This window comes from Pollicipes pollicipes, unplaced genomic scaffold, assembly GCF_011947565.3.
Source record: "Pollicipes pollicipes isolate AB1234 unplaced genomic scaffold, Ppol_2.1 Scaffold_4219;HRSCAF=4965_pilon_pilon_pilon, whole genome shotgun sequence".
Taxonomy (NCBI): domain Eukaryota; kingdom Metazoa; phylum Arthropoda; class Thecostraca; order Pollicipedomorpha; family Pollicipedidae; genus Pollicipes; species Pollicipes pollicipes.
In genome coordinates this window covers 29,699,358-29,821,400 of record NW_023596448.1, presented here as the reverse complement: position 1 = coordinate 29,821,400, position 122,043 = coordinate 29,699,358, and the positions used below count along the sequence as shown (strand labels likewise).

At 51.0% G+C, this 122,043-nt stretch overlaps 5 protein-coding genes and 6 long non-coding RNA genes across 12 annotated transcripts in view; 3 read left to right on the top strand and 8 right to left on the bottom strand.

Moving 5' to 3' along the window:
* Window positions 1-2,640, bottom strand: part of LOC119095407 (uncharacterized) — an 8,974-nt gene extending 6,334 nt beyond the window's left edge. Inside the window, exon 1 of the long non-coding RNA XR_005093879.1 lies at window positions 2,616-2,640. This is a non-coding gene — a long non-coding RNA (uncharacterized LOC119095407). The remainder of the gene's footprint in view (window positions 1-2,615) is intronic.
* A 3,497-nt stretch (window positions 2,641-6,137) lies between these two features.
* Window positions 6,138-7,894, top strand: LOC119095406 (uncharacterized). Of its 2 annotated transcripts, none has more exons than XR_005093876.1 (3): window positions 6,138-6,241; window positions 6,911-7,101; window positions 7,626-7,894. It is a non-coding gene; the product is annotated as an uncharacterized LOC119095406 (long non-coding RNA). The 2 variants fall into 2 exon arrangements; XR_005093877.1 differs by having other exon boundaries at window positions 6,163-6,241; window positions 6,914-7,101.
* Window positions 7,895-10,437: 2,543 nt separating this feature from the next.
* On the bottom strand, window positions 10,438-11,956 carry LOC119095408 (uncharacterized). Its single transcript, XR_005093880.1, has 3 exons — window positions 11,918-11,956; window positions 11,037-11,227; window positions 10,438-10,711 (listed from the first exon to the last, which is right to left on the bottom strand). It is a non-coding gene; the product is annotated as an uncharacterized LOC119095408 (long non-coding RNA).
* A 2,053-nt stretch (window positions 11,957-14,009) lies between these two features.
* Window positions 14,010-15,734, bottom strand: LOC119095903 (uncharacterized). Its single transcript, XR_005093945.1, has 3 exons — window positions 15,696-15,734; window positions 14,814-15,004; window positions 14,010-14,488 (listed from the first exon to the last, which is right to left on the bottom strand). It is a non-coding gene; the product is annotated as an uncharacterized LOC119095903 (long non-coding RNA).
* A 2,256-nt stretch (window positions 15,735-17,990) lies between these two features.
* Window positions 17,991-19,489, bottom strand: LOC119095904 (uncharacterized). The gene is made up of 3 exons (XR_005093946.1): window positions 19,471-19,489; window positions 18,590-18,780; window positions 17,991-18,264 (listed from the first exon to the last, which is right to left on the bottom strand). It is a non-coding gene; the product is annotated as an uncharacterized LOC119095904 (long non-coding RNA).
* A 2,276-nt stretch (window positions 19,490-21,765) lies between these two features.
* LOC119096035 (uncharacterized) lies at window positions 21,766-23,346 on the bottom strand. The gene is made up of 3 exons (XR_005093983.1): window positions 23,247-23,346; window positions 22,365-22,555; window positions 21,766-22,039 (listed from the first exon to the last, which is right to left on the bottom strand). It is a non-coding gene; the product is annotated as an uncharacterized LOC119096035 (long non-coding RNA).
* Window positions 23,347-52,726: 29,380 nt separating this feature from the next.
* Window positions 52,727-54,680, top strand: LOC119095311 (uncharacterized). The gene is made up of 3 exons (XM_037218161.1): window positions 52,727-52,869; window positions 53,408-53,634; window positions 54,091-54,680. Exons 2-3 carry the CDS (start codon window positions 53,416-53,418, stop codon window positions 54,214-54,216), a joined length of 345 nt encoding a protein of 114 aa, XP_037074056.1. The 5' UTR covers window positions 52,727-52,869; window positions 53,408-53,415; the 3' UTR covers window positions 54,217-54,680.
* A 7,031-nt stretch (window positions 54,681-61,711) lies between these two features.
* Window positions 61,712-64,185, bottom strand: LOC119095312 (dermokine-like). Its single transcript, XM_037218162.1, has 3 exons — window positions 64,067-64,185; window positions 63,028-63,221; window positions 61,712-62,146 (listed from the first exon to the last, which is right to left on the bottom strand). Exons 2-3 carry the CDS (start codon window positions 63,205-63,207, stop codon window positions 61,994-61,996), a joined length of 333 nt encoding a protein of 110 aa, XP_037074057.1. The 5' UTR covers window positions 63,208-63,221; window positions 64,067-64,185; the 3' UTR covers window positions 61,712-61,993.
* A 4,454-nt stretch (window positions 64,186-68,639) lies between these two features.
* Window positions 68,640-69,958, bottom strand: LOC119095310 (uncharacterized). Its single transcript, XM_037218160.1, has 3 exons — window positions 69,847-69,958; window positions 69,339-69,524; window positions 68,640-69,117 (listed from the first exon to the last, which is right to left on the bottom strand). Exons 1-3 carry the CDS (start codon window positions 69,913-69,915, stop codon window positions 68,977-68,979), a joined length of 396 nt encoding a protein of 131 aa, XP_037074055.1. The 5' UTR covers window positions 69,916-69,958; the 3' UTR covers window positions 68,640-68,976.
* Window positions 69,959-84,367: 14,409 nt separating this feature from the next.
* LOC119095309 (RING finger protein unkempt homolog) lies at window positions 84,368-99,469 on the top strand. Its single transcript, XM_037218159.1, has 14 exons — window positions 84,368-84,442; window positions 84,546-84,755; window positions 92,127-92,282; window positions 92,672-92,796; window positions 93,230-93,365; window positions 93,730-93,932; window positions 94,435-94,598; window positions 95,303-95,497; window positions 95,754-95,931; window positions 96,383-96,627; window positions 96,922-97,068; window positions 97,426-97,628; window positions 98,120-98,228; window positions 99,374-99,469. The coding sequence occupies exons 1-14, from the start codon at window positions 84,390-84,392 to the stop codon at window positions 99,431-99,433; spliced, it is 2,184 nt and encodes a 727-aa protein (XP_037074054.1). The 5' UTR covers window positions 84,368-84,389; the 3' UTR covers window positions 99,434-99,469.
* A 2,716-nt stretch (window positions 99,470-102,185) lies between these two features.
* Window positions 102,186-109,217, bottom strand: LOC119095147 (protein disulfide-isomerase 2). The gene is made up of 8 exons (XM_037218029.1): window positions 108,881-109,217; window positions 107,641-108,110; window positions 107,029-107,259; window positions 106,132-106,329; window positions 105,264-105,434; window positions 104,171-104,299; window positions 103,524-103,637; window positions 102,186-102,955 (listed from the first exon to the last, which is right to left on the bottom strand). The coding sequence occupies exons 1-8, from the start codon at window positions 109,032-109,034 to the stop codon at window positions 102,914-102,916; spliced, it is 1,509 nt and encodes a 502-aa protein (XP_037073924.1). The 5' UTR covers window positions 109,035-109,217; the 3' UTR covers window positions 102,186-102,913.
* Between the last annotated feature and the right edge of the window lie 12,826 nt (window positions 109,218-122,043).

Below are 122,043 nucleotides of genomic sequence, written 5' to 3'. Positions count from 1 at the left end.
TCAAACATAATGGTCCATAGTCTAATACGCGCCCGGATGGACGGCTAGATACGCTTCGCTCGGGTGGGGGGTCAACTTGACACCCCCACTGAGATCTCGGGAACTAAGAAAGCTAGATGCATCGCACTCAAAGGGTGTTTTGACCTGCACGTGCACTCACTTAGGTCAGAGTTTGAGGTTCTTAGGTCATGACCTTCGGGTCAAATGAGGTCAACCAAGGTCAAATTCCAAGTTGGTTTCCGAGGTGCTCCCAGAACCTAGATAACTGTTTCTAAAGCAAAGACCATACGCTCATTCAAGGTCAGTGACCTTGTTTGACCTTTTTGAGATTATGGTGATCAAAATAACTCAAGACTGCTCTGAGTTTTGCATTTGAATAAGCGACAAAGATTACGCTAGGCAGTACGTTCCTAACAACAAAATGTTGACCTTGGTTATTTTAGGTCAATGACCTATTCTGACCTCTACGAAGTCCATGGAAGATGTAAAATGCGGTTCCTGCTATCAATAAATTTGAAATGAGCGCCAGAACTATCCCACACGGCAAGCCCTTGAGTAATAAAACAGATTGGTTTTAATCTTGATCTTACTCCCATACCTGACCTTAGGTCAATGTTATTTGCTCATTCAATTGCTGTGTAGCCTAAGAAAACATATCAGAGATGCATGGCTTCGTCTAACACTCAGTTGTTGCACCAGATTTGAAAGATTCCCTAGAAATTGGCTTCGCCGAAACCATGGCCTGATTGGCCTGCCTATATATAGAGAAATATATGCCACATATACATACATAGGTCAGAAACCTTTTGAGTTTACATCTAGGTTATTGAAAGGTCAGGATCATTGCAGTACTCCTGGCCAATTAAAAGATAAAGCATGATCAGCACTGTTTTCATCAGTCCCTTTCAATGGATTGAATATATGGTGGGGATGCGTCTAGATAGGAGGTGTGGCACGACATTTGCTGGTGCGTCTTCCACGTAAAACTATTAAACTCTGACACTAGGCAGTGCCAATGCATTAGAGTTCAGCTATGTCCGGATAAGCCTGTATTGTGCAGTTCGATCACATGTCACAACCGACGCCCGATATCACAACGTCTGTAGACGTAACAAGTTTCACATGTGCCATTGCGACGCATGCCGAGATGACTGTGACTGAGTCATTTAGCAGCCGGTGTTCTGATTTGAGACGGCTCCGGTGTCGCTTCCCTCCGCGTTGCCCCGCAGTCCCTGTCCGTTCACGTTGGAGGCATGTGCGGAGTTGTGGCTGTTTGCGCACGGTCCTTTGGCGGATCCCGCAAAAGAGATGATACTGGAATTAGAGCACCACACTTGCCATGCCACTATTACTATGCATCTCGTGCCATGCCTCGCTGTGCGAAATGAAGAATAAGTACACCGGGCGGTGGTCCAAAGGCTGGCAGGTATTAACGTGATGGACCATACAACGCAAATATATACATAGATGCAGTGGGTAAATGCACGTAGTTTGCTTGAGCCTAACCCAATTATCAATGCATTTTTGCGTTGCGCTATTTTGACTCGAATTTCAGGAGCAATTCATTAAAACGTGGCGGTAATGATGCAGACTATCCGAATGCTTGCAATGTTTCATAGCTTGACTACATAAGTTAAGGGCGTGTTCCATTCCATTTAACGGAATGCGAACATCCAAATCAATACATTTCACCTTGTTCAGACATGCTCAAACGAACGACTCTCGTTTTTGGCGGTAGCTTACCCCTGCGTTGGAGCCGACGGACGTAACCTGGCTGGTGCCACCAGGTGTATTGCTGGTGCCACTGGTGACGGTGCCTGCAGCACCCTCCATGTGGCCTGACTGTTAGGAATGCAGATGCCTCCGAAGCAGAGAGGCTTTGCGCCCAGGCCACGGAGGCGCAGGACCACAAGCAGGAGAGCGACGACCTTCATAGCTTCTGCAAACACAAATCACTGGTCTAAACCACGAAACCAACTGCCTTACTAAACTCAGAGAAATGATTGTGCTTCCACATGGTGCTGGTGATTAGCGTGCGCTTCCTCATTCTACACCGTGAAATGAGACAAGCTCAGTGTCAAACACATACCAATCTGCGCGCGCGCATGGGTCGTCTTTTTTGATGACCCCTCGCAGGCACGTGTCCAAAATACATAAGGGCTACCGAATATATTGATCTTGAGGCATCAGGTCGTATGGATTCATTCCGCACTTTATGGTCTATAATCGTCTTGCTCATGTCCCTGACGCAGCCCTCGCTCTCGCACGCAACAAACGGTTTGAATTATTATCCTTGAGGAACAGGACACAGTTGAGGCTTTCTATGGGTTGTTCATTATTCTCTCAGCAGCACAGCAGCAAGGCATCCGGTCGTAACGACGCTGTCTCTAGCTCACGTTTAAGCCTCATATTCAGTCATCCAATTACAACTGGCTTGAGAAATGACCACATGACCTGGATTGCGCCTTCTTAACCCTCGCTCAGTAAGCCCGGTCATATCAATATTGGTTGCACTACACACTCCGCAGCCACCAGACCACTCCACAGCAACGGTGGCGAGGGGGCAACGCCTTCGACACCGCAGTGGCCGAGCCGGCCCGGCTGAAGCGCCTTACCTGGCTGAGTGTTTGCTGTGCTGCGACTTGCTGGTTCCTCCCGCTGTAGCTCCAGTTTATACACGACCGGAGCAGCCTAGAGATCCCGCGCGAATACCAATGTAGCAATCATTGAATCTAACATATCTTCTGGATTCTGGTCTCGTGAGCATCAACACTGCCTCGGTGACGCCCGAGCTTGCGCACTCGGCTGGGAAATTTCTGTCGCGGATTCTGGGAGAGGAGCTCACATGGGAAAGGATACGTCCCGTGTGCTCGTGTATTTCGTAGTCTGGCACGGTGCCCGCGTTCTCTGCCTTGGTTTTCCAGACCGGGCTAACACGCTTGCTGGTGTAGCGGCTGTTGACACTGCGGAAATTTGCAACTGCAGCGGTATGTAAACTAACTGAGAGAGCGCTAAACAACACAAGGTCTGGTAGCACGACTCAATATCGTCGCCTTTTCCATCGCTAACTGTTTTCGTCTTTGCTTATCAATCATTTTCATAAGAATATCTCCTTACCTACCCCGCAAAAGATGAGTCATATATTCAACCTGTTCTCCGAGCCGAGGGTTTTGTTTTGCATGCATATTGTGGGCGGCTGAACCGTAACCATGTCCGACCTACTTCTTGAGTCTGCCGACGCGCGGGCTTGTCTCCGGATTTGACCCACTTTTTCATAGATTTGGGGGCTCGTAGCCCAAGCTGGTGGAGGGACGGGAGGGGCAACCGAAAACCTTCCAAAGTTTTAAGAAACCATACCTGTGGCCCAAAATATGATTAACTAATGTAAACATATATTCTGGATGTGAACGACCTGATTTCCACATCTTTGACTGGAATTATGGAGATGCAGACACATAGGAATACACTACCCGGATGCTTGCAGCGTATATTCTATGCTCTCCCATAATCCCATATCCCATATCATATCCCATATCCCATATCCCATATCAAGCTTACATGATTTCAATATTCGTTCTAAACATCTTGGATATCTGTGCATTAGCCACATGAATGCCACTTTGCACACGGCATTGGATTAAAACAGGAGTTAAGCCTATATGTATATATATATATATATATATAATATATATATATGAATCTCTCCTTGACCACTGTGGGCGCAGACGGCGCTGCTAACAGGTGCTGGGTTTGAAAAGCACTTCTCTGGCAAGGCTATTGGATATAGAGATGCAGAGTGATAGCAAACATCCACAAAGTACTACCGTTGTCAGTGCCGTCCAGAAAACGTTTGACTGGTTTCAGTGTGGGTGAGCGCGTTGAACGCCGAGTTGGTGGCATGCGTACCGAAGTATGATCGCATGGTCACTGAAGAGCCAGCTCACGCAGAGCTGTTGCACTCAACTTGCGTCGCACATTTCATTACCACATATAGGTGTTTTTCTTTGGGGCACGCTCGAACTGAAGCGGGTGGGAGTCGCTTTCCGTCTCAGCTTGGAAGCAATAGGCGTATCCTGGAGAGCAGCAGGCTCACGGTTCGTGTTCATTGAAATGAGTGGGTATGAGCGTTTTCAATAGAGAAGCAGCTGCCTAAGTGTATTTGGGAAGGACCCTGCGTGGAAAGGTGCTTGTGTTCTGTTAGAGAGAGAGCGAGAGAGAGAGAGAGAGAGAGAGAAAGAGAGAGAGAGAGAAGAGGAAGAGAGAGAAGAGAGAGAGAGAGAGAGAGGAGAGAGAGAGAGAGAGAGAGAGAGAGAGAGAGAGAGAGAGAGAGATATATAGATATATAATAATATATAGATATAATACATATAGCTGAAAACAGAATAAGAATTAATAGCAGAGAGAAAGATATATATAATATATATATATATATATATATATATATATATATAGTGGTGTAATATATGTATATTATATATACATACATATATATATTATATATATATATAGATCAGAAGTAAAACCCAGACATTGTCGTTTAACCCTTACGGAGGATGGTTTCTTGTACTCACACCAAAAGAGGACTTTGTGAATATGTCGAAGATCCAGCTCTCTCGTGACCAAAACGAGCTGTTGAACCCAGGCATTGGCTATCATATTTTGCTACGATTTTCGCCACAAGCCAAGATGGCTGACGTGGGGCTGTTTTATCAGGATATATGCCAACTTCAGTCACACGAGAAGATAATAGTAAATACCGACATCCAAGAGCAACTAAAAGCCGAGACCACGAAGAACAGAAGCACACTTCGCAAGCCATTACTGGACACATGACTGCTGAAGGCTGCGAAGGAACTGCGAGAAAGTGGAGACATCGTTATGTGATTCTTATGTGATTGCAATTGGGATGTTATCGGTGAAACAAAGGGCACAATATTGAGCCATGACCTCCTTAATGTCATCCGACACAGAGATAGTCTTCCGGTTGTAAATCTTGACTTCCTGCCATGGGGGAAAGCTTGTCAAGCAGCAGTTAGCGTGATGGTCAGGGACGCATCCCACTGTTCGTCCGGTAAAAAGGCGTCAGGATAGCCCTCCAGATGGCCGCGGCCAGATCCTGTAGAACGGGACAAATGCCCGTTGCCGTTGACGCACCGTGAAAACACAATATCAGGCTCACAAGATCCAGTGCAAGCCTATCACCGTTTGTGCTGCCCCTATTTTTTTCCTTTTTTGCTGCTGTGCTGTTGCATTTTACGTTCATGATCGAAGTGGCCGGGTGATGGGCACTGCATGGGCTGGGCAGGATATTCATGCGTTGGATCTGGCTTGAGGAGTTGGTGATAGCCAAGCCCATGAAAGCTCACATCCATCGGGAAATGGGAACAGCAGCGCGAACGCATCTTAGAACGAGAAAAGATGGCCCAAAAACGTGGCTAGGTCGACGCACGCGACGCCTTGCTGTCTTCGTGCAGCAAGAAGATGATGCTGGTTCAGCGTTAGTCCTGGGACAGGGCGCTCGCTCTCAAAGGCTTCCGTCGCCTGGGAGGGAGCCAGTCGAATTAGACCCTACCGACGCAAGAGTTGAACTAAAGAACTTCTATGAAGACCGGCATACGCACCAGCTGCGTCGCCGAAGGGGCAGAGCGCTTAAAGATAGGCACAAACCGGTCGATGAAAAATGCTGGAAGTAGGTTGAAAATTGTTCACCGTTCAGCAGCCTCAATATATGTTACAAAACGAAGCCACTTGGTTTGGAGAACAGGCTGAATATATGACCCAGGCCTCTGTGGGGTAGGTAAGGAGATATTCTTATCAAAATGATCGACAAACATAGGCGAACGTATTTTAAGGATAAAGATGTTGACGCAGTTGAGACATGCTGCTAGGCATTGTGTTGTTTGGCGACTTCTCACTAAGTTTCAGGTCTCTGCAGTAGCGAATTCCCTCAGTGTCAACAGCCGTGCACCGATAAACTGCTAGTCCGTTCTGGAAAACCACGGCCGAGAACGTCGCACCGTGCCCGACTACGAAATACCCGAGTAAACGGAGCACATTCCCTCCCATGTCAGCTCATCTCCCAGAATCCGCGACAGAAATTTCCCAGCTGAGTGCACGGCCTCGGGCGTCACCGAGGCAGTGTTAGTATTTGCGCGGGATCCCTAGGCTGCCCCGCTCGTGTATAAAACTGGTGTCACCGCGGGAGGAACCATCAGTCGCAGCACAGCGAACACTCAGCCAGGTAAGGAGCTTCAGCCGGGCCGGCTCGGCCACTGCGGTGTCGAAGGCCTTGCCACCTCGCCACCGTTGCTGTGGAGTGGTCTGGGGCTGCGGGAGTGTGTAGTGCAACCAATATTGATATGACCGAGCTTACTCAGCGAGGGTTAAGAAGGCGTAATCCAGGTCATGTGGTCATTTCTCAAGCCAGTTGTAATTGGATGACTGAATATGAGGCTTAAACGTGAGCGAGAGACAGCGTCGTTACGACCTGATGCCTTGCTGCTGTGCTGCTGAGAGAATAATGAACAACCCATAGAAAGCCCTCAACTGTGTCCTGTTCCTCAAGGATAATAATTCAAACCGTTTTGTTGCGTGCGAGAGCGAGGGCTGCGTCAGGAAATGAGCAAGACGATTATAGACCATAAAGTGCGGGAATGAATCCGTACGACCTGATGACTCAAGATCAATACATTCGGTAGCCCTTATGCATTTTGGACACCTGCCTGTGAGGGGTCATTAAAAAAGACGACCCAGTACACGCGCAGATTGGTATGTTTTTCACACTGAGCTTGTCTCATTTCACGGTCTAGAATGAGAAAGCCACGCAATCACCAGCACCATGTGGAAGCACAATCATTTCTTGAGTTTAGTAGCGGTTGGTTTGTGGTTTGACCAGTGATTTGTGTTGCAGCAGCTATGAAGGTCGTCGCTCTCCTGCTTGTGGTCTGCGCCTCCGTGGCCTGGGCAAAGCCTCTCTGCTTCGGAGGCATCTGCATTCCTAACAGCCAAGCGACAGGGGCGGCTGCGGGCACCGTCACCAGTGGCACCAGCAATACACCTGGTGGCACCAGCAAGGTTACGTCCGTCGGCTCCAACGCAGGGGTAAGTACGCGCAAAAACAAGAGCCGTCGTTTGAGCATGTCTGGAAAAGGTGAAATGCATTGATTTGGGCGTTCGCATTCCGTTAAATGGAATGGAAACACGCCTTAACTCATGTAGTCAGGCTAGGAAACATTGCAAGCATTCGGATAGTCCACATGCATTACCACCACGTTTTAATGGATTACTCCCGAAATTCGAGTCAAAATAGCGCAACGAAAAAATGCATTGATAATTGAGTTAGGCTAAAGCAAACTACATATATTCACCAGTGCATATATATATATATATATATATATATATATATATATATATATATGCGTTGTATGGTCCATCACGGTTAACAACTGCCAGCTTGGACCCCTCCAAGCTGGCAGTTGTTATACCGCCCGGTGTATAACAACTGCCATATAATACCGCCCGGTGTATTTATCCTTCAGTTCGTGCAGCTGGGCATGGCATGAAATGCATAGTGTTCAGTGCATGGCAAGTGTAGTGCTCTAATTCCAATATCATCTCTTTTGCAGGGATCCGCCAGAGGACCGTGTTCAAACAGCCACAACTCCGCACATGCCTCCAACGTGAACGGACAGGGACTGCTGGGCAATGCGGAGGGAAGCGACACCGGAGCCGTCTCAAACCAGAACACCGGCTGCTAAATGACTCAGTCACAGTCATCTCGGCATGCGTCGCAATGGCACATGTGAAACGTTTGTTACGTCGACAGACGTTGTGATATCGGGCGTCGGTTGTGATATGGGAGCGAAATGTGCAATACAGGCTTATCCCGACATAACTGAACTCTAATGCATTGGCACTGCCAATGTCAATTGATATTTCTCCGTGGAAGACGCACCACAAATGTCGTGCACACTCCAATCTTAGACGCATCTCCAAAATATATTCAATCCATTGAAAGGACTGAAAAACAGTGCGGATCATGTTTTATCTTTTACTTGGCCAGGAGTACTGAAATGAACCTGACTGTTTCAAAACCGGACCTGAGTTGCCGATAACGCTTCAATTTGGAGAAGCCAACCATATCATGTGCGGTCAGAGGCAGGGTTACTACGGCTGTTCATGTCTCGTAATATGTTTTTACGCTTGGCATGTGATACCCAAACAAATTCTGACCACCCGTCTGTGGTGTTCAGAAATGGCGAGAATATGCTGGGACATAACAAAACCCATCACTGCTACTTACAAATTTTACCAGCACGTAACTATGAAGTCGAAATACTGTAAAATGAACATCTTTAAACTATTGATCATTATCTTTTGAATGACGGTGGGCCCTATCAACCACTTACAGAAATGTTAATTTAAGAGCTATCAAAGCAAATGTTGAAATGTCGCGTGAAACGGCTTTTGTCACTGCAGGTATCTCAGCACTCAAAGGGGTGGTACGTCCCCAGGACATTGAACCTGTGTACTCACGCTGAACTCTTTTTACATTTCTGGACAACAGCATTAAGTGGCGTATCTCAGACAGCTGGCACTTAAGCACACAAGCAGCCCAGGAGACGAAAGCAGCGACACGCCGGGGTGATGCAAGTCGCTCTCCCGCGCATCAGAGCGTCGCGGTGGTGCGAGACGCCATCCCCTTGAAGCTCGACGCAGCATGAGCACTGCCTGTCGGAGCTCACCGACCATAACTGAGCGGTGTGAGCATCTGGCTACAATGCAGGGAGCCTTCCTTTCTCCAAATGTTAAACATCAGAAGACATTTGACGAACGAGCAAATGGACGTAGAAGCGACAAAGTACGAGGTGAACATGGCCTGCTACTCTAAAAACAGAGCCCAGTCCGGATTTGATCCGCTTTCTTTTCAAAATTATTGAGTTAAGATCCTCCGACTAAAAACTACACTATTGCTCCAATACGGTCTACTTTGGCGAGAGACGATGTCATCGGGCGTCGTTGTCACTTTGCTGGGCGATGATGGTTTAAACGACGATTCAGTCCCGACTGACACCGAGAACAGCCCACGGCTAGTGGTCACGCCGTCCAACTGTACGAACATCTCGGAGATCGATTTCGTTAGTGTGACATTGACCTGCGCTCCGGCCGTCTTTATTTTCTCTCTAACAAGGCAGAGTCCGCCTTTGCGACCTATTTAACTTTGTTTCGTTTTCTCCGAGAATGGAAATCTTACCAACAAATGAGTGCAGCTCCATGCGCACGTCTCTGGTTTTCCTTGACTGCAGGATGAAATGAGCACGCACTGTCCTCCCCGAAAACAACCCTCATATCATCCTCACTTCCTTTGCAACAATATCTAAGAAACGTTCGGTCTGCTCTTTCTCATTGCATTACCTCGTACGTTGTCCATGCCACGTCTATGTTCTCTTTCGTCCAATGTCGTCTAATGTCGAAAATTCGGGGGAATGGAGGCTCCCTGCATTGCAGTCACATGCTCACGTCACACGGTCAAGGTCGATGAACCCCGGCAGGCAGTACTCATGGTGCACCGGGTTCTAACGGGAAGGCATTTCGCACCACCGCGACGCTCTGATGCGCGGGAGAGCGACTTGCATCACCCCGGTGCGCTGCTGCTTCCGTCTCCCGGGCTGCTCGCCCGTATGCACGAGTAGCAGCTTTCTGAAATATGCAAGGTAAAACTGTCGTCCAGGAAATCAAAAGGAGTTCAACGTGAATACACAGGTTCGATGTTCTGGGAACGTATCATTGCTTTGCGTGCTGAGATACCTGCGTTGGCAAAAGCCGTTCGGCGCGACATTTTAACATTTGTTTAAATAGCTCTCCCATCGACCTATTTTAAGGTAGTAATTGGTTCCCATCGCCATTCGAAAGATAACACAGTCCATATTATATAATTGCCCATAATTTGAGGACTGTTTATTTCAATATAGCGGGACTTCCTGGTCACGTGTTGACAAGCTTGTAATGAGTGTTGATGCTTGTTTGTAATCCCATAACATTTCATCGCGACTTCAGCACACCACATAATGCACATCATGCTCATTCGGAGCTGTCAGAACGCGCTTGTGGGCAAACTGCCAAGTATAAAACGCATCATGAAACATGAACAACCGTAGTAATTCAGCCTCCTTCCGTAAGTTACATGGTTCGCTCCCCTGAGTTCAATGCTCCCAGCCATTGGAATCCAGCATTGAAAAGGTCATGTTTATTTCAGTACTTCTGGCCAATTGTAGGATAAAACATGATCCGAACCGCTTTTAGTCATTTCAATGGATTTCACATATGATGGAGATGCGTCTCCAAGATATGAATGACTATCGGAGTTGGCACGAGGTTTGTGGTGCGTCTTCCACGGAGAAATATCGACTGACACTGGCAGCGCCAACACAATGGAGCTCAATCATGTCGGGGATGAGCCTGTATTGCACATTTCGCTCCCATATCACAACCGACGCCCGATATCACAACGTCTGTCGACGTAACAAGCGTTTCACATGTGCCATTGCGACGCATGCCGAGATGACTGCGACTGAGTCATTTAGCAGCCGGTGTTCTGGTTCGAGACGGCTCCGGTGTCGCTTGATTCCGCATTGCCCAGCAGTCCCTGTTTGTTTTTGTTGGATGCATGTGCGAGGTTGGTGCTGCTCGCACACGGCCCGCTGGCGGATCCCTGCAAAAGAAATGAGATTCAAAACAGAGCACCACACTTGCCATGCACTGGTTACTATGCATTCCATAGCATGCCTCAGTGTACGAACTAAAGAATAAATACAACGGACGGTGGTGTAAGCTGGCAGTTAGTTTATGTAGTTATCGAAGCTGGCAATCAAGTAAAACGTGGGGGTCACGCATGCATGCCTGCACTACTGGAACGCTTGTAAGGTCAACCTAATGCGTGTTTCTATTCCATTTAACGGAATGCGAACAACCAACCTAATTCAGTTCACCTTTTCCAGACATGCTCGAACGACGCTCTCGTTTTTGCGCGTACTTACCCCTGCAGAGGAGCCGACGGACGTAACCTTGCTGGTGCCACCAAATGTATTGCTGGTGCCACTGGTGACGGTGCCCGCAGCCCCTCCAGTGGCCTGACTGCTAGGAATGCAGATGCCTCCGATGCAGAGGGGCTTCGCCCAGGCCACGGAGGCGCAGACCACAAGCAGGAGAGCGACGACCTTCATAGCTGCTGCAACACAAAGCACTGGTCAAACCACAAATCAACTGCTATTGAACTCAAACATTGATGGTGCCTCCACACGGTGCTGGTGATTGCGCGGCACTCCACTCTACACCGTGAAATGAAACGAGCTCAGTGTGAAAAACATACCAATCTGAGGTCAGTTTCTGACACGAAAACTACGCGTGGTCTGCGCCATCTTTTTTAATGACCCCACACAGACATGTCCGAAATATATCAATGCTACCAAGTTTTGAGGCATGATGCATGATGCTGCATGGAATAATTCCCGCACTTTGTGGCCCATAGTCCGTTTGTTCGCTTCCCACCACAACTGTCGCTTTTACGCACAACAAAAGGGTTTGAGTTGTTCCCTTTAGAAACAGGACACAGATGACGACTTTCTATCGGCAGCTCATCATTTTCTCAGCAGCACAGCAGCAAGCTATCAGATGGTAACGACGCTGGCCCAAGCTTACAGTTAAGCCTAACATTCAACTGCTAATTACAGCCGGCTTGAGAAATGGCAACATGACCCGGATTGCACCCTGTGCTGCTCTCGCTCAGTAAACTCGGTCATATAACTATGGCCTGGTACCACCCACTACCGCAGCCCCAGACCACCCACAGCACCGTTGGCAAGGTGGCCAGGCCTTCGACACCGCAGTGGCCGAGCCGGCCCGGGCTGAAGCGCCTTACCTGGCTGAGTGCTGTGCTGCGACTGATGCCTCCTCCCGCTGCGGCCTCAGTTTTATACACGAGCAGGGCAGCCTAGAGGTCAAGCATGAACGCCAACACCACCTCGGTGACGCCCGAGCCTGCGCACCGAGCCTGCGCGGTAGAGCTGGGAATTTTCTGTCGCGAATTCTGGGAGATGAGCCGACATGGGAAGAAATGTGCTCCATTTGCTCGTGTATTTTCATACCTGGCACAGTGCGGCGTTTCTGGCCGTCATTTTCCAGATCGGGCTAACATGCTTGTCGGTGTATGGCTGTTGATACGGCGGGAATTTGCTACTGCAGAGGTCTGTAAGCTAACTGAGAGGTCGCCAGAAAACACAACGTCTGGCAGCAAGACCCAACAGCCCGAAATTTGTCATCACTGAAATGTTTCCGTCTTGTCTTATCACTTATTTTCATAAGATGTTCCTCTTATCTACCCCATCAAGACATGGGTCATAGATTTAACCTGGTCTCCAAACCAAGGGCTTTGTTTTGCACCGTATACTGAGGGGGCTTAGCCGTGAACAATTTTGAGCCTATTTACAGAACGTTCCAACGAACGGGCTTGTCCCCGGATTCTGGCCTCTTGTTTATAAATTTGGGGACCTGTAGCCCAACACATGTAGGGAGCCTTCCTCTCCCGAAATGTTAAAGATCAGAAGACACTTGACGAACGAGCAAATAGACGTAGAAACGACAAAGTACGAGGTAAACATGCCCTGCTACTCTAAAAACAGAGCCCAGTCCGGATTTGACCCGCTTTTTCAAATTTATTGAATTTAAATCCTCCGACTAAAAACTACACTACTGCTCGAATACGGTCTACTTTGGCGAGAGACGGTGTTATCGGGCGTCGTTGTCACTTTGTTGGGCGACGATGGTTTAAACGACGATTCAGTCCCCAATGACACCGAGAACAGCCCACGGCTAGTGGTCACGCCGTCTCACTGCACAAACATCCCGGAGATCGATTTCGTTAGTGTGACATTGACCTGCGCTCCGGCCGTCTTTGCTTCCTCTCTAACAAGGCAGGTTCCGCCTTTGCGACCTATTTAGCTTTGCTTCGTTTTCTCCGAGAGTGGACATCTTAGAAACAAATGGGTGCAGCTCCATGCGCACGTCTCTGGTTTTCCTTGACTGCAGGATGAAATGAGCACGCACTGTCCTCCCCGAAAACAACCATTATATTATCGTCATTCCCTTTGCAACAATATCTAAGGCACCTTCGGTCTGCTCTTTCTCATTGCATTACCTCGTACGTTGTCCTTGCCACGTCTATGTTCTCTTCCGTCAAATGTCGTCTAATGTCGAACATTCGGGGGAATGAAGGCTCCCTGCGTTGCAGTCACATGCTCACGTCACACGGTCAAGGTCGATGAACCCCGGCAGGCAGTAGTCATGGTGCACCAGGTTCTAACGGGATGGCACTTCGCACCACCGCGACGCTCTGATGCGCGGGAGAGCGACTTGCATCACCCCGGTGCGCTGCTGCTTCCGTCTCCCGGGCTGCTCGCCCGTATGCATGAGTACCAGCTTTCTGAAATATGCAAGGTAAAACTGTCGTCCAGAAAATCAAAAAGAGTCTAACGTGAATACACAGGTTCAATGTTCTGGGAACGTGTCATTGCTTTGAGTGCTGAGATACCTGCGTTGGCAAAAGCCGTTCGGCGCGACATTTTAACATATGTTTAAATAGCTCTCCCATCAACCTATTTTAAGGTAGTAATTGGTTCCTATCGCCATTCAAAAGATGACACAGTCCAAAGTATATAATAGTCCATAATTTGAGAAGTGTTTATTTCAATATAGCGGGACTTCCTGATCACGTGTTGACAAGCTTGCAATGAGTGTTGATGTTTGTTTGTAGTCTCCTAACATTTCATCGCGACTTCAGAACACCACATAATGGACATCATGCTCATTCAGAGCTGTCAGAACGTGCTTGTGGGCAAACTGCCAAGTATGAAACGCATTATGAAACATGAACAACTGTAGTAATTCAGCCTCCTTCCGTAAGTTACATGGTTCGCTACCCCGAGTTCAATGCTCCCAGCCATTGGAATCCAGCATTGAAAAGTCATGTTTATTTCAGTACTTCTGGCCAATTGTAGGATAAAACATGATCCGAACCGCTTTTAGACATTTCAATGGATTTCACACATGATGGAGATGCGTCTCCAAGACATGAATGACTATCGGAGTTGGCACGAGGTTTGTGGTGCGTCTTCCACGGAGAAATATCGACTGACACTGGCAGCGCCAACACAATGGAGCTCAATCATGTCGGGGATGAGCCTGTATTGCACATTTCGCTCCCATATCACAACCGACGCCCGATATCACAACGTCTGTCGACGTAACAAGCGTTTCACATGTGCCATTGCGACGCATGCCGAGATGACTGCGACTGAGTCATTTAGCAGCCGGTGCTCTGGTTTGAGACGGCTCCGGTGTCGCTTGACTCCGCATTGCCCAGCAGTCCCTGTTTGTTCTTGTTGGATGCATGTGCGAGGTTGGTGCTGCTCGCACACGGCCCGCTGGCGGATCCCTGCAAAAGAAATGAGATTCAAAACAGAGCACCACACTTGTCATGCACTGATTACTATGCATTTCATAGCATGCCTCGCTGTACGAACTAAAGAATGAATACAACGGACGGTGGTCTAAGCTGGCAGTTAGTATACATAGTTATCGAAGCTGGCAATCAAGTAAAACGTGGTAGTCATGCATGCATGCCTGCACTACTGGAACGCTTGTAAGGTCAACCTAATGCGTGTTTCTATTCCATTTAACGGAATGCGAACAACCAACCTAATTCAGTTCACCTTTTCCAGACATGCTCGAACGACGCTCTCGTTTTTGCGCGTGCTTACCCCTGCAGAGGAGCCGACTGACGTAACCTTGCTGGTGCCACCAGGTGTATTGCTGGTGCCACTGGTGACGGTGCCTGCAGCCCCTCCAGTGGCCTGACTGCTAGGAATGCAGATGCCTCCGATGCAGAGGGGCTTCGCCCAGGCCACGGAGGCGCAGACCACAAGCAGGAGAGCGACGACCTTCATAGCTGCTGCAACACAAAGCACTGGTCAAACCACAAATCAACTGCTATTAAACTCAAACATTGATGGTGCCTCCACACGGTGCTGGTGATTGCGCGGCTTTTCCACCCCACACCGTGAAATGAAACGAGCTCAGTGTGAAAAACATACCAATCTGGGGCCAGTTTCTGACACGAAAACTACGCGTGGTCTGCGCCATCTTTTTTAATGACCCTACACAGACATGTCCGAAATACATCAATGCTACCAAGTTTTGAGGCATGGTGCATGATGCTGCATGGAATAATTCCCGCACTTTGTGGCCCATAGTCCGTTTGTTCGCTTCCCACCACAACTGTCGCTTTTACACACAACAAAAGGGTTTGAGCTGTTCCCTTTAGAAACAGGAAACACATGACGACTTTCTATCGGCAGCTCATCATTTTCTCAGCAGCACAGCAGCAAGCTATCAGATGGTAACGACGCTGGCCCAAGCTTACTGCTAAGCCCAATATTCAACTGCTAATTACAGCCGGCTTGAGAAATGGCAACATGACCCGGATTGCACCCTGTGCTGCTCTCGCTCAGTAAACTCGGTCATATAACTATGGCCTGGAACCATCCACTACCGCAGCCCCAGACCACCCACAGCACCGTTGGCAAGGTGGCCAGGCCTTCGACACCGCATTGGCCGAGCCGGCCCGGGCTGAAGCGCCTTACCTGGCTGAGTGCTGTGCTGCGACTGATGCCTCCTCCCGCTGCGGCCTCAGTTTTATACACGAGCAGGGCAGCCTAGAGGTCAAGCATGAACGCCAACACCGCCTCGGTGACGCCCGAGCCTGCGCACCGAGCCTGCGCGGTAGAGCTGGGAATTTTCTGTCGCGAATTCTGGGAGATGAGCCGGCATGGGAAGAAATGTGCTCCATTTGCTCGTGTATTTTCTTACCTGGCACAGTGCGGCGTTTCTGGCCGTCATTTTCCAGATCGGGCTAACATGCTTGTCGGTGTATGGCTGTTGACACGGCGGGAATTTGCTACTGCAGAGGTCTGTAAGCTAACTGAGAGGTCGCCAGAAAACACAACGTCTGGCAGCAAGACCCAACAGCCCGAAATTTGTCATCACTGAAATGTTTCCGTCTTGTCTTATCACCTATGTTCATAAGATGTTCCTCTTATCTACCGCACAAAGACATGGGTCATAGATTTAACCTGGTCTCCAAACCAAGGGCTTTGTTTTGCACCGTATGCTGAGGGGGCTTAGCCGTGAACAATTTTGTGCCTATTTACAGAACGTTCCAACGAACGGGCTTGTCCCCGAATTCTGGCCTCTTGTTTATAAATTTGGGGGCCTGTAGCCCAACACATGTAGGGAGCCTTCCTCTCCCGAAATGTTAAACATCAGAAGACACTTGACGAACGAGCAAATAGACGTAGCAACGACAAAGTACGAGGTAAACATGCCCTGCTACTCTAAAAACAGAGCCCAGTCCGGATTTGACCCGCTTTTTAAAATTCATCCAATTTAAACCCTCTGACTAAAAACTACACTACTGCTCCAATACGGTCTACTTTGGCGAGAGACGGTGTTATCGGGCGTCGTTGTCACTTTGTTGGGCGACGATGGTTTAAACGATCATTCAGTCCCCACTGACACCGAGAACAGCCCACGGCTAGTGGTCACGCCGTCCAACTGTACGAACATCTCGGAGATCGATTTCGTTAGTGTGACATTGACCTGCGCTCCAGCCGTCTTTATTTCCTCTCTTACAAGGCAGAGTCCGCCTTTGCGACCTTTTTAGCTTTGCTCCGTTTTCTCCGAGAATGGACATCTTAGAAACAAATGGGTGCAGCTCCATGCGCACGTCTCTGGTTTTCCTTGACTGCAGGATGAAATGAGCACGCACTGTCCTCCCCGAAAACAACCATTATATTGTCCCCATTCCCTTTACAACAATATCTAAGATACCTTCGGTGTGCTCTTTCCTATTGCGTTGCCTCCTACTTCGTCCCTACTACGTCTATGTTCTCTTTCGTCAAATGACGTCTTATGTCAAACATTTCGGGGGAATGGAGGCTCCCTGCGTTGCAGTCACATGCTCACGTCACACGGTCATGGTCGATGAACCCCGGCAGGCAGTACTCATGGTGCACCGGGTTCTAACGGGAAGGCATTTCGCACCACCGCGACGCTCTGATGCGCGGGAGAGCGACTTGCATCACCCCGGCGTGTCGTTGTTTCCGTCTCCCGGGCTGCTCGCCCGTATGCACGAATACCAGTTTTCTGAAATATGTCAGGCAAAACTGTCGTCCAGAAAATCAAAAAGAGTCTAACGTGAATACACAGGTTCGATGTTCTGGGTATGTATCATTGCTTTGAGTGCTGAGATACCTGCGTTGGCAAAAGCCGTTTGCCGCGACATTTTAACTTTTGTTTAAAGAGCTCTCCCATCGACCTATTTTAAGGTAGTAATTGGTTCATATCGCCATTCAAAAGATAGCACAGTCCATATTATATAATAGTCCATAATTTGAGAAGTGTTTATTTCAATATAGTGGGACTTCGTGGTCACGTGTTGACAAGCTTGTGATGAGTGTTGTTTGTTTGTAATTCCATAACATTTCATCGCGACTCCAGAACACGACATAATGGACATCATGCTCATTCGGAGCTGTCAGAACGCGCATGTGGCCAAACTGCCAAGTATGAAACGCATTATGAAACATGAACAACCGTAGTAATTCAGCCTCTTTCCGTAAATTACATGGTTCGCTACCCCGAGTTCAATGCTCCCAGCCATTGGAATCAAGCATTGAAAAAGTCATGTTTTTTCAGTACTTCTGGCCAATTGTAGGATAAAACATGATCCGAACCGCTCTTAGTCATTTCAATGGATTTCACATATGATGGAGATGCGTCTCCAAGATATGAATGACTATCGGAGTTGGCACGAGGTTTGTGGTGCGTCTTCCACGGAGAAATATCAACTGACACTTGCAGCGCCAACACACTAGAGCTCAATCATGTCGGGGGTGAGCCTGTATTGCACATTTCGCTCCCATATCACAACCGACGCGCGATATCACAACGTCTGTCGACGTAACAAGCGTTTCACATGTGCCATTGCGACGCATGCCGAGATGACTGCGACTGAGTCATTTAGCAGCCGGTGCTCTGGTTTGAGACGGCTCCGGTGTCGCTTGACTCCGCATTGCCCAGCAGTCCCTGTTTGTTCTTGTTGGAGGCATGTGCGAGGTTGGTGCTGCTCGCACACGGTCCGCTGGCGGATCCCTGCAAAAGAAATGAGATTCAAAACAGAGCACCACACTTGCCATGCACTGATTACCATTTATTTCATAGCATGCCTCGCTGTACGAACTAAAGAATAAATACAACGGACCGTGGTCTAAGCTGGCAGTTAGTATATATAGTTATCGAAGCTGGCAATCAAGTAAAACGCGGGGGTCATGCATACATGCCTGCACTACTGGAACGCTTGTAAGGTCAACCTAATGCGTGTTTCCATTCCATTTAACGGAATGCGAACAACCAACCTAATTCAGTTCACCTTTTCCAGACATGCTCGAACGACGCTCTCGTTTTTGCACGTACTTACCTCTGCAGAGGAGCCGACGGACGTAATCTTGGTGGTGCCACCAGGTGTATTGCTGGTGCCACTGGTGACAGTGCCCGCAGCCCCTCCAGTGGCCTGACTGTTAGGAATGCAGATGCCTCCAATGCAGAGGGGCTTCGCCCAGGCTACGGAGGCGCAGACCACAAGCAGGAGAGCGACGACCTTCATAGCTGCTGCAACACAAAACAATGGTTAAACCACGAACAAACTGCTACTGAACTCAAACATTGATGGTGCCTCCACACGGTGCTGGCGAATGCGCGGCTTTTCCACCCTACACCGTGAAATGAAACGAGCTCGGTGTGAAACACATACCAATCTGAGGTCAGTTTCTGACACGAAAACTACGCGCGGTCTGCGCCATTTTTTTTAATGACCCCACACAGACATGTCCGAAATACATCAATGCTACCAAGTTTTGAGGCATGATGCATGATGCTGCATGGAATAATTCCCGCACTCTGTGGCCTATAGTCCGTTTGTTCGCTTCCCACCACAACTGTCGCTTTTACACACAACAAAAGGGTTTGAGCTGTTCCCTTTAGAAACAGGAAACACATGACGACTTTCTATCGGCAGCTCATCATTTTCTCAGCAGCACAGCAGCAAGCTGTCAGATGGTAACGACGCTGTCCAAGCTTACTGCTAAGCCTAATATTCAACTGCTAATTACAGCCGGCTTGAGAAATGGCAACATGACCCGGATTGCACCCTGTGCTGCTCTCGCTCAGTAAACTCGGTCATATAACTATGGCCTGGAACCATCCACTACCGCAGCCCCAGACCACCCACAGCACCGTTGGCAAGGTGGCCAGGCCTTCGACACCGCAGTGGCCGAGACGGCCCGGGATGAAGCGCCTTACCTGGCTGAGTGCTGTGCTGCGACTGATGCCACCTCCCGCTGCGGCCTCAGTTTTATACACGAGCAGGGCAGCCTAGAGGTCAAGCATGAACGCCAACACCGCCTCGGTGACGCCCGAGCCTGCGCACCGAGCCTGCGCGGTAGAGCTGGGAATTTTCTGTCGCGAATTCTGGGAGATGAGCCGACATGGGAAGAAATGTGCTCCATTTGCTCGTGTATTTTCATACCTGGCACAGTGCGGCGTTTTTGGCCGTCATTTTCCAGATCGGGTTAACATGCTTGTCGGTGTATGGCTGTTGACACGGCGGGAATTTGCTACTGCAGAGGTCTGTAAGCTAACTGAGATGTCGCCAGAAAACACAACGTCTGGCAGCAAGACCCAGCAGCCCGAAATTTGTCATCACTGAAATGTTTCCGTCTTGTCTTATCACTTATTTTCATAAGATGTTCCTCTTATCTACCGCACAAAGACATGGGTCATAGATTTAACCTGGTCTCCAAACCAAGGGCTTTGTTTTGCACCGTATACTGAGGGGGCTTAGCCGTGAACAATTTTGAGCCTATTTACAGAACGTTCCAACGAACGGGCTTGTCCCCGGATTCTGGCCTCTTGTTTATAAATTTGGGGACCTGTAGCCCAACACATGTAGGGAGCCTTCCTCTCCCGAAATGTTAAACATCAGAAGACACTTGACGAACGAGCAAATAGACGTAGAAACGACAAAGTACGAGGTAAACATGCCCTGCTACTCTAAAAACAGAGCCCAGTCCGGATTTGACCCGATTTTTCAAATTTATTGAATTTAAATCCTCCGACTAAAAACTACACTACTGCTCGAAAACGGTCTACTTTGGCGAGAGACGGTGTTATCGGGCGTCGTTGTCACTTTGTTGGGCGACGATGGTTTAAACGATCATTCAGTCCCCACTGACACCGAGAACAGCCCACGGCTAGTGGTCACGCCGTCCAACTGTAGGAACATCTCGGAGATCGATTTCGTTAGTGTGACATTGACCTGCGCTCCGGCCGTCTTTATTTCCTCTCTTACAAGGCAGAGTCCGCCTTTGCGACCACTTTAGCTTTGCTCCGTTTTCTCCGAGAATGGACATCTTACAAACAAATGGGTGCAGCTCCATGCGCACGTCTCTGGTTTTCCTTGACTGCAGGATGAAATGAGCACGCACTGTCCTCCCCGAAAACAACCATTATATTATCGTCCATTCCCTTTGCAACAATATCTAAGATACCTTCGGTGTGCTCTTTCTCATTGCATTACCTCGTACGTTGTCCTTGCCACGTCTATGTTCTCTTCCGTCAAATGTCGTCTGATGTCGAACATTCGGGGGAATGAAGGCTCCCTGCGTTGCAGTCACATGCTCACGTCACACGGCCAAGGTCGATGAACCCCGGCAGGCAGTAGTCATGGTGCACCGGGTTCTAACGGGATGGCACCTCGCACCACCGCGACGCTCTGATGCGCGGGAGAGCGACTTGCATTACCCCGGTGCGCTGCTGCTTCCGTCTCCCGGGCTGCTCGCCCGTATGCACGAGTACCAGCTTTCTGAAATATGCAAGGTAAAACTGTCGTCCAGAAAATCAAAAAGAGTCTAACGTGAATACACAGGTTCAATGTTCTGGGAACGTGCCATTGCTTTGAGTGCTGAGATACCTGCGTTGGCAAAAGCCGTTCGGCGCGACATTTTAACATATGTTTAAATAGCTCTCCCATCAACCTATTTTAAGGTAGTAATTGGTTCCTATCGCCATTCAAAAGATGACACAGTCCATATTATATAATAGTCCATAATTTGAGAAGTGTTTATTTCAATATAGTGGGACTTCGTGGTCACGTGTTGACAAGCTTGTGATGAGTGTTGTTTGTTTGTAATTCCATAACATTTCATCGCGACTCCAGAACACGACATAATGGACATCATGCTCATTCGGAGCTGTCAGAACGCGCATGTGGGCAAACTGCCAAGTATAAAACGCATTATGAAACATGAACAACCGTAGTAATTCAGCCTCTTTCCGTAAATTACATGGTTCGCTACCCCGAGTTCAATGCTCCCAGCCATTGGAATCAAGCATTGAAAAAGTCATGTTTTTTCAGTACTTCTGGCCAATTGTAGGATAAAACATGATCCGAACCGCTTTTAGTCATTTCAATGGATTTCACATATGATGGAGATGCGTCTCCAAGATATGAATGACTATCGGAGTTGGCACGAGGTTTGTGGTGCGTCTTCCACGGGGAAATATCAATTGACACTGGCAGCGCCAACACATTAGAGCTCAATCACGTCGGGGGTAAGCCTGTATTGCACATTTCGATCCCATATCACAACCGACGCCCGATATCACAACGTCTGTCGACGTAACAAGCGTTTCACATCTGCCACTGCGACGCATGCCGAGATGACTGCGACTGAGTCATTTAGCAGCCGGTGTTCTGGTTCGAGACGGCTCCGGTGTCGCTTGATTCCGCATTGCCCAGCAGTCCCTGTTTGTTCTTGTTGGAGGCATGTGCGAGGTTGGTGCTGCTCGCACACGGCCCGCTGGCGGATCCCTGCAAAAGAAATGAGATTCAAAACAGAGCACCACACTTGCCATGCACTGGTTACTATGCATTCCATAGCATGCCTCAGTGTACGAACTAAAGAATAAATACAACGGACGGTGGTGTAAGCTGGCAGTTAGTTTATGTAGTTATCGAAGCTGGCAATCAAGTAAAACGTGGGGGTCACGCATGCATGCCTGCACTACTGGAACGCTTGTAAGGTCAACCTAATGCGTGTTTCCATTCCATTTAACGGAATGCGAACAACCAACCTAATTCAGTTCACCTTTTCCAGACATGCTCGGACGACGCTCTCGTTTTTGCGCGTGCTTACCCCTGCAGAGGAGCCGACGGACGTAATCTTGCTGGTGCCACCAGGTGTATTGCTGGTGCCACTGGTGACGGTGCCCGCAGCCCCTCCAGTGGCCTGACTGTTAGGAATGCAGATGCCTCCAATGCAGAGAGGCTTCGCCCAGGCCACGGAGGCGCAGACCACAAGCAGGAGAGCGACGACCTTCATAGCTGCTGCAACACAAAGCGATGGTCAAACCACAAAGCAACTGCTATTAAACTCAAACATTAATGGTGCCTCAACACGGTGCTGGTGAATGCGCGGCTTTTCCACCCTACACCGTGAAATGAAACGAGCTCGGCGTGAAACACGTACCAATCTGAGGTCAGTTTCTGACACGAAAACTACGCGTGGTCTGCGCCATCTTTTTTAATGACCCCACACAGACATGTCCGAAATACATCAATGCTACCAAGTTTTGAGGCATGATGCATGATGCTGCATGGATTTATTCCCGCACTTTGTGGCCTATAGTCCGTTTGTTCACTTCCCACCGCAGCTCTCGCTTTTACACAAAACAAAACGGTTTGAGTTGTTCTCTTTAGGAACAGGATACAGATGACGACTTTCTATCGGCAGCTCATCATTTTCTCAGCAGCACAGCAGCAAGCTACCGGAAGGTAACGACGCTGGCCCAAGCTTACAGTTAAGCCTAACATTCAACTGCTAATTACAGCCGGCTTGAGAAATGGCAACATGATCCAGATTGCACCCTGTGCTGCTCTCGCTCAGTGAGCTCGGTCATATAACTATGGCCTGGTGCCACCCACTACCGCAGCCCCAGACAACCCACAGCACCGTTGGCAAGGTGGCCAGGCCTTCGACACCGCATTGGCCGAGCCGGCCCGGGCTGAAGCGCCTTACCTGGCTGAGTGTTGTGCTGCGACTGATGCCTCCTCCCGCTGTGGCCTCAGTTTTATACACGAGCAGGGCAGCCTAGAGGTCAAGCATGAACGCCAACACCGCCTCGGTGACGCCCGAGCCTGCGCACCGAGCCTGCGCGGTAGAGCTGGGAATTTTCTGTCGCGATTTCTGGGAGATGAGCCGACATGGGAAGAAATATGCTCCGTTTACTCGTGTATTTTGTAACCTGGCGCAGTGCGGCGTTCTCTGCCGTGGTTTTCCAGACCGAGCTAACGCGCTTGTCGGTGTGTCGGCTGTTGACAGGGCGGACTTTGTAACTGCAGAGGTCTGTAAGCTAACTGAGAGGTCGCCAAAGAACACAATGTCTGGCAGCAAGACTCAACAGCCCGAAATTTGTCATCACTGAAATGTGTCCGTCTTGTCTTATCACTTATTTACTTAAGATGTTCTTCTTATCTACCCCACAAACACATTGGTCATAGTTTAACCTGTTCTCCAAACTAAGGGCTTTGTCTTGCACCGTATATTGAGGGGGGCCTAGCCGTGATCGATTTTGAGCCTTCTTACAGAATTTTCTAAAGAACGGGCTTGTCCCCGGATTCTGCCAACTTGTTTGTAAATTTGTGGGCCTGTAGCTCAGCCTGTTGGTAGGATGGAGGAGAAGTACTGAAGTCCTTCCAACTGAATAAAAGACGTTACCTATGGGCCGAAATATGTCTTACAAATGTCTACACATGTTGTGGACGCCAAAGAACTAGATTTCCACATCTGTGACGAAATTTTCAGCCGTCCAGCGATAGTTCGGCTGGTTTAGTGTGGGTAAGCGCACTAAGCACCGAGCATGTGGCATGCTCACAGAAGCATAATTAAACGGTCAATGAAGAGCCAGCTCAACACGCAAAGCTCCTGCTCTCAACATGCGTCGCGCCTGTCACTGCCACGACGGACATTTTCGTTGCCAAAGGAACGTTTCCTTCGGCAACCGTATATATTGGCAACGTCATGTTGGAACTGAAGCGGGTGAGGGTCGCTTTCCGTTCAGAGGCACAACATCTTAGAGTAGCAGTGTCCCTCAGAAGAACAGCAGGTCCACTATTCACGTGGATTGAAATAAGAAGGGAAGAGCATTTTCGACACAGGGCAGCCGCCTAGGCGTATTTGGGGAAGGTAGAGGACCATTGTGTGACATGTGGAGAAGCGCATATGTTCTGTTAGGTACGTATATATATATATATATATATATATATATATATATATATATATATATATATATATATATATACATAAATGTATCAGTCGAAAAGGGAACTCAGAAATTTATGTAACTTCGACGGAGGTTTGTCTATTCTCGTGACGATTGATTTGTATCATTTCTCCAAGTATCCATTTTTTATTGTTTCTGGGATTGCAATTTTCATCGACGTATAGTGAAATGAAAGAATAAATCTAAGGTTCCTTAATTTCAACTAGCCATTCGTTATGAATAAAGTCGACGTTATGAGTTTAGAGTTATTGAGTTGAGCTGTTGGCTTTCAATATATCTCGAGTGAGTTGAGCTGTCGACTTTCAATATATCTCGAGTGAGTTGAGCTGTCAACTTCCAATATATCTCGAGTGAATTGAGCTGTTGAATTTCAGAATATCTCGAGTGAGTTGAGCTGTCGACTTTCAATATATCTTATGGTAATGGTCAAACGGCGTAACAGTGCAAACGTTGGTCACACAAGCATTCTTCAATATTTTAAGTTGGAGCCATGCTCACGAGTGACAGGTGCTAAATAGGGCTGTGCAGAAATATAGTTGAAAGTGAAAAATACGTGAAGACGCTGTCACTAAAAAAATTTCAAAATACGGCACCATCCAAGCTTACGTTCTGACACAATACACGGTTCATGCCAAGGGCTGTGCAGACTGTTAAGCCAAAAGGCTACGATGACCCATACTGAGCATTGGATAAGAAACTTATTTACCACGATTATAAGCCTCGACGAGCATTGATCAAACCCTACGAATGTCCAAGAGTTCAGGTCCTCCCACCCTGGCACCTACTAAACTCAACATGTCGGAAAGTCAAAAGCTGCGTACTATTCCCTTCCATCCAAGCTCACATGCATGGCCGGATATACGCAACTCACTTCTGCTTTTGTTTTGATAAAGGCATGTTGTCGAAATATCAACGCAAATATCAACGTATCTCCATTCTACCGGCTTTCTCCGAGGAATGAGGCTATTACTACCGTCTCATCCATGTGTGTAATGCTCCTCGCAAATGCGCTTAACAACTTACGTAATTCCAAACTCTTTTGGTTGAGACTCTCTGAGTGTCACGTTACCTGCTGCGGCCGCAGTCAACCGCAGCTCTCCTGGCCCGCTCACGTCACCTGCTGGGGCCGGAGTCAACCCCAGTTCTCCTGGCCCGCTCATGTCACCTGCTGCGGCCGGAGTCAACCCCAGCCATTCTGACCCGCTCGCGTCACCTACTGCGGCCGAAGTCAACCCCAGCCATTCTGACCCGCTCGCGTCACCTGCTGGGGCCGAAGTCAACCCCAGCTCTCCTGGCCCGCTCACGTCACCTGCTGGGGCCACAGTCAACCCCAGCCCTCCTGGCCCGCTCATGTCACCTGCTGGGGCCGGAGTCAACCCCAGCTCTCCTGGCCCGCTCACGTCACCTGCTGGGACCGAAGTCAACCCCAGCCATTCTGGCCCGCTCATGTAACCTGCTGGGGCCGGAGCAACCCCAGCCATTCTGGCCCGCTCATGTAATCTGCTGCGGCCGCAGTCAACCCCAGCCCTCCTGGCTGATGTCACCTGGACAGCTACACATGCTGATCGTGACAGTTAAGGCTGCATCTCACCCACAACTGCGCGTTACTCATAAATAACTAGAGTCGCATGTCAGTCCTCTGTCTGCTGGTCAGCCGCACGGGCCAGTCGCGCGCCGTCAGAACCCTGGCGGCGTTGCGACAGGAACAAACAAGGCGTGGGTCATTCGAGCTGGGCTAACCAGGGGCTTTGCCATGTTTACGCTGGCCAAACTCGGCTGGGAGTCCGCCTAGCGGCCTGGGCACCGAGTCCGACAGCGGGCGGTGCCGTCCCCAGCCTGGCCACTGCGCCGCTGTCGCTGTGCCTTGCAGCTTTGACGTCACTACGAGACTTTAGATAGGCATCAGCTCAGAGGCGGCCGGTGCTGGGCGCTGTGACGTCACCAGGGGGCGGTGCAGCGGTCGGTGGCCAGCTGCGGAGAAAAGAACACCTCGGAGCAATGCACTTGTGTTGAAATCGGTGTGGTGAAATCTGCTGCGAGAAACGCGCGTTCTCCTCACACCTCCAGCAACCACGAGACAGGCCTTCGGACGTATTTCACGACACACAATCGCAAGTGGTACTCAGTCGATACCTATGTTCGTATTAAAGGGAAGAAGCCACGTTTGGGGTATAACTCGAAAACAAAATCTGGTGAAACCTCGGGACGAAGCGTGTCTGGCAATAACACTGGGAAGTCCCACTGCAGCACCAACAGAAAATAATGAGCCAATGAAACGCAATTGTTTTGCAGTCCTCTTAACGCAGTAAACGATTCGGCACAGCACAACATTTGCTTCTTTCTTTGCAGCTCCAGGTGCCATTTCTTGAATATGCGATCTCGGTGCATGATGGCATGAAAGTGTGAGGCTCATCGTAGCCTCCGTGGCTGTGGGCAGAGATTTCACGCCCAGCTGTTGAAAAATTGTCGTTAACATTGGCATTGACATGGCAAAAAAGAAAAATCTACCTGCAAACGCCAAGTATCAGGCTGTTGGTGCACCTGGAGCGCGGTGGTCACAATGTGTTTCACCATTGATTGGTATGAATGACGTCAGAAGAAACTAACGTGTGTTGCTGGCACAGCGGGCGGCGAAAGCCACTTCTCGAGAAGTGCACTAGTGGAAGTTAAACAGTGCGTCATTGGACCACGTGCAATGTTGCTGCTTTGTAAACACAGCGGCACCACGTCTGCAGCGTAAACACAGCCTTGTCACGAACTGACCATCCAAGTAAGCAAAGCTTCTCGAAGTCAAAGTGCACTTCGAAAATAGTCATTGCGCTGAACATCACATGGGGAAATTAAGGCCGCAGCATTTAACATTTATTTAAGCCGCAGTTGCATTTGTGTGGTAAGTGACCTCGGGCTGATGCAGCTTTTCCCCCGCATTCAGTGCTTCTCGTTCTAATGCGACTAGTTGCACAGACATTTTGATCAACTAGCATATTCTGAAAATTACGTAAGAGGACCGCTGGAAAACATAGGAAATAAGAAGCACTAGCTGCATAGTGATGAGCAGGAAGTCCAGATTGGACCAGTGGCGGCGTATCCAGCCAATTGGCAGCACCTTGATCAGCAGGTTGAGCCGCAGGCCGGCCGGTAGCTCGGTCAGCGGTAGCTCTTGTTGACGCCAATACCAAGAGGACACCACTTCGGCATCGAAGAGCAGCTCCTGCATGCCGCCGCTGGCGAGCAGCGTCAGGAGCGGGGCCGCGTCCCAGTGCCAGGAGTTATCGCGGGGTGGAGTGGGGCGGACGGCCACTTCGTCCGGCGCCATGACCAGCGTCAGGAACGTGAAGTCGGGTGTCCGATGTCCCGTGGCGCACGGACACCCGTAGATCGGCCCGGAGCCGCGGACAGGCGTGGCGCCTCCGGGATGGCGACGTCGGTAACGAGTTGGCCAATGTCCACCTGCGGGTGCAAATCCAGACGGGCCTGGGGCCATACCTCCCCGTGTCACACAGGGCTGTCGCTCGCGCCCGTTGAGTAGTTCCGCCGATTTATTTTTTATTTAGTACATTTCAGAATAATACCGCATTACCAAGATAGGCAAACCTGTGTACAGGCGTCTTCGACTACATTTCATGACACTTCATACCTAATTAAGTTGTTGCTTGACATTAGGGAGTATACAAGTTCCTGGCAAAGTGACAACTCCAAAAATATGTCATTCAAAAACATCAGGATATATCATCCTATGGTTCAATCTACATCTGAGTCAGTAGTTATAAGCAGATGTTGGCAGATTCCTGATAATTCCACACATTTTTTCCTACGCCTTTTTCTTATAATTTCCATTCACTTACAGCACGGTCAATAAACAGCATCACGTCACTGCGCTGGATTAGCCATCAAAACCAATGAGGCCACCAAACCAAATGGAAATGCTGTGGAAGACGATAGTTGGCTGCTGTTGGTCCTTGTCAATATCAACTCTGTTTTTGATAATATTACGTTCTAACCCTATCACTTATCTCGTGAATCACCAGTATTTTCCGCACAGCCGATCGATGCAAAAACGGCGCTGAGTATAAACTTTTCCGATGTCGCGGAGTTAATCACCATGACAACCGGGGTTTTTCGTGGTTTAAAACTGTAACGTCGCCACTTGTTCTGACCAATCGCAGGTTCAGATTGGCGTCCGAATTCGCAGTAAGGGCTTGGAAATGGTGACACTTTTTCGTGCTGCCTAAGATACCCGAAAGCAAATCGGTGCATTTTGTACTATGTGTAACTACCGGTACCAATCTGTCTGGCCCCGTCCGGCTTCGTCTGGCCCCGTCCGGTTCAGTCTGGCCCCGTCCGGTTCCGTCCGGCCCTGTCCGGCTCCGGCTGTCGCCCGACTCGAAGCAGTTGCAAATACGCGTCATTGTAAATGGGCACAGAGACTTGGCACAGTCCTGAAAACAGCTTTTTATTATTCAGGTCCAGGTCGTTCGCCTGTCAGCCCGACGCATAAACAAGGCAGACGTGTCTGCGCATAGTAAGTTTCAGATAGAACTCGAAGGCCCAGTAGCATTGTCAAAAAAAGGTTTTTTTTTGTATCCAGGACACCGCTTTCTTGCCTGGGAGCGTGTATAAGCATGACTACATGAAGAAGTCGCATATCGCGGCCGCATGCTGAATCTCGATATCTTTGATGAAGTCAATAAAGCCAAAAATTAAACTCTGGGTAGGTATTCATCAAACAGCAATGTGAATCCTGCTTTAGATTTCGCTGTGCGCTGGAAGCCACGGCCCACTCCATACCAGTCGCATCGCAATGACTCAAATACGCCCTTGCGGCCAGATGAACCCCCACATCTAGATTTTTCTAGTACTTTATGCTGTCGAGTTCGGGGCGCTGGGAGTCGGCTGGTAAAAACAGCGAATCGATCGACCGGCCGGGCCAGAGGAAATACATTGATTTGTCGCCGATATGTCACCGGGGCGAGCGGCCAACCAAACACCATAAAGTGTTTTTGTCGCCCGGTTGGGATGAAACATGAAAAAGATACCGTGACGCCGCAGGGTGCGGTAAAGAGTCTTCACGGAAAGGTCTCCCCGTGTTGTGTGACAAAATGTATTACCGTAGACGCATAAAAGCTATGTACAGAGACCACATGTTAGATCATGTAGTGTGCGCTGTATTGTGTTGTGGCCGTCATCAAAAGTGTCGGTCAAAAGCATCCTTGACAACGAGCTTCGCAGTGAAAAGTAAATTTTTTGTCGACGACCGCAACCACCAAGGCGACACGTTTTATCAACCTTGCCGCAATTCTAGTGCCTCATCCCGCCCAAACTCCTTTATATGGGCGAAATGCGCACCGCTCGCACACCTGACACGCATTCTGGCTAGGCGCGTTCCACGTATGATGTAACGTCTGTTTTACCTGAAGATCAGATTGAGGTTGCGCGTGGTCAAGATTCCACGATCCCGACAGACTCGGTGCCCTCTCGATACGCGGACTTTTGCATGGGATTTCCTCCACCGTGCCCGGCGGTGGGGCTTCCCGGCTTATTTGAGAGGTGCTTCGCCGGACCGGTCGCCGCCGGGCCGGTCACGTGACTCGTTTGGCGGCACCGGGCGGCGCGCGCGCGCGGGTTTTCCAGCTGGGCGGTGGAGTCCGCCGTCGGCTGAAGGCGCCGCGCCCCGCTCTCCGAGCCTTTGCAGGCGACGGCTGCATACGGCGAACATTGGTGATGACGCCACACCGAGGTGCATTGAAGGTTTTCCTGACTGCAGTGCACGTTCCGAGACGTAGATCAGCATACCGAGAAAAGAGAGCAGGAGTCGAGTTCTAAAGAGGCGTGCTGTTGGCAGTGAATGGTGCTCGTGGGTGGGGAAACTCAGGGATTGATGAGAATAATTCGTGTTGATAGAAGTGTCATCTTTGGAGCCCGCCGCGTAGAAACGCTCCGCAATAAATTCGCAGGACTAGTGCCAATGTACACCCACCTTTTCTGTGCATTTCGGCTAAATAATTTCCGACTTGCCATTGGCCGGTCGGCTCAGCTGCAGGGTTGACCCAACTTGCCCCCAAGATATGATATCTTCCTATATTTCGGTGACCTCTAATGACCCCTCATTTCTTACGGACACCTCTGGCGTATTCAAATAATGGTTCCGCAGCCGAGTTATCCGACTGCACACTGCCATTGCAACCGATGCGAAGCTGTCATTTTGTGAGAAGCTTCGAACGGCTTGTACTCAACTGAAGAAGGCATGATTAAAGCGCCTCGACAAGTGCAACGAAAACACGTTTCGTTTATCGTGCATCGAATGTGGCGCGAGAAGCAAAAGGGCGGTGCTCTTCAGAATGGTGTGGCGGTTGACAGGCGCGGATGAGGCAAATAGAGGTATTTTTGGAGAACAGTGATACCATATACCAAGATCTAAGAATGAAACCGAACTTCCAGGGCCACCTCAACAGTCATAGTGAAATTGAAAGAAAGAAGCAAATAAAGGCCGGTTGGTCGAGTGGCTGTTCTAAACACAGCGTGGCCGGCTCTTTCCACGATTTGGAATTGTCCTGAGCAATTAGATCGGTGGAGCCTTGAGATCACATTTAAAAGCATGCAGAGCGGGCTTCACCTCGTTTGCCCATACACCCAAGCACCATGGGCCGTTGCACGCCTTTTTCGCTATAGATGGTCAGTAATCAAAATTCGGCATGGAGCTGCGACGGACATCTTTCACGCCTCGAATTGCTTGGCTAATCGCTTAAATTCGTGCTTAGAGTCTTGCTCAAATGGCATGTGTTGTTCCTGCAGACATCTGGCAAACTGCATGACCTTATGCGGACTATGCCGGAACCATCTTATTGTTTCGCCCTTGCGCCCCGAATTTTGGGGCGAACAGACTTCCGTAATTTATTCCTCGTCCGTCTGGTTATTTCCTGAAGGTGGCCAATGTAGACGAAAACAAGTGCCATCGGTTGCCAGCATTAAGCTAACCTAGATTTGACGAAGGCAGTGATACCATTCACATCTTGAACGCGCTTGGCTATTATCTAAACTCGCCTTAAAACTCGTGCCCAACCGATATGTTTTCAAATTAAAATAAAATAGTCATCAAGCTGATACACAATTACGCACCTTTCTTCTCACGTCCGACACGCGCATATGATGGACCGACGGCATCCGGGATTTCAATTGTTGGCTCCTCGCCAATGTAACTCCGTTTGGTAAAAACTGCGCTGCGTTCCGGCTTGAAAAACTAGTCAAGAGTTCCATGCCTCTCAGTCCCGTCACGTGGATGGGAACACAAGTGTCCTTTCATCGCGGGAAATCCCGGCCATAAAGAACCGACTGAAGGCATTGCGCACAGCCTTTGACTCCGGCAGTCGAGAAACTTTTTGTGAGTCGAAACCTTAGCTGGCCAGTGCCATCGGTGATATCCATATGCAAAGTGAATTGCCCGAACTGTTTGGAATGTCGAAGTGTTTGGGGCAATAGAAAAGGCGAGACCTTGTATAGCCAGACTATACATAAATAAATAAATACGTGTTTTGTATACATATTTTACTAAAAACGTAGTGGACTCAGCATTGATGATCTTGTTTGATATTTTCTAAAGAAATCTTGCTGCGGCTTTCGCTTGCTCTCGATGTTTATTTAAAATGGCGAAAGCGCATGGTACAAAAAAGATATAGTCATATTGCATGGCCTCGTAATAGCTACATGTTCAACTTTTCATCCTTCATTGAACATTTTCTAGTATGACGGTTGCAGACAAAGCCGATATAATCGCGCATTTGTAACATTTAGGTTTTCAATGATTAATGTCACATGGATCTCATGGTTACATACATCAGTTTTTATAATGCCACGGGTGTAGCGAAAACATACTACATGCATATCATAATACATACATAAGCATTTACGCATCATATATACTCATCATTGTCAGGTAACAACGCTCATCCGCGACACGTAAAACGCTCGGTACCCCTGTGCTCTCCGCCGTAATGGTGACACTGTACAGATGGAGAGCTCCATACGCACTGGTGTGTTAATAAGGTTCGCGGGTGTATATTGCTTCTAGAGCGACGAGTCTTTGTCTCTGTGTAGAGCGTGCGATGACTTGTGTTGTTGAGCATTTGACGCGTCAGGAGGGTTTTGCGTTGGGTCTTCGTGTGTATGCGTGGACCGCTGTTTTGTATGGTCAGACTGTTGTAAAGTGTTGTTGTGTTGCCAATATATGCACTATCATATAGGAGCGTACAGTCTTCTTTGTTACATTTGTATTGGTATATGATGTTTATTTGAGTGATGATTAGCATGTCCAAAAATCTTTCACTTCAACGCTCAGTTTGCTTCGCTTTTTTTCGCTTCAACGATTCGGTAAGTTATCAAGCTTCAGATAAAACCTCTGCAACCAGCGTCCACCGAAAACCTACAGCTGCCGGCAAATGCCTGAACGGAGAGCCTTTGTCCTTGCTGGCACAAAGCCAGTGTCATAACGGATTACATCCACCGTGCCCTTAATCACTGCTCGTCATGGCGCCTTGTGCACCAGGAGCTTAGGCGAGTCAAGCAAATCCTAATTAACAATGACTGGGCCCTGCGTACTGAAGAAGACCAGATCAACCGGACCTCGTCACAGTATCCTTATACCGAAACCTGAAACAGAGCATCACAAGCGTACCTCCTGTTCTTTAAGAACATGTCACCTGGTTACAAAGCTGACGAAAAACCTCCACACCACATTGTCCATCACAATTGCCAACCAAAGGAAATGACATGATCAAGCTTAATAGCTATTGTCATAGCCCAACTACATCCTCCTTGATCATGTAAACTAACCCTTCACATGGGTCGGCTCCACTCAAAGATTCAGCGTCATATTTCACCATAAATGCAACCTAGGAGACTGTGCGCTCCTGTCTTGTAGGGCATACATTGGCCATGCAACGATACTTTCCAGACGTCTGGCCATGCACCTACAGAACGACTACCCACGCACACACACACAGACCTGTCACAAAACCCATCTGACACATCAAATGATCAACAACAACACAAAAGTTATCGCACAGAGACAAAGACTCGTCGCTCCAGAAGCAACATATATCCGCGAAAGGGACCCCTCATCAAAAAACAGACAAATGCGCGTGGAACCCTCCATCTGTACAGAGGGCCACCATTAGGGCGGGGAGCGCAGGGGTACCGAGCGTATATATCGTTTTGCGCGTCGCGGATGAGCGGTGTTACCTGACAATAATGGGTATATGCGATGCGTAAATGCGTTCGTCTGTGTTGTGATAAGTCTGTGGTTTGTTTGCGCTATCCCCGTGGTATTACAACAAAAAACTGATGTGTGTAATCATTAGATCCATGTTAAATTAGTGACGAGAAAGATTGAATTTTGCAAACATGCGATTATACCGACTTTGTCTAAAACCGTCACTCTAGAAAATGTCCGATGAAGGGTGGATCGTTGATAATATAATTTATACCAAGCCGTGTAATATGGCAATATAAAGCTTTTTTGTTCCATTAGCCTTGTTGCTATTTTTGTTTTAAAAAAACCTCAAAAAGAAGCGAAAATTGTCGTCAGACTTGCTGAGAAAAGATAAAAAGTATCATCAATGCTGAGTGCATTGCCATTTTTAACAACAATGTGCTCAGCATTGATGTATGAATGTTTATATATATATATATATATATATATATATATATATACATATAATATACATCGAGAACTACTGGGATCTGCGAAACGGTGAACAGATCGTCTCACGAAGGCCAGAGAAATCCAGAATATCTGTAATCATGGACAAAGCTTCTTATCTGCGTAAAATGGACCACACCCTCTTTGACATCTCCAAGTTAACCCGCAACACGAGGTGTCCGACCAAAGGCCTATGAAAGGCTACAGCTTGATCACCGCAGTAAGGCCCAGGTGGGCGGTCAGCACTTAACAAGGGTCACAGGTGAATATGCCCTGGTGAAGTCTACGGCTTTTAAAACATTTAAAGCAGACAACCCCCCCCCCCCCCCGAGCCCAATTGCGCCTCAAATTTCCACGCCTATCAGCTGGTATCAACTTGAAATGGCATGATTCAACTCTACATATCGACAAAGTATTACTTGAAATCAACAGGAAAGGTAATCGAAATTGTCAAATCTGACAGTCTAACTGGTGTACTCGTTTGATTAAACTTAGAAAGTCTTGTCCACAGACGTGCCTGTTGATGAAACGATCCAGATTGTACTGGACCGTCTACGATCATCCAACCTCGTTGTAACGGTGGTATCGCACTTTCCGCTCCTCGCTCCTCACAATTCACATCAGCGGACGCGTTAGCGTGATACATTATTGGGCTTTAACGAAGTGACTACGCCCATCCCTGATATAAGTATACAGCACGCGGAACACGCGCAGCTCATCAGGCCAGAACGACAATCGACTCTGGGCGATAGTAACCGGCATGCCCTTGACAAAAGGGACCGTGCAAGGCCATGCAATAAGGCATGATCATCCGGGGATTTTTCCGACACTTTCCCTTCACTATTACAGTGACGTCACAAAGCCGCAGCCTGGCATCACCGCTCCGCCTGCATTACCTTCGCGTCCGCTACATCGGTGCACCTACTAACAAATGCATCTGGTGATCGCCACAGGGCGCTTCAAGAAGAACTGTGAGGAGTGTGAAAGGGGGATGTTTTGCCACGCTGGGTGTATAACAGCGAACATAGGCCCAGGAACCGGGAGCCTGTGTGCCATGGCACTCCCACTTGCTGAGGATGCCAAATATTGAGTCTATGGCGATGTATTAAAGTTGGCCAGCCTACAGCTGCTGAGATGCAGGCTGGCGAGATTGCCCAAGGTCCAGCCACTGCCAAAGGAGGAACTGACCGGCACCAGGATCATCACCCGAACTGTCGCGTTGAACCTCAGCACTATACATCATGACGCGCCGGATTGCACTGGTGTGTGGAGGCACTTTGAGACGACGACAGTGGTGTGCTGCCTGGTAGAACATAGGACATTGTGGACATTGCACATTGCATCAGCTATGACACGAAGCCTCCGAAGGTCGTGGCGTGTGGCGTTAATCAAGAACATATCCGTCACGTCATGCAGCCAGTTCATCGAACACACGTATGACTCATAACTCACCGTATTTTACTAAAACGATTCTTGCGCCCAGCATACACTTCATTGTGCACACTTGCCGGGGACACAAAGCAAACAGGAGGAGGGGGGGGGGGGGGGGGGCGGGCGGGAAACACAAGTAAGTATATATTTTTCAGCTTAAATCTAGAGTTATGCGACATGATAACCAGTCTGAAACAACCCCAACGTTTATCTGCCAAGGAACCGTCTATGCCTCAGACATACACACAAGCACGCAAGACAAAGAAGGCATGGGAATGTTCACTTAAGGTCATTTACGTATGCTCACATAAGCATAACGATGTTCACTTCACGCTGTCCACCTGATGTCGCACCTGTTTGGCTGCGCGCCTGGCAGCGGCCCGCTCAGCCCCAGCCTGATTAATCCATCAGAGGCGCAGATGGATGCGCGTCGTCGACAGCTTCCGAGCAATGCGCTTGTCCAGCGCAGAACTTTCTCAGCAGGAGCTTTGTGAGGTGGTCGACGATACCAGTATTTCGGTCCATGCCTCGGCCCACCACTAGCTGGAACACGATCTCGAAAGCCTCGACAACGCTCGTCCAGGCCGGCAACGATACCATCAGACCACCTTGGCTAATCGCGTGTATCCAACTGTCTGGCACACGGCTGAGTGGTGCTTTCCAGGTCGACAGCCCCATACCTGGATCGAGTTGCTTGGCCGCTTGGCCGCCACGAAGCCGGCAACGAGGGTCAGCGCCCCGTGCTCGATGCTGACCTCGTCCATCTCGTCGCCGCGGCGGGGCCATTCTTGGTCCTCTCGCCGTCACCGCCATGGAGCTCGTTTTCGCCCGACTTGATGACCCCGTCGTTCTCGCCAAATTCGTTCAGAGCGGGCACTGGAGGCCTCGCGGCTGTTTGCTGGTAGGCGGCCTCCACGTCGTCCGCATGCCCTGCCACTTCCACCACAATTGGATCTTAGATCTGCGACACAACGAAACACAGTCATTTCCACGTACCTAACAGGCGCAATAATCAGACCATATTACAAGTCACCAGCGTTGTTTGTCATTGCGACAGCAAAATGTGTTGGACCCCGACATGCCTTTTCTTTCATTGTTGCATGCTTGTTTTTATACACACACATTTTTGTGGTCCAGCGTAACATAATCCGAGCGGGTAAGGGGGACGGTCAATGGCCGACGAGTACTGCACTGCGTGCACCATTCTGATATCTACCGTTCCTGGCCATAACCACGGATTTGTCTGGATGACCCCGTTTCATGGTCCCATTTCAGTGCATCGGCGGCCCCAGGGAGGGGGAGGGGCGCCGTCATTACTGTTTTCTGACGCAAAAATCACGAGAACAGCGCGGCCCTCCGAGCCCCCCCCCCCCCCCCCCCTTCATTCGTCTCTGCTCGTGAGGTTGAAGATCTATGGTTTAGGCACAGCAGCAGTTTTTGTACCACGATATTACTGTATGTAATCCTGAACTTTGGTGACCAGGCAAATAGCTTTTGTTTGAAATCTCAGACGCTAGCATAGACAGTGGCACGAAGAGTCCAAAAGTGGTCCATGAATAACAAGACTCACATATAGGCGGGCGAACATGTACGGCACGCAGCTGAAAGAAATGTCCAAGGCACCAGGGCAAACCAATATTGGTAGCTCATTGGTGCGCTAGGTACTGTACCTATTAGCGGTTGTGGGGTTTGTTGGTCAGTTCACAGTGCATGATGTGTTGTCAATGGGGCTGGGACTCGCTCGTGCAAACTTGCCCTCCCCGTCGCAAACCCTGGCTACGCCCCTGACACTTACTCCCTTCGCCCGTGTAGCATAGATGGCTGTGCCACTTGTGTGGTAGTCAGGTTCCACTTTGTAAGTAAGATTATGGTTGGAAGGTCTCGTTTGAATCTCGTACTGTAGTCTACAAACTGCACAGAGCGGCATAGATTGTGCATGCATTTGACTGTGAATCGGGTTGAAAGACCTCTGCACGAAACAGATGGTAATTTTCCTTTTAAGCACACGCATACTCACCTCGGCGTGCCGGCGATGTCCAGTTGCATAGAAGGAACTGCACTTGGTCGAAGGCATGGTTTAACACTGGGTGTGGGGCTGTTCTTAACCAGATGGCCAGGATCAATCATGATTTTGAAAATGATCAGATCAGATTACCGCACTTTCCACATTTATAATTAGTCCAAGAGCAACGGTGCATTCATGTTTTCAGGACAGTTGGATCGTTTTTTTTAGAAATGTTAAAAACTAAAGTCCCTTCATCGCGCCGCTTAACATTCTTGCAAGACGCCGCCTCACAGGATGGCATCTTGCTGCCAAAAACCGCCTTTGATGCTCACTCTTGCCCAACTCTCGTACACCACTTCGAATTTCTCCCACACGCGACATCGTAGCACGCACCGAGGCCACACAACACAAACTTGATGCCACGCTGCACGATAATAGACAAGACCGGCCACAGCATTTCTGCGTGACTTCTGCTTTCCAAACGACGCAGTCGACGTTGCCATGCAACGCCGCCGCTCAAGCCAGTGCGACTTTGTGACGTCACCGCCTAACGTCAAGGAGCCGTCGCCCGACCAATTTCTCAAGCTGTGATGATGGCCCCCTGGACTGTGTCTTGCGCACAACTCGCGCACGCCGGCAGCATGTCATCGCCGGCCGCTAGCGCCATCTGTGGAGATTACGCTTAAGTACAGCCTCCGCTAATTTCCAATACTTCCCCCACCGTTGAAGTTAAGCACGATGGTTACGGTCCTTCAACCACGATAAAGTACGCGAAGCGCGAGCGTCGCTCTGTCCAAGGTAAATCAAGTGGCGCAGTACGTAGCATGATAAACACGGGCCACATGACTCGTGTTTATCATGACGCGTTTTATCATGACGCGAGACTTTATCGCGCTTTAGCCTAACGCGAGACTCAAAGATGGCCGACTGTCAGATTAATGATCGGGGAGGCTCAGACTTGAAGACGGAGCTCCAGGTCACACACGCGCTGAATGGTGGGCTTTCTGAGTCCTCTCGGCATTAGAGCACTCCACCGGAGTAAATTTGCAGTCTAATTGCGAGTTTTTTACAGTCTAATTGCCCGCATGATCAACGACCAAAATGCGTGCATTTAAGGCTACGTCAACATATCGAAAAAGATGCGCCATCACAGCGTATTCCACGTGACGGATAGGTGGGCTATTGCAAATAGATCAACGTACCGTACTAAAATACTGCGTATCTCAGCGGGGTTACCAGCACCAACCATGCTAATGTTCCCAAGCGAATAGAGGAATCAATGGCAAAGCATTCCTGCCCCTTGATACAAGCATACAAATTGACATTTCGGTACATAGCTATAAGGGGACGGCACGCTTCACTGCATGTGGCGGAGAAGTCAACCCTTCCAATATAAGTCATGTCACAACATGTTTGAGAACTAAACAAAAAATGTACCTTATCACAGATGGCCTTAGACTACTCCGAGGATGAAGCCTATGACCAAGCATATTTAGTTATGCCATTCTTGGTACCTGCTACCAGACCGTGGTTGCAAGATGGTACATTCGGTAAAACATATTTAAGCACTGGATCCTCCATGAAAGGGTATACGTTTGTGTACCAGGAACCAGTGTCCGGTGTATGTAAAGCAGTCAGTTGATACAGGAACCAGGGGCTGGTGTTCATGGAGGATTCAGCCGGAACCAGGATACCAGGAATCAGAACCGTAACCGTTCCGGAACTAGGAACCGGAACGAGGGATCTCGTTTTCATGCTGGAAGGCAGGGTCCACGGGTGAGCAGACACATGTCTCCTGACGACTCCGACCAAATGACGGCGGTGAGACAACGGAATGGCTAGGCGCGTTTAGACCCTGAAACACTCGCATTTGTTGCCGCCAATGTCGCATGCCACTGTCGTCACCTGAAGCTAGCCAGGGGCTCCAAAACGGACGGCTCCACCAAGGCCCGTGCTATCCAGCTTCGGTACGTCAGCCAAGGTGTGCTGCTGATGTCCTCCCATGAATGGATGTGTATCGTCGAGGGTTTGTGGAAGCTGTCGGGAGCTGTCCAAAGCTATAAACCACTAAACTCACGTACCGTGACCTCGTTATCTAGTCACATGACCCTCTTTAACATTGGGAAACACACACACACACGCACACACACACACACACACACACACACACACACACACACACACACACACACACACACACACACACACACACACACACACACACACACACACACACACGCACACACACACACATGTAAACATATATAATATATATATATATATATATATATATATATATATATATATATATATACATATATATATATACATATATATATATGTATATATATATGTACTTATATACTTATATAAAGACTTATGTCCGCGTGTGTGCGGTTGCGTGACGTTGTGTGCAATAAATTTAAAAGCTGACGGTTTTAAGTGAGAACAGAAATTGTTATTAAAAGAAAAATATACGATAGTTTTCATTACGAAATATATTTTCATATTTTGCAACGGCGTGGAATAATGACCCGGCCTGACTTAAAAGCATCATAAAACACAACGACTTGATGCAGCAATGATACGATTCGCTCATCTGCAAGCCAACCCATGCAACATACTCTTTCGCCCACACCTTTCGCGTCAGCGCGCCCACAGTCACATGCAGCGCCCTGCCGTTACCACACATCCCGCGTCGGTGGACAGATGGTGGGCCGTCAGTGCCGCCGGTGTTGGTGGTGAGAACTTGCGAAAGCCCCGAGTGCCCTTCACCGTAACAGCTTCCACAAAGCGTTCCGTGATGTGGTTCCCGACGCTAGTCACCTCCTACCCAGACGCATATATGACCATTTGCTGACCAGCTCCTCCGACATAAATCTAAACACATCCTCAACCGTCAGTACTTATGTAAGTATTATTCTACAGCTCCGCCATCATGTGCGGAGCTCGAAGTAAACGAGGGAAAAACTCGCCGTTTCGCCGGCCAGGAAGGCCGTCGGACTTGCGTCGGAGAGCGCTGGCGAAAGTCTTCTGCGCTATCGACAGAGGTTTCGACCCCTGTCCTCTCAGCGTCAGATGTTTCGACCCCTGACCTCTTATCGATAGATGTGTCGATCCCTGACCTCTCATCGACAGAGGTTTCGACCCCTGACCTCTCGGCGTCTTTGCGGCCGCGTCTCACATCTCCCGCTGGGCTTGCGCCAGCCGAGTGGCCGCAGCCGCAGAGACGCGGAACATTGAGGCCATTCAAGCACGTCATCATTATATTGATGTCGTAACGCGACGTCCGGAGAATGGTGGTGCTTATCCGGTCCGCTTCTTCCCTATTATTGATAATTGATAATGAATGGTACTGATGATGAATGCAAAACGGGTGATGCTTTGAGAACACTACAAGCCAGGTAAGCACAGAATTTTTTAACAGAAGCGGTGCAGTTATCCCTCTTTTCCATACTGAAAGGTGTAATCTGCACAACGCACAATATTGCGCGCTTAGATAACCTATGGATTATATACCCATGTGTGCGAAGGAATGGATTGTTCAAAACATGTGTAGCTAACGCAATCTGTCCACGTGCATGTTCTCGACGGGCCAAAAATGCCATATGCACACCAGATTTTTGCAGCTACTGTAAGACAGCCGATCAGCATTTTTCCACTCACCATTTATGCCAATAGTTCTTAGCCAGTCCCAATTACACTTACACAAATACCCTCCTGCTGGGAATACCCTTTCTCCGCTCATTTCAATGAACACGCATTGTGAGCCTGCTGTACTCCTGGGGTAAGCTCTTCCAACCTGTTGTGCCTCTGAACGGAAAGCGACCCTCACCCGTTTTGATTCGAACGTGTGGCAAATGAAATACCTGCCATGCCAATGCCGCGCACAATGCCGGCTTGTTGCAAAAACGTCAATATTTGAGCTGGTCAGTGATCAAGCGATTGTTCTGCTGCGTGCACACTCAGTGCTCAATGAGCTCACCCACGGCCAGGCAGCCTAACTATCTCCGGACGGTACTGACGAGGATCGTACGTTCGAAGGTTTGCTATGACACTGGCCGAAAAAAGAAATGCATGCGCGGCATCCGTGCAGCGCGCGCCACACCTATAGTACTGATGCGGTGGAGCACGTTTGGCAGCACTGTTTATCGCAGTGGTTAATGACGCCCAGGTTTCTTTGGAATCAGACGGCGATGACGTCATAGCATAGCTGGAATCCCTGTGCACATCTGCACGATTCAATGAAGCTGCGATGCCCAATACAGGGTTTCAAACAATAACATCCAGGTTATTGTACCTTCTTCAGGAGAGAAGCTAGAGTCTTGGGAATGGGGAGGCACAAGGATGAAAAGTGTCCTTTTCTCCAAATCGCCAAATTTGCCCTTTTTATTTGCATTTTGTATCGACTTAAACAAAAGTTACAAGTAATCGGAAGATGGATTTCTGCTCTGATTTTGAAGTCAATAAACTGAAGGAACCAGGCGTTAAACGACTGCATGCAGCAAACCACCGGCGGTTTTCATTTAACATTGGTTCCTTGAACTCATTCTTAACCCATAGAACTCAGGGGCTTTACCGGATTTGTTGCCCTTTTGGGGGTCAAGAAAGATAAGCATTGAGAACTCCGCGCACGTAGATTGTAAATCGAGATGGGATCGTGGTGTATTGTCATTGCCGACCTACATTCGTCCAGGAATTTTCAACCTTCACTCAAAAACGGATGCCCTTTAATCAAAAAGTTGTTATATTTTCTATTTAAGAGTTATTACCTTCAGCGCTTGGAAGTTTTCGAGATATAAACCTTCCTCCCAGCGTTGCAGTCTCCGTAAACCTTGTGGCGCCAGCACCTGCTTATATTTGATAAATCTTAACGCTCATTCACATCATTAGTTATAAGTAAAACATCTCATTATTTTTTAGAAGACTGTAAGTTTGTGTTCCATCTGCTTAGGTTCGTCGAGACAAAGATCACTTAAAATTTACATGATCTTCATAATACGTCGCTGTTTTAGCGCCCTCTTTATTACTAGTCTTTTGGAGCGCGTCGCAAGTATATCCCAGGTGGCGTGTCTCCTGCATGTCGTGGACTGCCTTTGGTGCAGTTAATCTTACACGTGGTGAAAGGCCGCAACAAATATCAGAAAAAAACTGGATCGCTGATATTCCGCGACCAAACATGTGGACAAACATAGATGGCACTTTGGTGAACTCGGCTGGACGCCCTCTTTCAAACGCTAGATACGGATTACCACAACCATGCTCCCTGCGGTCTCGTCGAACGTCCGGACCTTGCAGTTGAGTCTTTTCGTCATTTGGGCCGCAGGCGCTGCGTACCAACTGTCTTTATCAGCCCTGTTCCTGTGGTGTGTCGAAAGCCGCTCTCTGGGAGTAATTTGGTGTGCTAGTGGCGAATTAGAGGCACGTGGAACCGTTCGGATTTTTCCGTTTTTCAGCTCCTCTTGCGCATCTTTGTTGCAGTGGGCGATAGCAGAATCTCGCCAAAACACAGACAGTTTTTAATGCGGATGTTTTCGATGAACGATGGACCATGGGATGCCCTCTTTTCTACAAGTTGCAGCATTGAAGGCACTTCGGTGGGTCATGTTGAGATAGCTGGTGTCCTGGCTTGATATTACGACACATCCACGCTCGCCAAGTGGCATTTTTGGATGGAATACTGCCTCCCCCACGTAAGTCCAATTTGGTCCTTCAGCGGTGGATCAACCTTTCCAACCTTCTAGAGTCTAAATACGAGCAGAGCATTCAAAGAGACAGGTCAAACTTATATCAGTTTTAAAATGTGTTTGGTTATTGTTTCACGGTAAAAAAGAATAAGAGAAGTGTAAACTGCGGAGTCGTGTTCAGTTGAGTGCAGCTGATGGAGCCTGTCAGACTTTTAGAACTACGCGTTCGTACCACGTTTACTGGAGCGTGTCGTTTTTACTGCATTTTGCATGTTTTAGTTGCACAAGTAATATTTTTGTTGAATGTGGTATAAGTTTGTGTTATTATCGCAATGTTTTGACATTAATCAGTGTTGTTTCTAGAGTAAAAGGCTGCAACAAACTGCGCCCGCTACGTTATTCTGTGACCACGTTATTTCGTTATTCGTGCTAACCATGACTTTGACGTGAATATGCAACGGAACAGATGCGAAAACCTGACGACCTGCATCACCCGAATAAAACGATAATCGTACTCGCCCGACAATGATCTGAAAAACAGCACCAAGTGCTTCGAACATGCCTAATGCGAGTGCTGCAGCTTTTTACCGAGGTGTTTCCGTGGGAGCCTATGGGAGTCGCGCATATCAACATGTACTATTTCATCTTGAATACACACACGCCCAACAGCGTTTAAAGCAGCATAATATTGACCCTATGCAAATTACTGTTACCTTGTTTTGACCATTGAGGCCTAACAAAATGAAACTGATGTACGACGGTAACGTCTCCAGCCGAGACAAATCGAAAAAACGTATTGGAGCAAGGGTGTACTTTCCTATTCAGCTGGGAGAGCCTTAAACTCCCTTACTTTGGGAGGAGAGAAAGCGAAGCCCGAAAAAAACTGTTTTTGTGCATTTTGGGGGCACGTCTAGCCATTTCCGCGGTCAGCCACCGAAACCCGTTTCACGAAACCACAACCCTATGACATGCGTTCGGGTGGGGAAGTTCAACTGGACGCTCCGACGCTTTTTGCAAAACTTTCTAACGGCGCGGTGCAACCGCACGAATTTTCATAAGACAAGATAAGGACAAGGTAGTCAGGATATCAAGTCATCATATCGAGATAACGCATGAAACAATCCTCCTACCAGTTAGGTCAGTTCAAAAAGTAACAGACGAATTTTCAGTTTTATTTGTTTACGTAACACATCTGATGACTTCTACTCAGCTATTCTCAACTGAACATGAAATCGCAGTTTGCACGTTCTTAATTTTTTGCGAAACAATAACCCAAATCCCTTAAATTTTTACGACATTGAGCTTCCCCTTTGAATGTTTTGATTGCACTTCGACTCTAGACGGTTGGAAAGGCCACACCACCGATGGGGAACCAAAGTGGACTCGACGTGGCCCATGGATATGTTGTGATATCAAGCCAGGAGATAAGTCGTCCCGTCATCAACCACAGAAGCGCATTGAATACTAAAACCTGTAGAAAGTGGGTATACCAAGATTCGCTGTTCATGGAATAAATCCGCGATGAAAAAGATGCCGGTCTTTAGCCAGATTCTGTTACCGCCCACTGCAGCAAGCATGTGCGAGACGAGCTGAAGAATGGAAAAATCTGAACGGTTCCACGTGCCTTTAATCCGCCACTAGCACGCCAAATGACGTCCAGAGGGCAGCTTTCAACACTCCACGGGAACAATATTTATAGAGGTAATTGGTACGCAGCGCCTGCGGCCCAAATGACGAGAGGAATCAACTGCAAGGTCCGGACCTTCGACGAGACCGAGGGATGCCGGTGTGCCACTCCGCGGCTAGTGGCTGAAAGAGAGCGTCAAGCCGGGCTCACTAAAGTACCGTCCATCTTCCAAATTACCGTCTATGTTCGTCCACATGTTTGGTCGTAAAAAATCAGTGTTTCAGTTTCTGTCGGATTTTTTCTGCGGGCGTTCACCACGTGTTAGATTCACCGCACCAAAGACAGACCATAGACATGCAAGAGACACGCCACCTACGATGTACGTGCGATGCATTCCAAAAGGGCAGTAAGATAGAGGGCGCTAAAACAGCGATGCATTCTGAAGTTTCTTGTGGCGCGGCCGTCTGTCAGAATGGTAGGCAATGTCGATAGTCGTGATAGGTCGCAGAAGTTTCGAAAATCAATTCGATTTAGGACACTCGCCTATTGGGAACAATAACCCATCTCCTTATGCCCTTTCGGGAATAACTTCGGAGCAATTTTGAACGATCTGAGGTGTTTGAGAGCGGAGCTGTGTTCGACTCAATTTGTTTTAGTCGGCTCAGGACTGACTCAGATTTTGGGATGCGATTCAGCTTACAACTTCTAGATGTGCCTAATTTTTTTAGTTGGCTCATTTCAGGTTCATTGTTTGCATTGAGTCATTTTACTCGTGACTCACGGCCTGCGAATGAAAGACCATATATATATATATATATATATATATATATATATATATATATATATATATATATATATATTTGTGGATATATAAATTCTGAGCTCTGCTTTAAAAATAGATAAAACTTTCCATACTATATGTATAATACTATGGGAAATAGATACAAATAGCCCAATAGCAAGTACCAACTGCGGAGTATCAACCAGTTTGAGGCTATCAACTGCAGTGCGGAAAACAATAGCTTTCCTGTGACCTGGTGCCATCCAGCCCTCCCAATTCTCAGCTAGAAAGCTAGCATTTTCTACTTGGCACCCACGTCCTAGAGACATTAGTTATATAGCATGCAGTGTGGGCTAGACTGCACTTAGCCTGATACTTAGCTGTCTGCACCTACCAGGTGTCAACCAAGTTTATTCACACGTAGGTATTATCATTTACATTTGCCATGCCGTCTGCGATGGAATTAGACATGTCAAAAATTTTACATCGGGTTTCGGTTCGGCAATAGCGATAACCCAACATAAGTTATAAGTATAAGATGTCCTTACCTATTTACCTGAAGTTAATAAGCATTACCAATTACAGCTGCATTTCTCACAAACCCCACAAACAATCCTATTAAAAATCCACTCGACACGACCCTTGTCTTCCAGTCAGCAAGGAACTGAAATGAATTGAACTTAACTCTGAACAATGGAATGTGAGATCGACTAACCTAGGCGCTGACTGTCATTTCCAACAGAATGTCTTAAACTCATCTCAGCTCACTCTATGGCAAAGCAATAGATGCCACTCTATGATGAGTTAGAAGCCAAAACAGGTTTCCGCGCTGCATAGAGGTTAGTTCTGTGCGCCACATTAGCCACATCCCAAGACGGCTTAATTTGAGCCTGAAATTCCCACAAGTGGCATGCTGGGTGGAAATAGTCATTGATGATGTATCTGGGAGGTCACGTGTGGCATACAGTGCGCATATGAGACGAGATGAGCTTGTTGTTTATCTTATATAGCCTCGGCAAATTATGCTTAGAGCAGTTCAAGTAGTAGTGAATGCGGGGTCAGGTGTTGATTAGTTCATTGTAGTGACAATTGATCATGGGTGTAGAAACGGGGGACAAGTGGAGACGTGCCCCTCCCCCCACTTTTCAACGTGGGGGCCAGCAATGTTAAATGTGTTTTTTTCTTTTCAGATTTGAGTTGCGTTTAGCTTACTTTTGTATTAACTTAAACATACATGCCGTTTGCCTAGTTCACCAGCCATCTTTCTCAAAACGCGTCATCTTTTTTGTTCGCCCATGAGCCATCGCATAGTGTCACAGCTGCAGGGCCAACGCCAGGCGGCCTATGAAGACTGCAACGCCGGGCGTCGAGGCTGTTATTGCTAAGATTTCCGCGCGCATGTTCAAAACCATGTCGAACAATTTGTATTAGTAATTTATTCCAACCAAACGTTGAGTTCTTAGGACGAAAATGGTTCAGCCAAGCTAACGCAGATTTTTGGCCCCATATCGATGTACAGTCGATATTCAGGGGTCCTAAATATCTCTGAAGAACACAGAAAAAGTCTGGGACTGGAGTCTATAAGACAATTATTGGACCGCTTGCAGCGATCACGGATGTTGTCGTGTCAATGAGTGTCCCTGCGTTGATCTGTGGCTAACTGTGCGGGCCAGAAACGCCTCCCGCGTCAGGAAAGGGAGCAATGTGATATGATGTATCCCTCAATGGCCTCCGGATCTACCAGGGGATCCCACCCTGTGTCGCAAGAATGGCAGCTGGAAGACACTCCCCGATGGGACGGAATGGCCCTTTCGTCCTTAAGCGGGAACAGTAATGTTCCCCGAGTGTTGTATTCAAGGAGCCCTTTGTCAGGAAGGATATAAGAGGTTTCATTGTTGTTAAACAGAGTTGGTCGAAAGGAGTTCAAAAACAAACAAGGCCATCCCATGTTTACCTAAGAACGTTCAGTTTGTTGCAGAATCGATTAGTGAAACAAATTTCACCAAAAGGTTTGCACATGCGCGCCCGCAATCTCGGGAGCAAGGACAGCTACGGCCTGGGTTGAAGCTTCCGTAAAACCGAACGGCGTTGATCATTGCAAGTGTCGCCAGGTGGCGCGCGCCGCGTTGATCTATCTTCTGAAGATTACCAGTTACAGCAACATAAAAGATAGAGATTTTACGTTTACTCTTCCAGTTCCACTGCCAGATTCCAGCACCCATTTTCGGTGCTGTAAGGGCCAATCGTTCTATCATCAATCTAAAAATCGCACAGGTGAAATATATGCCCATACTACCTTCTAAACGTAAGAATCCATATTCTAAATCGTTCAAAGTACTTTTTAGAGGCTTCATCATTTTCGTCCATCTGTTGGCCACGGCTAAGTGAACCGATGGGCCGCCGTATCGCGCCCTAAGAAGACTGCAACGCCTGGCGTAGAGGCTTTTGTTGCTAAGATCTGCACGCGCCCATGCTCAAAACCACGTTACACAAGTTATGTCTCTAATCGATTTAAGTGTTCTTGGGTATTTTCTTCAGAAGTGTGATCATTTTCCTTCAACCATTGACCACGACTCAGCGGAGCTGATGTTGTGGGGCCCGCGGAGACTGCAACGCCTGGCGTCAAAGTTTTTGTTGCTGGGATTTCCGAGCGCGCATGTTCAGAACTACGTTACATGACTTGATCACTAGTTGATTCTGACTGAATAATAAAAGTTTCCAGAAAAGCATGGCTTGGCCACGACAATACACAGTGTTGACCGCTTTCGATCTACAATCTACCTTCGCAGGGTCCATGTTTGTTACACCAGAACCAAAAATCCTGAAAAGGCTTCTGAATTATATCGGTTTAAAAAGAGTTTCCTGAGCCATTGCAAATTAAGGCCGCCGGTGATTTGCTGATTTCTGCAGTTCATTTACTTCCAAATACAAACAGCATTGCTGCGGCGGTAGCATCTTGTTTCTGTTAAGGTAGAACTAACAATAAAACGAAGAAAACCGTGTCCTTTGTTAACAAATAAGTTATATCCGACGATTCTTTTTTTGGGGGGAGGAAAGTCACCATCAGAGGGGCTTGTTAGCCATGTGCCCCATTGGCAAGGTTCTGGCTGCGCCCCTGCCTACATACAAAAGCAGATTAAGTCGGCTACGTTGAATGAGGGGCAATTGATTGTCCGTTGGACCAACTCATGCATAAGGCAGGTACCCTTCCGATTTTTTTCTTTTTTTAGTCAAAGTCGCTGTGCTGTAAAGGAAGGTAATTCGAAAAAGTACCGTTCCAGGTGTCCCATGTATGTTTTATACACCAAAAAGTAGCAATTTGGATTCATGACTATGCAGCAAATCAGTCACACAATCAGTTCGCAGTTACTCATGCGGAGGGCAGCCAGGTCAGGGCAGTGGCCGCCGACGGCGAACGAGAACAGTACTCATATATGGAATACATGACAGAAGGGCATTCATTCTCTGACTTGGTTTTTACAAGAAAAAATCCAGTTTTATGGTTTTTGTCACACTGTTTTTGGCAGTTGGTACTTGAAGCTTTTGAATTTGTTTCCGCCTAAAATGCTGCCGCAAATCTCACCTCATGAAAAGCAGCCGGCGAGATCTAAGCGCATGAAACTCTGGCTCCTGGGCGATCCATTTGCATTTAAAATTCTGACCATCCTATGTCCAAGTATCATTTTGGTATCTACTCGGTAGAGGACGATGCCTCCTCAATGACCAAAAACGCTTTCCGCTCATGTATTTTGCCTCCCTAAGGAAAACACTGTTGAAATGAACGCATGATCGTGGGACGCTGGATAGCCTATTTGCCGAATGGCATAGATGATTTGAATAGGTAAGACAGGGCGCCAGTGAGGAACAGCCGTAGATGTATATCTAGTTTGGCAGCCATGACATTGCTCACTTCCAAAATATGTTACGTGAATTAAGAGCGGACAATAACTCCACACCTACCCCTCCCCCACCCCTCCCCCGCTCCGGTCGCCCGGTTGGCTTCCCAGAAAAAGTCCCTGAATTAAACCCTGAGCCTGTCCCACCCCCACTTTTTGAAACGTTTCTACGCCTAGGCAATGACAATGGAAAATATCACTATTTCTTCGATTTTGTAGGGAGCAGACGATCTTTCATTGATTTTAGGGTAGGATATAGGGCTGTAGGATGTCTGTGCCATGTAATATCCTCTGGCTCCTAGTTGAGATTTGGCAACTAGTTCAGGATGAACACCATTGCGTTTGCTGCTTAGAAATCATAGTCACACACTTTGCGCCGATTTTGCAAAAAGCTTTATATGTAATGCTGTACGCTGCGGTTTTTAATACTGAAATTGTCTGTTAATTTGTCTGGGATATGTTCTACTTTCTCATATTGCCATTTTTACTTGATTCATTTGATTCACTGACACAACATTGCTAGTAATGATTAACTCATGATTCAGCCCTTGAAACTTCGTAAAAATGTGACTCAGTTCATGACTCAAACCGACCTTTTTTCTAATGAATCGATTTAGCTCACGACTCATCCCAAAACGATTAACTCATGAGTCGATGCATGACTCAGCTCATGTTGAACACAGTCTGCTTGTGGGACAGGTAGCATAGAGCTACCGATATGCAGCGCCCTCTACGATTTCGACCGCGGCGGAAATAAGACGGAAATGGGCGGAGGTTTGGAGGATTTGGTGGAGCACCGGACTTGTGATTGGGGTAGACCATGGAGTGTTAGCATGAAGTGGAAGCAGACCATCGTGATCGGTTAGGCAGAAGTCGACCAAATGGAAAAATCTCGCTAATATAACTATAGCTCAGACGACCACCAGCGTGGAGCTGCCATCCAGGCAGGGGCTGACGATCCGTTCGTCCAGTAAATGGTCACACGGAGCTCAGTGAATGTTAGGAGCGTGAGGCTGAAGACGCAAGCGCCTACACGCCTCAGCTTACACTGCAGGTTTAGCGTCTGCGTCTGCCATATTGGCCGGACAACACGGCCGCCATCTTAATATTTGATTGATTTTTATGATTTTCTCATTTGCTTTTCGCAACTAGCATTTCTCTAAATGTTTATTCCGGGCCTTATGGACGCCTCCTCGGCCCTCCTTTGAATGTGGCTGAATGTGGCTGAATGTGGCTGTGGCTGTGGCTGTGGCTGCCTCTGCGTATCGCAGACCGCGGCGCCTTGCTCAGTGCCTTGTGCGTAGTGAACCCGTGACCGGTTTTAGCCGGCGACTTGTGGCGGCTCGCCATAAGCTCTCTAGTTTACTGGGTCATCGCAGTTATGATTGTTACAGCCAGGGCTGGGCGAGCCGAGAACAGGCACAAATTCGGGGGAAAACGACTCCACTTACAGGAGGCAGTAGCAGATGCAAACTGTCCATGTCAGTCAGCACAAAGCAAATCATAGAAAAACTCAGCAAATGCAACCCTACTTAACCAGCGGGGGCGAACAAAGAAAGAGTGGGATCGCTCTCGACGTACACCAAACATGGTGAGCACAAACGTATGCAGGTTAAAATCACATTACCTTAAACCACACTGGCGACCAAGTTAATTGCATCGGACGAAAAAATATCTCAAATAGGTAACGACGAGTGCGCATGCAATGCCACTTCCAGGCTAGGTGAGAAATCGGATATAGCATTATTAGAGCCCATTTGCGTGGATCGCTATCAGGTTTCAGTCCGTCCTAGTTAACGTGGCCGCAACAAGTTACGTGCGACAACGGATGCTCAAAAACCCTATGCTGCAGTTGCATGTCCACATGGAAAAGAGACATGGTTCCGCAGGCCCACAACGCACTCGCTCAAAAAGCCCGCGGGGCTCTGAGCCGGAATCGCCGACCACATTGCAGGCTTTGGCAGACGTTATTTAAAATCAAGCAGCCTGTGTTTGGCCTATAAGAGAGACTAGTGGCGTGACTTGTGACGCGACGCTGTTTCTGCTTAATTCCTGGACTTAAAGTTGCAGCGACCGGGGCTGTACGGCGAGGAACAGCAATAAACGGCGGACGAGTGGAAACCAACTTGTTACAAGTTGCTGCGCATTGCGACCCAACCAGCTGGTGACGTCAGTGGAGCAACGGGGAACTGTTGGTGATAACGGTGGCAGAAAGCAATGCGCGGGGTTAAAACATGTGGTGCGCCAGTTCTGCTTGTGGATGTTCTAGGCATTTCTTTAAATGTATATACAAGTTTCAGACATCACAGAGAGAGCTCAGCCAGTTTCGTGTGGTGGCTGCTGGTAGTGATGGCTGCCTGACTGTCTATTTTTCTACAAGCTCTGGACATTCTACAACTACATCTTTCGACATGATTAGCAAGCTGGGGTAAAAACAGTATTGATTTCCCTATTGCCTTGATAAAATCGTTGAGCGTGTTTCGACCGTATCTGTGTGCCATGCAAAATGTTACAATGAGTTACAGATGGGCATCATAGACCACTGGCGGTGGTCACGTAGAACAAGTATTCGGCTTTTTCAGAGGCAACGTAGAACAGCGCAGTGCTCCATGTCCCGTGCCAGATGCACGTGTGAGCACATTGTGTTTTCCCTTACACTTGGTAACAATCTGCCCGCAAACCCGTCGTCCTTGGACGGGTTCACTGATGATACGATCCAATACTGCATCTCTTACAGCCTAAATTTGACTCGACTTATATGCTTATCATATAGACTCACTGACTAACGGATGATTCGGGTAGCCTGCCAACCTCGCTTCGTAATGAGGCCGTCCCGAACACGAGCATGTCAGCTTTTTCCCTCCGGTTTTTCCCGTCCTTTGATGGCAGGCTCACGGACCCATCCCAATCGAAATCACCGCCCTAAAACGCCGTTGGTAGCCGCTGGAATGCGGCGCGGAGAGATAAAAACGGGCTGTAAACGAGACCGTCGCCGCTCCGTTCCCAGAAGTCAACAGACTGGCCACCGATTGGACGAGTTCGACAGCCAATCAGAGCGTGGTTCGGTGACTGCGCGCGCGGGGCGACAGCCGGCCAGGGAATCCCAAGGCGGGCGCGAGCTCGCCGCTCCCGTTCCGCCCGCTTCGGCCGATATAAAAAGATGACTGTTGTTTGGACTGGCATTGAGTGACCAGTGGGCGGTAACGGGCAAATCCGAACGTCCTGCGCAGTTAGCCAGGTACGTGGAGTTCTTTAACAATAGAGATACAAGGGACAGTGTTCATTTTTATCGTCCTCCTCCACTGGTTGAGCTGATTGTTTCCAAGGGTGAGATCAGGGGTGAACCAGAGGATAACTGAGATTCCCTACGAGCCATTGAGAGTCCCCAACGTCTCTTGCCCGCTGAAAGAGTTTGGAGCGCACATTGTTCATTAACCACACCCCTTCTCTGAGTAGAGCTCCGGGTCAAATTTAGCCGATTCTATGATTTCGTTGTAAACCAACCGGGTGCAATAGCTATGTGTCGACCCACCCCAAACGATGTGGCCAGCTCGGCTGACCTGCGACGCCGATCACATGACTGCATTGAGGCAGGCTCGTATTCCGGCGACTCTGTATCAGTACCGCCTGATGCCGGTACCTAACCGGTGGCCTGTGCCGGTGGCCGTGCCCCCGATGCCGTCCCAGCGCTGCCCGACTGTGCCGACAGCCGCCCCCCCCCCCCCCCCCCCACGCCGTCTCAGCGCCGTCTGACTGTGGCGGCGCCGTTGTTGCAGCCGCAGCGATGTCGTCTGTGGCCGCCGTCCTGTTGGGCTGTCTGCTGCTGCTGGGGGCCGCGCTGGCCCGGCCGCAGAGTTCGCGGCCCCAGTGGCAGGTCCGCTCCACCTACTCGGGCACGCCCGGCTTCTACCGCGGCGGCGCCGGCACCGTCACCGCCAACCGCAGCGGCTTCAACCGGTTCGGCGGCAACACCCGTCTGACGTCACTCGGCTCCTTCAGTGGGGTAAGTGCTGGCGTCCTCAGCGCGTTCAGTGGGTGGATGGTGACGTCGCTTAGCTCCTTCGGCTGGGTAGACGATAACGTCATTTCGCTCGCTTAGGGGTGCAGGCTGTGACGACGCTTAGGCGACGACGCTCTTTTGCTTGAGCGCGCCGCTACTGAGATAACTGAGCGATTAAGGTGAGTGGTTAGATTCGTGATTACTCGTCAGTGCCATTTAAGGGACCCTTGAAAAGGTTCTTCCGCATTTTTTTTTATTTACTGTTGAGTCAAATGTTACCGCCTCCAGCGCGATACACACCCAGATGTGGCGCTGAGCGCAGTAAGGCACCTCACACGACAATGGGGTGATAACCGGGCCCGGCACGAGCTGGGGCCTGACCTCAGCGGCTGGTGACCTGGCGCTCGACCCTGCCGACTGGTGATCCGGTGACTCGAGCGTGCGCCTGCGTGTCGGCAGGGCTCCACCCGCGGCACGGACACCTCCAGCGGCGGCAGCTCCTTCGGCAGCCAGTTTTTCAGGGATCGGTTCAAGGCGATCGAAAGCTCGTTCAACCGCTCCGCTTCCTCGGAAGACAGTGACTGAACGTTACTGACGTCCTACAGTGCAGGACAGCAAGAAAACGATGTCTGATGAGTGGTCTGGCAAGGCAACTGTTGCTTTCACCGCGGCGAAAAGGCCTCACATGTAGGCGGATGTGATGTATGTTTGATGTATGCGTTTTTCATGCGCTTCACCTGTTATTAAAGTGGTCTAGTGGGCTCGTGCCACCTCGTTTTCTCGCCTTTGTTAGATCTCGCCTCGCCAAGGATCAAAAAGCGAGGAATTGCTGATGTGTGTGTGGATAATGAACTTATATGCCGTATTGTTGGGTGCAAAGGCAGAATGTATCACACCTCTCTGCAATCGCCGATGATCAGCAGATACTCCTCAGGGGCGCAGGTCGTTGGAAATCACCAGCTGGCATCAGATTACGTGATAGCGAATGCATCGTGTGAATAGTTGAATTGTTCAAATGTATTGGTATGAATAAATGATATGTATCCATTTATGAGTAGCTTCAAATAGACAAGTGAAATGATCCCATGTTAAGAAGATAGCTCACTGAAACGTGACATCAAAGTAAGTTCTTGCTATCACTGCACGAAATCGGCGCCAAGAGTATACGGCAAAAATATAAGATGTGTAAATGAAGAGGTATAGCGACGCCTTTGCTTTTCCCATGCTACCTGGGTACATAATTTGCTCTCTGCGTAGGTGCAAGATGGTTTCTGCTTGCAAAAACTGGATCTGTGCATCAAATTTAGCGCTCCAAACATTGAGGCTAGAAAGGGAAAGCTAAATGCACCCAGATCAATGGGGAGTCTAAACGCACCCAGACCAGTGAGGGAACTAAATGCACCCAGACCAATGGGGAAACTACATGCGCCTAGACCATTGTCTTCCTAAATCGTAGCACCTTAAAACACATGTTTAAAACCGTCTGATAGCAAACCCTTTTTATTTCACATCATTCACCCTCTCTGATCCTCAAAAAGTAAATGCTGTAAAAAATACCAAAGAAATAAATATCATGCTATTAGAATAGGTCTTCGAGTATTAACATTGCTTTGGCATATTTTTATGAAATAATTGGAAATTAGCGTCCAAAATATCTCTCAGCTTACATCAGCTTTCCAGTCAAAAAGCCGTTCAGTTAGCACCTAAAGCTGACCTTTACAATTAAATCAATTTTAGTACAACTGGGTTTCATCCTTTTTAATTGGCGAGTTGCCTGAGAAATCATCCATCGATCTGTAAAGTGGGGTCAAAGGTCAAGTGATAAGCGCGTCGGACTAACACGTGAGGGGCCGGTTTCAAATCCCAGTTATCCCATGGCACAAGGGCGCTATGATGGTCAATGCGGTCGCTGATGCTCCATAAAATGGGCATTACAACATTCGTGACGCTTATTTTAAACAAAGAATAATAAAACATCTAAAATGTGTACGACTTCCTCCGACAATCGTTGTTGCGTTTGCTCGCAAGCCTCCCCAAGAATTGTTGGAAAACATGTTTTAACTTTGAACCGCTGCACACCAGCGACCTTGGTGGTTTCTTCTCCTCCTTTTTATGCCTCAAAATTGGCTATTCAGTTATCCTCTGCCGTCCAATGTTTGCGTGACTTACCCCAAGTCCGCACAAGGGACTCTCTTTGGGGTAGATGTGGATGCTCGGACGGGGGTCCAGTTAGGGGGGGGGGGGGGACACTCAAACCCACTCGTGGCTGGTATACGTGTGCATACATGCCCTGGATAAATGAGGCCTTGTGGGAAGAAAGAAAGAAGAATGTATGGGGAAAGAACAGTGGACACTACATAGCGCGAGAGACCCGGAACTAGTTCTAAATAGACCTCACGACTTTCATTTAGGCGCTGCTTTCGTTACCGGCGACATTCAACCGGTGAAAGTCGTATTGACTGGCGTGCCCTCAGCAACGACAGGTACGCACACGTGGCTGTGAATAGCCAATTAGGTGTGGCAACGTCAATGCGGGAGAGATTGCATGAGAAACGGTGCATTAGATGGGGTGAAATGTGCAGGAACAGTACGTTGGACGGGCTGAGCCGCACTCGGCCGCTGGTGTCTCTTGGAGTAAGGCTTAACAGTGGCCAGTGTAGATGGACTAACTTAGCATAGTGCTTTGTGGGTCAGTTTTGCACCCAGATGGCCTGGGTCGTGTTTAAAAGTCCATGTAGCAATTTTTACAGCCATTCTAGAAAAATCGCTGTTACGATTAAAGTTACGTCTGAAGCATAGGAAAAGACAAGTTGCAGTGACGTCGTGATCAATATAGCGCCGCACGGCATGAACTGATTCCAGCGGTTCAGTCGCAAATCAACCGTTTCAAGCACCAGCAATAAACTGCAATGACAAATGGTGCACTGAACTGCCGGTCATGAGTCCGTTGATAGGCAGCTAAAATGATGCGCATTTCTAAACTTTATCGCTGCTTCCGAAGAAGCACAAGAACGTTAATGCGAGCATGTGCAAGCAAAAGCCTTATGCATTGCGCAAGTGATTCCAAAGAACACACAACTAAATTTGAGGTAGGCCGACCCCGACGAGCCCGTGTGGCTCTTTGTTGGCCGGACATCTTTATGTCATCGTGTTTTTTAGCACACAGGACTAACAGAAAGAGTTTTTAAGCTCGCGACATTGCCAGGTATTTAGTGCCAATCCTGGGGACAGGATGGGCGCCTTCTCAGCAAGGGTGTCCATCGTAGTGGATAATTATATTCGTATTAGAGGATTTTTGGCAGCGTTGACAAAAAAAAATAAAGTAAAACAACGACATTCCAAGCATGGGGTTTCCATCTTGCCGTGTCTGGTATGATCCCGACTGTAGTGCACCGATGCTGGGTGCATACAACATTGTGTCATTTATATGCGACGCTATTTAAAATTGTTAACGTGCCAATTGTTTACGTCTCATATTCGGAGCCGATCGGTGGTGGCATTGTTTGTGACGGCGTGGACAGCGAGGCACAGTACCTTATACCGACAGTCGGGAGCCTGTATGCCCACTGGGGTCACGAGCAGCTGCTGCTAGTTTTCCATCAGATTTCGGTCTTCCATTTAGCAGATCCATTTCATCAAACTTCTAACGTGTACTTTCAACGTGCATCAGTCGTGCCTTTGCTGGTGGTGCTGCTGGTGGTGCTGCCTTTGTTTATTCTGCTTCTCCTCCCATTTGATGTCCTTCCCGTTTTTTCGTTTTTTCCGCTGCTTCTGCTGCTGGTCTTGCTGGTGCTCTTGCTGATGCTGGTACTCCTGCCACCCCTGATGCTGCCGCTGCTGCTACAAGTGTGTTGCGCTGTTTACAATGTCTCTCGAAGGTGCCCAAGTTTTGTTTCGTGGTGTTGTTGGGCTTCCTCATGGCCTTTTCTCGGTCGGAGAATAGCAGTGCAAGCAAAATGATGAACTCCTCGGTGGAATGGCTTCCTTAAAATTCGATTATCAAGTGCTAGAGCTGCACTCAAAGGGTCTTTATCCGTCTGGTCAGAGCAAGCCTTAACTAATTCATATGATACTCCTTCAGCTATGCGGTTAGCTTACACGCCAACGTCAAAGTGGCGAATAGATTTAAGATGAAGGCTGTTCAGCACAAAATATTCTGCTTTACGGACGACAAGAAGTTATTATTTCTATTATACTGGTATTACACTAACTGGACAGAGCTGAACGGAAGCCGAGTAGTTACACATATAAATATGGATGATGACTGACAGGTATATGTCCATCATCACCCATGTCCATCATCCTCGACCGTGTGTACAACTATTCCAAAACTCCTGCTCTTAAAAGCTAACGATGCCTTCCTGAAAAATTGTTAAAAGCCTGCACACTGGAAGTTCTTTTTAACGGGCCTAATCGGCGAATGCATGGCCAAACTGGAAGTGTTGCGATGGGCTCCGCTCTTGGGCCTTATTTTCTTATTTCTGGATGGACATATAAGCCATCATGCTACGAGATATAGACGTAAAACTTGAAATGTATCGTTGTTATATCGACGATATCTTTACAACGAACACAGAGCAACAAGAACGCCTCGATTAGTAAGAATAAAGCAGTAGAGAATAGAGCAAAAGAATAAAGCAAATAAAATAAATTGATTCGTTGTCAATGAGCCTTGTCATATATACATATATATATATATATATATATATATATATATATATATATATATATAGTATATATATATTCATACAAACAATGAACCATCCGACTGTTCTATCACAAGAAATGACATCTGCCTACAAATAAAACAAAACTTCCATGCTGCGGATCATCTCTCGATGTATGAAAATCCAGAAAGACCACGGAGTAGACCTTGCCATATATTATTGCAACTAAAAAATCTGGAACTTTTTATGAGAAGCAGTCTGGTTAACCTGACAAAGTGAAGTGCTCCTGTGTGGTGTGTCAATTCGAATGCAATCTCGAAGGCTGTAAACTTCGTTTTATACACTGAATTGGTGTAACCGTGGCGACACTCTCACGACGCCTGGCAATGCACTGTGAGGACGGGGCACCCCTGGGGCACATGCGACAGGGGGGGCAGATCAGGACATTGACACGGCAGCTGATGGACAACATTGCGGGAATGCAATGATAGAAAACGGGACCAAGTTTTTGGACAGTATATATATATATATATATATATATATATATATATATATATATATATATAGATGAATAGATACATACATGCATGCATACATGCATGCATACATACATATTGTATCAATGAGTTCAGCCCAGTCCTCAACAAACAGCCAGATTATATCACAAAATTGGGTTTTTTAGGTTTTGGATGATGCCTACCGTTGATGTGGCTGCGACTACCTTTCATTGTGCTGTTTTGTTTCCATCACCGATACATTTCACACACATACAAGTAACCTGTTGTATGTGCTGGTCTCTGTGCACGTTTGTGTACGCGGCTAGGTCGGCATGATGTGCGTAGGTGGCTGGCAGAGACGACCGTCGCTGCTACGCGTCTTGAACGTTGGACTCTCATATTATCAAATAGCATTTTTGTGCCCGGGTTGCAGAATGTGCCGGCAGATGTCCTTAGTCGGCTGCCGGCGCTTCCGACGGCGAGGACCGGAGACTGACGGGTGCGCAGCGCGGTGGATGACGATGAAGGGCAGATCTAGGCGGTCAGAGAGGACATCATGCTGCCAGCCACAGCCGAGAACACTGCCGGGGTTTCGAAAAGGAGCCGCCCTAGGTGCCGTGCTGGGCTGCGTCAGGTCAGATGCTTGGCCAGGGAAGGTTGAACAGGTTCCAGTGCAGCCGTGCCTCAGATGTAAGGAAACTCTGACAGACAGAAGCCGACGGATGCCTGCAGATGGGTGAAAAAAGGGTTATACCAGGCAAATTCAGAGATCTGTTTCTATGAGAATGGCATGAGGGGTACATGGATCTACGCAAAATAGAATGTTTGGCACGCGGGTTTTTGTGGCGGCCTCGTTTGGACACGCACATTGCAAAAATTGTAAGCAGTGCTCCCGGTGTCAAAACCACGCTCAGATCCCTCCTACACCCACTGTGCATCGATGGGTATATCCCTCGGGCCCACAGAAGAGAGGTCATGTGGATTTTGCGTCCCATTAAGGTAAAATTTACTTGGTGCTCGTGGACGTGTTTTCAGAATGCCCGGAGATAGAGGAAATGTGAAGATCACCAGCTGCAAAACCGTACAGGATCTACCCAAGATACCGGCCGCGCATGGATTTCCCAGGACTCATGTGTCCGGCAATGGTCCACCTTTCACGCCCGAGGGATTCAACAAACATTTGCAGTCTCGAAGTATTTTTCATCGCTTTATACCGCCGTATCATCCAGCTTACAGCGGGCAAGCTGAATCGAGTGTCAAGACATTCCAATCGTTTTTGAGGAGGCAGGGTGAGAATGCGCACCGGGTCTTGGTCGTGCCTCGGCTTCTGGCCGGCACAGAGTGACCTTGTGCATGACCTCTGGGAGCTGATGCTTGGGAGGTTATCTTGCACCGAGCTTTCACTTCTCAATCCCTCTGTATCCCTGCAGACGAAGGGCTCCGAAGGGATTCGTACTCACGAGAATTCGCCACCGTGATCGCCACCTGGCGGTACCACGAGTACCGCCAGGTGATCGGGTACTGCTGAGAGACCCGTGACCGGGTTCTTCAATCAAGTGACGCTAAGCGACCGTGGTTGCACGTGTTGACCGGCTGGTCCACGAGGTCTGCTTAGACAGCAAAACCAGACGCACATGTTTGGACCAGCTGCTGGCGGACGAGGCGCGGGAGCCCTCCCAGGGCCCGCTCCAGACCTTGGCGATCGTCCCTGAGCCCGTGACCGTGCAAAATGATCCATTTACAGGCTTGTCCGTAGCAGCAGATTTGCGCGGTCCAGGGTTCGGCTTTGACCCGGTGTCACTACCGAAGGCTGCGGAGACCGTACCGAATGTCTTGCGGCCTCAGTGCGCAAGTGATGGCCGGGTGGCAGAACCGTTGGAGAGGCTGAGGCAAAGGTTGTTTTTTGTATAGGGGGAATCGTGATATGTGCCGGTTTGTGCGCATGTTTGTGTGTGTGTGGCTGGGCGCACCTCTGGCCTGACTGGATGGCACGACCGAGGCCACCGGGCAGGGTCACGTGACCCGAGCTGCAGTCCGCTCGTCCCGGCTCTAGAGCACGGGTCAGCTCGGCAGCGGAACTCACGGCCGGTCCGGGCGTCTGGCCCTTCGTTGTATTATATGTATATATATATATATATATATATATATATATATTGCGTTTCCGCATATACATCATAGCCATAAGAATATTTGTCTTTACCGTGCTCCAATATGCTAAAAAGATAGCGATGTACAACTTTCGTTCCTTAACAGCTCAAAACTTATCACTTGTGCCAGTTATATTTTTTCGGAGGGTGAGATATCACCTTGAAACTTGATAATATGAAGATTAACACGAATCTGTAATTGATTTTGTGTGCAAACATTATTTTACGTTTACGACATTGCAAAGTTAGAAGCCTGGGACTTCCAACAATTTATCAAAAATGTAAGTAGTGCGGAATCAATCGTTTTCAATCAAGCATGCGTGCGAGAAGAAAAAATACATAAAAGAAGACGATGTTGTGTCAATATATCCCAAATTTTGTAAATCTGAAAAGCTAGATTCATCTATCTGTTTAGTACGGGTAGGAATTGGCACATCTTTGCTTGCTAATTCTGTCGTTTTCATTTCACTTGAATAGTGACTTTCTTCTTAATTGGTAGACGCTCTTTCAGTGCATGCGTCGGTCTTCGCTGCCTGGTTCCGGTCTCCCCGCCGCCCGGCTCCGGTCTCCCCCGCCGTCCAGCCTCGATCTCCCCTCCGTCTGGCACCGGTCTCCCCCGCCATCTGACACCGGTCTCCCCCTCCGCCTGGCACCGGTCTCCCCCACCGCCCGGCCTCGATCTCCCCCTCCGTCTGGCACCAGTCTCCTCCGCCGCCTGGCACCGGTCTCCCCCATCGCTCAGCCTCGCGGCGGGTGATCATCACGCCGCTCACTGTTCCATCTGGTGTATTGGGCCGAGTCGGCCCCACACGCCGCCTGAGATTAACGGTAACATACAACAACACAGGCTTTGTGAGAGCAACCCTGAGCAGAACTGGGTTCAGTGGACCACCGTCTTACTGCCCCGTGGCCGGCGAAGCAATGATGAACCAACCGAAATGCCCATCGCAAAGGTAAATCGGTGGACATTGGAGATAACCATCCTCTCCTAGTGGAGCTATGCACCGGACGATGTAGCAGCCCCGAGCAGAACAGCTCCAGCTCCGGCGGTCTAGCCGAATCTGTTGTAGCTGTATCTGTTGTTGGTGTACTGGTTAGACTGCGCGCTGGTGTCGGCCCTCTGCGAGTTGCCGAAGAAGCCCGAGCTGGAAGACTGGCTGGCCGACCCGCGGTTGTAGCTGGATCCACCGTTGCTGGCCGAACCCTGCAGGTCAGACAGGTCAGACAGGTCAGGCTTAGAACAGGGAGAGCTCCAGTTGTCGCCGGTCAACTGATTTGAACAACCTTGCGGGTCGGCTAACTGACCTGTGAACGACCTTGCGGGTCGGTTTATGTCGCCGGCATCGATTGCTGACAGCAAGTATCAAAAGATGCCAGGCAACGTCATGCATTAGCCGGCCAGTTCATGGGGAGCCACTTAGCATACTTTGGGGGCCTGACCTCCCCCCCCCCCATCCCATACTCAATGCATACAAGCAAAACAGAATATTGGGCCAATGAAACGCAGCAAGAGTCCGAACCGCGCTAGGCCCGAAACGCATCACTATCTATTCCAGTATCATCAGACAGCATCATTGTCCCTAACACGTCGGCTTCAAACACGAAGTCAGCCGTCAACAGCAAAATAGCTTTAGAGCCGATTATTTGTCTTTAAGCTCAATCTTGATACCTGGGGAGCAAATCAACACGAGCGAAATTTTGGGGGCAATCAGGAGGCGAGAACAGGTAAGGCCAGATTTGTTCCACCAGCCCCAGGCGATTTTAGAAATCAACACCTGCACAACAAGACGGAAACGCCAGTAACACCAGTAACACCAGCAACACCAGTAGCAACACAGAATCCCGATCTAACATTTTTTTGACCCAACGGTTACGTCACAGGTCATTGTGCCCTTCCGATCCATTATTATATTCATTGAAAAGATACGCTACCAGATTACTCTACCGCTGAGTAAAAAATCCCCTACGGATTTTCCTCAGGGACCCAATCGGTGCGTGTTCTACGCGAGCGTGGTGAGGGCACCGCCCACACTGACGACGCCGCACGATCAGCACGGCGCGAGACCGTGACGGTGCTGCACTCACCCCGGCGCTGGCTCCGACGGAGGTGATGCGGCTGCTGCCCTGGTTGCCGGAGGTGAAGCCGGACACGACGTTGGCGTTGGCACCGCCGCTGGCGCTGCCGCCGCGCTGGTTCCACCAGGCCGGCACGGGCACGCCGGCGGCTACCGCCACCAGACACAGCAGAATCGTGGCTGTCTTCATGGCTTGGTTTGGTCCTGCCGACGGTCCGCTCGCTCAGGAGGTGATCCGAGGCGGGAGTCTGAGAGTCTGAGTCTGTCGGTGACTCAGAGTCTGAGTCTCTGAGGGTCTGAGTCAGAGTCTGACACCGTCGTCACGTGGACGCAGCGATAGGCTCAGCTCTCGTGTGAAAGAATAGAGCGCGGAGGCTGGGCAAACCGATGATCTATGAGCGTGGGACTTGAGATTTACGATACATGGGTGTGACTCTCGAAGGCAAGCGGTGCGATTATACCACCACGCTTCGGGAAGCCGGACGGCCAAGGGTGCGAGTGAATAACGTGGAGATGCTGGCAGAGGCTTCCACCACCGAGCTCACGTTTGCAAGGAGGAAAGAGGTGCGAATATGGGGAATGATTGTTATGAAAACTCAACGGAGCTAATAAGACCGAGTTATCCCAAAGCCCCAGCCACAAACAACTCGACAGTTTACGGACCAAGGCTGTAGGTATAACGGATGCACTGAATTACGTCTTAGAGTCACGGCAGACAGGTGTTGAAGTAGGCGCACAATGAAGACCAGATCAGAAAAGCTAGTCTTGAAAACAGGCTCAAATGGTCAGCCCCCTTTCGTGCGCAAATTTTTAATCTGTTGCTGCTGCTCAAACTGCGGCAATCACGTCAACAGCAACAGCATTCTTTCACGGTCGTATAAGATGTCCAGTTTAAGCCAACAGCGATAATGATCGGTGTGTTGTTAGACACGGTGTGTGCCATCAAACTATTTAATCACACATGGTCCTTTAAAAACCTAAAGATGAAACATTCGACCTGTCGGTTCCATAACGCGGAAAACAAGCGAAAAATAGCCTGGCAACAATACCTGAGCAAGCAGAGCGTACTCGTCCGCGCGGGCAGCTGACTGCGTAGAGCTTGCTGACCTTCCTCAATCGCCAGCTTTATACTGGTCCGACATGAGCGGCCGACGCCTGGGAATTCCCGGAGCCGCTGCCGGGGGCGGGGCCGGATTTGGACCGCTGGCGGCGCCCGGCTCGCTCGGTTCGTTTTACGAGCGGCCGCCTCCTGGGAGTTTCCCAGTGCGGCGCCGGCGGCCGCGCGGGGTGTGGGCCGCAGAAGCCGCCCGAATTCCGCTTCCCTGACCCTCGACCGGGACGAGACCGGGGTCCAGTTCGTTGACCCCTGGCTGACCTCCAAGTGGGCTGTTAGTGCGGTCGCGGCTCAGCGCTGGCTGACCTCGTGCACGGCAGCTGGGCGGACGCGAAAGGAGCAGGCTTCTTGTGTGATGTAGCGCGCAGGCTCGTTTGCTTTGCTGTTTTGTTACTAGTCAAACGAGAAAGCTGAAGTTTGGTTACCGAGAAGAAAAAAAAACTAGAAAAACCGGAAATATCGCGCGCCGTCTTCGTCACGTTCGGTTGTCCGTCGTGGTCACGACTCCTGATGTGTTAGGAGATCGGTCATTTTCTGTGCCTTTTCTCTGCTTTATGTTTGTTTTTGACGATTTCACGAGCCATGGCGTGGAGCGATGAGTGGTGCGGGAGGATCTCCAGACTGGATAGACGTGGAGCACGGCGTGGTCCGGGGAGGATCTCCAGACTGGATAGACGTGGAGCACGGCGTGGTCCGGGGAGGATCTCCAGACTGGATAGACGTGGAGCACGGCGTGGTCCGGGGAGGATCTGTAGACTGGATAGACGTGGAGCACGGCGTGGTCCGGGGAGGACCTCAATACCGGATACGCGTGGAGTACGGAGTGGTCCGGGGAGGACCTCAATACCTGGTAGACGTGGAGTTCGGAGTGGTCCGGGAGGATTTCCATTCCGGATAGACGTGGAGCACGGAGTGATCCGGGGAGGAGCTCTAAACACGTAATCCACAACGTCTTGCACCGCACAGTCATCTGTCGCTACCTTGAAGTCCATCGAATTCTGCGGGTTTGGCTGTGCTGTGTAAGTCAACCGGGTAATAACAGCCAAATATCGCGTGATTGATTCAGAGCTCGGATCACAAGCACCGCTTACTGTGGGCAATAATCCCCAAAAATCCAACCGATTTGGAAATTCGGATCAAGTCTTTAAAAACAATCGGGCAGGGGCGGGCATACTCCAGGTTTTCCTTGCCTCAAGTAAAACTCAGTCGACCAAAGCTACCAACACGTAAAAGCAACGACGCCAAACATGATCAGGGCAAGAAGACTCGTCAAGACGCGCTGGGCACGTTGTGCCATGTTTGCTGCCGTCGGTGCAGAACAGGAGCGCAGGGTTTGTTGGGAGCGGCCCGTAAGTGTCTACTCTTGAATGAATATCTCTGAGGGATCAGAGGCGAGGAGAGATGTGTATGACTTCTCTCGACAGAAGGAAATCCTTAACGTAGAGAGGAGAAAAGCGGAAAAAGACCAGAAGTAGGCTGAATCCAAAGCGTGCAGGGGAAAAGAGTTGAAATGAAAAACAAAAAATTAAAAAACGATAAAAGCGAGAATGAAATGCTTGTCTCCATGCGGTGTTGAAAGCACCGATAACGCACCGAGTGACGTGAATGGCCATGGGCCTGGACGAAGGACGCAAACTTAGATGGATTCCATGGTCGCTTGTTTTATTCAAGCCTGGTGGGAAGCTGTTGCAATTTTCACGTAATGGGATACGCGCCTACAGCGGCCAGAACACAGTGTTTTTTATCAGCTTCGCCCGCAAGTGATATGAGGTGACCAACACGGCCGCGATCGCATCAGGCACAGAGCCATTGGTTGACCGCGGTCAACCAAGAGTAGTCGTTGGTGAAACTCATACGCTGCTATGACACTCGATGGGTATAAAGTCAAGCCTGGGTATTTGCTCACTGTCTACTGTTGGACAGCTCGATAGCACTTCCCCGGTAATCGCCACATCACAATGATGCATTGCTGAATTTTGTTGGATAACTGGAGGTCGTTAACGATTGCCAGCAAAGCTATTTTGACCAAAAGTTGCGTCTCTGGACATGTTTGCACCGTCCTAAATACTTGTTTAAATAGTTGACGATGGAAGTCACTGGCATTATATCCATCTCATATAAAAATTGGGGCAAGGAGTCAATGGTCTTTTAAACCTGGTGTTTGGCAATGACTTCCATCTCTAATGTGACCTATCTAATGTGACCTGCACCTATAATATGACATCCCCTGGCCCAAAAGCACGACTCAATGGTATGTGTTAGCAGATTGATCGATTTGTTCGTGGAAGAAAACTACTTGAAACCGTGTGTTTACAGCAGCGTTGGATATGACGGTCTGCTGGTACTGCGATCTTATGCTCTATCTCCTCATGCATGGAGTAGCTTTAATTGAAATATGCTACCACTAGTGGTTAGCCTAGGAAGCCGCTTTTGTTATTACGTTACGTAAAGTTTTGACATTGTTTTGGCAAGATACTGACAATCTCCTATGCAGCAAATATCTTTGGGCCCGTCTCAATGTTTAGTTTTTGTGCAACAGAAGCAAAGAAGTGCGATTGTCATTCCGGTTGGGTTGATCACATGCACCATTTTCCAAGACAATATGTATTCCTTTCTTCAACGCCGCGTTTGTAATGAAGGTTGACGAAAGCTTCCCGACATCGTTTTCTTTACGGCTTTAGCTTGTTCAGTCTTCGAGATCCTCGGTGAGGTGGGGGCGGTGGTGGGAGCAGGACTCCCGCTCTCTCCCGCCGTTGCCTAAACCTAAGCCTGTTTAAACCTTTTACCTAAGCATCAGCCCCTGCAGGGACATCGCTCCCGAATCGGTTAGCTTCTTATCCAAGTTAATACTACATCTTTCAATTCTGAGAAGCCAGTAGAACGATGCGGGAAAACCCACCGCTTTTTATGCATCTAGGAGTTGACCTTAGCCGACTTTCTCTGTTCAGCCCGAAACCCTACCTTATTTTATGAGGCTATTGCCTTGCATCTACTAACAAAGTAGGTACCAACGTATGCAGACAGGTTAAATGCGTCGTATACATGCAGCGTGTTCGGCCTGAATGCATCATTTAAAATTTGTATGCAAAAGATAAAGTTCGTGTTATGTTCCGGATGCCAAACGCAGCCTGCCCGAGAATTGGACAAACGTTCCTGACTGGATGGCTGGGCCTCGTGTTCCATTGACACCAGCTGGCTAGTGATAACTATTCTTGTTGCGACTTACCATCATTTCAAGGCAATTGCTTCAAACACATGTGATTGCATGTTAAGTAAAAAATTTGTCACTTCTGATTCTATTTAAACTGCGGAGCGCAATGTTCAGTTCGGTGGTGTGCAAGTCATCCTGTTCTTCAAAACAACGCACCTGCGTCTCTTTCTTCATGTCACTTGGCTGAATGTCAAGGTTGTTTATTTCCGACTCGTTTGTTGAATGCAAGTGAAGTGTGGCTCTGTCTGAGGCACCCTCGAACAAGTGAACACTCTTCAGGGTGTCAGATATTGGCCGTAAACTTCAATTGTGGATCGAGTTTTTCATCGCTGACAGGGTGGTGAAAACTTGCGGTTAAATATGCCACTGTGCATGAGAAATAGATAGTTACGGAACGATCCCAGGCTTGTGACTTAGATCCAAACTTGCAGTTTCTAGTGAGTACTTGCCCATGTAATTATTTGCTGAGACTTAAACTCTTAAACAGACCGATTTTTGGAATGCGCGAATCATTCATTTCTTTGCTGCTTGCTCCGCTTATATGTGTAGCATATACGTGTATATATAATACACATATATTTATATGTACATATATACATACATATATATATATATATATGTATATTTATAGACATACATGTGTGTATAATGTAGTGACATATCCCCGTAATAATATCGTACATAATGTAACATAGCATATGTCATCCTCATACCCGTCATGGAAACCTAAAAAATAAGAGGAAAATAAAAGCATAATGCAATGCAAAAAGCCGATGATTTTTCGCAACTTACAAAACACGTATGGGTTCACTTCGCATTTACGGTGGTGACCAATGAGTATATCATACGCTTCACGCCGCATTTGCGGTGGTGACCTACGAGTATATCATATACTTCGCGCCGCATTTGCGGTGGTGACCTATGAGTATATCATACACTTCGCGCCGCATTCGCGGTGTGAGGCATTCCTCCAGTTTCCGGCAAGCGGTAGAGCAGAGGAGCCGTCATGTGGCGGCCGTGTTGTGACCCTGTTAAGCACCGGGAACTCATCGTTCCGCCGTTTACCGGCGCGCTAGGATGTCTGGGTAACACCAGCCAAAGTGCTGAGGTGGTGCTGAGTTGTCCGTTCGGGGTGGGAACAAGACGTTCTGCTCAGATGAATGTGCGGGGAGCAGAGGAATCCGCCGGTGTTTAATGTTATGGTTAATGCTGCCCAAAAGTTTTCACGCATATGCGTTATACCAGCAGTGAAATATTGCATTCGTTCGTCTCGATTTCTGATCGGAAAACATGCCTCTCGTTTACTGATGTGTGATGTATTTGTCGATAGAGCTGATTTTCGAAGATGCTGCGATGTGCATGATCAGGCATGTAACATCTCGAACGAGTACACGCAGACACAACAAATCTGCGCTGCACAGTAATACGAACGCTGATCATTTGTGCCAGCTGTTCCGAGTCAGCGGAAGAAATAACACCAGCCATGATAACTTGGCTCACTCAATCGACGAGTTTCATTGCACCTGCATATAGCCTCTGCCGCAGCCTTGCCCCCGACATGGCACATATAACGACAAGACAACCGCGCTCCGTATGGCATCAAGCTTGCTCGACGCGGTAACAGCCAGCGGCTCTTATCCAAAGTACCGGCGCCGTGTGAACTGGTTGGACTGGGCGTTGGTGTTGGCGTTGGAGAAGCCGCCGAAGATGCCGGAGCCTGACGTGAGGGAGGCGCTGCCGGAGCTGTAGCTGGAGCCGCCGCCGCTGGTGGAGCCCTGGGGAGAGATGGGTCAGCGTCAGACGGCTGCTGGTGGACTGCTTGACATCTGACATCTGGCACTGACACCTGACACTGCTTGACGTGTTCGCATCAGTGGCCGCCTAATGTGCAGCGGTAGCCGCGAATGTGCGGTCTGACATCCGCGCGAAAAAGGTTTCCAACAGACGGAGTCGATCTCTGTGCGATATGTGACGGCACAGCCCTTCTCGAACTCACGTAAGCTTCGGCGCTGACCGAGTTGATAGCCGACGAGCCGCCAAACCCGTTCTGCGTGGCCGACACCACGTTGGCGTTGGCGCCGCCGCTGGCCTGGCCGCCCCGGTTGTAGAACCAGCTGGGTGCGGGTCCCGCCAAGGCGGCGACGCAGAGGAGCAGCAGCACGGCGACAGTCTTCATGGCGACCTGTGGGCGTCGGTGCAGCGGTTACACCACCGGCCCGACACGCCTGGGCCGACGCTGCGCTGGGCCGGGCTGGGCTCGGCTGCAGACCGACGGAGCGGCAGCCTCGCCGCTCCATCGGTGAAAGCTGTGGTAACTGTAGCGGGCGTGGCCGCTTTGGAGCGCCATAGCGCGTCACCATATCTGGCAATGGTAGAAAATGTGAATTCTAAAAAGCGAGACATTAGCAAAGACTTGCCTGCGAATCAATTCGCGAAACATTATCTTGCCGCAGCCAGTGCTCGGCACGCCAGCTGACCTGCAGGACTCGGGGCGGCTGACCTACCTTGTGAGTACCTGCTCGACTCTTCGTTCCGTGCTGTGGACTGCTTGTGACCTGGCGTCCGGCCGGCATTGTTTTATACGCGCAGCGGACGGCGGCAGGCGCGTGGGGAAGGCCGGTCTCTCCTGCGCCGGCGGCGGCCAGCTCGCTCACCAGGGACGTCCGCGCTCTGCCGGCAAACAGCCGGCCGGCGGCGGGCCGTCCGGCGGCCGAGGCACGCGAACTGGTCAGGCCGGGCGCGGCCCCGCCGGGCTCGCGCGCGCCGCCGCGCCACCGCTGACGCGACGCGCGCCGGGCTGTGATGCGACTACTAAAAACGGATTACTCGGGTAGATTTGATGTGAAACAGCGGGTGGGGGGGGGGGGGGGGACGTGCGAAAGAAATACAGATCTTAGGAAGGAAATTGTGTTCGTTGAACGAAGTGTCGTAGCACGTTTAAAACACGGCTACATTTTTAAGAGTGAATTCAGAACCAACACCTAAGCACAAACTTCCACATATAAACGTAACTGTTCTTAAACTTTTAAATTTGGACCGGAAGACTAGATGCAGAAAGAAATTGAAAAAGCTGCTGATGAATTTTGGGGCTTTAGGCCGTGTTCAGAGTGTCGATCAATCAAGAGTTGTTGATGGTTGAAGGCGCGAGCGACCTGAACCGATGACACTACCATCCTAACTTTATTGATACATATTGGGAAAGGTCAGTGGCTGAGACATAGTCGCGCAGTGCACATATATTCCGGTTTTGTTATCTTGTCACGCAAGGTTAAAGAAAAATTGTAGCGTTCACTCAGCCGAAATTCACACCTGACAAAAGTATTTCTACGTTTCTGAGAAAGCTTATATGCACATATGCATGCTTTCGTAGGGTCATAAGTGGCGACCTGTCCCTCAAAACTTTTTAAATGCGTTTTCAGTAAGACATTTGCCTTCGAAAGGGCATCAAAGAGCTCCCGACATTTTTTTGGAATAAGCTGCACGCGGTGCTGGGTGTGGTACTGACATTGCGTTTAGATCACTTTCATATATTTAGTACAATGCTGATGCCTCTCACCGGGATGATTCGTGACGTTCGCGTAGTTGCCCATTCGCTTAGGAGGACTTGAGCCTCTAAAACTTGGGCTTCAGCCCCCCCCCCTCGCCCAAACCTTAAAAATGTGTCAATTCCGGAGAGAAACTCGTTTGTTGGCGCACTGTTTTGGGTAAAATGCGTCAACTCCAACTTTCAGCCTCCTAACTCATTTTGCAGACCGCTATCCCTGATACATAACCTGCAGCCTTGTTCTCGAGATAATGTCGGCGACGATTCGCTGAAATTGACAGATAGTGATAGTTTCTCGCAGTAAATGCCATCCAATGAGGATTTCTGGCATGTTTCTAAGCTTTATCCAAAGTCATCGGAGGTCAGGCTAGGTAAAACTTTGATCATTTTTAATCAGACTTGATTTGATAAAGCCCATGCATTTTAAGCACTTATGTTTAAACTATGTTTAAGCACTAGGTATACGTCTAGCAGTTTTGAAAAGTATTCCTCCCGTTGATCTACGTGTTGACGTCGCTTATTTAATTTACTATATAAGTGAACGGGCTTGTGCAAAGCCATTCCTGTTCTTTCGACCTGGCGTGACATATGAAAGGTCACACCTGTCAATGTCTTCTAGTTCTGATCCGACAGAGGTTTTCATCCCCTTTAATCGCTATTTTCCTCATTGGCTTGGCATGCTTAGTTCTTGGAATATGAGGAGTCTAGAATGAATAAAAAATTAAAGGTAATGTAATTCCCATGAATTGGTTTAAGTTATCAAAGGCCGTATTTATCATTTTAAATCGCACGTATGCGATACAGTTTGACAAGAGCTTTCCAATGTCGTTTTCATCGTAACTCTAGTTTTCCCCGATGTTTGAAATTTTAACGGAGGCCTTCTAAGGACTTTGTATGTTTTGACTGATGTTGTAATTTGTGATATATAGTTATAGAATATATCGAACAGCGATGTCATTCATTTTTGTGTTTCACATGAAGTTGCTACAGAAAAAAATATTTCGGTGTGTTTCGTAACTGCGCTGCTTATATTGGCGTCACAAAATACCGCTGTGTCGTTCGTCTTACTATTGACAAAAAAAGGATTATCCATGGCTGGGTAACCTTGAACCGCAAGCAACTGCATGCATTTGTCGAATGGATGGGAATTAGGTACCATGATCGGTGCGTTGCTCAACGCAGTTTTTCTTCTTGCTTTTTTCTTCTTGTTTTTTGCTTTTGGGGTCACTTGCGATCAGCATAAGTTTCTTTCTGCTATGTTTTTTAGGCTAAACGATCACCTATACAGGATTGGGCAGGAGTGCCTTTCTGTCCAGCGACGGCAGAGGTCAACAGCAATATGAGGAGACCGAAGTCGCAAAGACGCGTTCCTCCCTGCCAAGGAAGGTGAAAAACTAGTTACATGAAGATTACACACAAAAAAAACATGTTTGCACCTCCCTGACTAGACGTGGTGATGGTTGTGGGTTAAAAGTGGTTTATACTAAAAAGAACAGAAATGTTATGAGACTTTGAACTTGCCAATATTACCAGCAAAGTGCCTCATATATCAAACAAAATATATATATATATATATATATATATATATATATATATATATATATATATATATATATATACGCATACGCACACGCACGCGCACAAGCATCAAGATTAATTCGAACAAGAATCGAGTCAAATCGCTTATATAACCATGTCGGAGGCCAGGGATTCAAATCAAGCTTCATTCATTGAAGATTGGGGAATGCCTGATATGATTCTGAATCTGAACTAGATCAAGCACAAACTTACGCGTGGCAAATGAACGATCAATGCAAAGAATCCGTTGGATACACTAGTCACCACATTTCGTTGAATTAGGTTCGTCTGACCAGGTTAGGTTCGGTTAAGTTTTGGTTAGGTTAACCTGGGCTAGGTTAGATCATACGCTGATGGTCAGGCTAGATTACGTTACATTAGGCCAGCTTGGGCTGGGTTACGTTATATTGGGTAATGCTTGGTTAGACTGGCGAGGTAAGGTTGGGTAACACCACAAACGACCAGTCAGGAACCTTCGGCACCCCGCACCCTGTACCCTTCAGCGCCCCGCACCCAATACCGTGGACGTCTCGGGTTCTGTTGACCTTTCTGCACCCCATGATCTTGCGGCGAAGGATCCATGATCTGCTCCATGGTCTGGCGGCGGATTATGGTGGGGTGCGAACAACCACATTAAGCCCATATCCGATATATCACCAGCGAGCACTCACCTGCTCTCACCCTTCAGTCACATTCCTGGCGATAGTTCGAAGGGCGAACTTTTTTTCATGACTCGACACTGATCCCGCTGGCCACAATAATAACGACAGTTAAGGTTTGATATCCAGCCAATTTTAAACTAGACTTTAATCTATGTCCCAAGCCAATATAAAAGGGCAGCGCTTTTGCCAGCTAATCATTCAACGTTCCGGTATTAGCCTCGCCGATATTGATATGCTTCTTTGTCGTTATTGATCTGTTGCATTGTCGATGTTGATCTGTACTTTGTCGACATTGACCCGTTGCTGCCTTATTCGTTAATCGCCGTCAATCTAACATTTTTTCCCGTCAATATCTGTCTTGTCCACATTTTCCCATCCAACCAATTTGTCCAAGATATTTATTCCTTTCGTTCTTTGCTCTTTCAATATTTTTAAATCATTATTTCTCTAATATTTTTCCACAAGATATTCGTCGCTCGCATGTTATCTACTTCTTGTGGAACGTCGATGCTTACCTTAATTCGTTAACTTCTTCTGCTTAAGGCCCCCGTGTCAGTAAACCATTTAAGACACGCGTGAAAAATACATGAAATAAATACTGATGATCCCTTGCATCCGTAATTGGTGTCACCTGGCCTGACCCTGAGCAGCAAACTACGAAGAAAATCACGCTCATACAGTCACGAGCGACAGCTAGCATATATCTCCGCGTGGACTGCGCGTGGACAAGCTGGACTCACGTCAACATTAATTCGAGGTGGGTCAGGGAAGCGTTCAAGGGGACGGGGGACGCTGAGCACGGACCAGCTCCGTCATCAAATTTTGGTGTACGTTTATATGCATATGATATATGCAAGTATCACTTACTGCGGAAACCGAAAACGGTAGGATGAAGTGAAGCGTGTGGAGGGGTTTCAAGTTGTTCCATATCGGTTTGATACAACTAATCGTTCTCTATGACGGTGATAAATGATGTCTGATACCACGACAGCGGAGCGGTGAATGTGTCTACTCAGTTTTGCCAACTGCACTCAAGCGGATCCGAAAAGGAGATCCAGGCTGTACAGCGCCAAAACTCAATGAGGCGTGACGAACACGCGCGTCCCTGAACCGCGAAGGTCAGTTATCTCTGCGGCTTGCGCGCTGCTGGACCGGTCAAACAGGTGATTTGTGTCTGCATATCAACGCAGGTGATTCCCCACCAACTATCATGGGCATATCATGGGATTCCCCGACTATAATGAGCATATATGATCCCTTGCATCCGTTATTGGTGGTATCTGGCGTGACCCTGAACAGCAAATTATGAAGAAAATCACACTCTGCGTCGTCTAAATGTTCCAATCAAGGTTCCCTTGTTCGGAGTAGAGATTTGACGTCACGTAGACCACCATCCCACCATTAATTGGTGCCGATGTTGGATACGAGTAGTTTGACCAGAACAAAAGATATCCCATGACCTTTGTTTTATAATAAGATACCGTCAAACAGGTTTTTCTTAGTTTCTCTAAAATAACAGAGGGTTCAAGGCTCGCCTGGTGTCCTGGCTTACACCGAGCGGGCAAACCCATGACAAGTTTACTTAGAAAGCATTAATAATCGGGCACGCACCTTTCCAGTACAGCGATCCTTCTGCTTGCAGCACATACAGTCATCGTCTGCGTTTTGTCACCAGGGAACTTGGACGATTTGGATCCTTCGCCGCAGGGTTGTTAGAATTTCACATTCCTTGGCACGTTGTTTAGTTCCAGGTTATTTGTGGTCAATGGACCGCAATCTCCGATCACTACAGCTTAGCATGCATATAACCGCAGAGAGAGAAGGAGAGACAGAAAGAGAATCAGAAAAAGGAAGAGAGAGAGAGAGAGAGAGAGAGAGAGAGAGAGAGAGAGGGGGGGGAGAGAGAGAGAAAGAGAGAGAGAGAGAGAGAGAGAGAGAGAGAGGGAGAGAGAGAGAGAGAGAGAGAGAGAGAGAGAGAGAGAGAGAGAGAGAGAGAGAGAGAGAGAGAGAGAGAGAGAGAGAGAGAGAGAGAGAGAGAGAGAGAGAGAGAGAGAGAGAGAGAGAGAGAGAGAGAGAGAGAGAGAGAGAGAGAGAGAGAAAGAGAAGGAGATATAGATTGAGAAAGAGATAAAGAGAAAGGGAAAAGAGAAAGAGACAAAGAGACAGAGACAGCGACAGAGACAGAGACAGAGACAGAGATTCACGGCGGGACAGTTCATACAATATTGCGTGATGTCGGAGACCATCTAGCCTGTTACGTTACTTCCGTGTCCAAGTTTCCGGATGCCAGCCGCTGTTTCAAACGGCACGTCAGCGTGCCACGTCCGGCTGCGCGCCGGACTTTCCAACAGTTGTTATTCTCCGGAAGACGCCGCGGCCAGATAAAAAGCAGCGGCTCAAGCCTCTTATTTGTCGCTGTCATTGGGCCTTTTGTAATTCCGATGAAGCGCGCCTGATTCTTCAGAAATATTTTCGCCACGCTGGATTGTGCACAATACATCCAAGCTTGATCGGACTCCAACAATAGCAGTGGTTTTCACATTATGCACGATGCGGTGCTAACACCGAACATTGATGTGTGCAGCCTGGGCTGTGGGCTGTGTACAGCGGCTTGATAACTGATCACACAATGCTCACACACTGATGCTTGCCGCCATTGGTTGTTTGAGTTACGTTGTTAGGTTGGGAGTGCACACACACACAGAATTCAAGTTTTAAGCTAAGTTTTAAGCTTTAAATTTTAAGTTAAGTTTGGATACTCATCGTGCTGCTGCTTATTCCAACGAATGCCGACCACAAACACAAGTTCTAATGAAAAGTCATTTACGGTGCAAGAAAACATACAGGAGAAACACATTTTTCCATACATCGGTTGGCTGCCGATATCAGTGAAAAATCTTCTCCGGAAATAATATCACAGGTCGAGCCCAGGACTCACGTCACGCAGAGTAAGTCGTCATAGCGTGGTTTACAGTCGCAGACTGATTGAGCCACGGCCGTGACCGCCGAGCGCCGCGTGCGGCCGTGCGCGCGGTACGGCGCTCGTCTTCGTGCCCCCCCCCCCCTCCCCTCCCCATCCCCTCCTATCCGCCGTCAGGCAGCGCGGGCAGGTCTTCACGCCCGCCGCCGGGAGTCGAGACACGAGAGCCTCTGCATTTGAGAGCCTGCCTCTGCATTTGAGAGCCTCTGCATTGCGTTCCATACATTCCATCCCGAGCGTGTAACGTCACTGATTATTTATCCCCAGAAACAACACCTTTATACTATGAATAGCCACATTTTTTCGATGATGCTGAGTCAGTTTGCAGTTTTGTTGTAGTTGTTAACATGATTATGCCGTTTTTCTTCATCGGAGATCCACCTTCTCCCACGGAAAACTGCACAGTGCTTGTGTGTAGTACGCAGGGGTTCGGCGGCCAAGAAAAAAGTTAGGAGAATGGTCCAGAAATTTCGAAGAGCGCGGACGGCGGATACAAATACGGGGCAGCGCCGGATCTGTGTAAGGTGCAGTATAGGTGTGCCCTAGTGAGAACGACTCACACGTTTTCAAGCGTTCTAGCAAGCAACGCGGAGCATTGCTCGAGCACGTGACCAAGGCCATGCCTTCTGCCATCGACAGGCCCACCCCCTGTCCACCCGGACCCGTGGTCCCTATCAAGGCTGTCCTTGTCCTTGGCTTCCGGGTCGGAGCGCCCGTCGTTGCCATTAATAGTCGGGGATTCACCTGCGTTAATATGCAGTTATGCGTGAACCGTTCGGCCTGTCCAATGGCGCTCAAGCCACAGAGATAAATGACCTTCGCGGTTCAGGCGAGAGCGCTTACGTCACAGCACACCGGCAGTGTTGGCGCTGCGCAGCCTGGATCTCCTCCTCGTGCCCGCTTGGTCGCAGATGGCAAAATTGCGCAGACGCATTCACCGTTTTGCTATCGTGGTATCAGACGTCAATTATCACCGTCATAGAGAACGATTAACGATATCAAACCGATATGGAACAACTTGAAACCCCTCCACACCCTTCACTTCATCCTACCGTTTTTGGTCTTCACAGTAAGTGGCACATGCATATAACGCATGCATATAAAAGCACATGAAATTTTGACAAGGGGACTGGGCCGTGCTCAGTGTCCCTCACACCCTTGAACACTCCCCTGACCCACCTCGAATTAATGTTGCAGTGAGTCCAGCTTGCCCACTCGCAGCCCACGCGGACGGGATGCATGCTAGCTGTCGCTCGCAGTTGTCCATGGTATGGTCAAACCTAACCAGGAAGCACACGGCACGAAAACTATTGTGCATATAGTCAAGATGGTAGCATATGAGCATTCTATCTGGGTCCCAGGTGGGGCCTAAGCACCAGTCCGCCTGCATCTCATGTTGGCCTATGGTCAGCTTGCCAGCATGCGGCCCGTTTGCATCTGAGTCTACGCCGCTCTCCCTTGTTGCAAACTAGCATGTAAGCGATAAGAAAATATCCAACTATGGAAGGCAAAGTGCAAAAATTAATGCACAAGTGCAGAGGATATCAGCATATGGGCAGTCCATCTGGGTCCAACCTTGAGCATAAGGACTAGCCTATCTGCAGCCTACGTTGACATGATCCTAACGTGGCCACACACATCCTACATGAGCCCGTGCTGCTCTCCCTTGTTACGCACTCATTTGTACATGATATAGAGAAATCCAATGAACGAGCACAAAAAAAGTCTGATGCACCTGTTCCAAATATGGTAGCGTGCGAGCGGTCCATCTGGGTCCCAGATGAAGACAAAATACCAGCCCACCTGCAGCCTGCATGAAAATGAGCCAGGCTTGTCCACGATCCGCCCATACAGACTCAGGAATGTCAGGAAGGAGCACCTCAGGTCTGAACGGCAGGGACACCTCTCGGCCATCCGGAAAAGTGTTAGTTGCGGACGCGAACCGCCCGACCCAGGGAGCGCTACTATCTAGCGCCTTCACTGCCCACGCGATGCACCAGTAGATTGAAAATGGCGTTAATCCGTTGCGACGATGCGCATGCGTTCCTTAAGACGACCTGTCACCAAAACTAACATATCGTGGTATGGCCTCGCGATGTTTGTTTGCAAAAATGCTGGTAATATCTTCACAGGAAATGGTATCGCGGCTTAGGAAAGAGGAGTTCGCCGAAGAACCCACTCGCGGGAATGGAGTGCTTAACACGATCGGCGAATAACATGCTCATTGGATAATGCCGTAAAACTTAACTTGACTGCCGCCAGCTAACAACGGGCTAAAGCGAGTTCATGTCTTTCTTGACGGCCAAGTAAGAATATTTAATTCCCGGGACTTTGTTCATTCACACCAAGCAGGTCACGCAGCCCTTTCCCCCCCCCCCCCTCCCCTCCTTGAAGAAGAAATCCCCGGATTTGGCCTATTTGTTCATGAAGGCATGTTTTTCTCTGTTATTTCCGATTTTTACCTTGTGTGATTGCAAAAAAGCCGGAAACTACAGCCAAATCAATTTGGCATGAAGTTTATAGTCAATGAGCCGAAAAAAAATTATGCGTTAAACGACTACATGAAATTGATCGACGGCACTGTTCATTTTGCAATGGTCCATTAGACTCTTTTGAAACCGACAGAACTAATAAACTTTGTCAGAATTTGTATTTGACCGTACAGATATATCAAAGACCCTGCGAATACAGATCAAAGATAAAAATGGGTCATTGCTTTGTTCTAACATGGCCAAGCCCTGTTTGTCTGGAAATATTCGATATTCAATCAGAATAGATAAGCAACACAACTTATGTAACGTAGTTCTGAACACGCGTGCCCGCATATCTTAACATCTAGAGCCTCGACGCCGAGCGTTGCAGTTTTCGTAGGCCGCGCAGCCTCGGCCCCGTGGCTAACACTAAGTCAAGGCGAGCAGGTGGACGAAAATGATGACACATCTGGAAGAAGTACCTTTCAACCCATTAGGACGTAAAGTCTTACATGTAGAAGATGTTCGGGTGTATATTTTGCCTGTGCGATTTTTATATTGGTGATAGTAACGACTCCGCCTTTACATCACCGCGAAGTGGCGCTGGAGTCTGGTGGTGGAACCGGAAGAGTAAGCGTAGAATCTCTGTTTTTCGTGTTGCTGTGACTACAAATCTGTTCACGGGACAACCTCAAAGTTGCAAAAAAAGATTCACGCAGTCTTACTCATCTATTTTGTCTGAACTCTGCCAATTGCTTTTGAAAGATATCTTAAAACATTATTTTACCATGGTCGTTCTTATGCGCAAGGCCTACGCTGTCTGGAGTTAATTGCAATGTCCAACGCCGCTCGATTGTACGGAAACTGCAACCAAGGCCATTGCTGTCCTTGCTCCCGAAATTGTGTGCGCGCAGGCTCAAACCTTTTGATGAAGCTTGTTTCACTAGTCGATTCTGCAAAGAAAAAAAATGAACGTTCTCGTGCAAACGTTGGGGCCAAAAGGGCTGAAGGCCATTCTGTTCTATTCGAGATCACATGTCGGCTGGACCACCCCACACACAACGGCGAGCTGCCGCACGCAACGCCGACAGGGATAGACTCAACCCACGCGCCCGAGCAGCACCTTTCGTACTCCTTCCAAGGCTCATCCCCGCAACACGATCCGCGAGCGACTGTCCGGCACACTGACCCGGGGCATGGTCCGCCGCTACATCTGTCCCATCACGAGGTGTCCTCCGGCTGCTATTATGGCGACACGGGGCGGGATCCCTTACCGATCTGAAAGCCCCCGAATGGATACATCACATCGCATTGGTCCGCTCCCTGACGCGGGAGGCCTTCTGATGCCGCCCCGCGCATCCTGGCTTGACGCAGGAGCCCTGACGGACACAACATCCGTGATCACCGCAGGGGGTCAGGTCGCAGAATCGCCGCAGGGAGTCGGCTGGCATTTGAGTGCCCGGCCCTGCGGGCCGGAGCCCCTGAGTGCGACCTCCGGCCGGCCTCTAGGGCCCTTCGGGCACTCAAATCGGGCCCTTAATTGTGGGTTCCGATTGGCCCGAACGGCCCTTGGAATCCTAGGGACGGGGGTAGTTTCTTAGTGCCCCTTTGCCTCCCTCTCCTGCCTGCGCTACTGACATCAACTAGCTGATGCACGTGGGCTGGGATAAAAAATGTCACGTCATCCCGCTCGTATGTTCGAGGAGGCTCGAAGAGCCTGGAGGGCCCGCCGGGTCCGACGATCAAGGGCCCGATTAGAAGGTCTAAGGGCGCGAAGGGCTGGTCGGAGTCCTATTCAGGGGTCCTGGTTTGCGAGACGGACCCTCAGATGACAGTCAGAGGGCCCTTTGCTCCGATCGAAGACCCTCTAACTCGATATTGGCCTGCATGGTGATGAGACAACACCAGTACCACACAATCGGCTCTGTGTTGGTATAGGCCTGAGAGACCACTTCCCAAGCAGCGACAAAGCCGGGGCCAACTATTTACAATGGTCGGGGCCCCCGTATCTGTCAGAGGCCCACAGAGCCTAACAAAGGGTACTTTGCTCGCAAAGGGCCCCGAGCCGACCAAGGGAAGCGTGCGGAGAGACCCGAAGACAGATCTGGGCGGTCCAACGGAACCGACGATCGAGGTCCCGGTTGGAGGACATAAAGGCCTGAGGGACTGGTCTTAGGTCACATAAGGAATCGTGACTCGCAGGATCGTGTTCTGAAATATCAGTCAAAGGTTCTCTTGCACCTTTTGAGGACCCCTGAGACGATGCGGGTGTCTGAGTCGGCCGGAGACCACGAACACCAAACAGTTGGCTCCCTGTCAGTCTGAACCTTAGGGTTCTATTTCCCACGCAGGAGCAAGGCCGGGGGTAAGACATGCATTGGTCTGGGTCGCTGAAACAATGGTTGGGCCCCTGTGTCGGTCAGGGGTCACAATGCCTATCAGGGGGTCATGTGTCGACTAGCCGTTGTAGTCGACCCCTTGCCGGCCAGCGGCTTTGTTTGGGGAGGTCCTAAGAAGGCTGCAGGATCCCTCGGTACCAAAGATCAAGGGCCCGACTGGGTGGCTGAAGGACCCGAAAAGGTCCTTCAGCCACCCTAATGTGACCTTGGCTGAAGGTCACACTAAGGATGCCCTCCCGCTTCACGGACCTTGGCCTTAAGTGTCAGTCAGGGGGCCTCTTGCATCGATTGGGGACCCCCGGAACAGTGTGGGCCTCCATTTCGGCCAGAGACCACCAACACCGAACAGGAGGATCATGGGGCCCATCACTTCCCGAGAGCGATCTCCAGCCCTGATCGGGGGACTCAAGTCAGCATTGCGGGATGGTCTCCAAAATTATATTAAGTGTTGCCCTTAGGCCAAGACACATACCAGTACGGTTTAAAAACTTGAACAAACCCAGCGTTCCAGTCCGAGACCGCTAGAAATTTCAGACGGATTCAATTGGCTCACAAGCAGAGAACAATAACAAATGCATACAATTATAGCGTGTTGTTTATCAGTAAACAGTGATAATAATGTTTGGCTTGTTATTAGACGCACGCAAAATCTGCGGTCATTAATACCGCAATCTCCTATGACAATCTTAACAGTTAACGACGATTTTAGCGGATTTCAGCAGCGAAATAGTGGAACACCAGCAATCTCATTAGATTCGGACCAGTGACCAGCGCATCACCAAATTTTGCCAACGCTCTGAACAACTGAGTCTCACCACCCCTGTCAGAGCAACTTTTTCCCTGACCTCACATTCATGGCAAAGGTAGTGGGTGCCCCTTAAAATCCATGGTGGTCTTGAGGGAAAAGAGACCATCGGAAACTGTTGCATACCCTTGCCAAATTCGGATTCACCTCGTCACCATGTTGACGGAGGGGTGATGACCCCCATGCTTAGCCGGGCCACTAATAACTCGTCAAACCTTTTGTTAAAAGCATTTTAAATGTGACCCAGTGGGAATGTAAGACTTCTCTCCATTTGGAAGATGTGTTTCGCCTCGCCCTCCCCCCCCCCCCCCAAAAAAAAGAAGCTGTTTACGAAGCTCCAGCAATGGCCGCCTCTTTTCCCGAACAAATAGACGAGTGGAAAAGGCTGAATGAAAAAAGTCGGAAGTGAGGAAACTCGACAGGCACAATGGTCAAATTGGGAAAAGTCGAAGCACAAAAATCAAAAGAAATGCAAGTCGACAGGGATAGCAGACGAACAGGAGAAGCTCCAAAGGACAAGACTTCGACGGAGACCAAAGTGGACACGTAACGAGCCGAAAGCACAACCTCGGCAGGGATAAAGGTCAATATGGAAGTGCAAAATGCTAGAAGTCAAAATTATCTCAAATAGAAAGGTCATAAGGATTTGACGTGGGGTATGAGCGGAGGATGAGCATGATGAATGGATGAGTGGATGTCGATGATGTTGAGTTTTAGCCATGGAGAAACAGATGGAACTGGATGAGGCTAGATGGGACGGGAGCGGAGTGGGCGGGATCGGACAGGACCAGATGATACCAAAGGGGACGGGACGGGACCAGATCACGCCGGGCGAAAACAGACGAGATGGGATCGGATCAGATGGAACCGGACGAGACCAGGTGGGACCAGATGGGAGTGGACTGGACCGAGCCGGACGGCACCAGACGAGACCACACCTGAACGGACGTAATCAGACAGTATCAGGCGGCACCAGACGTGGTCGAAGGGAACCGGACGGGACAGAACGGGACCAGCCGGGACTAGACGGAGCCAGGCGAATTCTGACGGAACCGGACGGAACAGAACGAGATCAGCCGGGACTAGACAAAACCAGGAAAATTCTGACGGAACCAGACGGAACAGAACGAGACCAGCCAGTGCGAGACGGCGCATGACGCTATAGAACGGGGTAGATCGGGACTAGACAGATTTTAAGGTGGTTTTCGGGAAAGCTGCTACCTAATGGCCTGAACGCGACCCCAAAATAAAGCTTTCAACTGTTTTGCGACATCACCTGGCTTTCGCCGGCTGCGTGGCGGCGCACGGCCTCGGTCTCTCCGGCGTTCTTCTCAAGGGAGAGGGAGGGGCGGGGAACCACAGGGAGGCAGCAGGACAGCGGGCGGCGCGTGATATGCGACTGTGTCGGCAATGAGCCCGCGTGTGCGTTATGAAACCATAAAAGTAATCACATCGTGTTGACCCGCTCCACACATGAAACTATTGTGATTGGCTTCAGCTGGAGGGAAACCTTAAAGTTCCTGGTTATTGGTGAGGGGTGCAGCCTTCCCTCCCCCCCCCCCCCCCACACTGAATAGGAAACTACACCCATGTGTTCGGCATTGTGAGTTCAGAGTTCCAACGCCGTAATATCAATCCTCAATACATCGAGAGGTACAGCGATGCAGTAGAGAAAAAATTGATTATATCGTTGGCACATGAGGTTATAAGCTGCGCTTGTGAATATGAGTGTGTCATTACTATCATCATAAGCACTCAGCAGTGTTACGTGGACTTCCTGCGATTATTATGCTTTGGAGTTATCGCCTTTGGACTTTTGTTTTTTGGCTTATCACTGTCGACTAAGAACCCTATCTAAATGGAGTCTTAAAACTTTTTTATTTCACTTTTTCAATGCGAGTCCCTGCAATTCGACCTTTAACCATGTTGACTAGTTGTCCTTTGACTTTTTCCCCATTCGACTTACATCCCTGTCGACTTTTCGTTGTCCGAATTTTCCGATTAGACTAACGTTTCCTATTCCGCTTTCATTCTACAAGACTTTTTGTTCAACTTTTTCCCAATCGACTGTTTTTTGTTGTTTTTTTGCTGTCGTTTTTTTTTTGTCCGACTTTGTGCCCGGACGCTACGCGCGCCGTTCTGCGGTGGTGTGGTTCACGCGCTCAAGCGCTCTCCATGCGAATGTTTTGCCTTGAGAACAAAGAACGGACTTTCATTCATTTTCTGCCGCTCCGCTCCGGGCCGCAGCGCCCGTTGTGGATCAATACAGCAACGCTGATGGTAGCCCTCTATTCACCGACGAGGCTAGATCTGCAGGACTGAATTTAAACACTGATCCAGCTTACGCCCGTCCGCATTTGCCCCGAGATTATGACTGGTCTATTTTCCCACCATGCCGTCCATCCATCAATCTGTGGACAAAAACCCGTGTATAGCATCAACCAACGACGCGGCGTACGCTACCCCAACGGCGCCCCAGCGTGCGTAAATTTGACCTTCTCGTAGTGCAGACGTCACAACCCTCTCCTTCCTATTGACCAATCAGCGCGCAGTCCATCGACTAGACTCTGCGCAGACGCGCTGCGCAGTAGTCGCCGTTGTTGTGAAGATGCGTGCGGAGGGGAAAACGGCGCATTTTTCGGAAAAAACGTTACATTCGTCGTAAGTATGCATTGATTTTAGTTCAATTGAATTTGCCATGATATACGAGTGTATATTTTATGGTCAGAATCGCTAATTTCCACTCATCTGTCCCCCGTTTCAGATACTTGAAGGATTTTCGCGTGGAACAATGTCCGCTCTTCCAGCAACACAAGTGCAATCAGCACCGGCCATACACGTGCTTTCATTGGCACTTCAAAAACCAGCGTCGAAGGCGTCCCATCCTCCGTCGTGATGGAGCCTTCAACTACAGTCCTGATGTGTACTGCACGAAGTATGACGAATCCACTGGAGAATGTCCAGATGGGGAAGAGTAAGTAAACATTGCAACCAAGGAGGGAGACTAGCTTGGGTAATTTCTGTTTCAGGCGTGTATGTAGGTGTGGAGAAAGACCATTGTTACTGGGGGTACTCTGTTGTCAAATGATTGATGCAAGCTTCTTGCTAAAATAGGACCAGGGACATTTCTGGAATGTGGGATATTAAACCATTTTTGAAGTCAATGCTTCCTTATGGTATAACAAGGTTGATATTTTGTTGTAAATTGCATAATTCTTAGGCACATGGCTTATATTCCATCAGTTGTCACATTTCTATAATTTGTTTTAAAATATGATTAGTTGTGTGCTCTAAGGGAATGGTTATTCTTGGATATTCAGACAGGCCTTTAATTGTAGTGAGCAATAGCAGGGTGCTCAATATAGATGAAGTGTGTTTTTTTAGAGGTTGGTTGTTCAACCCTGGCCTGTCACTTTTAACATTCCCTGTGTAATTTCTGAGATGCTGTTTTGGAATTTTCAAAGTTTTTTATATGTTTAGATAGATTAGTTGATAGTCTGAGATGGTTCCCTGTTTTTTCAAGGACAATATGCTCTTGAAATACTTTGGTAAATCATGCTCTTTATGAAGCCCATATGATTTCCTGAATGGTTGCTGGCCCATTGAAAGTGGCATGTTTATCTGCATACTGTCAGGAAGTCAAGCTTTTGCTGAATATGTCCAGTTGCTGCTGCTCAGTATTATATGCCCCAAAATATTGATTTGCTTATGCATGCTATATTACTGTGCAAGCCATTTGTGATGTCATCATGCCTCATAAGATTCTTCCAGCATCATAGTTTTAACTGGGCTGGGATTATTTTAAAGTAAACAGGCTGTGTGTATGGAATCTTCCCTAGGCTACATCCTCCCTCTCATGGCCAGTAAGCTTTTGGTAGCATTCATGTCTCAGGCATGTATTGCTATGTCATTTATCATGGGTATGGCCATTTTTACTCCCCTGATATATCCTATTCACATATTATCTGCAGGAACATCAAGTTGCATCTGTAACATTGGTTATGTCACAAGATGGAATCTGACTTAATATTAAGTCCTCATAATTCTGGTTAGTGAACAATAGAGCTTCCTGATAAAAACAGGTCATAACATTTTATTGGTCCAGGCTGCTCAGTGGTGCAGGGTATTAGCCAATTATGGCATTTGTCGCCAATTTGAAATAGTTTGGATGGGTTTCGTGGGTTTGTAATATTTGCTAAGCAGAGGCTGGTGCATGTGCCAGGAACCCACCATGCTAGACTGATGGCTCAGTAAACTCACATTATTTTGCCTATGACATTTTTGTGAAATAGAGATGTAGACAGTTAGGTGAGAGACAGTGTTGCAACTATGACATGGCCATCATGGACTGGGCAACCCTCATTGGCCTGGTGCCAGCCAGTCTTTCCCTGTTGATTAGACCAAGCAATGTCCATGCTGTGGGACTTTTGCTTAATTTGTATTTGTAACACCTCTGGTATACTATGGATGCTGTCATGTTCTCCATTTAAAAAGGTCAAAATGTTAAATAATGATGGGTACTAATGTTCAGTTGGACACAACTGCCTTTAAAGCTTGAGTGAAAGCAAACGCAATGACATTCAAGAACATTGTGCTGTAGAGGTTGATAAGTGCAGCTTTGCACAAAGATGGTTTGAGCAAAGCCGTGCTTCAAAGCTCCTTTAAAGAGTATGAGTCTTTGTGTAGCACAGGACCTCTTAACCTGGTGATGGTTGTGAAAAGCCTTGGATTTGAAGCAAAAATATCCTGTCATGTGATGGTGTCATGTCTCCAGACTTGCAGCCCTTTACTTAGCTCAGTTAAACCAATTAATGACTTCAGGGTTAGGTCCGAAGACCTGTAGGATCTCAAAAACAACTGTTTAAGCAACCATGCTGGCAGTGTCCTCAAGCATGGGAGACTGGGCATCACATGCAAAGGACGTGACAAAATCTGATCTGAAGCCTGGAGACACCACTTTTATATTGGTTTGGTCATATTGAGCTTAATGGCACACACAGCAACAATATATTTATATTGGATATGCCATAGCATTGGTTCCAGCCCAGGTGATTCCAAGTGTCGCCAGCAGTTGCTGGGACGTGTTTGAAATTCGCGCGACTTCTGTGACTGTTTCCATATTCAGCTTCTTGGGTGACAAGGATGTCACCATTTTTCGTACTATCTCTCCCAGTTTACTGTTTGCGGGGCTCGGGGTGTACTGCTTGTTAACCCTCCCCGCTGTGGATCGGCAATCAGCGCCAAACTTAGCGGCAGGCAACCTGGCATGTGGGCGCCTTGGGCTCGGCCGCTCGGCCGGGCCGGTCGGATGTCAGGGTTCGTGTTCAGGGTAACCGGGATGAGCAGTGAACGAGATGTGCGGACGAAGGTCACGGAAGAGCTAGAGTTTTGGTAGCATGAATTTATATTTACCTACTGCACACCCTTTTGGGTGAAGTTTGCAGTGTTGCTCTATGAGCACACTCCATCCATCTTATGCGTTTGTTGTTCTGACTAAAAGCGCTGCAGAATAATTCCTCAGCGCCTTTAAGGGGACATTCTGAGGCTCATGGGCACTTAGCAAAGTCTGGACACCTTTCCACATAGGAGCGGTCACAAGCGCTACAGGCCCCAACCCCACTTCTTTTCATTTCCAGCCATGAACAACTGAACGTGACTATCTTTCCGTACACTGCTGCGACGTTATTTGGACTAAGGCTTGCAGCGGGTGACGTGTTTGTTCCGGTCCAGCATAAGCCCCCCTGCTGGTCTGATAATGCACGCTGCCGATTGGTGGATTTTGTTGAACATGCCGTCACCGGCTGGACGGCCTCGGCTGGGCGGTGACGTCTCACTGGGGCGGAGAGTCGCGGCACATTTGACACAGCCATGTCTACCGCTCTGTGTGTGTGTGTCGTTGGGACTTACGACGCATTCAGCCGCTGAGGCTGTGTGGCGTCGCCTGCCTCTCATCCTGGCGGGAAGGGTGGGCACCGCGGGGAATCAAACCCCGTACCTCTGGTTTCCCAGACGCGCAGAGGTTAACGCAGACGCGGCAACCGATACACTACTAGTACATCATGCTTACTGCTTTCTTACTTCTCAGCGTGACAGAGCTTGTCGCATGCTCGAGTCTATCGGAGCGACATCTGGAAATTTTAGGACATCATTACCGTGCAGGGTCAGCACGGCAGCAGAATTACTGACAAAGAGGAAGAACCCCGCTGCAACGACGATGGTCATGGTGGTCTTTAACCAGTCCTTACATGTAAAAGTGTTGAAAAGTATGTGGCCAAAAAGGTGTCATAGGAAATGGATGTACAAATTCTGTCTCCTCTAGACTTGTCCTGCCATTTGGCAGTTTAGGTGCGCGATTTTAAATCGAATAGGTAAAAGCTTAGCGGCGAGGCCATTTCATGAACAGGCATCCGAGCAAGGCCGCGCCACGTTTCACTCCGGAGCAGCTGGAAAGCTTGCTCTGGAAAGATGCCTTCTCTCGGACGCTGGCGTCCGTGGAAAGCATGGGACTCCTGTGGCAAATTAAGAGCACTGTTTGGAGCTAGACGAGATCGAGTCGGGTCGTCAGTGGCCCGTCCTGAACTGATTGGCCCGCCACTACGCGGGTGGTCACGCCGCTGGGAGGCCCCCCGTCAGGCGTTGCTTTGCGTCGGTGCTCGCACCAGCTGGGTCCGCTCCGCCCTGCTGTGCCATCGCACCGCCTGAGATACGCATACACCAGCGGCGCCCCGAGTGGCCGGCCGTTTTGCGCGCGCCGCGCCAACGCGCATTCCGTATTGCGCGCGCCGCTGCCGCCGACTCTGTGGCAAAGTTGGGATGGGCGGTGGGAGCGCACACCTGGCGCCCATGGGGGGAGTTTGTGCCGTCGACTGCGCTGGCGTCGGTCTAAGAGGACTTGTGTGAGTTCGGTGCAATGGTGTGCAGAACGCGTCAGTGTGCTTCATCCCGCCGTGTCTGAGGTTGTGGCTAGTGTGGGCAGCCGCGCACAGTCACGCTTGCTCACGAAGGGAAAAATTGAATTTACGATGCGAATGCACTTGAGGAAATGGTCCTTGTTACGTCCTTAAGGTGGTTCGCCAGGTACAAAGATATCCCGCAAAATAAACGAGCCATTGTCTCCTCTAAGATTGTAGGGGCCAAATATGTGTTCGTCTCCTTTCAAGGGTTTGGGAGAGTCCTTGGATGGATTTTTCGCCGATGATGACGTGATACTGTGCTGGGTACCGACGTTTGCAACGTTTTTGGCAGCATATGTAGACACGCATACCGGCACCCAATAAAAGAACGGAATTTCGTTATCGATATCGCGTCACAAAGTATTTCGTGTGCCGCTCGTCGAGTGGTAAGTGCAGTTTGAAGGAATGAACAGAGCAAGCAATTGCAAGCACTTGCATGCGTAACAGGCCAGCTGCTTAGCCGCGACGTAAGAGCTGGCACCGAAATATCGCCCCAGGTGCTACCTGAAGCTGCCACCGGGACAGCGCTGTCCCGTGTGGATTCAACACACTGGGTTTACGGGCATAACTGCGATCCATTCGATGCGCCGTAATGGTCATACTCGAGCCCCGGAATGCGACCGGATCAAGCGACCAGACAGGCGATTGAAAAAAAACACGTGCGCATTGTCTCGTCCGATGGCTTGATGTCGTGATGGCGTGACGTCATCACAGGTGCGGCGCTGTGTTCCTGGCAGATGGCCCATCACGGATTATTTATGAAACCCTGATAGCTTCTTGATGGCCCCCGTGTTAGTCTCAACTAGAATGATGATGGTTTGAGTTTCAGGGCGCGCCGACGACGGAGGTCATGTCGCGCCCATACCTAAAGTTAAGAAGTGTAACGTTTTTAACAAAACGGAAGATAAAAATACTGAAATCATGACGCCCGCTCTCGACTAGAACGCGCCAAGTGATCTAGTCGGCTCTATCTATCTAAATCTATCGACTACATCTAGATCAAGTCGATCTCCGAAACGTTGCTGTCTCGATGTGCATCACGACTCGGTCGCACAGTTGCCGCCCCAGGTGTTCTCGCTGCCCGTCGAGGCGGCTCGATCGCAGAGTCCGGCGACATGCGGGGATGCCGGAGCACGCTGTCGCCGGTGGCCGTGCGGGCCGGACCTTCCCCGGCGACCGGCGAGGGTGCCCGCCGGCCGTCTGACACCCCTCCGGCGCTGGAGAGGGCGCCGCCCAGCTGGCTGCCAGGGCCGTGCTCGTAACGGGCGACGGCGCACGGGAGTGTAGCGAAACCCGCGTCAGCTGTTTTCGTGGATGAGGAAGTTCGCTTGAAGCCCGGATGGGCCCACTTTGTGTGCCATGCTTGTTGACTGTGGTGTTACGGCCACAGCCACGCCTAAAGCTGAATCACTGCCTGACTGATGAGGCGGCGGGTCAGATGAGCCACGAGCAAAGTCGCTCCCGCTCAAACCACATCAGAGGCGGGCCAGCTGCCCCCATATTCCATGAGTCTTGAAATCATGAAAGCCGCTACAACCTCGTTCGACAAGACGTGTTTTCCTGCTGGCGGTTTTTTGCCGAGCTGGTCTAAAGCAGCTCGTATGTGTGTACACGGCCCCCCTGGCTGTGACAGTGTCCGGCCGGGCGGCGGCGCCGGACCTGCGACCGAGTCGAGCCTCCGGCGGCGGCGGCGGCGGCCGCGCCGGGCCACGGAACTCCCGCCGCCCCCGCTCGCAGCGCTGTCCATTATGAGCGCTGCACTCTCCGGAATGCCGCTCTTCGGTCCGTGGGCAGGGCGGCCTCGCGCTGGAAATGCCAGCCGTGTCGCTGGAAATGGCGACTACTGATGTCAGCAGGGGAAGCTCGGGGAACCCCCGCCCCCTCCTCCACCCGTTGCCTGCGATCGCCACCGTCGTTGCACCGCCGTGTTGGGATTGTTTGTTGACGCCAGATGCTTACCTGTTTGTTGGCCGGTTGCATGCGGGCGACCCCAGACGGGCTCTGTGTGTGTGGCGGCAATGCTCGGTGCCGGCGGCGACTGCTGGGCGCCTCCGAGCGGCCGTGTCTAGCGGTCTTGACCAGCCGCCGAGCGGCCGTGTCTCGCGGTCTTGACCAGCCGCCGCCGGCCCGGCCGGCCTCCGTCGCCGACCCGGGGCACGTGATGGCCGGCCTGCCGCGCGCCGGCCACCGAGGGGGGGGGGGGGCAGAAGGGTGAGCTGACGCCGCCGGACACGGGCTGGGAGGGGTCCGCGGAGGGGTGAGGTGTCGCCGCCGGCCACGGTCCGGCAGGGGGAGGGATGCCGCCGCCGGCCTGGGCCCAGGAGGGGACAGCGTGCGTGGAGGGCAGACGCACGCCGCCGGCTGTTGATCGGCCGCCGTCAGGGCGGTGGGGAGGGGGAGGGTGACGGAAGCGGCGCGTGCGCTGAAGCGAGACTGGTCGTCCGCACCGCCCTGGTGCTGGGAGCTGCTGCTGTCCGCCGCTGGCTGCTGCCGCCCCCAGCTGTCATAGTGCTTGTCTTAATTGGGTACGAACTCACCGCTGGTGATTTCCCTCGGTGAAATATCCCACACGGTCTGTCTATGATTTTGCGTAGTTTTGGCGTTTGTGGTTGAATCTCGCGAAATAATTTAGCTGGTCATGGGCTAGTGTGTGCGCGGGCATTAGTGTCTAATGCCTCACACCTGTCGATGATTAATGATCAAGGAAATCAAATTGATTTTTTGGATGCAGTAGTATTCCCTGTATCAATGCAGCATACTTACGTCTTATAAAAGCTTTGATCGTTTGGTGTACGGCGTTTTTACATGAGCCGCTGGTTTAACCGTCTGTGTTTGGATGTCAAAGAAGGCAGAATGGGACCCTTCCCTCGCGTAGGACTACCCCGTAGAATATTGTAATCACCTGCCGTGGCCGGCCTTTCTACATCATGGTCGATGTGCGCCGAGAACCGGAAATGGGATATATCCGTTCAGCGGGTCAGCAATGTTTGCATCCTCGGTGTTAGCTATTCTAGCACGACGCCGTACGTTATGGGCCGTGTTTTGTATGTTTCCAGATGTTTGTGGAACGGTCTTCCGCGTCGCGTCTCTCCGGCATACTCTCATCATCACAATGCACGTTGTGCCCTCTCCCTTTCCCCCTTTCTCGCGCACCAACGCAGGTGCTGTGCAGCCCGATGCCGTCCGTCCCGTTGGCGATGCCGCGACTGATTTGAGGTGCACGACCCCGCGCGAGGAGATCACGCGCCGGCGCTGCTGGCGGGCGGGTGGCGACGGCGCGGGCCGCGATCCCCTTCACAGCCGGTGCTCATGGCCAGACTCGCGTCACATGATCCGGCGACACGCCGCGCCGAGTCAGGCTTGCAACTGAAAGTGGTGCCATCTATCGCCAGGTGTTCCAACTTGCATCGCACGGCGGGCGACACGGAGCGGCGCTACCATCTGCGCTATTACAAGACGGGCATGTGTGTGCACGACACGGACTCGAGAGGGCTCTGCGTCAAGAACGGCGTGCACTGCGCGTTCGCTCATGGTCAGAACGATCTGAGGTAAGAAGACTGGGGCGCGCGATGCAGAGCCGAGGTCATTGTGCTATTCCTGGGAAAGTTACTCGCCTCGTGTTACCGAAAATCGCACTGGTAATGGGAAGACAGGATAGCTAAATGTTATCCCAGGCATTGGCTTGTCACAGCATGCTCTCTCAGCGAGAGATGTCGTTTAGTCTTAGTATTGACCTCACCTTGGCGTCCGTTGGTGATGGTGGGGGAGGGAGGGCGAAGGGGAAATACGGTGTGACCGGTGTCACGGCATGCCGGGCTGAGCGAGGCGCGGGCCCCGCCGTCTGCGTGGCCGCGCGGTGTCGCGCCCCCCCCCCCCCCCACCCACCCCCACCCCAGCCGCGTGAGCCGCGTTCGACGCCGTGTCCCGGCGCCGCCAGGCCGCCCGTGTACGACAAGAAGGAGCAGGAGATGATCGACCACCCGGAGACGGACGTGAACGGCAGCGGTCCCAACAGCCTGGACAAGGAGCGCAACATGATGAGCGAGGATCCCAAGTGGCAGGGTCAGTGACCCCCGCGCCGAGGGTGGCGCTGGCGGTCGAGGCGGCCGGCGCCGGCGCCTGGGTCGTCCCCTTGGCGCCGCCGCCGCTGCCGTGCATTGCGCTGAACAGGCCCAGTAAAGCGGCGGCCGTCGCTGCTGTCTGTGTTTGGGCGTCTCTTCGTCGGGAATTTTGGCTCAGATGCCCGTGAACGCGTAAATGTATACACGTTTGAGCTGCGTTAGTCCCTCCGCTCCGCCTGCTTTCGCCATCATCCGGGATCCTCGCCACGATTCGAGCGCTCGTGTGGTCGGTGGGTGTTGTCCGCCGGTCTTCGTGTGAGGTCTTTGAGCCTGTCCCCCGGCCCACCGCCGGCACGCGCGGCTCTCCGCGCGGCCTCGTGACAACGCCCGTCACGTGTTATGTTCCAACGTCACTGACGGAGGGCCGGCTTCAGACACCAACTACGTGCTGGCCAACTACAAGACGGAGCCGTGCAAGAAGCCGCCGCGTCTCTGCCGCCAGGGCTACGCCTGCCCGCAGTTCCACAACCCGCGCGACAAGCGGCGCTCGCCGAAAAAGTACAAATACCGGTGAGTGGGGGGCCGGAGGGGCTCGCCGTCCGGGACGCTGATGAGCGTCGGCGCGGGTTGAAGGGCCGGCCGGGCGGCGCCCAGCCCGGGGGACGGTCACCGTGGCGGTGACGCGCCTCGGAGGCGGGTGGTCGACGGTCGCCAGCGGCGGAGAGCGCAAAGCCGCCGCCGGCCACGGGAGCGAGAAGCGAGGGGCTGGTGTGGGACCCCGTCTGGGCGTCACTCACCGCGTCCGTCGGCGCGAGGAGGCGCGCCTTCGGTGCTACCGTGGACCGGCCGACGGCCCTGCCGGCCCGGTGACCGTTGCCGCCTCCCCCCCCCCCCCCCCCCCGTGCCGCGCTGACAGGTCCCCCGGTCCGGACAGGTCCACGCCGTGCCCGAACGTGAAGCAGGGCGACGAGTGGGGCGACCCGAACAGCTGCGAGCACGGCGACGGCTGCCAGTACTGCCACACGCGCACCGAGCAACAGTTCCACCCGGAGATCTACAAGTCGACGCGCTGCAACGACGTGCAGCAGAACGGCTACTGCCCGCGCGCCGCCTTCTGCGCCTTCGCGCACGTCGAGAGTGAGTGGCGCCGCCGGCTGGTGGGTGGCGCTGCCGGGCGCGCGCGCGGACGATCGCCGTCGGTGGCCACGGCCCGAGCTGGTGGCGGTGTCATACTGGGACTGAATGGCGGCAGCCGTGTGGAGGGGTCGGGTGGGCCGACTGTGTGCCGTGGTTGCTTCTCTGTGGTCGATCTTAAGCGACTCTGCGCCGCTGGCCGGACGGCCGGCGGCCGTCCGGCCAGCCGCGAGACCTGGCCTGACTATAGACGGCCGGCTAGAGCTGAAGGTATAACATCTGACCTGTTCTGTCGGCACACGGGAGGCGCTGATCTGACGTGACCCCTCGGCAGATGGGCGGTGCTGATCTGGCCTGACCTGGTGGCAGGGGATGTGCTGATCTAGCCTGAGCTGTCGGCAGATGGGAGGTGCTGACCCGATCTGACCTCTCGGCAGACGGGCGGTGCTGATCTGGCCTGACCTGCTGGCAGGGGAGGTGCTGATCTGACCTGACCTCCCGGCAGACGAGATGGTGACGAGCAGGGAGGTGGGCGCGCCGGGCCTCACCTGCCTGGCGGACATCGTGTCGTCGGCGCTGCCGCAGGACGAGGGCGGCTCGGCGCGCAAGATCTCGGACCACGGCGACGGGCCGGGTCACAAGCCGCAGCGCAACGGCCGGCTCTCGCTGGTCAGTGGGGCGCGCCGCCGCACGCCGTCGTGGTCACGGGCGAGGCAACGCAACTGCCGGCGGGAGGACAGGCGCAGTCGGGGCAGTGGCTCGAGCTTAACTCGGCGAGTGTGTAGGTCTGGGGTGAACGGTCGAGTCATGAGGATTTCCCCATCCGCTCACAGCCGGTGGGATGCTCCAGGCGGCGCCGGGTGCGGCTCTCTAGCTGTGCATTTTGCCAGGTCCGGGCAGCGTGGCCTTCGGACGTAACCCGTCCGCCGCCTAGGTTTCAGCGTCCGCGCGTGGCGTCCGCCCGACAGGGCCGTCCGAGGCGGCCCAGCCGGGCGGGGCCGTCTGATGGCGCCTCTGACCGCAGCCAGCGTCTGACCCCCCTCCGCCTCGGCGAGCGGGGCCTCCTGATCGCGCCTCTGACCGCAGTCAGCAGACTGACCTCCCTCCGCCTGGGCGGGCAGGGCCTCCTAATCGCGCCTCTGACCGCAGTCAGCAGTCTGACCTCCCTCCGCCTCGGCGGGCGGGGCCGTGTGATCGCGCCTCTGACCGCAGCCAGCAGTCTGACCTCCCTCCGCCTCGGCGGGCGGGGCCGTGTGATCGCGCCTCTGGCCGCAGCCAGCAGTCTGACCCCCCTCCGCCTCGGCGAGCGGGGCCGTCTGATCGCGCCTCTGACCGCAGCCAACAGTCTGACCTCCCTCCGCCTCGGCCGGCAGTCGGACCTCAACAACAGTCCGCTGCCGGCGCACGGCAAGTCGCGCACGTTCAGCGGCCCCTCGTCGTCGGTCGCCGAGCCGCTGCCGTTTCACGCGTCGCCGGCCGCCGCTCTGGCTGGCCACCCGCCGGCCGCAGCCGCCGCCGCCGCCGCCAGCTACGCCAAGGCGCCTGGCAGCGAGCGCTGCGACAAAGACGTAAGTGGCGCCGGCCGGGTGTGTGGGCGCGCGTGCTCGCCGCCGGTGCCGGCTGGTGTGGGGCCGGTGTCCAGTGTTGAACACCCGAGCGCTTTCAGTGTCGTATCGCGGGGGTACGCTTCTCGTAACGAGCAGGGCCAGAGTGTAAGCGGTGGCTGCCGGCCGGGCTGTGGCTGTGACATGGAGCGCCGCGCCGGCGCCGCGATGCGCGGTGGTGGCCGCCGGGCCGGCCGTGACGCTGAGCCGGCGTGCGCAGGCGCAGCTGCGCCGGCGGCTGCACGAGATCGACACCGACCCGCACATGGACCCCATGGAGAAGCTGCGCCGCAAGAACAGCCTGTTCGCCTCGCTGGGCGTGTCGCTGTCGTCGAGCGGGCCGGCCGCCGCCGGGCCGCGCCTCTACGCCGCCCCGGACAGCATCGACGGCATGATGGGTGAGCCTACGCCGGCCGAGTCCGGCGCGGCTGTGCGCTGTGTAGCCTCACCCCGAGCTCCGGGGGTGTTCTGGTGGGCCTGACCCGCGGTACCGGCCGTCTGGAGCTGCTCAGCTCGTTGGCGTATGGCGCGTGCATGGCGCCTGCCGCCATCAAGTGGCGGCCAGCTGCGACCAGCTGCCGCCGCCTCCGTCTGTGGAAGTGACGACCCCGGGTGGTACGCATCTAGCGCTGGGCGTCCTCACGATGTTAAATCATTGCAGTTATATGGGGATACCCACGCTTTTTTCTAGCATTTTCGTTCTGTGAGCGATTGTTACTGCGGAAATGGTTAAGTTCGCACATGCATGACTGCACCATGATGTTCGGCGGCCTGAGGTCGTGTTGATTGTGCCGTGTGTCGGTCGGCCCGACGCCGGCGGCCGCTGACGGGCGCCGGGCGCCGCCGCAGGTCAGATGTCGCTGGACCCGGCCGGCGAGGCCGACGACGGCGTGATGGCGCAGATCGACCGCGAGCTGGAGCGCGAGGAGCGCGAGTCGCAGCTGGCGCTGGGCGCCGCGCTCTCCTCGGCGCCGGTCAACATCCCCGGCTCGGGCCTGGGCGAGCGGCTGGCCGGCCTCTCGCCGTCGGCCGGCTCGCCGCTGCTCTCCGGGCTGGCGCTGCTCGGCCAGCGCGCCGGCGGCAGCGTCGACCAGGTGCGGCCCGGCGCAACCCGGCGCGGCGGCGGGCGCCCGCGCCGGCGGCCGGGTCTCGACGCGGGCGCAGCGGAACGCGCGGAGGAGCGTTGCGCTCGCGGCGTGGGTTGTCGTCACGGCTGGTCTGCCTGTGTGCCCCCTCCGTCCTCCTCCGCGTTTCCCAGCCTCCTCCAGTTCCATCAGGCATGTGGCTTGTGATCAGACAGTGTGTGGGTTATGTGCCGTGGCTGTGGAGCGTCGCGCCCGCGCCCGGTGCGCGCGCGCCTGTCGCTGACGTCCGCGCGGCGCCGGCAGGGCCTGCTCGGCCGCAGCAACTCCATCTACGGGTCCAGCAGCCTGTTCGAGTACGGCGGCAGTCCGACCAAGCCCGGCCTGGGCGCCATCGGCGGACCGATCATGTCGCAGAGTCCGCTGGTAGGCGGCGGCTTCGGCGCCATCGAGGTGGGTGCGGGCGCGGCGGCAGTCCGCGCTCGGCGTGGCAGGCGCCGACGACGTGCCGGAGACGGCAGCGCTGTACGGACTGGCAGTACTCATCGCGCTAGGTTGTCAGCTGTGGAACGGGAGAAATGACGTCGGGTTTTGTATGGTTTGGGTGATAGTAAAGTGGCGCCATATGATGCATGCGAGTCGGAGAAGCGTGGGATTCGCCGTTGTCCTGTCGCCTGTTTTGTTTGGTGGCGTAGACCGTTGCGGCGTTGGCCGGCCGGAGTCTGTGTGCCGGCCGGCCCGCTGGCGGGAGCGGCGACGGTCGCTGGCCGGGCCAGCGCCGAGCTGAGCGGCCGCGCACGCACGCTGCAGGTGCAGCGGCTGCGCGAGGAGCTGGCGCAGAACCGGCTGAAGCTGGTGCAGTGGGAGGAGAGCCTGCTGCAGGCGCGCACCGCCTGCGAGGCCTGGCAGCGCGAGGCCGAGGAGAACAAGCTACGCGCCAAGCGGGCCGAGCAGGGCCGCGACGAAACGCAGCGGCGGCTGGCCGCCCTGCAGCGCGACATCGACGCCATCAGGTGCGCCGCCGCCGCCGCCGCCGCCGCGGCGCTTGCTCGGGGAGGGCGACGCCGCGAACTTACCGACTCTGGCGGCCGAGTCATTTGGTGGGGCGCCCGCTGGAAAACTAACCCGATCGTCCGGCTGTTTCGACGGTGCAGCGTTCGTGGCACATTGTCTGCTTCATGATCGCCTCGCGGCGTTATTATTTTGTATTGGTGAGTTCATGCCACTCCGACGAATAGCCGGTGCCGGTTATTATAATATATATATATATATATATATATATATATATATATATATATATATATATATATATATATATAATAGCCAGACGCGAGCTTGCCCTTTCCGAATTTACTCATTCTGTATCCCACTTACTACGTCTCGGTAGGCCGATGCCACTTGAGTTGTTAACATGTCTGCACTGTCACGCCGTTTCCGGTCGGCCCGGACGTGCGCTAGCGTACCGCGGTCTGACCTGGTCTGACCTGGCCTGACCCGACGTCAGGTCTGAGCTGCACGTGGTGCGTCCGGCGACCGACCTCGACTCACTACCGGTTAACACGCTCAGCACGCTGAAGGCGCAGCTGGCGGCCGACCTGGAACGGGTGGACCAGGTGAGCGGAGCCCTCGGCCGTGCTCTGAGGGGCGGCCTGTGGGGGGCGGTGCCCCGGGGAGCACAAGGGGCGGCCTGTGGGGAGCGGTGCACTGGGGAGCACAAAGGGGCGGCCTATGGGGAGCGCTCTACTGGGGAACACAAGGGTGGCCCGTGGGGAGCGCTGTACTGGGGAACACAAGGGCGGCCCTTGGTGGCGGGCATCACTGAGGAACAGATCCATGACCTGGCTTCATGCGGTCCCTCTATTAAGGGGTGGACCAGGTAAGCAATGTTTCCGGGCAAGGAGTGGCGTTCAGTCCCGAAAGGGTTGAACCAGATGGACGCAGTTTCGGTGACCAGGGGTACAGATTCTGTGACCCTGGGTGACGTCCTTCTCCTTGAAGGGGTTCCCAGAGTGCAGCGTCATGTTTCATTCTCTGAAGGAGTGGGCCGGGTGGAATGGTCTTTCCCACCCTCCAGGAGGGCTGCGACCACGCTCTTCCGCGCCACTCTTCGTCAGCTCAGAGCTCTGTGCCTTACGTGCCGTGTTAGCCAATACCCGCCTGTCCGTATCTTTCTCCGTCAGCTCTGAGCTCTGTGCCTACGTGCCGTGTTAGCCAGTACCCGCTCGCCTGTCACTCTCCGCCAGCTCTGAGCTCTGTGCCGTACGTGCTGTGGTAGCCAATACCCGCCTGTCCGTGTCTTTCTCCGGCAGCTGTGAGTGCTGTGCCTTACGTGCCGTGGTAGCCAATACCCGCCTGTGTGTGTCACTCTCCGGCAGCTGTGAGTGCTGTGCCTTACGTGCCGTGGTAGCCAATACCCGCCTGTGTGTGTCTTTCTCCGGCAGCTGTGAGTGCTGTGCCTTACGTGCCGTGGTAGCCAATACCCGCCTGTCCGTGTCTTTCTCCGGCAGCTGTGAGTGCTGTGCCTTACGTACCGTGGTAGCCAATACCCGCCTGTCCGTGTCTTTCTCCGGCAGCTGTGAGTGCTGTGCCTTACGTACCGTGGTAGCCAATACCCGCCTGTCCGTGTCTTTCTCCGGCAGCTGTGAGTGCTGTGCCTTACGTGTCGTGGTAGTCAATATCCTCCTGTTTATCACTCTCCGTCAGCTGTAAGTTCTGTATTCGGTCCGCGCGACCCCAGCCGTGCTGCTCTCCGTTGCAGGCGATCATGACGCAGATGCGCCACGCCCAGGTGGCCCCCGGCCAGCGCTGGTTACAGTAGCCACGCCGTCAGCTAGACGCATTTTCCAATAGGGTGGGCCGGGGCGGGGCGGGGCGGGGAAGGGGGCTGCCGGGCGGCTGTGCGTGGCGATGGTCTGACCTCGAACAGGGCCGGGCTTCGGCCGGCGGCCGGTCTTCGGTCGACAGGCGGACCGCCAGGCTCCGGCAGCGGCCGTGGCTCGGGTGGGCGCTGACCTGTCTCAAAAGGACTCGGCTGTTTTTTATTGTCCCATGTTGCGCCGTCGCTTCGTCTCCGCGCTCTTGCGTGGCGTGCGCGTCGCCTGGCGCCGCGGTGGCCGGTCTGCCGCCGGCCCGTGCGGCGCAGCAGACCAGCCCGGGCCAGTAGGGCGTCGGCGGCTGACGGGGGCGGCGCCGGCCGAGGTAGGGCGCTCGCTCGTAGAGCTGCGCAGTTCTCAAAGGAAGCGACCGTCTGTAGAGCTTGTACATCGTGTTTGCGCTGCGCCGCGTACGGTTTAAGGAGCGTCGTCTTCGAGCGCGTGCGGCTGGGGGGCGGGCTGGCGTGAGCGACGCTGACGGGGAGGCGCGACGGCGCGTGCTGCCGGCTGGAGGTGCGGCGCTGGTGGACGCCGGAGTCGCGCCGCGTCGGGGGGCAGTGCTCGGGGCCGGCCGGACCGTCCTGGCGGTCTGGTCCCCGCTGAGGTGCGCTGTCCAGCTGTGTTGGCCCTAACGGCGCTGTATATTTTGTACCCGACTCTGCTGCCAATGCTTATAGTTTGCAGCTCTTGTCTTTACCGTTGGCCTATAGCCGGTGCTCGCACACCGGGCGCGAGGAGCCTGCCCCTTTCCGATTTTACATATTTTGTATCCCAGTTACCACTGCTCGGTAGGCAGGTCGTCGCCGCGGCCGCGACCTCTCCAGATGCCGCGATTTTGTATCCCGCCCTGTACCTGCCGCTTCAGTTTACTTTTGTCCACCCCACGCCACAGCCGCGTGTCTCTGCGGTTGCGGAGCCCCGGGGGCGGCGGCGGCGCCGGCGCGCGCCTGTTGTAAGCAGCAGCCGACGGCGCGGCGGGTAGTTGTATTCCATGTGGCGGCGAAAGCGGCGCGGGGCTGGCAGCAGGGACAGCGCACATCGGCTACCTCGTTACACCGCGCCGAGTGCGGGCGCAGCGAGCGGGCGACGTTCGGTCCCGGCGGCGGCTACAAATAAACCATTTTTATCACGTGCACTCGTCGTTGTGGGACCTGCGGCACCGGGAAGTGGGGGCCAGCAGTAAATCGCGGAGGGATCTGAGTGTTTAGGGCGCACTCGTTTCGGGATTCGTTTACAGGCGCGGGCACATCCACGCCAACATGCAGTGCCAAGGACGACGCTGGTGGTGTAACCAACCAGCTATCAAGACGGATATCCCGACCGAATGGTAGGCGTGACGATGACGGCCGCCGGCCGCTGGGAGAAGCTGTCCGGCACTGTCCAGTTAGCCGTTCACTGTCTAGACGTGACGTGGCCAGCTTCGGGGGCTCCGTGCTGGCGTCCGGCCGTGTGGACCGCGCCCGGTCGGTGGCTGGACGCCGGGGGCGCGGTGCTGGTCATCAGCCGACCAATGGCGGGCCTCGAAGCCGGCCCAGCCGGCCCGAGTGCAGCCAGGCGGCGGTGCGCCGCAGCCGCTCGGCCGGCGGCGGCGGCTCGGGCGGCCGCCACACCGGCGCCGTGCGCATCCAGCCGGCCGCCACGCACGCGCACACCAGCAGCGCGAACAGCGTCGCCCGCCAGCACGGCAGCCAGCGGCCCGACCCGGCGCGCAGCAGCCGCTCGCGCGCGGCACCCGGCTGCCGCAGGAAGGCGGCGGCGGGCGCGCGCCGCGGCTCGGCCAGACCGCCCAGTCTCTCAGGCTGCTGCGTCACCGACGGCGGCCAGCAGCACCCTGCAACGGCACGCCAGGTGGCAGGCCTGCTGCGGTGCTGTGCGCTACGCCCCCGGCCTGTCCGGCCGCCGCTCTGCTAGCGTAACCGGCATGAATACAGCGGCAAAAACACGCGATAGGTGGTTCAGGACAAAACGCGGATTTGATGGCAACAGAGCCAGTTGCAAATACCTTGATTGTATGGTGCTCTTGCACTGAACATGTTAAGTTGCGAGTTAAACGCGTTTTGCGTGCGCCGACATCACGTTGTGCGGGTGAACCGATTTTCTTTGTGCTCACCTTTCCCGGGTAGCTGGCCGCATTCCATGCGTGATTTTTCAGAGACCTGATCTTTCATAATTTTCTTCAGCGCTTTCCTTTGTCACAATCATTCACTTCATACACATATTTCGTTCGTCGCAGTTCTCGGTGGCTAAACTGTCAAAATGTAAGCCAGTCTTTGAACTGTTCAGGTCTGCGGAAAGCCCAGATGCGCTGGCATCGGCTCAAAAAAAAAAAAAACGAAAAGTGTGATTGCGTGCCATGTTTCCTCCCGGCACTCTAGCTGTGAAGAGTGTCCGGGCTACCGTACCAGCGTCCTAGCTGTCGCGTTGCAGTTGGATGTTTTGGTTCTCGGATAAGTGCGCAACAGGCTTCTGCAATCCCGGCTGAGAAAGTCGAACCTTCCACTAGCAAGGGACGTGGAACAGTGTCACAAGCTGCTTCTGCTCTGCTCATTAGGAACTTGATGCAAAAGGTACGAATGTTTGGAACCCAGGGAAGGTATACCTGCCGTCAGGGGAGAAATGTGATACCAGACAGACAGCGCAGTGGGGAAAAGTTAAGGTGTTCAGTATCCAGGTGAACACAAGCGTATTAGCGGCAACTCCGAGTGAAGAAGTGTATTAAGTCACCAGCGCGTAATCCAGGCCTTCGACACTGGCACACTCCTTCCTGCTGGACACTATCACGGGCAGGAAATTACTGGACATATACCGACGGATCGGCGAGTGGACGCACCCTTCCCTCACATCGTACTCAAACACCCCGACCTTGCTGTCATGGGCAGGCGATCACTGGACATGTACCGACGCATCGGCGAGTGGACGCACCATCTTCTCACATCATACTAAAACCCTGCGACCCTGCTGCTGACCCGGCATTGCCACGCCGCCGCGCTCACGCAGCGGGCACCGCTCCTCAGATTTTGCTGAGGCGGTGGAACATTGTGCGACGCTTCGATGTACAGGGCACGGGAGCAGACCCGCATGTAAACCCGCAGTCCCAATGTTAACGGGGCGTAACAATCTCCGCTACCACATCGGTGAGGCATAGTCACTCGCTGTAAACAAAACAAGTGCGCGAGATACTTTGTCTTCGGTTGCATCGTAGCAGAAAAGTTCAGTCAATTGGCAATATTAACGCCACAAAACGCGTAGCGGGATATGTGCTCTGTACATTCAGAAGCTGGCAAAACCCAGAACTTCTGACTTAGCTAGAAAACGTAGCAAAAATAGTATTATTTTACATCTCTCGTCTTAATCTCCGTCTCATCCAATGACGTCACTAAGTTCCCAGCTGCTGTTCCACAACGGACGCTGCTTGAACTCGATGGTTACAACTCATCGTGGCCGACGTAGTCTTCCTCGCCGTATTCCTGGGGGCGAAAGCAGGAAACATCGGCTATTGCGGAAACCAACGAAGCAGACAAAGGATGCAGAATGTGTGTACGACAGGAAGACCAATACAAGCTGCTCTGTGATGTAAGCTGAAATCGTCATCGTCATTGAATACGTCAGCCTTGTGAACAACACCTGCGACCAGCATGGCGGGACAGAATCTGTGGTTGTCTCAAGCACCTATTTTTCACATGCGTCACAAGAACGGAAGTTAAACATTACAGAACATGCCTCAGACCAAATTATTCGCCACATCCACCATATACAACATGAGCCATTAATATAAGCAGTGCCCCAAACTCCACTAGCTGCTCCGTGTTGAGAGCAACGAGTGCTTGACCGCTAAGGTGTGCAGTGCACTACAGGCAAGCTGGGGAAATTTTCCTCAAGGGATCAGCCGTCAGCCGATCAGATCAGGCCGTCTCCTCTCCCAGATTCTCGCCCCGTTCCTTGTTGACCAAACTGGTTCCGCTACCGGCACCGGCCGCGTTCCGCCACCGACGGCAAACCAGCTGACAACCGGTAAACCGGTTCCGCCGGGCTGACCTCGTCATCGTAGTAGTCGTACTCGTCCTCGGGCGGCGCTCGGCCATACTCGCCGGCCGTCTCGATGAACTTGGACATGCCGCCCACGGTGCGCTCGCCGTTGTACTCGATCACCTGCCGAGCAGCCGGCCGTCAGAGGGCTGGGCCCCACACATGATCATTGTAGTCGGCGCGCTCCAAAGCCCAGGTCGTCATCGTCATCACCATCATCATCATCATCATCATCATCATCATCATCAGCATCAATAACAACAAGGGCTGAGGGGTACGGCGGCCGGCGGCCGCTCCAAGCCCAAGTGCGCAGCTTGCGCTGGGGAACGGCAGAGGCAGGACGGCGCGGACCATACTGATACTGATGTAATCACACGTAACGTAACACGTCCTTAACACACGTCACACGGCCTACAGCCGCTGCAGCCGGGCGTCCCCGCGGACCCGGCAGCGTAGTGTCGGGGCACAGGGTCAGGGTCAGCCCCGCTCCCGTTAACTATCCGGATTCGGACCAATCAGTGGTTGCGAAGCTCTCACAGACTATCACAGGAGGAAGCTGCCGTGGGTGGGACTCGTGTTGGGGCAGGCAAGAATAGCTGGAGGGTCAGCCTCTCCAGGAGCGGCAGTCCAGCGCGCGGAGCGCCGTGGTCCCGTGCCTCGTTCGTGTCCTTCTTCCACATCTTGATTGTGGGGAAGCTGCGCGGCTTCGTGTGTTGCAGCTCGTTCGTCGTGGCGTCCATCTTGGCGATCAGCACCGTCTTCGAGTCCTTGTATTTCTCGCCGAGCTGATGGCAGAGCGGGGCGTCAGGTTGCCAGCCTTGTGGACCTCGTGCCACTGAGGGGACAGTGACATAGCAGGAACACAGCGAAGAGTCATGTGCACATAGCATCTGTGCCACTCGGAGAGCCACCAGCGTCAATCGATGGCAGCCAGTCGATAAGCGACTGTCTGAAGCTAAACCTACATAGTAAAGGTATCTTGGTTTGCATGTGGCATAGGTTCTGTATATACCTTGATTCCTGTAAAGTAAGGCTGCCTTGGTCTGAACATCCGAGTCACGTTCGGTGCACACTGCGTACTCCGGCTCCGGGGACATCGGAGGCACTAGCCGTGCTAGCCGCGCTGTTCTTCGGCAGGTAAGACGATCCCGCAGATCCTCCGGCAGGATCCCGCGGCGGGGACCCCCATATGTCCATCTCGCGGTGCTAGCTTAGAAAAGCCAGGCGCGTCGCGGTGTTTCAAGTGGACCGTAATGAGACTGCAACCTCTGATAGGGCGGATCTTGTCCTGACCCCGCCCCAAAGTCCTTTCTCTGGTACCCCGCCCCTGCACTTAGACGTCACTACTAAAAATGTGGGCTCACGTAAGTGCAATACGGGATGTAACAAGGAAAGCCAGCAGCACTCATGATCGGCCTTCGCTGGGAGGGGGGGGGGGGGGACGTGCCCTGACCCTGTACCATATTATATTGACTGACGTGCACAGTGCATGCAACCCGCCGTACACAGACGGGCCGAACAGACCAAAAGGGTGGCTTTTGTTGCACTATCCACATCTGAGGGCCCCAGCCAACTTTGCTGTGGGGAAATGTTGGTAGAGTCACCACAATATGCTCACAATACGCGAACCTGAAGCACATCCCATATTTGCACGCGACAGAAGTGAGCTTTGGGGGAGAGGACGAGTCGAGCGACACCCGTGCGGCGAACGCACGGCACGGGCCGGCGGACACGGCGACGCCTGCTGACCTTGTCCAGCTCGGGCTCCAGCTTCTTGCAGTGACCACACCACGGGGCGTAGAAGTCCACCAGCACGTCGCGACTCCTGTCCAGCACCACCTGGTCGAAGCTGGTGCCGACGAGCACCTTGACGGGCCGCGCGTCCCAGTCGTCCGGCCGCTCGTCGCTCAGCAGGTGCGGCTGCAGCAGCGGTGCGGCGTCACCGGCCGTCCCGTCCTCTCCGTTCGTGATCACGCTTGCGCGTCGTCTGCGCTCCGATCCTTGCAAGCTCATGATCACAGCTGTGCGTTTTATGCCGGGCACAAACACGCTTGCTCCTGATTGACGTTTTGGTGTGCAACGGACGGCGAGCGGAACGAACTTGGTCAGTGGCCGACATTTTAAATTATTTAAACACAGTGGGCTTTAATGAAAAGTTTGTGAGGTGCCGAAGCCGACCAAAATGTGGTGAGACCGTTGCGCGGCAAAATAGGTGGCTGAAGCGAAATTCACATCAGTGTTGGGTTATTGGTGTCGCGGCCTGGAATGGAAAGCAACGGCCAAAACTGCAATGTAAAATTCAAGGTTGCATTTCACAGCGTGTGCAATGCCATCAAAGTTAATTTCGGGCAGTTCACATTACAGAAATGATCTGAAGCAACATAGCACTGATCAAATTAGCATCACGTGGCAGGTCGAATCAAGAAAAGTGCAAAGCGTGGCACATGCAGTAAAGTTTTTTCTGGATCGGGGCAACCTGTCATAAAGCCACTTCGTGAACTGTGAGGGCAATATCAAGCGGGATAAAACCTCAAAGCACAAGACATTCCCACACTCCCATCTGCCCATGCGGGTCACGTAGACGTCTCCACAGGAGCGGAGGTGGTGGTCGCCTCACCTTCAGCTTCCCGGCGAGGAAGGCGGCGACGAACTGGCGCATGCCGTCGCCGTCGACCTCGCCGCCGGCCGGCCGGAACTTGCCCATGTCGCTGGGGCGCACGATCCGCACGGCCGGCGCCTGCTCCGGCCGCACGCCGAAGAACTCCATCACACGGCCCATCGACTCGTCGTCGACGTCCAGCCAGGCGAACAGGAGCTGGGGCGCGGCGGGCGGGGAGACGGCGCGTCAGGTGCCGAGACTGGCGGCCAACACTCACGGCAGGGGCGGGGCACCGCTCGACCCGTGCCGTTCAAATGCGTGAAAACGAGCGCACGAACGTGAACGCGTGAACGGACGCGCTCGTTCACGAGCAGCTAGTTCGCCCGTGAAATGACATGCACCAGGTCGAGTTGGCTCTTTAACGCTCGGGACGCCACGCACGACATCAGGAGAGATGTTCGCTGCAGTGTATCCTTCATTTTGACACCAACGCGAAGATATAAGGAGGGGAGCAGTCACAGACACGGGCCAGGATTCAGGAAACGACGACTCCTCGCATGTTTTTTTTTTTTACAACCGCCCACATCTCAGTTCGCAGCTTGTCGCAACCGTGTACAAAAGTCGTCGCAACACTCCGACCGGTCGGCGTACCAGCATTGCAAGCGGTACATTTGGCCGGGACGTTTGAAACGCCTGACCGTGCAGTCCGGCTTACCAGGCGGCGCAGTCCGACTCACCAGGCGGCGCAGTCCGGCTCAACTGGCGGTGCAGTCCGGCTCACCTGGGGGTGCGGTCCGGCTCACCTGGCGGTGCAGTCGGGCTCACCTGGCGGTGCAGTCCGGCTCAGCTGGGGGTGAAGTCTGGCTCACGTGGCCGTCGTCAGTACATCCTGCTTAGTGGTGCAGTCTGGCTCACCTGGTCGCGGTAGTCGACGGCCACGGAGCGGGCAGCCTCTTTTAGCGCCTCGAACCGGTCGCTGCCGCGGCGCAGGAACAGCAGCAGCGCGCCCGGCAGCTGACTGTCGAACACGGCGTCGGCCGTGTCCGAGGCGAACTCGAGCAGCAGCGGGGGCGCGAACTGGGCGGCCCAGGAGCGCAGCGCCTCCACGTCACCAGGCGCGGCCAGCGTGTGACGCCGCTCGTCGTACTGCGGCGGGGTCAGGGCGTCACGGCCGCACCAACGGAACACACCGACGGCCGCCGGGGTCATCGGGGATCACCCAGGTCAGACGACCCACCACGAAGCAGTAGGTGACTGGGACATATGACAGCATAACGCGACCCAGCAATCGACATAGTGCTAATCCCAAGCTCATTATCATTGATAGCGCATAAATGAACGCTCCTCTGGGCTGCAGCAGTTCAAGTCGCCCAATGATTAGAGTGCAGCCGAGTGAAAAATCAGGAAGAGATGATGCAGCATGTTGACTGTGCGACCAAAAATGATTTGTAGCGGTCTGATCACCTTATTTACCGCGCGGTGCACACACCAACTCGAGTCTCCAGTGCATCACGACGCCGCGCTCACCTTCTTGAACATGACGACGCTGCCGTCGTCGGCGCCGTACTCGCTCCGCACGGCCTCCGCCGAGGCGACTGCTGCTGGCATCGTCTCCTCATCGACGGCCCACTCCAGGAAGGCGGCCGCCGCCGGGCTGGCCGGGTCGCTGAAGAAGCCGATGGCGGCCACCTGCGGCGTCTCCAGGAAGGCGGCCGCCTCCTGGACGGTGGCTAGCGTGCGCACGGCCGGGCCGACGCGGTGGCGCAGCCAGGCGGCGATCTCCTCGGCCTTTCGGCCACCCGTGTACTCCGAGTCGCGGCCGGCCCGCCACAGCCGCAGCGTCGGGTAGCCGCGCACGCCGAACCTGTCGGCCAGCCGCCGCTCCTGTGTCGAGTCCACCTTGCCCAGCCGCGCCGCCACGCCTTCCGCGGCCAGCGTCTGGGCCGCGCGCGCAAACTCCGGCGCCAGCTTCTTACAGTGGCCACACCAGGGTGCATCTGTGAAGTCAAGATGGGGTGGTGCTACAGTCCTCAGAAGGCAATAACAAAGTGGATGATCTAGTGGTGTGGTGTGTGGTGTGGTGGTGTGGGTTCTTGTGGTGGTGTTACTCGTGGTACAACTTCCTCTGGTTGACATTGTGGTATGACTTCCTCTGGTTGATATTAACAATGGCTGAAACTGATAAAATGTATGTTCATGCTTTAAAGAATGGTGATGTTCCTCACCATGGTGTGCTGAATGTTTGTGTGGCTAATAAAGGACTGATATTCTGATGTTGATTGATCACTTAATGAATGATGCACTAAGTTTTCTGCATGCATTCTCTTGTTAAATGAACTGACACTGAGTGTCATATCATGACCCAACAGTGCATCAAAAATGTAGGAAGAGTTAAGTTACTGTGTAAGACCATGCAAGTACCTGCCTCAGCAGAACATTATTTGTGTAAATCATGAATGATTTATAAACATCTCATAGTTGCAAGGCTCTGTGCATATGGTGTAAAATGCATTGGTATTAATGTCACCATCAAGGTTAACTATCATACACAAAAGGCAGTACTTCCTTCTAAATGCATTGCTTGCCTACATACATTCAATGCTCAATCCAGCTCAGGTTGTAAATGCCATACATTACAATGTTAACCAGCAAAGCAACACAAAATTAGTCAAACAGGGCCTGCATTGATAACAAAACATATAGCCTCTATAGTGGGGAACCAAGTGCCGAACAACATATGGCATATGGCTATGGCTGGACTACTTACAAAATTCCACCAGTAAGAGCTTATTTTCTTCCACAGCCTTATCAAAGTTGTCACTGTTCAAAACCAAGACGCCCTCCTCTTCTTCAATGCCTACAGTAACAACTGGAAACACACACAGGATCCAAAGGCACAGGCAAGCTGCCAACCGCTTCATGCTGAATGTTACGAGGTCGCCGGGGAAGCACACATTAAAAAAAAACGCAGCAACAATGACCCTTTCACCGTTTGTTTAAGACCTCTGGTCTGCTTTTAAAATCGCGCAGTCCTTTGCCAGTCTAACAGATGCACGAGTCAACCAACTATGGCTCGCATGCTATCACAACCCTTACGAATTAACGTTTCGAACATCCAAGGCTTCCCGTGGACTTTTCGTCATCCAGATATGCCACACCTGCGCAGTGTTGTCTTCTTACAAGGCTGGAGTTTGGTAGCTCTTAGTGACTTTTCTTTACGTTTGGTCGTCCATAGATGATTTTGGGGTATTTTAAGCCAGGCGCGTTTTGGGGATATCTTTAAACCCCTTCTCTCTGGTGACGCACCGGTTTAATGGTGTAATCAGTGGAAGAATTTGAGGACCATGCACTCCGCCCTTGGATGTGGAGGAAGCCCTCGACGACGGAGACCCGTCTACTTTCGAACAGTTTGAGATGCCTGTACTCTGCACGGTTCTGAAACATTAAAAAGGGCCTCTAAGGCATTAACTTACGTTCCCAAGTCCATAACCTCTTCGAAACACGAAGCCAGGGCCCTATCGCAATGAAGAAAGACACATTAAAACAGCCTCCTAAGACCCCATTTGGCCTGGGCGAAATCCTCGCTACGCCACTGCATAAGTTACCCAGTGTGAGCTCTCCCTGCTCAGCTCAAATAAGCCCTGACCTGAGCAGGGTTCTCCCCCCGGGTGCGTTGTAAGATGGGTCGTTGAGATTTCGACAGCACTTGCAACTACGCCTGAGTGTGGCGTTACAAGGTCTCAACGCCTCCTCCCTCGTTCCACGTCGGAAAAAGCTCAGGGTCGCGGCCAGAGTTTTCGTAAATGAGTCACGGCTGACCCTTTGTCAACACTGGCCCTTCATGGTGAAAGCCCCTCTCCAAAATGAGTTCACCGAGTACGGCTTACTCAATTTCGACGGGACTCAATTACCTTCGCTTTTTTACTTTTTCTTTTTACTGGGACAGATGCCACAACCGCCGGAGCATGCAACGGTCTTTGTATTTCGAAGTCAACAAACGGATTGAAGCGAGCGTTAGATGTCTCCATGGAATAAGCCGCCAGCGCTATTCCCTTCATAATTTTCCAGTGGGTTGTTCTTCAGCTGAAAGAATGCATATTCTTCGCCATTTTTTTAACTCGGTTCCACAGAGATATTGATGACCCCACGAGCGTAAATTGCAGATGGAAATGGGATGCAAAGAATTTTCACCTCCAGGGAATTTTCAGCCTCCAGTCCGAATCGATTCGTGAGAAAAATATAACCGAGTTTTGAATACGCGTGCTAGCGAGTCTTAGAAACAAAACCCCTCCGCCCGGCGTTGCAGTCTCCATAGGCCGTGCGGCATCATCTTTACGGCTTATAAAAATGGTTCTTAACGTGCGGACGAAAATGATGGCCTACTTGAAAAAGTACCATTAAATACCTTGAAACGTCAACTCGTTCATTTAAAAGCTAGTCCTGGAGCGTATTTTACAAGTGTGACATTTAAATTGATGATAGGAACGGATTAGCCTCGACAACACCGCGAAATGGTGCTGAAATCTAGTGGTGGTTGGTGGAACTGGCAGAGTTTGGGAGGAATCTCCTTCCGTCGTATTGCTGTGGCTGTTAATCTGTTCAAAGGACAGCCTCAAAACCACAACTTTAACCTCAAATATAACTGTAACCTCAAAACTATAACCTCAAAGCTAACAAAACTATTAATGCGAAACATACGCCCCATCCTAATCTTTGAACAGCACGATCTGATTCTTAAAGACTTTCAGGTTTCACGGCTGTCGTCCTCGCACGCTCTGTTTCGGCCACTTGGTTTCATCTGAAACGGTCAATGCTTCCGGCTTTACAGCAGCTGCAGCGCCAGCCATCTTTGTTCTTCGCTTAGACTGCGAACGCGCAGGCTCAGGACTTTGTACGTAATTTGCTTCAAAAGTCGATTCGGCAAAAGGTTGAACGTTCTTGGGCAAACATGACTTGACGTGTTTCATTTTGACCTTGTTTTGGTCTGCTGGGTTGCACATTTTTTCAAAACAGGCCCCGCAACTTTTTTCCGTGTAAGAAGCCACTAGAGCATATCATCGTTTCCGGTCAATGACTGCGGGGCCATTCCGCCCCAGCGCGGGGTATCTACCGGCTGTCATTCTGGTGACCGATCAAGAGGCCCTTAGAGGGACACATCATGCATTGTTCCCCTCCCTAACGCGGGAGGCACTCTGACCTGGGCATCTGGTCCTGGGTCGACGCAGGAGCCCCCATTGAAACGACAGTATCCCTTTATCGCCGCCGGTAGTCGAGTAATTGGCGCGGATACCCCAGTTTGGCTCTATGGTCCCTTGGTTGAAATGAGGCGGAGGAGGCTCCTCCCACCCCACCCCACCTCCACACACCCTCCGTTCGGTGCTGGGTCCTGACTGACACAGGGGCCTTCCATTGTCCCATTGTAGGTTCACATCATAAACTATGATGTCGTCTTGCATTGCCAGAGATTCCGACCAACGCAAGAGGCCCGAGAGGCCCTGTGGTGTTCGAGGTCCCGGACCTATCCTTGTTCAGGGACAGGGACGTTCTTTGGTTGACTCGGGGCCCTTGCCGACACCGGTCCCCCTGTTAGGCATTGTGGCCATCCAAGTCGGCTAAGTGGGCGCCCGGACTTCTTGGGACCGCTTACAGCCCTTCGGCAGGCTTGTCTAAATCAACCATCAGGGGGCTCGAGCGCGAATGTGGCTCATGTACTGTGGCTCAACAGCAGATCAACGGAATGCATGTCTCAGCTCTGACAGTGCTGTAGCCGGGGCTTTGTCCAGAGGGGTGACCATACGGCGTACGGCACGGTATACAATATATTGCAGAAAAAAACATTTGCACGTTGATGTCTGAGTCATCAACGCATCAAGCCATCACGATAAGTTGAGGTACGCCTATTACTTTGAACTGCTAGTCATTTCTTTTTACCTTCTTTTTACTACGACTCAGCAACGTGCATGCAGCATTGTAAATTTGGTCAAGAAATTGGTCGAAATGGGTTCTTCGCGAAATTGGCTCAAAGGGGTTCAAATGGGTTCTTGCAAAACGAAAGCCACGAAGGATATGGGCTCAAAAAGGTTCTTCGCCAAATGAGGATATACTTATTCTGGGCGGCCAGCTCCCGGCCGCGGGTCTCGTCTATAGCTGTCATGCGGAAGATACCAATGTCTGCCATGTCGAGAAGTGGCGGGGTGCTTTAGACGTGACCCTCTTTAAAAACTAGGGCACGTAGACATTGAAGGTGGAGTGGTGTTTGCACACGCTGCGTGGGTACTTGCTGTCGGGTTGATAGCCGGCTCCGGCGCCTCTTGTGCGCACGGGGTGTCACGGTGTACTCTATCTCACGATGTGCTGAGCTCTGTTGACCATCATTTGACCTACTTGCATGAATGGTGTCAAGGAGATAGCTACGCGGTAGGTGAGAGCTTTCGAGCGAGTGCTTCAGCGTATGCGCTGAAGTGTAGTGTGTGAGGCGCTGGTGTGTGTGGCTGGTGCTGTGTGTAACTGGTAACACGTCAGCGATGCTTTTATGGAAGCATCGATGACGTGTTAAGAGTTACACATTTTTACGCCATCGTTTTTTGATGACGTATCATCGGCCAGAGTGTTACAAATTTTTGAAATATAGCATATCAAAGACAACTTTTAACAAGGCTTCTTGTGGCCGCAGATGGTACCAAAGAGCGCAAACTAGTGCCCTGAACCTTATGCCGGCATCAGCTGTGACCTCGCAGCTTCAGCCGGCTTGTTACGATCACAGCGGCGACGAATGATCCATGAAATTGACGTCACTAAACACATGATTGCAAGCCGGAGGCAAGTCCGAACGCTACACCCGTTAAACCTGCATAAGTATACCCGCGTGCCTGTGTGTGTGATGTACGTCCTATTGACGGATCGCTTATCATAAACCCGTCGCTGGGTCACTGGTGCAGCAGGCTACGCGCAGCGGAATACGTGAAGTGGACACGCAGACTTTGTGTTTTTAAAGCGGTGTGGTCAGGGTCTGGTGACCAGGGCAGATAAGGGCTTCTAGTCAGCCGTGCGTTGTATAAGTCTGTAGATGAATGATTTGTCTATATATAACGAAGTCAGCTCAGCACTGTCCGACTTAATGGGGCGCCGGAAATTGGCAGGAAGCTTATATGGCCCTTTTCAAACCTTGTCGCGGATGCAGTTAGTTGGCCGTAGACCAGGATAGGTAATCCACCCTTTCTCTCTTTTCGTTTGGTTTGGATCAGGGCCTTCTCGGCCAGCATTCGCCTTTCCAGTGCTATGGAGTGGATAATGGAGATGAGTGATGAGGCAATGCTGCAGCCATCATGAGAGACCTCCATTCCGGGCTTAGCCTGCACAGGGACTCCTCTCCGGAATTTGTACGGGCGCTACGGCGACCCTCCCACCGGAACGGTACATGGCCAGCTCACAGCCGACGGCCACAGCTCGGTCCGCAGAGGCGTGGCGTAGCGAGAGGAGTCGTAAGGAAGCGACAGGTGAGGAGAGGACACAGGTCGGCCTGTAGGGGAGTGGTGTAGCGAGAGGAGTCGTGGGGAAGCGACGAGTGAGGAGAGGACACGGGTCGGCCTGCAGGCAAGTGGTGTAGCGGGAGGACTCGTGAGGAAGTGACGATTGAGGAGAGGACACAGGTCGGCCCGCAGAGGTGTGGTGTAGCGAGAGGAGTCGTGGGGAAGCGACGAGTGGGGAGAGGACGCAGGTCGGTCCACAGTGGCGTGGTGTAGCGAGAGGAATCAGGAGAATGCGGCGAATGAGGAAACGTTAGCGGATGTCTGTCCCCACGCATGTCTTCATCCTGAAAACATGCAGCGCCCCATCTTGCCGCGGTCGGTTGGGACCGGCAGCCGTCAGCCAGCTTCGCTGCCGCCCGGGCGAGACTCCGCGGCAGCGCCGGCACAAACCCATCGAAGAAGCGACTCTTTGCGGGGTTAGATTCGTTTTAGTGGAGGTCTCCCATCATGGAGGTCTCCTATTATCCTCGCTTCGGACCTCTCCTTAATCCCATAGTCCTGACGTGATCACTATTGGCTGAAAGATATATTACCCAAACAAAACAACACAAAAAAATAATAGCAATAAATATTATATAGATAGAAAAATAAAAGCAATAAAGCATACAAGTGCATAGCCAGCTGCATTCGTTTTGTCTGCGCTCTTTACACATGTTCACATACATGCGCTCTTTATACAGTTCAGCTGAGCTGGCATACATGTAGACACGACATTGTCGATAGTTTGGGCAAAACCAATTAGAAAGACGACCAATACAGATTTCGCAAAGCTATATGCATCTTCCGTTGATGTCAATGATATCGTTCGACTCGCCATTTCATTGTTGTCGAGGGCGTCTGGACTTTTCATGTCACCGAGTGTACTGAAGTATTGAAGTACCCGGTGCTGAAGGCGATGGGGAAATGAGGCATTAAACGGAGGACTGATTACGCGATGATATAGCCGGCTATATCTTTCATCTGATTGTTCTACAAGGTTTTTGAAGGCCTTTGTGGAATTCGCATAGCACTCCGAATGAAATGGTATACAGTTCCGTCCTTTTTGTCAAAGTTTAACGGTTGACGTTTCGCTCCCTTGTTGGTCAACCCACTTGATGCCTGGCAGAATCCCTCAGGGTAGCAAGTCACAGCACGATGGGCTATCTCGGTGGCACGAGTTTTGGGCAATTTGGAGCGGTCGTCAGTTTTTGCCGATGACAAATATCGAACTGCTGGTAACTTAAAAGGAATGTTTTGCATTTGGTGATATTAAAACAAGCATCAGATATGATGAAAGAAGCTCACTTATAACCATTGGTGCATTTTAAGTAGAAAAGACTGTTTCAGACAACACAACTTCTCTGTTTAGTAAATATGCTCCTCGATACGTCATTATTTGATTACGTCACCGTACCTCGCACGACATGGATTGACATCCAATTAGCGGCCGTTGTATTTGGAAATCATGCTCACAAACGCCAGATATGAACGACTCGAACATGTTATTTTTGTTGGTCTTGATCGCCGCATGGCTTACAGAATGGCAGAATATGTATGGCGTAGTTGTTATGTCATGAACGTCAGTGACCTTGAAAAACTCACCAAAAAGTCACCCCATCTTTGCGGAAGTGTAGCACAGAAACTAGAGGGGATTAGGTCTTAAGAAGGGCAGTACTGTAAACTGCACCGAATGATCCTCAAGATGGCAATTTCATTTCAAAACCTCACGGAAATGTGGAACATTCCAAGTCTGTGTGACGCCAAGTCTGTACGTACAGTACATGGCCTTACACCTCACCGTGTTGGAACAGAACACAAATATCGATAAAATCTAGCCCATCCCAGCACCAATTGTCAAATTTCATGCGCGAAACACCAGCCGTTCAACGGAGCCAGCACAGGGGCGCAAATGACTTGCACGGACAGCGTGAGCGCATTAGTGGTCATCGCCGGCTGCTACCTGTGCTGGCTCGGTTAGGTCGCTTCGCCACGCGGCTATCTCGTACGACCAAATACTGGATGTATCCACAGCTGAGGCGCGTCCACAGCCGAGGCGCGAGCTTAAGGCCACCTTAATAAAAAAGATGCAAAACATGCGCGGGTTCATTGCATGCACGTGCGGCTACCAAACTTTTTGATTTGGCCGCATTGCATGCCTCACCATCCACCATGTACCAAATGCGTCACATGGTGATCACCGCTAGACCCGTTGCCGACTTGGACATGCCCAGTCCAAGGATGCATGCATCTCATGGGCTTGCCGGGCGGCTCTGACCGCCTGCACCCGCGCAGGCTGATGAACCCCGTCGATGGCCACGGGGACATTCCAAGCTGACTCAGCCAGTCGAGTCCGTACCACCACCTCAGGTCAGAATAACGCCTGATTCATAAGGTTATCTCTCGTGCCCCGATCATGGTTCTGAAGTTTGAAGACCTCTGCTTCCAGACGTTTTCCGCTGATAGTGCCGTGAGAAAATGAGATAGTGGTGGAAGTGCACTCAGTTAAATGATGCAAGCCTGGCACATTTTTTGTTACTGGAAAACTGTGTTATGTGGGCAGCACCATGCCCTAACCGGCAATATGAATGCAAGTTGAATTATTGGCGTCAGTATTGGTTAAATATGTTTTTCTAATAGAACAAAACTAAATAGCAATATTGATGTTACAGCCGGCTCGCTGGGCACCTTCATTTTCGGAGTCGCCATACAGTTCTACAACGGAAACCACCAATACAAAAGTTGCGACTCCTGCACAGAACGGATGGAGTCATAACCGGATGGGCCAGAGCGGCATGACCCTCCCGACCTGTTGGCCCTGTACGCAACCCAGCCCCCTGCCGGCCGGTCCGACCCGCGTCGATGCTGCCGGCAGTTGTCGGCTCGCTCCTCTACTGGTCCGGGGAGACCATTCCAAGCGGCCAGAGTTGTTGTTTAAAAGATAGTAGCGTTGCGCTTGCCAGCCTTCTCCCTCACAATAAAGAAACTAACCAGCTTTCTTCCTCACGCTGAATAACTTATCAACCTTTTATCTCGCACCCAAAAACTTATCAGACTTATACCTCACATATAATAATTTACCAGCCCTCTTTCTCACATCCAATAATTTGTCAGCCTTCTCCTTCACATCCAATAACTTAAGCCGTGTCAGCCGTGGTATACTGATATGAAGCTTAAGATGAAGCACAACGAGGCCAGTAAAGGGATGCGACCTATCACGAAATCGTTTATTGTTGACTGGCGTTAGGTTCTGGGACTGTTACCAATCAGTGACAAAGATAAGGTATGTGGGTTTCCTTGTCCTTACTCCATTTGATAGCTATGCGAGTTTTGTTCCCCACATGTAGCAAGAACCGTATTTGCACAAGATCAGATCAGGTCAGGTCGCTACAGGTCGCGTGATGTTTGCACTGAGCCCTTTACTTTCAAGCTTGCCATGGTCAGTGATTGATTGCAAAGGGGTTTCGTAATCACGCAGTTTTGTATCTTATTTCGATATGGGCTTCGTGTCGCTTGTGTGGATTTGTCTGGGGGGTGGTTTTGTTGACAAACATGCTTCGGCCTGGTTGAAACATCAACGCTTGGGCACTTTCCTTGAGAGTAAGATCAATGCTTGTGAGCCTTCTATTTCGTCATCGCGTACCAACTCGTCAGTCTACGTTTGAGGATTTGGTCAAATGCGACCAAATAGTAAAACAGGTACCGTAAATGCGAAATGGCAAATAGTTACAGGTGATGCTGAAACAAAAATGCAGCCGGAATGCTCATTTGCGGCTGTTTTTTTTTTTAGCCCTGACGACAAACTATGACAAGGTTATCCCTACTTTTATATCTGCAAGACAAAAAATGTATCTCTGTTTACCCGATTTCTTGTGCATTTCAGAGTGGTTCCAAATTTGCTTTCAGTGTAATAATGTTAAAGTGACAAGGGCTATCGGTGCCTTGCCGGTTCTTCTAGCGTATCGCAGTCAGCTGAGGAGTCCGGAGCGGCTACCACAAAAAGCCTGAGACAGCGGCTAGTGCCTGCAAAAAGTGTATGCTTATAAGATCGTTCAGCATGGTGGGCAGCCACACCGGTGCGCAAACGCTGGCCCACGCCTAGCCCACCACGGGTACATTAAATCACACCACATTTTTGTGTTGCGGCTTTTACAGCAGCTTCATAGTTCTTTATAACTAACTTCAAGCATGCTTCTTCTAACATCTAGCTTTGCAATAACTTCATAATTCTTATTCATTAGAATGTGTCCCGGACTGCTGGCTTCGTTGCATCAGCATCCTACAAAGACGTGAAGACATGTTCTCATTGCTGCACTTGTAAGGTGGGACATCACGTGACACGTCGCCCCGATTCCCGTGCTGATGTCTGATAGAGTGACGTCACTGAGAGCGTGGATAGACCCCGCTCGCACACTGAGGAGACCTCAATTGTAGCGCGGCTCTCGGAGCGGAAGGAGTCCCGCTCAGCTAAGTCGTGCTCGGCATCACCGGAGCGGCACCTCCGCCGGAGCTGACTGCGGTCGGAGCCCACCGGGCGGCCGGCGGAGGCCGTCCGACCCGCCCTCTCTCACTCAGTCGGTCTGAGTCCGCCCACGGCTGCAGCGCCGGGCCGGCTCTGACTGCGTCACCGGGTCCAGCCGCTTCGCCAAGTACCGCGCCCACTGCCTGGCTGCTGCTGCCGTCCTGCTCGGGCGCAGCACCGGGTCCAGCCGCTTCACCGAGCACCACGCCCACTGCTTGGTTGCTGCTGCCGTCCTGCTGGGGCGCAGCACCGAGTCCAGCCGTCCTGCTGGCAGCGTCCGGCCAAGCGGGCATTAGGCATCCGAGTAACTCTCTGTCTGTGAGGTAGCGAGGCGGCGATACCCTCCGCTTGCTCGCCGGCAGCGTTCGAAGTCACCATGGGCTCCAAACCACCACGGTGAGTGCCGCAGTGTGGCGCTGTCTTAACTGGGCGGCAGACGCGCCGCAAGACTCCTGAGGCGTGTGCCGAGTCGTACGCTGCAGGTTCAAACCTGGCTCTCGTCGCAATATTTTGTCATGCTATCGTCAATCGGTGTCATCAAGGCCGACGCTGGATAACGAAATGCATGAATCCATCGGTAAATAACCCAAAGTAATGAAAATTATTTTGGTACCGACGGTTTCCCTAATTAATCAATATTTATTAACGGACGGTTCAAATAATGAGCTAGTTCCCCTGCGGTGGGCGGCTGACGTTAGTCCCGCACCAAAAACAGCATGCGAATGCTTGGCAAGTACCGACCATGCTTTTTGTACCCCAGTGCAAGATCGCAATATAAACCATTCAAGGGACATGCCATCTTTTTGTACTTTTCATTTATTCCTTCATCAGACGTGTGCGATTTGATCAGAAATACCAGTTTTCTAGAAATATTTCTGAGTAGCTCAGAATTTCGATTTGGAGTAGCCGACCCCGGGGGAAAAGTCTCATGCGGCTTCCTGTTCACCGCTATGAAAGCAATATACTGCATTTGTCTTCCTTTTTCCGATGCGTATTCCGTAATATTTGTGACATGCTTATGAGCCAAAATGCCTGCATTATGAGTGCCACGGGAGTCTCAAACACCTTGTTTAGGCAGAAAGATATGCGAACATGAAACTTTTGTACCACGAATTCAAAGAAACGTTTTACTACGGCGTTGATTTTTCCACTACGGCTTTTACCACAGTGGCTCTTCTCCAGGCGTATTTTAGCTTTGGGAAGGGAGTATCACATGGTTCATGTGACTCACTGGTTTAAACTCCAACCAATGCTCTTCTCGGTAACAAACCCCTGTCGGCTGGGCCAATTACAGACAATCCCTTATTCGCAATAGTAGAGGTGCGCACGGTGGTCGTCATGGACGACCGTGGTCGCGACCGCAGGGAATAAGTGCAGTGCTGTTACACAGCGTTGGCGGCGCAATTTGGACTCCGAAAAAGTCAAATTGACGTCGTTATTATCTCTTCACGGCGTTGCAGTGTCACTACGCAGTGCTAATATTAGACGTAAAAAGTTCTGAGGTTTCACTAGAAAACGTTTTTAGAGACATTCCACAGGTAGAGCACTTCTTTAAAGCAGCCCCCATATCTGCTTTGATGTCTGATGAAGAGTATACTTGGCCCGTGACTGGCAAAAAAGGGGTTCCACAGCTTACAACCGTTGGCGTCGGTGGGGGGGGGGGGGGGGGGGATGCACTGTCATTGCGTCGAACTCCAGGGGCAGTAGCGTTCAATGATTTAGGGTGACTACCATGGCAAACCGAATAAAGCACTGCGCGCTCGGAATTTCAAAGGAATATCTAAAGATACACTTTGTTTCCATGATACCCCAATGATGGCGCCCCGGGATTAAAGTGTATGGTGATATGAGCAGAGTTGTTGCTTTTGTTATTTGATAGTTAATCATCATTCATTTCAACACCATTTACACACGAATGTGCTGAGGACTGTCCGAAACAGACAACTACGCCGAAAGGTATTGATGATTTGTTCCTAGCATAAGATTAGAGCGTGGCTTGCGGCAGCACGTCAGTGTTGAAGCAATGACTAGCGGACCGCTTCTAAACGTCCTTTACCTGAAAACGCCGCTCAAATCGTGGCATGAAACAATATTCGTGTATTCAGTCTTGAATGCAAATTGTGGATGTGCAGCAATTTTAATTGCTTGAGATTCGGAATGTCTTTTACAGATGGAAAAATCTTAAGTAAAAGGTGGTTGTTATAGAGCTGTGTGGCATATCGCTGTCTAACCTGTGTTTTCCTGATGGCATGTGTGCTCTCCGTAGACGTGCGCAGCATGAATGAATGCCAGGTGTTTATTAAACACAGGTTTTAAGCGTTACGACTTGTCTCTTCCATCTGAAATATTCTTTGTCCAAGGGTACACGATATTTGAAAAACGACGTTTTTGTGTAGGTTTTCCCTTTGGCCAATAAGAGCATGCATGACTTTGTCCGCTTCCAGTTGTACGGTTGGAGTGCCCAGGGCTGCTTGCCAACCACTCCGATTCGGAATCGGAATGGCCTTCCATCAACGACCACCAAAGCGAGCCATCCTGAACGCCGTGCAGACCACCCCTCTGTACGGCGGCGTATTTGCGCAGTTCTTCATACATCAGGAATGGTAGTTCCACATGACAAATTTATTGCCTCACGAACTTAGAGCACGTCCGCGATGCTAAAAAGCAAGATATTTTATTGAGAAATCCAAAACTAAAAAATTCGCGGGCCTGAATTTGGAACCCTATTAAGAACGACTGTCCCTCTATGGGGAAAACAAGCGACAGACTACTGTAGTGTTCCGGATGTTCGGGATGTTCGTCTTCGGGGCAAACAAGGGACCTTTTAGCTACACTACGCACACACGACTGGAGATCAAACAAGCGCGCACCGCCACCTCGCAGCATTTTCGATAACGCAAACCGCTTTCTTTGGAGTCATAGGAGTGTACGTCGAATTGTTATAGAGCGGTATATGTGCGGCCATGCACCTCAAGTATGTGCATGCAGCGCTGTGGATGTGGTGTGGCGTCTCACCTGGTGGTATCTGCAATTAAATGCCAATGAAGGGACTCGGGAAATTTGTGTGGTAGGGGTGTAGTTTCCTATTTAGCTGAGAGAGATCCCCGTAACTTGGGGTGCAGACACCCGACTCCATCCTGGGTTCTCCCCCACCCCCACCAAGTTTGAGAAGGAAGAGCGCCAAATCCGAGCAGAAATAGCTCTTCGGCGTATTTTGGAGGCATGCTTCATAGCTTTTCTTCTGCTCAGAGCCCAATTTCTTTTGCGACACTACGACCCTGTGTTGGGTGCTACGGTCCAGAGCAGCAGAATAACCTGGAGTGTTGACTGACTCTTACCATGAATTCTATACTGAGAGTTTATCACTTTTCGCGGTCAAAACCATCGAAATATTTTGGCATAGCCGTCTGTGTGCCAAGGTGTGGGAGTCGGAATGACTGCACTGATATTGTTCCTGGTGTTATATTTTTGGCCATATATATATATATATATATATATATATATATATATATATATATATGTATAAAATGTCATGCTAAAGCGTTTCGGCCTAACTATATATATATATATATATATATATATATATATATATATATATACATATACTCAAAACATGTCATACTGAAGCGTCTCGGCTTAACCGTCTGGGTTTAAAGCAGCCCTGAGCATGGCCTTGTGTGCATATCGGGTGTTATAACGTGGGATCTCTGCGCGTGCAGGGGACCATTGGGTCTCAACAGTCTCTTCATCCATCTAAGGTCTCTTATCAACTTATCTAAACATGAACAACGAATCCAAGAAATCGGCCTGATTTTGGTAATCTCGGATCAAAATAGGAGAAAATCATTAAGTGACAATATAAAACTGAGTTCAGAGCACCTAGTTTGCGCCAAACTCGTTCAT

What these genes read in the sequence shown, in the direction of transcription:
- LOC119095310 (XM_037218160.1), bottom strand. Translation starts at nt 69,915, where the DNA reads ATGCCGGCCGGACGCCAGGTCACAAGCAGTCCACAGCACGGAACGAAG. An exon ending in GTCGAGCAGGTACTCACAAG is followed by an intron (nt 69,525 to 69,846) that starts GTAGGTCAGCCG and finishes CGACGCCCACAG; the next exon opens with GTCGCCATGAAGACTGTCGC. An exon ending in CGGTCAGCGCCGAAGCTTAC is followed by an intron (nt 69,118 to 69,338) that starts GTGAGTTCGAGA and finishes ATCTCTCCCCAG; the next exon opens with GGCTCCACCAGCGGCGGCGG.
- LOC119095309 (XM_037218159.1), top strand. Translation starts at nt 84,390, where the DNA reads ATGCGTGCGGAGGGGAAAACGGCGCATTTTTCGGAAAAAACGTTACAT. An exon ending in CGCCTTCGCGCACGTCGAGA is followed by an intron (nt 93,933 to 94,434) that starts GTGAGTGGCGCC and finishes ACCTCCCGGCAG; the next exon opens with ACGAGATGGTGACGAGCAGG. An exon ending in GCGGCTTCGGCGCCATCGAG is followed by an intron (nt 97,069 to 97,425) that starts GTGGGTGCGGGC and finishes CGCACGCTGCAG; the next exon opens with GTGCAGCGGCTGCGCGAGGA.
- LOC119095147 (XM_037218029.1), bottom strand. Translation starts at nt 109,034, where the DNA reads ATGAAGCGGTTGGCAGCTTGCCTGTGCCTTTGGATCCTGTGTGTGTTT. An exon ending in CCGTCGACTACCGCGACCAG is followed by an intron (nt 106,330 to 107,028) that starts GTGAGCCAGACT and finishes GCCGCGCCCCAG; the next exon opens with CTCCTGTTCGCCTGGCTGGA. An exon ending in GGAAGAAGGACACGAACGAG is followed by an intron (nt 103,638 to 104,170) that starts GCACGGGACCAC and finishes GCTGCTCGGCAG; the next exon opens with GTGATCGAGTACAACGGCGA.
- LOC119095311 (XM_037218161.1), top strand. Translation starts at nt 53,416, where the DNA reads ATGTCGTCTGTGGCCGCCGTCCTGTTGGGCTGTCTGCTGCTGCTGGGG. An exon ending in CACTCGGCTCCTTCAGTGGG is followed by an intron (nt 53,635 to 54,090) that starts GTAAGTGCTGGC and finishes GCGTGTCGGCAG; the next exon opens with GGCTCCACCCGCGGCACGGA.
- LOC119095312 (XM_037218162.1), bottom strand. Translation starts at nt 63,207, where the DNA reads ATGAAGACAGCCACGATTCTGCTGTGTCTGGTGGCGGTAGCCGCCGGC. An exon ending in CCGTCGGAGCCAGCGCCGGG is followed by an intron (nt 62,147 to 63,027) that starts GTGAGTGCAGCA and finishes TCTGACCTGCAG; the next exon opens with GGTTCGGCCAGCAACGGTGG.